This window comes from Chiloscyllium plagiosum, unplaced genomic scaffold, assembly GCF_037043375.1.
Source record: "Chiloscyllium plagiosum isolate Xiang-an unplaced genomic scaffold, Cpla_swu_hap1 HiC_scaffold_42, whole genome shotgun sequence".
Taxonomy (NCBI): Eukaryota; Metazoa; Chordata; class Chondrichthyes; order Orectolobiformes; family Hemiscylliidae; genus Chiloscyllium; species Chiloscyllium plagiosum.
Window position 1 is genome coordinate 105,483,086 of NW_028270180.1, and position 144,179 is coordinate 105,627,264.

General features: G+C 45.0%; 18 non-coding genes across 18 annotated transcripts; all 18 read right to left on the bottom strand.

Moving 5' to 3' along the window:
* Positions 1 to 16,276: 16,276 nt before the first annotated feature.
* On the bottom strand, positions 16,277 to 16,349 carry trnav-cac (transfer RNA valine (anticodon CAC)). Its single transcript has one exon. It is a non-coding gene; the product is annotated as a tRNA-Val (tRNA).
* A 3,287-nt stretch (positions 16,350 to 19,636) lies between these two features.
* trnav-cac (transfer RNA valine (anticodon CAC)) lies at positions 19,637 to 19,709 on the bottom strand. The gene has a single exon. It is a non-coding gene; the product is annotated as a tRNA-Val (tRNA).
* A 3,287-nt stretch (positions 19,710 to 22,996) lies between these two features.
* On the bottom strand, positions 22,997 to 23,069 carry trnav-cac (transfer RNA valine (anticodon CAC)). Its single transcript has one exon. It is a non-coding gene; the product is annotated as a tRNA-Val (tRNA).
* Positions 23,070 to 46,511: 23,442 nt separating this feature from the next.
* Positions 46,512 to 46,584, bottom strand: trnav-cac (transfer RNA valine (anticodon CAC)). The gene has a single exon. It is a non-coding gene; the product is annotated as a tRNA-Val (tRNA).
* Positions 46,585 to 49,865: 3,281 nt separating this feature from the next.
* On the bottom strand, positions 49,866 to 49,938 carry trnav-cac (transfer RNA valine (anticodon CAC)). The gene has a single exon. It is a non-coding gene; the product is annotated as a tRNA-Val (tRNA).
* Positions 49,939 to 53,214: 3,276 nt separating this feature from the next.
* trnav-cac (transfer RNA valine (anticodon CAC)) lies at positions 53,215 to 53,287 on the bottom strand. Its single transcript has one exon. It is a non-coding gene; the product is annotated as a tRNA-Val (tRNA).
* Positions 53,288 to 56,575: 3,288 nt separating this feature from the next.
* On the bottom strand, positions 56,576 to 56,648 carry trnav-cac (transfer RNA valine (anticodon CAC)). Its single transcript has one exon. It is a non-coding gene; the product is annotated as a tRNA-Val (tRNA).
* A 3,287-nt stretch (positions 56,649 to 59,935) lies between these two features.
* Positions 59,936 to 60,008, bottom strand: trnav-cac (transfer RNA valine (anticodon CAC)). Its single transcript has one exon. It is a non-coding gene; the product is annotated as a tRNA-Val (tRNA).
* Positions 60,009 to 63,290: 3,282 nt separating this feature from the next.
* Positions 63,291 to 63,363, bottom strand: trnav-cac (transfer RNA valine (anticodon CAC)). Its single transcript has one exon. It is a non-coding gene; the product is annotated as a tRNA-Val (tRNA).
* A 3,289-nt stretch (positions 63,364 to 66,652) lies between these two features.
* On the bottom strand, positions 66,653 to 66,725 carry trnav-cac (transfer RNA valine (anticodon CAC)). Its single transcript has one exon. It is a non-coding gene; the product is annotated as a tRNA-Val (tRNA).
* Positions 66,726 to 72,169: 5,444 nt separating this feature from the next.
* Positions 72,170 to 72,242, bottom strand: trnav-cac (transfer RNA valine (anticodon CAC)). The gene has a single exon. It is a non-coding gene; the product is annotated as a tRNA-Val (tRNA).
* Positions 72,243 to 75,529: 3,287 nt separating this feature from the next.
* Positions 75,530 to 75,602, bottom strand: trnav-cac (transfer RNA valine (anticodon CAC)). Its single transcript has one exon. It is a non-coding gene; the product is annotated as a tRNA-Val (tRNA).
* A 3,287-nt stretch (positions 75,603 to 78,889) lies between these two features.
* trnag-ccc (transfer RNA glycine (anticodon CCC)) lies at positions 78,890 to 78,962 on the bottom strand. The gene has a single exon. It is a non-coding gene; the product is annotated as a tRNA-Gly (tRNA).
* A 3,288-nt stretch (positions 78,963 to 82,250) lies between these two features.
* Positions 82,251 to 82,323, bottom strand: trnav-cac (transfer RNA valine (anticodon CAC)). The gene has a single exon. It is a non-coding gene; the product is annotated as a tRNA-Val (tRNA).
* Positions 82,324 to 99,049: 16,726 nt separating this feature from the next.
* trnav-cac (transfer RNA valine (anticodon CAC)) lies at positions 99,050 to 99,122 on the bottom strand. Its single transcript has one exon. It is a non-coding gene; the product is annotated as a tRNA-Val (tRNA).
* Positions 99,123 to 102,409: 3,287 nt separating this feature from the next.
* trnav-cac (transfer RNA valine (anticodon CAC)) lies at positions 102,410 to 102,482 on the bottom strand. Its single transcript has one exon. It is a non-coding gene; the product is annotated as a tRNA-Val (tRNA).
* Positions 102,483 to 105,768: 3,286 nt separating this feature from the next.
* Positions 105,769 to 105,841, bottom strand: trnav-cac (transfer RNA valine (anticodon CAC)). The gene has a single exon. It is a non-coding gene; the product is annotated as a tRNA-Val (tRNA).
* Positions 105,842 to 109,128: 3,287 nt separating this feature from the next.
* trnav-cac (transfer RNA valine (anticodon CAC)) lies at positions 109,129 to 109,201 on the bottom strand. Its single transcript has one exon. It is a non-coding gene; the product is annotated as a tRNA-Val (tRNA).
* Between the last annotated feature and the right edge of the window lie 34,978 nt (positions 109,202 to 144,179).

Sequence of the window (144,179 nt, forward strand, 5' to 3'; positions counted from 1 at the left end):
TAATCGGTTGAGTTTCTTGATAGGAAGCGTTTAGAGGGATTGCGGCCAAATGCTGGGGAACGCGACTTGTTTAATTTTGGCTATGTGGTGAGCATGGACGAGGTCCACCGAAGTATCTTTTTCCACGGTGTACCCCAATAACGTCGTGTTGCTTCCACCGGCTTTAAAGGATTACTTTTTAGCGGAGCTTGCCATCGCAGTCTGTGGCACAATCATTTAGTCTGTTCGACTGCTCACGGGAAAGGTAGTATTGTGAAACACTGCAGAAACGAACGCCTTCCTTAGTTTAGCTCCGACTGACCATATTCTGTGAAATTTTCCCAGATCCTCAGCTGAGGATTTTTGCTGCTGAAAGTTACCTCAGAAACCCTGTTAAATCGAAATGTATTGAGCGAATCGCAAAACAGAAAGCATTTAACACGGAACACAAACAAAACTGGCATACCTCATGCATTTTCAGACACAGAGATGCATGAATGCTAAATGTGATACAGTCTGAGGGCATGAGTCATAAAGTAATCTCACAACTAACAACAGGGCATTTCCAAACGACTCTTTCAAACATACTGCAGCCTTAGTGCACCACCGCTTTCCAGACAATGCTGAAATGAGAGAAAGAAAGAACATAATAAGAATTGGCCGTAAAAAGTGAATTGCACCAATCACAGTCTCGATTAGATTACCTTTCCCTTCCGATGTTCCCAAGTCGGAAATGAAGGAAGTGGGAGAAATTCAATAAGGTATGACATCGAAATTCATTGGAACGATTTTCCCATTAGCTAGAAACCCAATAACAACGAGTAGAGTCACCGTAGGACTTCGTTTCACAACAGCGATGAAATAACAGTCTCCATTCGGTTCCAGTAAAAGGTCAACTTGCCTGGGACGGCAGAAATGTTTGGGATTTTCCGCGCGGGAGGCGAACACGATCATGACAGTAGAGACATTTTGAAATACTTGGCAGTATCCCACACCACAGTTAATTCCCTGGGAAGCAAACCCATTTTACTTTTGTTTTCAACATCAATATACAGTGGGCACCGAAACAGCATTTTAACAAGCTGCAGCGTTGGAGTGGATCAGCAGAAATGGCACTGGTGGGATTCGAACCCACGCCCCTTTCGAGACTGGAACCTGGATCCAGCGCCTTAGACCGCTCGGCCAAACTACAAGCCGGCCGCGCCGCCTCATTTTCTTGTATTTCAAATTGTGCTCCTGCATAACAACAGATGCAAAGTCACATGAAATGGGGTTCCATGATTCCTCTCGGACTCGCACAGCTGCTGGGATGTGCCCGGCTACAATGTCAATTTCGCAGCAGATATTGATAGCCCATCAATCCAGACAAAAATCAATGGTAAGCTGAGTCTATCTTCTCAGACTCTTTTCAGCTACAAATGTATCTGTCAGTGCGTGAGAATATGGGTTCGCTTATGATTTGGTAAAATAACCATGAGCTGCTTGACATTACGGGAATTTCCATTCTTGCTTTGCTAAATGATTTCACCCATTGCTCGAAACAGGACGACTTTCACGTTTACACGGAATACGAAACACACCGGACTACAGTGAACATGCACAAACCTGAGCAGGCCGTGTTCCACATCATACCGTGCAGTATAGTTTCAGTCACTGTGTCTGTTTTTTTTTCAGAATAAGAGTCCCAAAGAATGTTCTCCACCCTAAAACCGGAGGTAGCATTACAATCCGAGAACGACAGATCACATTGTGAGAATGCTCTGACCTCGGAGCCAGTTCGAGATGCCACTTTCCTTGCCTTTTACCTTAACCGTGCAATTTGCTGCTGAGATGTTCACTCCTGGACATGAGTCACATGGATACCAACTGAGTTGGAAACCTGTGTGGGAATCGAGGAGAAGCGACTCAATAAATTTTGCTAAATTCGGTGGTGTTTTTTAGAAATGCAGTTTCTGTTCACCTCAATCTAAAAGCCAGTTTCTGAACATAGTGACAGAAGTCAAAAGGTAATTACCTCACCCCACCCCCACTCCGGAAGAGGCGCTAACTGCCCTTGAGTGCTTTTTGTTCTCGATGTGAAGAGCTTTCACGCCTGAGTCACCTTCACGTCTCTGGTTGCTGAGTGAATCACAAAGAAGGAATTTCACCAGAGCTGCAACTGCCTCACTTCTCCACTCGCCCTCCCCGTTTACATTTTCCTGCTCGTCAGTGATTTGAAGAAAACCAAATGGAAGCGATGTCATTCTATAGCCTCTCTGTCGATTCCTCCGTTTCAGTTCCAACATGACTTAGATCTCGGGGCGGACCTTAATACTAGAGACGCTATGAATGCGCAAGTCGAAAGGTTCCTCTGAGAGTGTAATTTCTTTAATTGCTATTGTTGATTGAATGAGCCACTAACGTGCGAATTGCTCCAGAACATCTGATTCAAGACATCTGGTGCCAATTCTCGCACGTTGAATAACGATTGACAGCTTCCAAATGAGGTCTTTCTGAGACTACCTTGGGGTACATTTGACAGACAGACAAGTTCAGGAATTCGTGGTGCGCTGTGACACCAGAGCATCTGCATCTTTCCTGTCTGTGAACCGAGCCGCCTGCACAAGGAATGCAAATGCGGTACTGCTTTTCGTGGAAGGATCAGAAGGCGGTAAATACACTCTCAAACAGAGTGGCATGTAATCAGAACCAGGTTGGAGAAAAAGTTAACAACGCTTTGCACTGTAATTAAATGGAATTGCATAACATTTCACTACGAGAGCAGATTTGTTCAAGCAAATTCGAAGGCAGGTTTGCAGATGTGAAAGCATGCAAGAAAGCTCAGCTCTTGTCCATGTAAAAGGCTGCAGTTGAAGAACAAAGCAGTTTCTGCCCAGTTTCGAACTGGGGACTTTTCGCGTGTGAGGCGAACGTGATGACCACTACACTACAGAAACAAGCCACAGCCGGCCGTGCGGCGGCTCCGTGGCGTGCAGCACTGAAAGCTGAATCCGTTTCACCTTTCTGTTTCCAATAGCTCGTTGTTGTCCAGCGTAATTGACATCTTGAAAACGTAAAAAAAAAGACACGTTAAATTGATGACAAAATATAGACAAAGATGTCGTCGATGTTTGTACCGTAGGGCGAGGTGGAATAGGCTGGGACGACTTTCCTTGCAGCGTAACAGCTGCGACATGACCTTATGGAAGGGTGGTAAACTGAGTATTTACGTGTTTTACCCAAGTTGGTGTGAGTTGAAAACTCGACAGCATAGCTTTAAGGTGAGTGTGCTGAAAGTGACAAAGGACCTGAGGCACATTTCTCACAAAGAAGGTTGTGCGTGTTTGGAATGATCACCAGAGGAAGTGGAGAAGGCTATTACACTCAGAAAATTGCAAAGGTAATCGGTTGAGTTTCTTGATAGGAAGCGTTTAGAGGGATTGCGGCCAAATGCTGGGGAACGCGACTTGTTTAATTTTGGCTATGTGGTGAGCATGGATGAGGTCCACCGAAGTATCTTTTTCCACGGTGTACCCCAATAACGTCGTGTTGCTTCCACCGGCTTTAAAGGATTACTTTTTAGCGGAGCTTGCCATCGCAGTCTGTGGCACAATCATTTAGTCTGTTCGACTGCTCACGGGAAAGGTAGTATTGTGAAACACTGCAGAAACGAACGCCTTCCTTAGTTTAGCTCCGACTGACCATATTCTGTGAAATTTTCCCAGATCCTCAGCTGAGGATTTTTGCTGCTGAAAGTTACCTCAGAAACCCTGTTAAATCGAAATGTATTGAGCGAATCGCAAAACAGAAAGCATTTAACACGGAACACAAACAAAACTGGCATACCTCATGCATTTTCAGACACAGAGATGCATGAATGCTAAATGTGATACAGTCTGAGGGCATGAGTCATAAAGTAATCTCACAACTAACAACAGGGCATTTCCAAACGACTCTTTCAAACATACTGCAGCCTTAGTGCACCACCGCTTTCCAGACAATGCTGAAATGAGAGAAAGAAAGAACATAATAAGAATTGGCCGTAAAAAGTGAATTTCACCAATCACAGTCTCGATTAGATTACCTTTCCCTTCCGATGTTCCCAAGTCGGAAATGAAGGAAGTGGGAGAAATTCAATAAGGTATGACATCGAAATTCATTGGAACGATTTTCCCATTAGCTAGAAACCCAATAACAACGAGTAGAGTCACCGTAGGACTTCGTTTCACAACAGCGATGAAATAACAGTCTCCATTCGGTTCCAGTAAAAGCTCAACTTGCCTGGGACGGCAGAACTGTTTGGGATTTTCCGCGCGGGAGGCGAACACGATCATGACAGTAGAGACATTTTGAAATACTTGGCAGTATCCCACACCACAGTTAATTCCCTGGGAAGCAAACCCATTTTACTTTTGTTTTCAACATCAATATACAGTGGGCACCGAAACAGCATTTTAACAAGCTGCAGCGTTGGAGTGGATCAGCAGAAATGGCACTGGTGGGATTCGAACCCACGCCCCTTTCGAGACTGGAACCTGGATCCAGCGCCTTAGACCACTCGGCCAAACTACAAGCCGGCCGCGCCGCCTCATTTTCTTGTATTTCAAATTGTGCTCCTGCATAACAACAGATGCAAAGTCACATGAAATGGGGTTCCATGATTCCTCTCGGACTCGCACAGCTGCTGGGATGTGCCCGGCTACAATGTCAATTTCGCAGCAGATATTGATAGCCCATCAATCCAGACAAAAATCAATGGTAAGCTGAGTCTATCTTCTCAGACTCTTTTCAGCTACAAATGTATCTGTCAGTGCGTGAGAATATGGGTTCGCTTATGATTTGGTAAAATAACCATGAGCTGCTTGACATTACGGGAATTTCCATTCTTGCTTTGCTAAATGATTTCACCCATTGCTCGAAACAGGACGACTTTCACGTTTACACGGAATACGAAACACACCGGACTACAGTGAAAATGCACAAACCTGAGCAAGCCGTGTTCCACATCATACCGTGCAGCATAGTTTCAGTCACTGTGTCTGTTTTTTTTTTCAGAATAAGAGTCCCAAAGAATGTTCTCCACCCAAAAACCGGAGGTAGCATTACAATCCGAGAACGACAGATCACATTGTGAGAATGCTCTGACCTCGGAGCCAGTTCGAGATGCCACTTTCCTTGCCTTTTACCTTAACCGTGCAATTTGCTGCTGAGATGTTCACTCCTGGACATGAGCCACATGGATACCAACTGAGTTGGAAACCTGTGTGGGAATCGAGGAGAAGCGACTCAATAAATTTTGCTAAATTCGGTGGTGCTTTTTAGAAATGCAGTTTCTGTTCACCTCAATCTAAAAGCCAGTTTCTGAACATAGTGACAGAAGTCAAAAGGTAATTACCTCACCCCACCCCCACTCCGGAAGAGGCGCTAACTGCCCTTGAGTGCTTTTTGTTCTCGATGTGAAGAGCTTTCACGCCTGAGTCACCTTCACGTCTCTGGTTGCTGAGTGAATCACAAAGAAGGAATTTCACCAGAGCTGCAACTGCCTCACTTCTCCACTCGCCCTCCCCGTTTACATTTTCCTGCTCGTCAGTGATTTGAAGAAAACCAAATGGAAGCGATGTCATTCTATAGCCTCTCTGTCGATTCCTCCGTTTCAGTTCCAACATGACTTAGATCTCGGGGCGGACCTTAATACTAGAGACGCTATGAATGCGCAAGTCGAAAGGTTCCTCTGAGAGTGTAATTTCTTTAATTGCTATTGTTGATTGAATGAGCCACTAACGTGCGAATTGCTCCAGAACATCTGATTCAAGACATCTGGTGCCAATTCTCGCACGTTGAATAACGATTGACAGCTTCCAAATGAGGTCTTTCTGAGACTACCTTGGGGTACATTTGACAGACAGACAAGTTCAGGAATTCGTGGTGCGCTGTGACACCAGAGCATCTGCATCTTTCCTGTCTGTGAACCGAGCCGCCTGCACAAGGAATGCAAATGCGGTACTGCTTTTCGTGGAAGGATCAGAAGGCGGTAAGTACACTCTCAAACAGAGTGGCATGTAATCAGAACCAGGTTGGAGAAAAAGTTAACAACGCTTTGCACTGTAATTAAATGGAATTGCATAACATTTCACTACGAGAGCAGATTTGTTCAAGCAAATTCGAAGGCAGGTTTGCAGATGTGAAAGCATGCAAGAAAGCTCAGCTCTTGTCCATGTAAAAGGCTGCAGTTGAAGAACAAAGCAGTTTCTGCCCAGTTTCGAACTGGGGACCTTCCGCGTGTGAGGCGAACGTGATGACCACTACACTACAGAAACAAGCCACAGCCGGCCGTGCGGCGGCTCCGTGGCGTGCAGCACTGAAAGCTGAATCCGTTTCACCTTTCTGTTTCCAATAGCTCGTTGTTGTCCAGCGTAATTGACATCTTGAAAACGTAAAAAAAAAGACACGTTAAATTGATGACAAAATATAGACAAAGATGTCGTCGATGTTTGTACCGTAGGGCGAGGTGGAATAGGCTGGGACGACTTTCCTTGCAGCGTAACAGCTGCGACATGACCTTATGGAAGGGTGGTAAACTGAGTATTTAGGTGTTTTACCCAAGTTGGTGTGAGTTGAAAACTCGACAGCATAGCTTTAAGGTGAGTGTGCTGAAAGTGACAAAGGACCTGAGGCACATTTCTCACAAAGAAGGTTGTGCGTGTTTGGAATGATCACCAGAGGAAGTGGAGAAGGCTATTACACTCAGAAAATTGCAAAGGTAATCGGTTGAGTTTCTTGATAGGAAGCGTTTAGAGGGATTGCGGCCAAATGCTGGGGAACGCGACTTGTTTAATTTTGGCTATGTGGTGAGCATGGACGAGGTCCACCGAAGTATCTTTTTCCACGGTGTACCCCAATAACGACGTGTTGCTTCCACCGGCTTTAAAGGATTACTTTTTAGCGGAGCTTGCCATCGCAGTCTGTGGCACAATCATTTAGTCTGTTCGACTGCTCACGGGAAAGGTAGTATTGTGAAACACTGCAGAAACGAACGCCTTCCTTAGTTTAGCTCCGACTGACCATATTCTGTGAAATTTTCCCAGATCCTCAGCTGAGGATTTTTGCTGCTGAAAGTTACCTCAGAAACCCTGTTAAATCGAAATGTATTGAGCGAATCGCAAAACAGAAAGCATTTAACACGGAACACAAACAAAACTGGCATACCTCATGCATTTTCAGACACAGAGATGCATGAATGCTAAATGTGATACAGTCTGAGGGCATGAGTCATAAAGTAATCTCACAACTAACAACAGGGCATTTCCAAACGACTCTTTCAAACATACTGCAGCCTTAGTGCACCACCGCTTTCCAGACAATGCTGAAATGAGAGAAAGAAAGAACATAATAAGAATTGGCCGTAAAAAGTGAATTTCACCAATCACAGTCTCGATTAGATTACCTTTCCCTTCCGATGTTCCCAAGTCGGAAATGAAGGAAGTGGGAGAAATTCAATCAGGTATGACATCGAAATTCATTGGAACGATTTTCCCATTAGCTAGAAACCCAATAACAACGAGTAGAGTCACCGTAGGACTTCGTTTCACAACAGCGATGAAATAACAGTCTCCATTCGGTTCCAGTAAAAGCTCAACTTGCCTGGGACGGCAGAAATGTTTGGGATTTTCCGCGCGGGAGGCGAACACGATCATGACAGTAGAGACATTTTGAAATACTTGGCAGTATCCCACACCACAGTTAATTCCCTGGGAAGCAAACCCATTTTACTTTTGTTTTCAACATCAATATACAGTGGGCACCGAAACAGCATTTTAACAAGCTGCAGCGTTGGAGTGGATCAGCAGAAATGGCACTGGTGGGATTCGAACCCACGCCCCTTTCGAGACTGGAACCTGGATCCAGCGCCTTAGACCGCTCGGCCAAACTACAAGCCGGCCGCGCCGCCTCATTTTCTTGTATTTCAAATTGTGCTCCTGCATAACAACAGATGCAAAGTCACATGAAATGGGGTTCCATGATTCCTCTCGGACTCGCACAGCTGCTGGGATGTGCCCGGCTACAATGTCAATTTCGCAGCAGATATTGATAGCCCATCAATCCAGACAAAAATCAATGGTAAGCTGAGTCTATCTTCTCAGACTCTTTTCAGCTACAAATGTATCTGTCAGTGCGTGAGAATATGGGTTCGCTTATGATTTGGTAAAATAACCATGAGCTGCTTGACATTACGGGAATTTCCATTCTTGCTTTGCTAAATGATTTCACCCATTGCTCGAAACAGGACGACTTTCACGTTTACACGGAATACGAAACACACCGGACTACAGTGAAAATGCACAAACCTGAGCAGGCCGTGTTCCACATCATACCGTGCAGCATAGTTTCAGTCACTGTGTCTGTTTTTTTTTTCAGAATAAGAGTCCCAAAGAATGTTCTCCACCCTAAAACCGGAGGTAGCATTACAATCCGAGAACGACAGATCACATTGTGAGAATGCTCTGACCTCGGAGCCAGTTCGAGATGCCACTTTCCTTGCCTTTTACCTTAACCGTGCAATTTGCTGCTGAGATGTTCACTCCTGGACATGAGCCACATGGATACCAACTGAGTTGGAAACCTGTGTGGGAATCGAGGAGAAGCGACTCAATAAATTTTGCTAAATTCGGTGGTGCTTTTTAGAAATGCAGTTTCTGTTCACCTCAATCTAAAAGCCAGTTTCTGAACATAGTGACAGAAGTCAAAAGGTAATTACCTCACCCCACCCCCACTCCGGAAGAGGCGCTAACTGCCCTTGAGTGCTTTTTGTTCTCGATGTGAAGAGCTTTCACGCCTGAGTCACCTTCACGTCTCTGGTTGCTGAGTGAATCACAAAGAAGGAATTTCACCAGAGCTGCAACTGCCTCACTTCTCCACTCGCCCTCCCCGTTTACATTTTCCTGCTCGTCAGTGATTTGAAGAAAACCAAATGGAAGCGATGTCATTCTATAGCCTCTCTGTCGATTCCTCCGTTTCAGTTCCAACATGACTTAGATCTCGGGGCGGACCTTAATACTAGAGACGGTATGAATGCGCAAGTCGAAAGGTTCCTCTGAGAGTGTAATTTCTTTAATTGCTATTGTTGATTGAATGAGCCACTAACGTGCGAATTGCTCCAGAACATCTGATTCAAGACATCTGGTGCCAATTCTCGCACGTTGAATAACGATTGACAGCTTCCAAATGAGGTCTTTCTGAGACTACCTTGGGGTACATTTGACAGACAGACAAGTTCAGGAATTCGTGGTGCGCTGTGACACCAGAGCATCTGCATCTTTCCTGTCTGTGAACCGAGCCGCCTGCACAAGGAATGCAAATGCGGTACTGCTTTTCGTGGAAGGATCAGAAGGCGGTAAATACACTCTCAAACAGAGTGGCATGTAATCAGAACCAGGTTGGAGAAAAAGTTAACAACGCTTTGCACTGTAATTAAATGGAATTGCATAACATTTCACTACGAGAGCAGATTTGTTCAAGCAAATTCGAAGGCAGGTTTGCAGATGTGAAAGCATGCAAGAAAGCTCAGCTCTTGTCCATGTAAAAGGCTGCAGTTGAAGAACAAAGCAGTTTCTGCCCAGTTTCGAACTGGGGACCTTCCGCGTGTGAGGCGAACGTGATGACCACTACACTACAGAAACAAGCCACAGCCGGCCGTCCGGCGGCTCCGTGGCGTGCAGCACTGAAAGCTGAATCCGTTTCACCTTTCTGTTTCCAATAGCTCGTTGTTGTCCAGCGTAATTGACATCTTGAAAACGTAAAAAAAAAGACACGTTAAATTGATGACAAAATATAGACAAAGATGTCGTCGATGTTTGTACCGTAGGGCGAGGTGGAATAGGCTGGGACGACTTTCCTTGCAGCGTAACAGCTGCGACATGACCTTATGGAAGGGTGGTAAACTGAGTATTTACGTGTTTTACCCAAGTTGGTGTGAGTTGAAAACTCGACAGCATAGCTTTAAGGTGAGTGTGCTGAAAGTGACAAAGGACCTGAGGCACATTTCTCACAAAGAAGGTTGTGCGTGTTTGGAATGATCACCAGAGGAAGTGGAGAAGGCTATTACACTCAGAAAATTGCAAAGGTAATCGGTTGAGTTTCTTGATAGGAAGCGTTTAGAGGGATTGCGGCCAAATGCTGGGGAACGCGACTTGTTTAATTTTGGCTATGTGGTGAGCATGGACGAGGTCCACCGAAGTATCTTTTTCCACGGTGTACCCCAATAACGTCGTGTTGCTTCCACCGGCTTTAAAGGATTACTTTTTAGCGGAGCTTGCCATCGCAGTCTGTGGCACAATCATTTAGTCTGTTCGACTGCTCACGGGAAAGGTAGTATTGTGAAACACTGCAGAAACGAACGCCTTCCTTAGTTTAGCTCCGACTGACCATATTCTGTGAAATTTTCCCAGATCCTCAGCTGAGGATTTTTGCTGCTGAAAGTTACCTCAGAAACCCTGTTAAATCGAAATGTATTGAGCAAAACAGAAAGCATTTAACACGGAACACAAACAAAACTGGCATACCTCATGCATTTTCAGACACAGAGATGCATGAATGCTAAATGTGATACAGTCTGAGGGCATGAGTCATAAAGTAATCTCACAACTAACAACAGGGCATTTCCAAACGACTCTTTCAAACATACTGCAGCCTTAGTGCACCACCGCTTTCCAGACAATGCTGAAATGAGAGAAAGAAAGAACATAATAAGAATTGGCCGTAAAAAGTGAATTGCACCAATCACAGTCTCGATTAGATTACCTTTCCCTTCCGATGTTCCCAAGTCGGAAATGAAGGAAGTGGGAGAAATTCAATAAGGTATGACATCGAAATTCATTGGAACGATTTTCCCATTAGCTAGAAACCCAATAACAACGAGTAGAGTCACCGTAGGACTTCGTTTCACAACAGCGATGAAATAACAGTCTCCATTCGGTTCCAGTAAAAGCTCAACTTGCCTGGGACGGCAGAAATGTTTGGGATTTTCCGCGCGGGAGGCGAACACGATCATGACAGTAGAGACATTTTGAAATACTTGGCAGTATCCCACACCACAGTTAATTCCCTGGGAAGCAAACCCATTTTACTTTTGTTTTCAACATCAATATACAGTGGGCACCGAAACAGCATTTTAACAAGCTGCAGCGTTGGAGTGGATCAGCAGAAATGGCACTGGTGGGATTCGAACCCACGCCCCTTTCGAGACTGGAACCTGGATCCAGCGCCTTAGACCGCTCGGCCAAACTACAAGCCGGCCGCGCCGCCTCATTTTCTTGTATTTCAAATTGTGCTCCTGCATAACAACAGATGCAAAGTCACATGAAATGGGGTTCCATGATTCCTCTCGGACTCGCACAGCTGCTGGGATGTGCCCGGCTACAATGTCAATTTCGCAGCAGATATTGATAGCCCATCAATCCAGACAAAAATCAATGGTAAGCTGAGTCTATCTTCTCAGACTCTTTTCAGCTACAAATGTATCTGTCAGTGCGTGAGAATATGGGTTCGCTTATGATTTGGTAAAATAACCATGAGCTGCTTGACATTACGGGAATTTCCATTCTTGCTTTGCTAAATGATTTCACCCATTGCTCGAAACAGGACGACTTTCACGTTTACACGGAATACGAAACACACCGGACTACAGTGAAAATGCACAAACCTGAGCAGGCCGTGTTCCACATCATACCGTGCAGCATAGTTTCAGTCACTGTGTCTGTTTTTTTTTTCAGAATAAGAGTCCCAAAGAATGTTCTCCACCCTAAAACCGGAGGTAGCATTACAATCCGAGAACGACAGATCACATTGTGAGAATGCTCTGACCTCGGAGCCAGTTCGAGATGCCACTTTCCTTGCCTTTTACCTTAACCGTGCAATTTGCTGCTGAGATGTTCACTCCTGGACATGAGCCACATGGATACCAACTGAGTTGGAAACCTGTGTGGGAATCGAGGAGAAGCGACTCAATAAATTTTGCTAAATTCGGTGGTGCTTTTTAGAAATGCAGTTTCTGTTCACCTCAATCTAAAAGCCAGTTTCTGAACATAGTGACAGAAGTCAAAAGGTAATTACCTCACCCCACCCCCACTCCGGAAGAGGCGCTAACTGCCCTTGAGTGCTTTTTGTTCTCGATGTGAAGAGCTTTCACGCCTGAGTCACCTTCACGTCTCTGGTTGCTGAGTGAATCACAAAGAAGGAATTTCACCAGAGCTGCAACTGCCTCACTTCTCCACTCGCCCTCCCCGTTTACATTTTCCTGCTCGTCAGTGATTTGAAGAAAACCAAATGGAAGCGATGTCATTCTATAGCCTCTCTGTCGATTCCTCCGTTTCAGTTCCAACATGACTTAGATCTCGGGGCGGACCTTAATACTAGAGACGCTATGAATGCGCAAGTCGAAAGGTTCCTCTGAGAGTGTAATTTCTTTAATTGCTATTGTTGATTGAATGAGCCACTAACGTGCGAATTGCTCCAGAACATCTGATTCAAGACATCTGGTGCCAATTCTCGCACGTTGAATAACGATTGACAGCTTCCAAATGAGGTCTTTCTGAGACTACCTTGGGGTACATTTGACAGACAGACAAGTTCAGGAATTCGTGGTGCGCTGTGACACCAGAGCATCTGCATCTTTCCTGTCTGTGAACCGAGCCGCCTGCACAAGGAATGCAAATGCGGTACTGCTTTTCGTGGAAGGATCAGAAGGCGGTAAATACACTCTCAAACAGAGTGGCATGTAATCAGAACCAGGTTGGAGAAAAAGTTAACAACGCTTTGCACTGTAATTAAATGGAATTGCATAACATTTCACTACGAGAGCAGATTTGTTCAAGCAAATTCGAAGGCAGGTTTGCAGATGTGAAAGCATGCAAGAAAGCTCAGCTCTTGTCCATGTAAAAGGCTGCAGTTGAAGAACAAAGCAGTTTCTGCCTAGTTTCGAACTGGGGACCTTTCGCGTGTGAGGCGAACGTGATGACCACTACACTACAGAAACAAGCCACAGCCGGCCTTGCGGCGGCTCCGTGGCGTGCAGCACTGAAAGCTGAATCCGTTTCACCTTTCTGTTTCCAAGAGCTCGTTGTTGTCCAGCGTAATTGACATCTTGAAAACGTAAAAAAAAAGACACGTTAAATTGATGACAAAATATAGACAAAGATGTCGTCGATGTTTGTACCGTAGGGCGAGGTGGAATAGGCTGGGACGACTTTCCTTGCAGCGTAACAGCTGCGACATGACCTTATGGAAGGGTGGTAAACTGAGTATTTACGTGTTTTACCCAAGTTGGTGTGAGTTGAAAACTCGACAGCATAGCTTTAAGGTGAGTGTGCTGAAAGTGACAAAGGACCTGAGGCACATTTCTCACAAAGAAGGTTGTGCGTGTTTGGAATGATCACCAGAGGAAGTGGAGAAGGCTATTACACTCAGAAAATTGCAAAGGTAATCGGTTGAGTTTCTTGATAGGAAGCGTTTAGAGGGATTGCGGCCAAATGCTGGGGAACGCGACTTGTTTAATTTTGGCTATGTGGTGAGCATGGACGAGGTCCACCGAAGTATCTTTTTTCCATGGTGTACCCCAATAACGTCGTGTTGCTTCCACCGGCTTTAAAGGATTACTTTTTAGCGGAGCTTGCCATCGCAGTCTGTGGCACAATCATTTAGTCTGTTCGACTGCTCACGGGAAAGGTAGTATTGTGAAACACTGCAGAAACGAACGCCTTCCTTAGTTTAGCTCCGACTGACCATACTCTGTGAAATTTTCCCAGATCCTCAGCTGAGGAATTTTGCTGCTGGAAGTTACCTCAGAAACCCTGTTAAATCGAAATGTATTGAGCGAATCGCAAAACAGAAAGCATTTAACACGGAACACAAACAAAACTGGCATACCTCATGCATTTTCAGACACAGAGATGCATGAATGCTAAATGTGATACAGTCTGAGGGCATGAGTCATAAAGTAATCTCACAACTAACAACAGGGCATTTCCAAACGACTCTTTCAAACATACTGCAGCCTTAGTGCACCACCGCTTTCCAGACAATGCTGAAATGAGAGAAAGAAAGAACATAATAAGAATTGGCCGTAAAAAGTGAATTGCACCAATCACAGTCTCGATTAGATTACCTTTCCCTTCCGATGTTCCCAAGTCGGAAATGAAGGAAGTGGGAGAAATTCAATAAGGTATGACATCGAAATTCATTGGAACGATTTTCCCATTAGCTAGAAACCCAATAACAACGAGTAGAGTCACCGTAGGACTTCGTTTCACAACAGCGATGAAATAACAGTCTCCATTCGGTTCCAGTAAAAGCTCAACTTGCCTGGGACGGCAGAACTGTTTGGGATTTTCCGCGCGGGAGGCGAACACGATCATGACAGTAGAGACATTTTGAAATACTTGGCAGTATCCCACACCACAGTTAATTCCCTGGGAAGCAAACCCATTTTACTTTTGTTTTCAACATCAATATACAGTGGGCACCGAAACAGCATTTTAACAAGCTGCAGCGTTGGAGTGGATCAGCAGAAATGGCACTGGTGGGATTCGAACCCACGCCCCTTTCGAGACTGGAACCTGGATCCAGCGCCTTAGACCGCTCGGCCAAACTACAAGCCGGCCGCGCCGCCTCATTTTCTTGTATTTCAAATTGTGCTCCTGCATAACAACAGATGCAAAGTCACATGAAATGGGGTTCCATGATTCCTCTCGGACTCGCACAGCTGCTGGGATGTGCCCGGCTACAATGTCAATTTCGCAGCAGATATTGATAGCCCATCAATCCAGACAAAAATCAATGGTAAGCTGAGTCTATCTTCTCAGACTCTTTTCAGCTACAAATGTATCTGTCAGTGCGTGAGAATATGGGTTCGCTTATGATTTGGTAAAATAACCATGAGCTGCTTGACATTACGGGAATTTCCATTCTTGCTTTGCTAAATGATTTCACCCATTGCTCGAAACAGGACGACTTTCACGTTTACACGGAATACGAAACACACCGGACTACAGTGAACATGCACAAACCTGAGCAGGCCGTGTTCCACATCATACCGTGCAGCATAGTTTCAGTCACTGTGTCTGTTTTTTTTTTCAGAATAAGAGTCCCAAAGAATGTTCTCCACCCTAAAACCGGAGGTAGCATTACAATCCGAGAACGACAGATCACATTGTGAGAATGCTCTGACCTCGGAGCCAGTTCGAGATGCCACTTTCCTTGCCTTTTACCTTAACCGTGCAATTTGCTGCTGAGATGTTCACTCCTGGACATGAGCCACATGGATACCAACTGAGTTGGAAACCTGTGTGGGAATCGAGGAGAAGCGACTCAATAAATTTTGCTAAATTCGGTGGTGCTTTTTAGAAATGCAGTTTCTGTTCACCTCAATCTAAAAGCCAGGTTCTGAACATAGTGACAGAAGTCAAAAGGTAATTACCTCACCCCACCCCCACTCCGGAAGAGGCGCGAACTGCCCTTGAGTGCTTTTTGTTCTCGATGTGAAGAGCTTTCACGCCTGAGTCACCTTCACGTCTCTGGTTGCTGAGTGAATCACAAAGAAGGAATTTCACCAGAGCTGCAACTGCCTCACTTCTCCACTCGCCCTCCCCGTTTACATTTTCCTGCTCGTCAGTGATTTGAAGAAAACCAAATGGAAGCGATGTCATTCTATAGCCTCTCTGTCGATTCCTCCGTTTCAGTTCCAACATGACTTAGATCTCGGGGCGGACCTTAATACTAGAGACGCTATGAATGCGCAAGTCGAAAGGTTCCTCTGAGAGTGTAATTTCTTTAATTGCTATTGTTGATTGAATGAGCCACTAACGTGCGAATTGCTCCAGAACATCTGATTCAAGACATCTGGTGCCAATTCTCGCACGTTGAATAACGATTGACAGCTTCCAAATGAGGTCTTTCTGAGACTACCTTGGGGTACATTTGACAGACAGACAAGTTCAGGAATTCGTGGTGCGCTGTGACACCAGAGCATCTGCATCTTTCCTGTCTGTGAACCGAGCCGCCTGCACAAGGAATGCAAATGCGGTACTGCTTTTCGTGGAAGGATCAGAAGGCGGTAAATACACTCTCAAACAGAGTGGCATGTAATCAGAACCAGGTTGGAGAAAAAGTTAACAACGCTTTGCACTGTAATTAAATGGAATTGCATAACATTTCACTACGAGAGCAGATTTGTTCAAGCAAATTCGAAGGCAGGTTTGCAGATGTGAAAGCATGCAAGAAAGCTCAGCTCTTGTCCATGTAAAAGGCTGCATTTGAAGAACAAAGCAGTTTCTGCCCAGTTTCGAACTGGGGACCTTTCGCGTGTGAGGCGAACGTGATGACCACTACACTACAGAAACAAGCCACAGCCGGCCGGGCGGCGGCTCCGTGGCGTGCAGCACTGAAAGCTGAATCCGTTTCCCCTTTCTGTTTCCAATAGCTCGTTGTTGTCCAGCGTAATTGACATCTTGAAAACGTAAAAAAAAAGACACGTTAAATTGATGACAAAATATAGACAAAGATGTCGTCGATGTTTGTACCGTAGGGCGAGGTGGAATAGGCTGGGACGACTTTCCTTGCAGCGTAACAGCTGCGACATGACCTAATGGAAGGGTGGTAAACTGAGTATTTACGTGTTTTACCCAAGTTGGTGTGAGTTGAAAACTCGACAGCATAGCTTTAAGGTGAGTGTGCTGAAAGTGACAAAGGACCTGAGGCACATTTCTCACAAAGAAGGTTGTGCGTGTTTGGAATGATCACCAGAGGAAGTGGAGAAGGCTATTACACTCAGAAAATTGCAAAGGTAATCGGTTGAGTTTCTTGATAGGAAGCGTTTAGAGGGATTGCGGCCAAATGCTGGGGAACGCGACTTGTTTAATTTTGGCTATGTGGTGAGCATGGACGAGGTCCACCGAAGTATCTTTTTCCACGGCGTACCCCAATAACGTCGTGTTGCTTCCACCGGCTTTAAAGGATTACTTTTTAGCGGAGCTTGCCATCGCAGTCTGTGGCACAATCATTTAGTCTGTTCGACTGCTCACGGGAAAGGTAGTATTGTGAAACACTGCAGAAACGAACGCCTTCCTTAGTTTAGCTCCGACTGACCATATTCTGTGAAATTTTCCCAGATCCTCAGCTGAGGATTTTTGCTGCTGAAAGTTACCTCAGAAACCCTGTTAAATCGAAATGTATTGAGCGAATCGCAAAACAGAAATCATTTAACACGGAACACAAACAAAACTGGCATACCTCATGCATTTTCAGACACAGAGATGCATGAATGCTAAATGTGATACAGTCTGAGGGCATGAGTCATAAAGTAATCTCACAACTAACAACAGGGCATTTCCAAACGACTCTTTCAAACGTACTGCAGCCTTAGTGCACCACCGCTTTCCAGACAATGCTGAAATGAGAGAAAGAAAGAACATAATAAGAATTGGCCGTAAAAAGTGAATTTCACCAATCACAGTCTCGATTAGATTACCTTTCCCTTCCGATGTTCCCAAGTCGGAAATGAAGGAAGTGGGAGAAATTCAATAAGGTATGACATCGAAATTCATTGGAACGATTTTCCCATTAGCTAGAAACCCAATAACAACGAGTAGAGTCACCGTAGGACTTCGTTTCACAACAGCGATGAAATAACAGTCTCCATTCGGTTCCAGTAAAAGCTCAACTTGCCTGGGACGGCAGAACTGTTTGGGATTTTCCGCGCGGGAGGCGAACACGATCATGACAGTAGAGACATTTTGAAATACTTGGCAGTATCCCACACCACAGTTAATTCCCTGGGAAGCAAACCCATTTTACTTTTGTTTTCAACATCAATATACAGTGGGCACCGAAACAGCATTTTAACAAGCTGCAGCGTTGGAGTGGATCAGCAGAAATGGCACTGGTGGGATTCGAACCCACGCCCCTTTCGAGACTGGAACCTGGATCCAGCGCCTTAGACCGCTCGGCCAAACTACAAGCCGGCCGCGCCGCCTCATTTTCTTGTATTTCAAATTGTGCTCCTGCATAACAACAGATGCAAAGTCACATGAAATGGGGTTCCATGATTCCTCTCGGACTCGCACAGCTGCTGGGATGTGCCCGGCTACAATGTCAATTTCGCAGCAGATATTGATAGCCCATCAATCCAGACAAAAATCAATGGTAAGCTGAGTCTATCTTCTCAGACTCTTTTCAGCTACAAATGTATCTGTCAGTGCGTGAGAATATGGGTTCGCTTATGATTTGGTAAAATAACCATGAGCTGCTTGACATTACGGGAATTTCCATTCTTGCTTTGCTAAATGATTTCACCCATTGCTCGAAACAGGACGACTTTCACGTTTACACGGAATACGAAACACACCGGACTACAGTGAAAATGCACAAACCTGAGCAAGCCGTGTTCCACATCATACCGTGCAGCATAGTTTCAGTCACTGTGTCTGTTTTTTTTTTCAGAATAAGAGTCCCAAAGAATGTTCTCCACCCAAAAACCGGAGGTAGCATTACAATCCGAGAACGACAGATCACATTGTGAGAATGCTCTGACCTCGGAGCCAGTTCGAGATGCCACTTTCCTTGCCTTTTACCTTAACCGTGCAATTTGCTGCTGAGATGTTCACTCCTGGACATGAGCCACATGGATACCAACTGAGTTGGAAACCTGTGTGGGAATCGAGGAGAAGCGACTCAATAAATTTTGCTAAATTCGGTGGTGCTTTTTAGAAATGCAGTTTCTGTTCACCTCAATCTAAAAGCCAGTTTCTGAACATAGTGACAGAAGTCAAAAGGTAATTACCTCACCCCACCCCCACTCCGGAAGAGGCGCTAACTGCCCTTGAGTGCTTTTTGTTCTCGATGTGAAGAGCTTTCACGCCTGAGTCACCTTCACGTCTCTGGTTGCTGAGTGAATCACAAAGAAGGAATTTCACCAGAGCTGCAACTGCCTCACTTCTCCACTCGCCCTCCCCGTTTACATTTTCCTGCTCGTCAGTGATTTGAAGAAAACCAAATGGAAGCGATGTCATTCTATAGCCTCTCTGTCGATTCCTCCGTTTCAGTTCCAACATGACTTAGATCTCGGGGCGGACCTTAATACTAGAGACGCTATGAATGCGCAAGTCGAAAGGTTCCTCTGAGAGTGTAATTTCTTTAATTGCTATTGTTGATTGAATGAGCCACTAACGTGCGAATTGCTCCAGAACATCTGATTCAAGACATCTGGTGCCAATTCTCGCACGTTGAATAACGATTGACAGCTTCCAAATGAGGTCTTTCTGAGACTACCTTGGGGTACATTTGACAGACAGACAAGTTCAGGAATTCGTGGTGCGCTGTGACACCAGAGCATCTGCATCTTTCCTGTCTGTGAACCGAGCCGCCTGCACAAGGAATGCAAATGCGGTACTGCTTTTCGTGGAAGGATCAGAAGGCGGTAAATACACTCTCAAACAGAGTGGCATGTAATCAGAACCAGGTTGGAGAAAAAGTTAACAACGCTTTGCACTGTAATTAAATGGAATTGCATAACATTTCACTACGAGAGCAGATTTGTTCAAGCAAATTCGAAGGCAGGTTTGCAGATGTGAAAGCATGCAAGAAAGCTCAGCTCTTGTCCATGTAAAAGGCTGCATTTGAAGAACAAAGCAGTTTCTGCCCAGTTTCGAACTGGGGACCTTTCGCGTGTGAGGCGAACGTGATGACCACTACACTACAGAAACAAGCCACAGCCGGCCGTGCGGCGGCTCCGTGGCGTGCAGCACTGAAAGCTGAATCCGTTTCACCTTTCTGTTTCCAATAGCTCGTTGTTGTCCAGCGTAATTGACATCTTGAAAACGTAAAAAAAAAGACACGTTAAATTGATGACAAAATATAGACAAAGATGTCGTCGATGTTTGTACCGTAGGGCGAGGTGGAATAGGCTGGGACGACTTTCCTTGCAGCGTAACAGCTGCGACATGACCTTATGGAAGGGTGGTAAACTGAGTATTTACGTGTTTTACCCAAGTTGGTGTGAGTTGAAAACTCGACAGCTTAGCTTTAAGGTGAGTGTGCTGAAAGTGACAAAGGACCTGAGGCACATTTCTCACAAAGAAGGTTGTGCGTGTTTGGAATGATCACCAGAGGAAGTGGAGAAGGCTATTACACTCAGAAAATTGCAAAGGTAATCGGTTGAGTTTCTTGATAGGAAGCGTTTAGAGGGATTGCGGCCAAATGCTGGGGAACGCGACTTGTTTAATTTTGGCTATGTGGTGAGCATGGACGAGGTCCACCGAAGTATCTTTTTCCACGGCGTACCCCAATAACGTCGTGTTGCTTCCACCGGCTTTAAAGGATTACTTTTTAGCGGAGCTTGCCATCGCAGTCTGTGGCACAATCATTTAGTCTGTTCGACTGCTCACGGGAAAGGTAGTATTGTGAAACACTGCAGAAACGAACGCCTTCCTTAGTTTAGCTCCGACTGACCATATTCTGTGAAATTTTCCCAGATCCTCAGCTGAGGATTTTTGCTGCTGAAAGTTACCTCAGAAACCCTGTTAAATCGAAATGTATTGAGCGAATCGCAAAACAGAAATCATTTAACACGGAACACAAACAAAACTGGCATACCTCATGCATTTTCAGACACAGAGATGCATGAATGCTAAATGTGATACAGTCTGAGGGCATGAGTCATAAAGTAATCTCACAACTAACAACAGGGCATTTCCAAACGACTCTTTCAAACATACTGCAGCCTTAGTGCACCACCGCTTTCCAGACAATGCTGAAATGAGAGAAAGAAAGAACATAATAAGAATTGGCCGTAAAAAGTGAATTTCACCAATCACAGTCTCGATTAGATTACCTTTCCCTTCCGATGTTCCCAAGTCGGAAATGAAGGAAGTGGGAGAAATTCAATAAGGTATGACATCGAAATTCATTGGAACGATTTTCCCATTAGCTAGAAACCCAATAACAACGAGTAGAGTCACCGTAGGACTTCGTTTCACAACAGCGATGAAATAACAGTCTCCATTCGGTTCCAGTAAAAGCTCAACTTGCCTGGGACGGCAGAACTGTTTGGGATTTTCCGCGCGGGAGGCGAACACGATCATGACAGTAGAGACATTTTGAAATACTTGGCAGTATCCCACACCACAGTTAATTCCCTGGGAAGCAAACCCATTTTACTTTTGTTTTCAACATCAATATACAGTGGGCACCGAAACAGCATTTTAACAAGCTGCAGCGTTGGAGTGGATCAGCAGAAATGGCACTGGTGGGATTCGAACCCACGCCCCTTTCGAGACTGGAACCTGGATCCAGCGCCTTAGACCGCTCGGCCAAACTACAAGCCGGCCGCGCCGCCTCATTTTCTTGTATTTCAAATTGTGCTCCTGCATAACAACAGATGCAAAGTCACATGAAATGGGGTTCCATGATTCCTCTCGGACTCGCACAGCTGCTGGGATGTGCCCGGCTACAATGTCAATTTCGCAGCAGATATTGATAGCCCATCAATCCAGACAAAAATCAATGGTAAGCTGAGTCTATCTTCTCAGACTCTTTTCAGCTACAAATGTATCTGTCAGTGCGTGAGAATATGGGTTCGCTTATGATTTGGTAAAATAACCATGAGCTGCTTGACATTACGGGAATTTCCATTCTTGCTTTGCTAAATGATTTCACCCATTGCTCGAAACAGGACGACTTTCACGTTTACACGGAATACGAAACACACCGGACTACAGTGAAAATGCACAAACCTGAGCAAGCCGTGTTCCACATCATACCGTGCAGCATAGTTTCAGTCACTGTGTCTGTTTTTTTTTTCAGAATAAGAGTCCCAAAGAATGTTCTCCACCCAAAAACCGGAGGTAGCATTACAATCCGAGAACGACAGATCACATTGTGAGAATGCTCTGACCTCGGAGCCAGTTCGAGATGCCACTTTCCTTGCCTTTTACCTTAACCGTGCAATTTGCTGCTGAGATGTTCACTCCTGGACATGAGCCACATGGATACCAACTGAGTTGGAAACCTGTGTGGGAATCGAGGAGAAGCGACTCAATAAATTTTGCTAAATTCGGTGGTGCTTTTTAGAAATGCAGTTTCTGTTCACCTCAATCTAAAAGCCAGTTTCTGAACATAGTGACAGAAGTCAAAAGGTAATTACCTCACCCCACCCCCACTCCGGAAGAGGCGCTAACTGCCCTTGAGTGCTTTTTGTTCTCGATGTGAAGAGCTTTCACGCCTGAGTCACCTTCACGTCTCTGGTTGCTGAGTGAATCACAAAGAAGGAATTTCACCAGAGCTGCAACTGCCTCACTTCTCCACTCGCCCTCCCCGTTTACATTTTCCTGCTCGTCAGTGATTTGAAGAAAACCAAATGGAAGCGATGTCATTCTATAGCCTCTCTGTCGATTCCTCCGTTTCAGTTCCAACATGACTTAGATCTCGGGGCGGACCTTAATACTAGAGACGCTATGAATGCGCAAGTCGAAAGGTTCCTCTGAGAGTGTAATTTCTTTAATTGCTATTGTTGATTGAATGAGCCACTAACGTGCGAATTGCTCCAGAACATCTGATTCAAGACATCTGGTGCCAATTCTCGCACGTTGAATAACGATTGACAGCTTCCAAATGAGGTCTTTCTGAGACTACCTTGGGGTACATTTGACAGACAGACAAGTTCAGGAATTCGTGGTGCGCTGTGACACCAGAGCATCTGCATCTTTCCTGTCTGTGAACCGAGCCGCCTGCACAAGGAATGCAAATGCGGTACTGCTTTTCGTGGAAGGATCAGAAGGCGGTAAATACACTCTCAAACAGAGTGGCATGTAATCAGAACCAGGTTGGAGAAAAAGTTAACAACGCTTTGCACTGTAATTAAATGGAATTGCATAACATTTCACTACGAGAGCAGATTTGTTCAAGCAAATTCGAAGGCAGGTTTGCAGATGTGAAAGCATGCAAGAAAGCTCAGCTCTTGTCCATGTAAAAGGCTGCATTTGAAGAACAAAGCAGTTTCTGCCCAGTTTCGAACTGGGGACCTTTCGCGTGTGAGGCGAACGTGATGACCACTACACTACAGAAACAAGCCACAGCCGGCCGTGCGGCGGCTCCGTGGCGTGCAGCACTGAAAGCTGAATCCGTTTCACCTTTCTGTTTCCAATAGCTCGTTGTTGTCCAGCGTAATTGACATCTTGAAAACGTAAAAAAAAAGACACGTTAAATTGATGACAAAATATAGACAAAGATGTCGTCGATGTTTGTACCGTAGGGCGAGGTGGAATAGGCTGGGACGACTTTCCTTGCAGCGTAACAGCTGCGACATGACCTTATGGAAGGGTGGTAAACTGAGTATTTACGTGTTTTACCCAAGTTGGTGTGAGTTGAAAACTCGACAGCTTAGCTTTAAGGTGAGTGTGCTGAAAGTGACAAAGGACCTGAGGCACATTTCTCACAAAGAAGGTTGTGCGTGTTTGGAATGATCACCAGAGGAAGTGGAGAAGGCTATTACACTCAGAAAATTGCAAAGGTAATCGGTTGAGTTTCTTGATAGGAAGCGTTTAGAGGGATTGCGGCCAAATGCTGGGGAACGCGACTTGTTTAATTTTGGCTATGTGGTGAGCATGGATGAGGTCCACCGAAGTATCTTTTTCCACGGTGTACCCCAATAACGTCGTGTTGCTTCCACCGGCTTTAAAGGATTACTTTTTAGCGGAGCTTGCCATCGCAGTCTGTGGCACAATCATTTAGTCTGTTCGACTGCTCACGGGAAAGGTAGTATTGTGAAACACTGCAGAAACGAACGCCTTCCTTAGTTTAGCTCCGACTGACCATATTCTGTGAAATTTTCCCAGATCCTCAGCTGAGGATTTTTGCTGCTGAAAGTTACCTCAGAAACCCTGTTAAATCGAAATGTATTGAGCGAATCGCAAAACAGAAAGCATTTAACACGGAACACAAACAAAACTGGCATACCTCATGCATTTTCAGACACAGAGATGCATGAATGCTAAATGTGATACAGTCTGAGGGCATGAGTCATAAAGTAATCTCACAACTAACAACAGGGCATTTCCAAACGACTCTTTCAAACATACTGCAGCCTTAGTGCACCACCGCTTTCCAGACAATGCTGAAATGAGAGAAAGAAAGAACATAATAAGAATTGGCCGTAAAAAGTGAATTTCACCAATCACAGTCTCGATTAGATTACCTTTCCCTTCCGATGTTCCCAAGTCGGAAATGAAGGAAGTGGGAGAAATTCAATAAGGTATGACATCGAAATTCATTGGAACGATTTTCCCATTAGCTAGAAACCCAATAACAACGAGTAGAGTCACCGTAGGACTTCGTTTCACAACAGCGATGAAATAACAGTCTCCATTCGGTTCCAGTAAAAGCTCAACTTGCCTGGGACGGCAGAACTGTTTGGGATTTTCCGCGCGGGAGGCGAACACGATCATGACAGTAGAGACATTTTGAAATACTTGGCAGTATCCCACACCACAGTTAATTCCCTGGGAAGCAAACCCATTTTACTTTTGTTTTCAACATCAATATACAGTGGGCACCGAAACAGCATTTTAACAAGCTGCAGCGTTGGAGTGGATCAGCAGAAATGGCACTGGTGGGATTCGAACCCACGCCCCTTTCGAGACTGGAACCTGGATCCAGCGCCTTAGACCGCTCGGCCAAACTACAAGCCGGCCGCGCCGCCTCATTTTCTTGTATTTCAAATTGTGCTCCTGCATAACAACAGATGCAAAGTCACATGAAATGGGGTTCCATGATTCCTCTCGGACTCGCACAGCTGCTGGGATGTGCCCGGCTACAATGTCAATTTCGCAGCAGATATTGATAGCCCATCAATCCAGACAAAAATCAATGGTAAGCTGAGTCTATCTTCTCAGACTCTTTTCAGCTACAAATGTATCTGTCAGTGCGTGAGAATATGGGTTCGCTTATGATTTGGTAAAATAACCATGAGCTGCTTGACATTACGGGAATTTCCATTCTTGCTTTGCTAAATGATTTCACCCATTGCTCGAAACAGGACGACTTTCACGTTTACACGGAATACGAAACACACCGGACTACAGTGAACATGCACAAACCTGAGCAGGCCGTGTTCCACATCATACCGTGCAGTATAGTTTCAGTCACTGTGTCTGTTTTTTTTTCAGAATAAGAGTCCCAAAGAATGTTCTCCACCCTAAAACCGGAGGTAGCATTACAATCCGAGAACGACAGATCACATTGTGAGAATGCTCTGACCTCGGAGCCAGTTCGAGATGCCACTTTCCTTGCCTTTTACCTTAACCGTGCAATTTGCTGCTGAGATGTTCACTCCTGGACATGAGTCACATGGATACCAACTGAGTTGGAAACCTGTGTGGGAATCGAGGAGAAGCGACTCAATAAATTTTGCTAAATTCGGTGGTGTTTTTTAGAAATGCAGTTTCTGTTCACCTCAATCTAAAAGCCAGTTTCTGAACATAGTGACAGAAGTCAAAAGGTAATTACCTCACCCCACCCCCACTCCGGAAGAGGCGCTAACTGCCCTTGAGTGCTTTTTGTTCTCGATGTGAAGAGCTTTCACGCCTGAGTCACCTTCACGTCTCTGGTTGCTGAGTGAATCACAAAGAAGGAATTTCACCAGAGCTGCAACTGCCTCACTTCTCCACTCGCCCTCCCCGTTTACATTTTCCTGCTCGTCAGTGATTTGAAGAAAACCAAATGGAAGCGATGTCATTCTATAGCCTCTCTGTCGATTCCTCCGTTTCAGTTCCAACATGACTTAGATCTCGGGGCGGACCTTAATACTAGAGACGCTATGAATGCGCAAGTCGAAAGGTTCCTCTGAGAGTGTAATTTCTTTAATTGCTATTGTTGATTGAATGAGCCACTAACGTGCGAATTGCTCCAGAACATCTGATTCAAGACATCTGGTGCCAATTCTCGCACGTTGAATAACGATTGACAGCTTCCAAATGAGGTCTTTCTGAGACTACCTTGGGGTACATTTGACAGACAGACAAGTTCAGGAATTCGTGGTGCGCTGTGACACCAGAGCATCTGCATCTTTCCTGTCTGTGAACCGAGCCGCCTGCACAAGGAATGCAAATGCGGTACTGCTTTTCGTGGAAGGATCAGAAGGCGGTAAATACACTCTCAAACAGAGTGGCATGTAATCAGAACCAGGTTGGAGAAAAAGTTAACAACGCTTTGCACTGTAATTAAATGGAATTGCATAACATTTCACTACGAGAGCAGATTTGTTCAAGCAAATTCGAAGGCAGGTTTGCAGATGTGAAAGCATGCAAGAAAGCTCAGCTCTTGTCCATGTAAAAGGCTGCAGTTGAAGAACAAAGCAGTTTCTGCCCAGTTTCGAACTGGGGACTTTTCGCGTGTGAGGCGAACGTGATGACCACTACACTACAGAAACAAGCCACAGCCGGCCGTGCGGCGGCTCCGTGGCGTGCAGCACTGAAAGCTGAATCCGTTTCACCTTTCTGTTTCCAATAGCTCGTTGTTGTCCAGCGTAATTGACATCTTGAAAACGTAAAAAAAAAGACACGTTAAATTGATGACAAAATATAGACAAAGATGTCGTCGATGTTTGTACCGTAGGGCGAGGTGGAATAGGCTGGGACGACTTTCCTTGCAGCGTAACAGCTGCGACATGACCTTATGGAAGGGTGGTAAACTGAGTATTTACGTGTTTTACCCAAGTTGGTGTGAGTTGAAAACTCGACAGCATAGCTTTAAGGTGAGTGTGCTGAAAGTGACAAAGGACCTGAGGCACATTTCTCACAAAGAAGGTTGTGCGTGTTTGGAATGATCACCAGAGGAAGTGGAGAAGGCTATTACACTCAGAAAATTGCAAAGGTAATCGGTTGAGTTTCTTGATAGGAAGCGTTTAGAGGGATTGCGGCCAAATGCTGGGGAACGCGACTTGTTTAATTTTGGCTATGTGGTGAGCATGGATGAGGTCCACCGAAGTATCTTTTTCCACGGTGTACCCCAATAACGTCGTGTTGCTTCCACCGGCTTTAAAGGATTACTTTTTAGCGGAGCTTGCCATCGCAGTCTGTGGCACAATCATTTAGTCTGTTCGACTGCTCACGGGAAAGGTAGTATTGTGAAACACTGCAGAAACGAACGCCTTCCTTAGTTTAGCTCCGACTGACCATATTCTGTGAAATTTTCCCAGATCCTCAGCTGAGGATTTTTGCTGCTGAAAGTTACCTCAGAAACCCTGTTAAATCGAAATGTATTGAGCGAATCGCAAAACAGAAAGCATTTAACACGGAACACAAACAAAACTGGCATACCTCATGCATTTTCAGACACAGAGATGCATGAATGCTAAATGTGATACAGTCTGAGGGCATGAGTCATAAAGTAATCTCACAACTAACAACAGGGCATTTCCAAACGACTCTTTCAAACATACTGCAGCCTTAGTGCACCACCGCTTTCCAGACAATGCTGAAATGAGAGAAAGAAAGAACATAATAAGAATTGGCCGTAAAAAGTGAATTTCACCAATCACAGTCTCGATTAGATTACCTTTCCCTTCCGATGTTCCCAAGTCGGAAATGAAGGAAGTGGGAGAAATTCAATAAGGTATGACATCGAAATTCATTGGAACGATTTTCCCATTAGCTAGAAACCCAATAACAACGAGTAGAGTCACCGTAGGACTTCGTTTCACAACAGCGATGAAATAACAGTCTCCATTCGGTTCCAGTAAAAGCTCAACTTGCCTGGGACGGCAGAACTGTTTGGGATTTTCCGCGCGGGAGGCGAACACGATCATGACAGTAGAGACATTTTGAAATACTTGGCAGTATCCCACACCACAGTTAATTCCCTGGGAAGCAAACCCATTTTACTTTTGTTTTCAACATCAATATACAGTGGGCACCGAAACAGCATTTTAACAAGCTGCAGCGTTGGAGTGGATCAGCAGAAATGGCACTGGTGGGATTCGAACCCACGCCCCTTTCGAGACTGGAACCTGGATCCAGCGCCTTAGACCGCTCGGCCAAACTACAAGCCGGCCGCGCCGCCTCATTTTCTTGTATTTCAAATTGTGCTCCTGCATAACAACAGATGCAAAGTCACATGAAATGGGGTTCCATGATTCCTCTCGGACTCGCACAGCTGCTGGGATGTGCCCGGCTACAATGTCAATTTCGCAGCAGATATTGATAGCCCATCAATCCAGACAAAAATCAATGGTAAGCTGAGTCTATCTTCTCAGACTCTTTTCAGCTACAAATGTATCTGTCAGTGCGTGAGAATATGGGTTCGCTTATGATTTGGTAAAATAACCATGAGCTGCTTGACATTACGGGAATTTCCATTCTTGCTTTGCTAAATGATTTCACCCATTGCTCGAAACAGGACGACTTTCACGTTTACACGGAATACGAAACACACCGGACTACAGTGAACATGCACAAACCTGAGCAGGCCGTGTTCCACATCATACCGTGCAGTATAGTTTCAGTCACTGTGTCTGTTTTTTTTTCAGAATAAGAGTCCCAAAGAATGTTCTCCACCCTAAAACCGGAGGTAGCATTACAATCCGAGAACGACAGATCACATTGTGAGAATGCTCTGACCTCGGAGCCAGTTCGAGATGCCACTTTCCTTGCCTTTTACCTTAACCGTGCAATTTGCTGCTGAGATGTTCACTCCTGGACATGAGTCACATGGATACCAACTGAGTTGGAAACCTGTGTGGGAATCGAGGAGAAGCGACTCAATAAATTTTGCTAAATTCGGTGGTGTTTTTTAGAAATGCAGTTTCTGTTCACCTCAATCTAAAAGCCAGTTTCTGAACATAGTGACAGAAGTCAAAAGGTAATTACCTCACCCCACCCCCACTCCGGAAGAGGCGCTAACTGCCCTTGAGTGCTTTTTGTTCTCGATGTGAAGAGCTTTCACGCCTGAGTCACCTTCACGTCTCTGGTTGCTGAGTGAATCACAAAGAAGGAATTTCACCAGAGCTGCAACTGCCTCACTTCTCCACTCGCCCTCCCCGTTTACATTTTCCTGCTCGTCAGTGATTTGAAGAAAACCAAATGGAAGCGATGTCATTCTATAGCCTCTCTGTCGATTCCTCCGTTTCAGTTCCAACATGACTTAGATCTCGGGGCGGACCTTAATACTAGAGACGCTATGAATGCGCAAGTCGAAAGGTTCCTCTGAGAGTGTAATTTCTTTAATTGCTATTGTTGATTGAATGAGCCACTAACGTGCGAATTGCTCCAGAACATCTGATTCAAGACATCTGGTGCCAATTCTCGCACGTTGAATAACGATTGACAGCTTCCAAATGAGGTCTTTCTGAGACTACCTTGGGGTACATTTGACAGACAGACAAGTTCAGGAATTCGTGGTGCGCTGTGACACCAGAGCATCTGCATCTTTCCTGTCTGTGAACCGAGCCGCCTGCACAAGGAATGCAAATGCGGTACTGCTTTTCGTGGAAGGATCAGAAGGCGGTAAATACACTCTCAAACAGAGTGGCATGTAATCAGAACCAGGTTGGAGAAAAAGTTAACAACGCTTTGCACTGTAATTAAATGGAATTGCATAACATTTCACTACGAGAGCAGATTTGTTCAAGCAAATTCGAAGGCAGGTTTGCAGATGTGAAAGCATGCAAGAAAGCTCAGCTCTTGTCCATGTAAAAGGCTGCAGTTGAAGAACAAAGCAGTTTCTGCCCAGTTTCGAACTGGGGACTTTTCGCGTGTGAGGCGAACGTGATGACCACTACACTACAGAAACAAGCCACAGCCGCCCGTGCGGCGGCTCCGTGGCGTGCAGCACTGAAAGCTGAATCCGTTTCACCTTTCTGTTTCCAATAGCTCGTTGTTGTCCAGCGTAATTGACATCTTGAAAACGTAAAAAAAAAGACACGTTAAATTGATGACAAAATATAGACAAAGATGTCGTCGATGTTTGTACCGTAGGGCGAGGTGGAATAGGCTGGGACGACTTTCCTTGCAGCGTAACAGCTGCGACATGACCTTATGGAAGGGTGGTAAACTGAGTATTTACGTGTTTTACCCAAGTTGGTGTGAGTTGAAAACTCGACAGCATAGCTTTAAGGTGAGTGTGCTGAAAGTGACAAAGGACCTGAGGCACATTTCTCACAAAGAAGGTTGTGCGTGTTTGGAATGATCACCAGAGGAAGTGGAGAAGGCTATTACACTCAGAAAATTGCAAAGGTAATCGGTTGAGTTTCTTGATAGGAAGCGTTTAGAGGGATTGCGGCCAAATGCTGGGGAACGCGACTTGTTTAATTTTGGCTATGTGGTGAGCATGGATGAGGTCCACCGAAGTATCTTTTTCCACGGTGTACCCCAATAACGTCGTGTTGCTTCCACCGGCTTTAAAGGATTACTTTTTAGCGGAGCTTGCCATCGCAGTCTGTGGCACAATCATTTAGTCTGTTCGACTGCTCACGGGAAAGGTAGTATTGTGAAACACTGCAGAAACGAACGCCTTCCTTAGTTTAGCTCCGACTGACCATATTCTGTGAAATTTTCCCAGATCCTCAGCTGAGGATTTTTGCTGCTGAAAGTTACCTCAGAAACCCTGTTAAATCGAAATGTATTGAGCGAATCGCAAAACAGAAATCATTTAACACGGAACACAAACAAAACTGGCATACCTCATGCATTTTCAGACACAGAGATGCATGAATGCTAAATGTGATACAGTCTGAGGGCATGAGTCATAAAGTAATCTCACAACTAACAACAGGGCATTTCCAAACGACTCTTTCAAACATACTGCAGCCTTAGTGCACCACCGCTTTCCAGACAATGCTGAAATGAGAGAAAGAAAGAACATAATAAGAATTGGCCGTAAAAAGTGAATTTCACCAATCACAGTCTCGATTAGATTACCTTTCCCTTCCGATGTTCCCAAGTCGGAAATGAAGGAAGTGGGAGAAATTCAATAAGGTATGACATCGAAATTCATTGGAACGATTTTCCCATTAGCTAGAAACCCAATAACAACGAGTAGAGTCACCGTAGGACTTCGTTTCACAACAGCGATGAAATAACAGTCTCCATTCGGTTCCAGTAAAAGCTCAACTTGCCTGGGACGGCAGAACTGTTTGGGATTTTCCGCGCGGGAGGCGAACACGATCATGACAGTAGAGACATTTTGAAATACTTGGCAGTATCCCACACCACAGTTAATTCCCTGGGAAGCAAACCCATTTTACTTTTGTTTTCAACATCAATATACAGTGGGCACCGAAACAGCATTTTAACAAGCTGCAGCGTTGGAGTGGATCAGCAGAAATGGCACTGGTGGGATTCGAACCCACGCCCCTTTCGAGACTGGAACCTGGATCCAGCGCCTTAGACCGCTCGGCCAAACTACAAGCCGGCCGCGCCGCCTCATTTTCTTGTATTTCAAATTGTGCTCCTGCATAACAACAGATGCAAAGTCACATGAAATGGGGTTCCATGATTCCTCTCGGACTCGCACAGCTGCTGGGATGTGCCCGGCTACAATGTCAATTTCGCAGCAGATATTGATAGCCCATCAATCCAGACAAAAATCAATGGTAAGCTGAGTCTATCTTCTCAGACTCTTTTCAGCTACAAATGTATCTGTCAGTGCGTGAGAATATGGGTTCGCTTATGATTTGGTAAAATAACCATGAGCTGCTTGACATTACGGGAATTTCCATTCTTGCTTTGCTAAATGATTTCACCCATTGCTCGAAACAGGACGACTTTCACGTTTACACGGAATACGAAACACACCGGACTACAGTGAAAATGCACAAACCTGAGCAAGCCGTGTTCCACATCATACCGTGCAGCATAGTTTCAGTCACTGTGTCTGTTTTTTTTTTTCAGAATAAGAGTCCCAAAGAATGTTCTCCACCCAAAAACCGGAGGTAGCATTACAATCCGAGAACGACAGATCACATTGTGAGAATGCTCTGACCTCGGAGCCAGTTCGAGATGCCACTTTCCTTGCCTTTTACCTTAACCGTGCAATTTGCTGCTGAGATGTTCACTCCTGGACATGAGCCACATGGATACCAACTGAGTTGGAAACCTGTGTGGGAATCGAGGAGAAGCGACTCAATAAATTTTGCTAAATTCGGTGGTGCTTTTTAGAAATGCAGTTTCTGTTCACCTCAATCTAAAAGCCAGTTTCTGAACATAGTGACAGAAGTCAAAAGGTAATTACCTCACCCCACCCCCACTCCGGAAGAGGCGCTAACTGCCCTTGAGTGCTTTTTGTTCTCGATGTGAAGAGCTTTCACGCCTGAGTCACCTTCACGTCTCTGGTTGCTGAGTGAATCACAAAGAAGGAATTTCACCAGAGCTGCAACTGCCTCACTTCTCCACTCGCCCTCCCCGTTTACATTTTCCTGCTCGTCAGTGATTTGAAGAAAACCAAATGGAAGCGATGTCATTCTATAGCCTCTCTGTCGATTCCTCCGTTTCAGTTCCAACATGACTTAGATCTCGGGGCGGACCTTAATACTAGAGACGCTATGAATGCGCAAGTCGAAAGGTTCCTCTGAGAGTGTAATTTCTTTAATTGCTATTGTTGATTGAATGAGCCACTAACGTGCGAATTGCTCCAGAACATCTGATTCAAGACATCTGGTGCCAATTCTCGCACGTTGAATAACGATTGACAGCTTCCAAATGAGGTCTTTCTGAGACTACCTTGGGGTACATTTGACAGACAGACAAGTTCAGGAATTCGTGGTGCGCTGTGACACCAGAGCATCTGCATCTTTCCTGTCTGTGAACCGAGCCGCCTGCACAAGGAATGCAAATGCGGTACTGCTTTTCGTGGAAGGATCAGAAGGCGGTAAATACACTCTCAAACAGAGTGGCATGTAATCAGAACCAGGTTGGAGAAAAAGTTAACAACGCTTTGCACTGTAATTAAATGGAATTGCATAACATTTCACTACGAGAGCAGATTTGTTCAAGCAAATTCGAAGGCAGGTTTGCAGATGTGAAAGCATGCAAGAAAGCTCAGCTCTTGTCCATGTAAAAGGCTGCAGTTGAAGAACAAAGCAGTTTCTGCCCAGTTTCGAACTGGGGACCTTCCGCGTGTGAGGCGAACGTGATGACCACTACACTACAGAAACAAGCCACAGCCGGCCGTGCGGCGGCTCCGTGGCGTGCAGCACTGAAAGCTGAATCCGTTTCACCTTTCTGTTTCCAATAGCTCGTTGTTGTCCAGCGTAATTGACATCTTGAAAACGTAAAAAAAAAGACACGTTAAATTGATGACAAAATATAGACAAAGATGTCGTCGATGTTTGTACCGTAGGGCGAGGTGGAATAGGCTGGGACGACTTTCCTTGCAGCGTAACAGCTGCGACATGACCTTATGGAAGGGTGGTAAACTGAGTATTTACGTGTTTTACCCAAGTTGGTGTGAGTTGAAAACTCGACAGCATAGCTTTAAGGTGAGTGTGCTGAAAGTGACAAAGGACCTGAGGCACATTTCTCACAAAGAAGGTTGTGCGTGTTTGGAATGATCACCAGAGGAAGTGGAGAAGGCTATTACACTCAGAAAATTGCAAAGGTAATCGGTTGAGTTTCTTGATAGGAAGCGTTTAGAGGGATTGCGGCCAAATGCTGGGGAACGCGACTTGTTTAATTTTGGCTATGTGGTGAGCATGGACGAGGTCCACCGAAGTATCTTTTTCCACGGTGTACCCCAATAACGTCGTGTTGCTTCCACCGGCTTTACAGGATTACTTTTTAGCGGAGCTTGCCATCGCAGTCTGTGGCACAATCATTTAGTCTGTTCGACTGCTCACGGGAAATGTAGTATTGTGAAACACTGCAGAAACGAACGCCTTCCTTAGTTTAGCTCCGACTGACCATATTCTGTGAAATTTTCCCAGATCCTCAGCTGAGGATTTTTGCTGCTGAAAGTTACCTCAGAAACCCTGTTAAATCGAAATGTATTGAGCGAATCGCAAAACAGAAAGCATTTAACACGGAACACAAACAAAACTGGCATACCTCATGCATTTTCAGACACAGAGATGCATGAATGCTAAATGTGATACAGTCTGAGGGCATGAGTCATAAAGTAATCTCACAACTAACAACAGGGCATTTCCAAACGACTCTTTCAAACATACTGCAGCCTTAGTGCACCACCGCTTTCCAGACAATGCTGAAATGAGAGAAAGAAAGAACATAATAAGAATTGGCCGTAAAAAGTGAATTTCACCAATCACAGTCTCGATTAGATTACCTTTCCCTTCCGATGTTCCCAAGTCGGAAATGAAGGAAGTGGGAGAAATTCAATAAGGTATGACATCGAAATTCATTGGAACGATTTTCCCATTAGCTAGAAACCCAATAACAACGAGTAGAGTCACCGTAGGACTTCGTTTCACAACAGCGATGAAATAACAGTCTCCATTCGGTTCCAGTAAAAGCTCAACTCGCCTGGGACGGCAGAAATGTTTGGGATTTTCCGCGCGGGAGGCGAACACGATCATGACAGTAGAGACATTTTGAAATACTTGGCAGTATCCCACACCACAGTTAATTCCCTGGGAAGCAAACCCATTTTACTTTTGTTTTCAACATCAATATACAGTGGGCACCGAAACAGCATTTTAACAAGCTGCAGCGTTGGAGTGGATCAGCAGAAATGGCACTGGTGGGATTCGAACCCACGCCCCTTTCGAGACTGGAACCTGGATCCAGCGCCTTAGACCGCTCGGCCAAACTACAAGCCGGCCGCGCCGCCTCATTTTCTTGTATTTCAAATTGTGCTCTTGCATAACAACAGATGCAAAGTCACATGAAATGGGGTTCCATGATTCCTCTCGGACTCGCACAGCTGCTGGGATGTGCCCGGCTACAATGTCAATTTCGCAGCAGATATTGATAGCCCATCAATCCAGACAAAAATCAATGGTAAGCTGAGTCTATCTTCTCAGACTCTTTTCAGCTACAAATGTATCTGTCAGTGCGTGAGAATATGGGTTCGCTTATGATTTGGTAAAATAACCATGAGCTGCTTGACATTACGGGAATTTCCATTCTTGCTTTGCTAAATGATTTCACCCATTGCTCGAAACAGGACGACTTTCACGTTTACACGGAATACGAAACACACCGGACTACAGTGAAAATGCACAAACCTGAGCAGGCCGTGTTCCACATCATACCGTGCAGCATAGTTTCAGTCACTGTGTCTGTTTTTTTTTCAGAATAAGAGTCCCAAAGAATGTTCTCCACCCTAAAACCGGAGGTAGCATTACAATCCGAGAACGACAGATCACATTGTGAGAATGCTCTGACCTCGGAGCCAGTTCGAGATGCCACTTTCCTTGCCTTTTACCTTAACCGTGCAATTTGCTGCTGAGATGTTCACTCCTGGACATGAGCCACATGGATACCAACTGAGTTGGAAACCTGTGTGGGAATCGAGGAGAAGCGACTCAATAAATTTTGCTAAATTCAGTGGTGCTTTTTAGAAATGCAGTTTCTGTTCACCTCAATCTAAAAGCCAGTTTCTGAACATAGTGACAGAAGTCAAAAGGTAATTACCTCACCCCACCCCCACTCCGGAAGAGGCGCTAACTGCCCTTGAGTGCTTTTTGTTCTCGATGTGAAGAGCTTTCACGCCTGAGTCACCTTCACGTCTCTGGTTGCTGAGTGAATCACAAAGAAGGAATTTCACCAGAGCTGCAACTGCCTCACTTCTCCACTCGCCCTCCCCGTTTACATTTTCCTGCTCGTCAGTGATTTGAAGAAAACCAAATGGAAGCGATGTCATTCTATAGCCTCTCTGTCGATTCCTCCGTTTCAGTTCCAACATGACTTAGATCTCGGGGCGGACCTTAATACTAGAGACGCTATGAATGCGCAAGTCGAAAGGTTCCTCTGAGAGTGTAATTTCTTTAATTGCTATTGTTGATTGAATGAGCCACTAACGTGCGAATTGCTCCAGAACATCTGATTCAAGACATCTGGTGCCAATTCTCGCACGTTGAATAACGATTGACAGCTTCCAAATGAGGTCTTTCTGAGACTACCTTGGGGTACATTTGACAGACAGACAAGTTCAGGAATTCGTGGTGCGCTGTGACACCAGAGCATCTGCATCTTTCTTGTCTGTGAACCGAGCCGCCTGCACAAGGAATGCAAATGCGGTACTGCTTTTCGTGGAAGGATCAGAAGGCGGTAAATACACTCTCAAACAGAGTGGCATGTAATCAGAACCAGGTTGGAGAAAAAGTTAACAACGCTTTGCACTGTAATTAAATGGAATTGCATAACATTTCACTACGAGAGCAGATTTGTTCAAGCAAATTCGAAGGCAGGTTTGCAGATGTGAAAGCATGCAAGAAAGCTCAGCTCTTGTCCATGTAAAAGGCTGCAGTTGAAGAACAAAGCAGTTTCTGCCCAGTTTCGAACTGGGGACCTTCCGCGTGTGAGGCGAACGTGATGACCACTACACTACAGAAACAAGCCACAACCGGCCGTCCGGCGGCTCCGTGGCGTGCAGCACTGAAAGCTGAATCCGTTTCACCTTTCTGTTTCCAATAGCTCGTTGTTGTCCAGCGTAATTGACATCTTGAAAACGTAAAAAAAAAGACACGTTAAATTGATGACAAAATATAGACAAAGATGTCGTCGATGTTTGTACCGTAGGGCGAGGTGGAATAGGCTGGGACGACTTTCCTTGCAGCGTAACAGCTGCGACATGACCTTATGGAAGGGTGGTAAACTGAGTATTTACGTGTTTTACCCAAGTTGGTGTGAGTTGAAAACTCGACAGCATAGCTTTAAGGTGAGTGTGCTGAAAGTGACAAAGGACCTGAGGCACATTTCTCACAAAGAAGGTTGTGCGTGTTTGGAATGATCACCAGAGGAAGTGGAGAAGGCTATTACACTCAGAAAATTGCAAAGGTAATCGGTTGAGTTTCTTGATAGGAAGCGTTTAGAGGGATTGCGGCCAAATGCTGGGGAACGCGACTTGTTTAATTTTGGCTATGTGGTGAGCATGGACGAGGTCCACCGAAGTATCTTTTTCCACGGTGTACCCCAATAACGTCGTGTTGCTTCCACCGGCTTAAAAGGATTACTTTTTAGCGGAGCTTGCCATCGCAGTCTGTGGCACAATCATTTAGTCTGTTCGACTGCTCACGGGAAAGGTAGTATTGTGAAACACTGCAGAAACGAACGCCTTCCTTAGTTTAGCTCCGACTGACCATATTCTGTGAAATTTTCCCAGATCCTCAGCTGAGGATTTTTGCTGCTGAAAGTTACCTCAGAAACCCTGTTAAATCGAAATGTATTGAGCGAATCGCAAAACAGAAAGCATTTAACACGGAACACAAACAAAACTGGCATACCTCATGCATTTTCAGACACAGAGATGCATGAATGCTAAATGTGATACAGTCTGAGGGCATGAGTCATAAAGTAATCTCACAACTAACAACAGGGCATTTCCAAACGACTCTTTCAAACATACTGCAGCCTTAGTGCACCACCGCTTTCCAGACAATGCTGAAATGAGAGAAAGAAAGAACATAATAAGAATTGGCCGTAAAAAGTGAATTGCACCAATCACAGTCTCGATTAGATTACCTTTCCCTTCCGATGTTCCCAAGTCGGAAATGAAGGAAGTGGGAGAAATTCAATAAGGTATGACATCGAAATTCATTGGAACGATTTTCCCATTAGCTCGAAACCCAATAACAACGAGTAGAGTCACCGTAGGACTTCGTTTCACAATGAAATAACAGTCTCCATTCGGTTCCAGTAAAAGCTCAACTTGCCTGGGACGGCAGAAATGTTTGGGATTTTCCGCGCGGGAGGCGAACACGATCATGACAGTAGAGACATTTTGAAATACTTGGCAGTATCCCACACCACAGTTAATTCCCTGGGAAGCAAACCCATTTTACTTTTGTTTTCAACATCAATATACAGTGGGCACCGAAACAGCATTTTAACAAGCTGCAGCGTTGGAGTGGATCAGCAGAAATGGCACTGGTGGGATTCGAACACACGCCCCTTTCGAGACTGGAACCTGGATCCAGCGCCTTAGACCGCTCGGCCAAACTACAAGCCGGCCGCGCCGCCTCATTTTCTTGTATTTCAAATTGTGCTCCTGCATAACAACAGATGCAAAGTCACATGAAATGGGGTTCCATGATTCCTCTCGGACTCGCACAGCTGCTGGGATGTGCCCGGCTACAATGTCAATTTCGCAGCAGATATTGATAGCCCATCAATCCAGACAAAAATCAATGGTAAGCTGAGTCTATCTTCTCAGACTCTTTTCAGCTACAAATGTATCTGTCAGTGCGTGAGAATATGGGTTCGCTTATGATTTGGTAAAATAACCATGAGCTGCTTGACATTACGGGAATTTCCATTCTTGCTTTGCTAAATGATTTCACCCATTGCTCGAAACAGGACGACTTTCACGTTTACACGGAATACGAAACACACCGGACTACAGTGAAAATGCACAAACCTGAGCAGGCCGTGTTCCACATCATACCGTGCAGCATAGTTTCAGTCACTGTGTCTGTTTTTTTTTTCAGAATAAGAGTCCCAAAGAATGTTCTCCACCCTAAAACCGGAGGTAGCATTACAATCCGAGAACGACAGATCACATTGTGAGAATGCTCTGACCTCGGAGCCAGTTCGAGATGCCACTTTCCTTGCCTTTTACCTTAACCGTGCAATTTGCTGCTGAGATGTTCACTCCTGGACATGAGCCACATGGATACCAACTGAGTTGGAAACCTGTGTGGGAATCGAGGAGAAGCGACTCAATAAATTTTGCTAAATTCGGTGGTGCTTTTTAGAAATGCAGTTTCTGTTCACCTCAATCTAAAAGCCAGTTTCTGAACATAGTGACAGAAGTCAAAAGGTAATTACCTCACCCCACCCCCACTCCGGAAGAGGCGCTAACTGCCCTTGAGTGCTTTTTGTTCTCGATGTGAAGAGCTTTCACGCCTGAGTCACCTTCACGTCTCTGGTTGCTGAGTGAATCACAAAGAAGGAATTTCACCAGAGCTGCAACTGCCTCACTTCTCCACTCGCCCTCCCCGTTTACATTTTCCTGCTCGTCAGTGATTTGAAGAAAACCAAATGGAAGCGATGTCATTCTATAGCCTCTCTGTCGATTCCTCCGTTTCAGTTCCAACATGACTTAGATCTCGGGGCGGACCTTAATACTAGAGACGCTATGAATGCGCAAGTCGAAAGGTTCCTCTGAGAGTGTAATTTCTTTAATTGCTATTGTTGATTGAATGAGCCACTAACGTGCGAATTGCTCCAGAACATCTGATTCAAGACATCTGGTGCCAATTCTCGCACGTTGAATAACGATTGACAGCTTCCAAATGAGGTCTTTCTGAGACTACCTTGGGGTACATTTGACAGACAGACAAGTTCAGGAATTCGTGGTGCGCTGTGACACCAGAGCATCTGCATCTTTCCTGTCTGTGAACCGAGCCGCCTGCACAAGGAATGCAAATGCGGTACTGCTTTTCGTGGAAGGATCAGAAGGCGGTAAATACACTCTCAAACAGAGTGGCATGTAATCAGAACCAGGTTGGAGAAAAAGTTAACAACGCTTTGCACTGTAATTAAATGGAATTGCATAACATTTCACTACGAGAGCAGATTTGTTCAAGCAAATTCGAAGGCAGGTTTGCAGATGTGAAAGCATGCAAGAAAGCTCAGCTCTTGTCCATGTAAAAGGCTGCAGTTGAAGAACAAAGCAGTTTCTGCCCAGTTTCGAACTGGGGACTTTTCGCGTGTGAGGCGAACGTGATGACCACTACACTACAGAAACAAGCCACAGCCGGCCGTCCAGCGGCTCCGTGGCGTGCAGCACTGAAAGCTGAATCCGTTTCACCTTTCTGTTTCCAATAGCTCGTTGTTGTCCAGCGTAATTGACATCTTGAAAACGTAAAAAAAAAGACACGTTAAATTGATGACAAAATATAGACAAAGATGTCGTCGATGTTTGTACCGTAGGGCGAGGTGGAATAGGCTGGGACGACTTTCCTTGCAGCGTAACAGCTGCGACATGACCTTATGGAAGGGTGGTAAACTGAGTATTTACGTGTTTTACCCAAGTTGGTGTGAGTTGAAAACTCGACAGCATAGCTTTAAGGTGAGTGTGCTGAAAGTGACAAAGGACCTGAGGCACATTTCTCACAAAGAAGGTTGTGCGTGTTTGGAATGATCACCAGAGGAAGTGGAGAAGGCTATTACACTCAGAAAATTGCAAAGGTAATCGGTTGAGTTTCTTGATAGGAAGCGTTTAGAGGGATTGCGGCCAAATGCTGGGGAACGCGACTTGTTTAATTTTGGCTATGTGGTGAGCATGGACGAGGTCCACCGAAGTATCTTTTTCCACGGTGTACCCCAATAACGTCGTGTTGCTTCCACCGGCTTTAAAGGATTACTTTTTAGCGGAGCTTGCCATCGCAGTCTGTGGCACAATCATTTAGTCTGTTCGACTGCTCACGGGAAAGGTAGTATTGTGAAACACTGCAGAAACGAACGCCTTCCTTAGTTTAGCTCCGACTGACCATATTCTGTGAAATTTTCCCAGATCCTCAGCTGAGGATTTTTGCTGCTGAAAGTTACCTCAGAAACCCTGTTAAATCGAAATGTATTGAGCGAATCGCAAAACAGAAATCATTTAACACGGAACACAAACAAAACTGGCATACCTCATGCATTTTCAGACACAGAGATGCATGAATGCTAAATGTGATACAGTCTGAGGGCATGAGTCATAAAGTAATCTCACAACTAACAACAGGGCATTTCCAAACGACTCTTTCAAACATACTGCAGCCTTAGTGCACCACCGCTTTCCAGACAATGCTGAAATGAGAGAAAGAAAGAACATAATAAGAATTGGCCGTAAAAAGTGAATTTCACCAATCACAGTCTCGATTAGATTACCTTTCCCTTCCGATGTTCCCAAGTCGGAAATGAAGGAAGTGGGAGAAATTCAATAAGGTATGACATCGAAATTCATTGGAACGATTTTCCCATTAGCTAGAAACCCAATAACAACGGGTAGAGTCACCGTAGGACTTCGTTTCACAACAGCGATGAAATAACAGTCTCCATTCGGTTCCAGTAAAAGCTCAACTTGCCTGGGACGGCAGAACTGTTTGGGATTTTCCGCGCGGGAGGCGAACACGATCATGACAGTAGAGACATTTTGAAATACTTGGCAGTATCCCACACCACAGTTAATTCCCTGGGAAGCAAACCCATTTTACTTTTGTTTTCAACATCAATATACAGTGGGCACCGAAACAGCATTTTAACAAGCTGCAGCGTTGGAGTGGATCAGCAGAAATGGCACTGGTGGGATTCGAACCCACGCCCCTTTCGAGACTGGAACCTGGATCCAGCGCCTTAGACCGCTCGGCCAAACTACAAGCCGGCCGCGCCGCCTCATTTTCTTGTATTTCAAATTGTGCTCCTGCATAACAACAGATGCAAAGTCACATGAAATGGGGTTCCATGATTCCTCTCGGACTCGCACAGCTGCTGGGATGTGCCCGGCTACAATGTCAATTTCGCAGCAGATATTGATAGCCCATCAATCCAGACAAAAATCAATGGTAAGCTGAGTCTATCTTCTCAGACTCTTTTCAGCTACAAATGTATCTGTCAGTGCGTGAGAATATGGGTTCGCTTATGATTTGGTAAAATAACCATGAGCTGCTTGACATTACGGGAATTTCCATTCTTGCTTTGCTAAATGATTTCACCCATTGCTCGAAACAGGACGACTTTCACGTTTACACGGAATACGAAACACACCGGACTACAGTGAAAATGCACAAACCTGAGCAAGCCGTGTTCCACATCATACCGTGCAGCATAGTTTCAGTCACTGTGTCTGTTTTTTTTTTTTCAGAATAAGAGTCCCAAAGAATGTTCTCCACCCAAAAACCGGAGGTAGCATTACAATCCGAGAACGACAGATCACATTGTGAGAATGCTCTGACCTCGGAGCCAGTTCGAGATGCCACTTTCCTTGCCTTTTACCTTAACCGTGCAATTTGCTGCTGAGATGTTCACTCCTGGACATGAGCCACATGGATACCAACTGAGTTGGAAACCTGTGTGGGAATCGAGGAGAAGCGACTCAATAAATTTTGCTAAATTCGGTGGTGCTTTTTAGAAATGCAGTTTCTGTTCACCTCAATCTAAAAGCCAGTTTCTGAACATAGTGACAGAAGTCAAAAGGTAATTACCTCACCCCACCCCCACTCCGGAAGAGGCGCTAACTGCCCTTGAGTGCTTTTTGTTCTCGATGTGAAGAGCTTTCACGCCTGAGTCACCTTCACGTCTCTGGTTGCTGAGTGAATCACAAAGAAGGAATTTCACCAGAGCTGCAACTGCCTCACTTCTCCACTCGCCCTCCCCGTTTACATTTTCCTGCTCGTCAGTGATTTGAAGAAAACCAAATGGAAGCGATGTCATTCTATAGCCTCTCTGTCGATTCCTCCGTTTCAGTTCCAACATGACTTAGATCTCGGGGCGGACCTTAATACTAGAGACGCTATGAATGCGCAAGTCGAAAGGTTCCTCTGAGAGTGTAATTTCTTTAATTGCTATTGTTGATTGAATGAGCCACTAACGTGCGAATTGCTCCAGAACATCTGATTCAAGACATCTGGTGCCAATTCTCGCACGTTGAATAACGATTGACAGCTTCCAAATGAGGTCTTTCTGAGACTACCTTGGGGTACATTTGACAGACAGACAAGTTCAGGAATTCGTGGTGCGCTGTGACACCAGAGCATCTGCATCTTTCCTGTCTGTGAACCGAGCCGCCTGCACAAGGAATGCAAATGCGGTACTGCTTTTCGTGGAAGGATCAGAAGGCGGTAAATACACTCTCAAACAGAGTGGCATGTAATCAGAACCAGGTTGGAGAAAAAGTTAACAACGCTTTGCACTGTAATTAAATGGAATTGCATAACATTTCACTACGAGAGCAGATTTGTTCAAGCAAATTCGAAGGCAGGTTTGCAGATGTGAAAGCATGCAAGAAAGCTCAGCTCTTGTCCATGTAAAAGGCTGCAGTTGAAGAACAAAGCAGTTTCTGCCCAGTTTCGAACTGGGGACTTTTCGCGTGTGAGGCGAACGTGATGACCACTACACTACAGAAACAAGCCACAGCCGGCCGTGCGGCGGCTCCGTGGCGTGCAGCACTGAAAGCTGAATCCGTTTCACCTTTCTGTTTCCAATAGCTCGTTGTTGTCCAGCGTAATTGACATCTTGAAAACGTAAAAAAAAAGACACGTTAAATTGATGACAAAATATAGACAAAGATGTCGTCGATGTTTGTACCGTAGGGCGAGGTGGAATAGGCTGGGACGACTTTCCTTGCAGCGTAACAGCTGCGACATGACCTTATGGAAGGGTGGTAAACTGAGTATTTACGTGTTTTACCCAAGTTGGTGTGAGTTGAAAACTCGACAGCATAGCTTTAAGGTGAGTGTGCTGAAAGTGACAAAGGACCTGAGGCACATTTCTCACAAAGAAGGTTGTGCGTGTTTGGAATGATCACCAGAGGAAGTGGAGAAGGCTATTACACTCAGAAAATTGCAAAGGTAATCGGTTGAGTTTCTTGATAGGAAGCGTTTAGAGGGATTGCGGCCAAATGCTGGGGAACGCGACTTGTTTAATTTTGGCTATGTGGTGAGCATGGACGAGGTCCACCGAAGTATCTTTTTCCACGGTGTACCCCAATAACGTCGTGTTGCTTCCACCGGCTTTAAAGGATTACTTTTTAGCGGAGCTTGCCATCGCAGTCTGTGGCACAATCATTTAGTCTGTTCGACTGCTCACGGGAAAGGTAGTATTGTGAAACACTGCAGAAACGAACGCCTTCCTTAGTTTAGCTCCGACTGACCATATTCTGTGAAATTTTCCCAGATCCTCAGCTGAGGATTTTTGCTGCTGAAAGTTACCTCAGAAACCCTGTTAAATCGAAATGTATTGAGCGAATCGCAAAACAGAAAGCATTTAACACGGAACACAAACAAAACTGGCATACCTCATGCATTTTCAGACACAGAGATGCATGAATGCTAAATGTGATACAGTCTGAGGGCATGAGTCATAAAGTAATCTCACAACTAACAACAGGGCATTTCCAAACGACTCTTTCAAACATACTGCAGCCTTAGTGCACCACCGCTTTCCAGACAATGCTGAAATGAGAGAAAGAAAGAACATAATAAGAATTGGCCGTAAAAAGTGAATTTCACCAATCACAGTCTCGATTAGATTACCTTTCCCTTCCGATGTTCCCAAGTCGGAAATGAAGGAAGTGGGAGAAATTCAATAAGGTATGACATCGAAATTCATTGGAACGATTTTCCCATTAGCTAGAAACCCAATAACAACGAGTAGAGTCACCGTAGGACTTCGTTTCACAACAGCGATGAAATAACAGTCTCCATTCGGTTCCAGTAAAAGCTCAACTTGCCTGGGACGGCAGAACTGTTTGGGATTTTCCGCGCGGGAGGCGAACACGATCATGACAGTAGAGACATTTTGAAATACTTGGCAGTATCCCACACCACAGTTAATTCCCTGGGAAGCAAACCCATTTTACTTTTGTTTTCAACATCAATATACAGTGGGCACCGAAACAGCATTTTAACAAGCTGCAGCGTTGGAGTGGATCAGCAGAAATGGCACTGGTGGGATTCGAACCCACGCCCCTTTCGAGACTGGAACCTGGATCCAGCGCCTTAGACCGCTCGGCCAAACTACAAGCCGGCCGCACCGCCTCATTTTCTTGTATTTCAAATTGTGCTCCTGCATAACAACAGATGCAAAGTCACATGAAATGGGGTTCCATGATTCCTCTCGGACTCGCACAGCTGCTGGGATGTGCCCGGCTACAATGTCAATTTCGCAGCAGATATTGATAGCCCATCAATCCAGACAAAAATCAATGGTAAGCTGAGTCTATCTTCTCAGACTCTTTTCAGCTACAAATGTATCTGTCAGTGCGTGAGAATATGGGTTCGCTTATGATTTGGTAAAATAACCATGAGCTGCTTGACATTACGGGAATTTCCATTCTTGCTTTGCTAAATGATTTCACCCATTGCTCGAAACAGGACGACTTTCACGTTTACACGGAATACGAAACACACCGGACTACAGTGAACATGCACAAACCTGAGCAGGCCGTGTTCCACATCATACCGTGCAGCATAGTTTCAGTCACTGTGTCTGTTTTTTTTTTTCAGAATAAGAGTCCCAAAGAATGTTCTCCACCCTAAAACCGGAGGTAGCATTACAATCCGAGAACGACAGATCACATTGTGAGAATGCTCTGACCTCGGAGCCAGTTCGAGATGCCACTTTCCTTGCCTTTTACCTTAACCGTGCAATTTGCTGCTGAGATGTTCACTCCTGGACATGAGCCACATGGATACCAACTGAGTTGGAAACCTGTGTGGGAATCGAGGAGAAGCGACTCAATAAATTTTGCTAAATTCGGTGGTGCTTTTTAGAAATGCAGTTTCTGTTCACCTCAATCTAAAAGCCAGGTTCTGAACATAGTGACAGAAGTCAAAAGGTAATTACCTCACCCCACCCCCACTCCGGAAGAGGCGCGAACTGCCCTTGAGTGCTTTTTGTTCTCGATGTGAAGAGCTTTCACGCCTGCGTCACCTTCACGTCTCTGGTTGCTGAGTGAATCACAAAGAAGGAATTTCACCAGAGCTGCAACTGCCTCACTTCTCCACTCGCTCTCCCCGTTTACATTTTCCTGCTCGTCAGTGATTTGAAGAAAACCAAATGGAAGCGATGTCATTCTATAGCCTCTCTGTCGATTCCTCCGTTTCAGTTCCAACATGACTTTGATCTCGGGGCGGACCTTAATACTAGAGACGCTATGAATGCGCAAGTCGAAAGGTTCCTCTGAGAGTGTAATTTCTTTAATTGCTATTGTTGATTGAATGAGCCACTAACGTGCGAATTGCTCCAGAACATCTGATTCAAGACATCTGGTGCCAATTCTCGCACGTTGAATAACGATTGACAGCTTCCAAATGAGGTCTTTCTGAGACTACCTTGGGGTACATTTGACAGACAGACAAGTTCAGGAATTCGTGGTGCGCTGTGACACCAGAGCATCTGCATCTTTCCTGTCTGTGAACCGAGCCGCCTGCACATGGAATGCAAATGCGGTACTGCTTTTCGTGGAAGGATCAGAAGGCGGTAAATACACTCTCAAAGAGAGTGGCATGTAATCAGAACCAGGTTGGAGAAAAAGTTAACAACGCTTTGCACTGTAATTAAATGGAATTGCATAACATTTCACTACGAGAGCAGATTTGTTCAAGCAAATTCGAAGGCAGGTTTGCAGATGTGAAAGCATGCAAGAAAGCTCAGCTTTTGTCCATGTAAAAGGCTGCAGTTGAAGAACAAAGCAGTTTCTGCCCAGTTTCGAACTGGGGACCTTTCGCGTGTGAGGCGAACGTGATGACCACTACACTACAGAAACAAGCCACAGCCGGCCGTCCGGCGGCTCCGTGGCGTGCAGCACTGAAAGCTGAATCCGTTTCACCTTTCTGTTTCCAATAGCTCGTTGTTGTCCAGCGTAATTGACATCTTGAAAACGTAAAAAAAAAGACACGTTAAATTGATGACAAAATATAGACAAAGATGTCGTCGATGTTTGTACCGTAGGGCGAGGTGGAATAGGCTGGGACGACTTTCCTTGCAGCGTAACAGCTGCGACATGACCTTATGGAAGGGTGGTAAACTGAGTATTTACGTGTTTTACCCAAGTTGGTGTGAGTTGAAAACTCGACAGCATAGCTTTAAGGTGAGTGTGCTGAAAGTGACAAAGGACCTGAGGCACATTTCTCACAAAGAAGGTTGTGCGTGTTTGGAATGATCACCAGAGGAAGTGGAGAAGGCTATTACACTCAGAAAATTGCAAAGGTAATCGGTTGAGTTTCTTGATAGGAAGCGTTTAGAGGGATTGCGGCCAAATGCTGGGGAACGCGACTTGTTTAATTTTGGCTATGTGGTGAGCATGGACGAGGTCCACCGAAGTATCTTTTTCCACGGTGTACCCCAATAACGTCGTGTTGCTTCCATCGGCTTTAAAGGATTACTTTTTAGCGGAGCTTGCCATCGCAGTCTGTGGCACAATCATTTAGTCTGTTCGACTGCTCACGGGAAAGGTAGTATTGTGAAACACTGCAGAAACGAACGCCTTCCTTAGTTTAGCTCCGACTGACCATATTCTGTGAAATTTTCCCAGATCCTCAGCTGAGGATTTTTGCTGCTGAAAGTTACCTCAGAAACCCTGTTAAATCGAAATGTATTGAGCGAATCGCAAAACAGAAAGCATTTAACACGGAACACAAACAAAACTGGCATACCTCATGCATTTTCAGACACAGAGATGCATGAATGCTAAATGTGATACAGTCTGAGGGCATGAGTCATAAAGTAATCTCACAACTAACAACAGGGCATTTCCAAACGACTCTTTCAAACATACTGCAGCCTTAGTGCACCACCGCTTTCCAGACAATGCTGAAATGAGAGAAAGAAAGAACATAATAAGAATTGGCCGTAAAAAGTGAATTTCACCAATCACAGTCTCGATTAGATTACCTTTCCCTTCCGATGTTCCCAAGTCGGAAATGAAGGAAGTGGGAGAAATTCAATAAGGTATGACATCGAAATTCATTGGAACGATTTTCCCATTAGCTAGAAACCCAATAACAACGAGTAGAGTCACCGTAGGACTTCGTTTCACAACAGCGATGAAATAACAGTCTCCATTCGGTTCCAGTAAAAGCTCAACTTGCCTGGGACGGCAGAACTGTTTGGGATTTTCCGCGCGGGAGGCGAACACGATCATGACAGTAGAGACATTTTGAAATACTTGGCAGTATCCCACACCACAGTTAATTCCCTGGGAAGCAAACCCATTTTACTTTTGTTTTCAACATCAATATACAGTGGGCACCGAAACAGCATTTTAACAAGCTGCAGCGTTGGAGTGGATCAGCAGAAATGGCACTGGTGGGATTCGAACCCACGCCCCTTTCGAGACTGGAACCTGGATCCAGCGCCTCAGACCGCTCGGCCAAACTACAAGCCGGCCGCGCCGCCTCATTTTCTTGTATTTCAAATTGTGCTCCTGCATAACAACAGATGCAAAGTCACATGAAATGGGGTTCCATGATTCCTCTCGGACTCGCACAGCTGCTGGGATGTGCCCGGCTACAATGTCAATTTCGCAGCAGATATTGATAGCCCATCAATCCAGACAAAAATCAATGGTAAGCTGAGTCTATCTTCTCAGACTCTTTTCAGCTACAAATGTATCTGTCAGTGCGTGAGAATATGGGTTCGCTTATGATTTGGTAAAATAACCATGAGCTGCTTGACATTACGGGAATTTCCATTCTTGCTTTGCTAAATGATTTCACCCATTGCTCGAAACAGGACGACTTTCACGTTTACACGGAATACGAAACACACCGGACTACAGTGAAAATGCACAAACCTGAGCAGGCCGTGTTCCACATCATACCGTGCAGCATAGTTTCAGTCACTGTGTCTGTTTTTTTTTTTCAGAATAAGAGTCCCAAAGAATGTTCTCCACCCTAAAACCGGAGGTAGCATTACAATCCGAGAACGACAGATCACATTGTGAGAATGCTCTGACCTCGGAGCCAGTTCGAGATGCCACTTTCCTTGCCTTTTACCTTAACCGTGCAATTTGCTGCTGAGATGTACACTCCTGGACATGAGCCACATGGATACCAACTGAGTTGGAAACCTGTGTGGGAATCGAGGAGAAGCGACTCAATAAATTTTGCTAAATTCGGTGGTGCTTTTTAGAAATGCAGTTTCTGTTCACCTCAATCTAAAAGCCAGTTTCTGAACATAGTGACAGAAGTCAAAAGGTAATTACCTCACCCCACCCCCACTCCGGAAGAGGCTCCCTTGAGTGCTTTTTGTTCTCGATGTGAAGAGCTTTCACGCCTGCGTCACCTTCACGTCTCTGGTTGCTGAGTGAATCACAAAGAAGGAATTTCACCAGAGCTGCAACTGCCTCACTTCTCCACTCGCTCTCCCCGTTTACATTTTCCTGCTCGTCAGTGATTTGAAGAAAACCAAATGGAAGCGATGTCATTCTATAGCCTCTCTGTCGATTCCTCCGTTTCAGTTCCAACATGACTTTGATCTCGGGGCGGACCTTAATACTAGAGACGCTATGAATGCGCAAGTCGAAAGGTTCCTCTGAGAGTGTAATTTCTTTAATTGCTATTGTTGATTGAATGAGCCACTAACGTGCGAATTGCTCCAGAACATCTGATTCAAGACATCTGGTGCCAATTCTCGCACGTTGAATAACGATTGACAGCTTCCAAATGAGGTCTTTCTGAGACTACCTTGGGGTACATTTGACAGACAGACAAGTTCAGGAATTCGTGGTGCGCTGTGACACCAGAGCATCTGCATCTTTCCTGTCTGTGAACCGAGCCGCCTGCACATGGAATGCAAATGCGGTACTGCTTTTCGTGGAAGGATCAGAAGGCGGTAAATACACTCTCAAAGAGAGTGGCATGTAATCAGAACCAGGTTGGAGAAAAAGTTAACAACGCTTTGCACTGTAATTAAATGGAATTGCATAACATTTCACTACGAGAGCAGATTTGTTCAAGCAAATTCGAAGGCAGGTTTGCAGATGTGAAAGCATGCAAGAAAGCTCAGCTTTTGTCCATGTAAAAGGCTGCAGTTGAAGAACAAAGCAGTTTCTGCCCAGTTTCGAACTGGGGACCTTTCGCGTGTGAGGCGAACGTGATGACCACTACACTACAGAAACAAGCCACAGCCGGCCGTCCGGCGGCTCCGTGGCGTGCAGCACTGAAAGCTGAATCCGTTTCACCTTTCTGTTTCCAATAGCTCGTTGTTGTCCAGCGTAATTGACATCTTGAAAACGTAAAAAAAAAGACACGTTAAATTGATGACAAAATATAGACAAAGATGTCGTCGATGTTTGTACCGTAGGGCGAGGTGGAATAGGCTGGGACGACTTTCCTTGCAGCGTAACAGCTGCGACATGACCTTATGGAAGGGTGGTAAACTGAGTATTTACGTGTTTTACCCAAGTTGGTGTGAGTTGAAAACTCGACAGCATAGCTTTAAGGTGAGTGTGCTGAAAGTGACAAAGGACCTGAGGCACATTTCTCACAAAGAAGGTTGTGCGTGTTTGGAATGATCACCAGAGGAAGTGGAGAAGGCTATTACACTCAGAAAATTGCAAAGGTAATCGGTTGAGTTTCTTGATAGGAAGCGTTTAGAGGGATTGCGGCCAAATGCTGGGGAACGCGACTTGTTTAATTTTGGCTATGTGGTGAGCATGGACGAGGTCCACCGAAGTATCTTTTTCCACGGTGTACCCCAATAACGTCGTGTTGCTTCCATCGGCTTTAAAGGATTACTTTTTAGCGGAGCTTGCCATCGCAGTCTGTGGCACAATCATTTAGTCTGTTCGACTGCTCACGGGAAAGGTAGTATTGTGAAACACTGCAGAAACGAACGCCTTCCTTAGTTTAGCTCCGACTGACCATATTCTGTGAAATTTTCCCAGATCCTCAGCTGAGGATTTTTGCTGCTGAAAGTTACCTCAGAAACCCTGTTAAATCGAAATGTATTGAGCGAATCGCAAAACAGAAATCATTTAACACGGAACACAAACAAAACTGGCATACCTCATGCATTTTCAGACACAGAGATGCATGAATGCTAAATGTGATAAAGTCTGAGGGCATGAGTCATAAAGTAATCTCACAACTAACAACAGGGCATTTCCAAACGACTCTTTCAAACATACTGCAGCCTTAGTGCACCACCGCTTTCCAGACAATGCTGAAATGAGAGAAAGAAAGAACATAATAAGAATTGGCCGTAAAAAGTGAATTTCACCAATCACAGTCTCGATTAGATTACCTTTCCCTTCCGATGTTCCCAAGTCGGAAATGAAGGAAGTGGGAGAAATTCAATAAGGTATGACATCGAAATTCATTGGAACGATTTTCCCATTAGCTAGAAACCCAATAACAACGAGTAGAGTCACCGTAGGACTTCGTTTCACAACAGCGATGAAATAACAGTCTCCATTCGGTTCCAGTAAAAGCTCAACTTGCCTGGGACGGCAGAACTGTTTGGGATTTTCCGCGCGGGAGGCGAACACGATCATGACAGTAGAGACATTTTGAAATACTTGGCAGTATCCCACACCACAGTTAATTCCCTGGGAAGCAAACCCATTTTACTTTTGTTTTCAACATCAATATACAGTGGGCACCGAAACAGCATTTTAACAAGCTGCAGCGTTGGAGTGGATCAGCAGAAATGGCACTGGTGGGATTCGAACCCACGCCCCTTTCGAGACTGGAACCTGGATCCAGCGCCTCAGACCGCTCGGCCAAACTACAAGCCGGCCGCCTCATTTTCTTGTATTTCAAATTGTGCTCCTGCATAACAACAGATGCAAAGTCACATGAAATGGGGTTCCATGATTCCTCTCGGACTCGCACAGCTGCTGGGATGTGCCCGGCTACAATGTCAATTTCGCAGCAGATATTGATAGCCCATCAATCCAGACAAAAATCAATGTTAAGCTGAGTCTATCTTCTCAGACTCTTTTCAGCTACAAATGTATCTGTCAGTGCGTGAGAATATGGGTTCGCTTATGATTTGGTAAAATAACCATGAGCTGCTTGACATTACGGGAATTTCCATTCTTGCTTTGCTAAATGATTTCACCCATTGCTCGAAACAGGACGACTTTCACGTTTACACGGAATACGAAACACACCGGACTACAGTGAAAATGCACAAACCTGAGCAGGCCGTGTTCCACATCATACCGTGCAGCATAGTTTCAGTCACTGTGTCTGTTTTTTTTTTTCAGAATAAGAGTCCCAAAGAATGTTCTCCACCCTAAAACCGGAGGTAGCATTACAATCCGAGAACGACAGATCACATTGTGAGAATGCTCTGACCTCGGAGCCAGTTCGAGATGCCACTTTCCTTGCCTTTTACCTTAACCGTGCAATTTGCTGCTGAGATGTTCACTCCTGGACATGAGCCACATGGATACCAACTGAGTTGGAAACCTGTGTGGGAATCGAGGAGAAGCGACTCAATAAATTTTGCTAAATTCGGTGGTGCTTTTTAGAAATGCAGTTTCTGTTCACCTCAATCTAAAAGCCAGTTTCTGAACATAGTGACAGAAGTCAAAAGGTAATTACCTCACCCCACCCCCACTCCGGAAGAGGCTCCCTTGAGTGCTTTTTGTTCTCGATGTGAAGAGCTTTCACGCCTGCGTCACCTTCACGTCTCTGGTTGCTGAGTGAATCACAAAGAAGGAATTTCACCAGAGCTGCAACTGCCTCACTTCTCCACTCGCCCTCCCCGTTTACATTTTCCTGCTCGTCAGTGATTTGAAGAAAACCAAATGGAAGCGATGTCATTCTATAGCCTCTCTGTCGATTCCTCCGTTTCAGTTCCAACATGACTTTGATCTCGGGGCGGACCTTAATACTAGAGACGCTATGAATGCGCAAGTCGAAAGGTTCCTCTGAGAGTGTAATTTCTTTAATTGCTATTGTTGATTGAAAGAGCCACTAACGTGCGAATTGCTCCAGAACATCTGATTCAAGACATCTGGTGCCAATTCTCGCACGTTGAATAACGATTGACAGCTTCCAAATGAGGTCTTTCTGAGACTACCTTGGGGTACATTTGACAGACAGACAAGTTAAGGAATTCGTGGTGCGCTGTGACACCAGAGCATCTGCATCTTTCCTGTCTGTGAACCGAGCCGCCTGCACAAGGAATGCAAATGCGGTACTGCTTTTCGTGGAAGGATCAGAAGGCGGTAAATACACTCTTAAACAGAGTGGCATGTAATCAGAACCAGGTTGGAGAAAAAGTTAACAACGCTTTGCACTGTAATTAAATGGAATTGCATAACATTTCACTACGAGAGCAGATTTGTTCAAGCAAATTCGAAGGCAGGTTTGCAGATGTGAAAGCATGCAAGAAAGCTCAGCTCTTGTCCAGGTAAAAGGCTGCAGTTGAAGAACAAAGCAGTTTCTGCCCAGTTTCGAACTGGGGACCTTTCGCGTGTGAGGCGAACGTGATGACCACTACACTACAGAAACAAGCCACAGCCGGCCGTGCGGCGGCTCCGTGGCGTGCAGCACGGAAAGCTGAATCCGTTTCACCTTTCTGTTTCCAATAGCTCGTTGTTGTCCAGCGTAATTGACATCTTGAAAACGTAAAAAAAAAGACACGTTAAATTGATGACAAAATATAGACAAAGATGTCGTCGATGTTTGTACCGTAGGGCGAGGTGGAATAGGCTGGGACGACTTTCCTTGCAGCGTAACAGCTGCGACATGACCTTATGGAAGGGTGGTAAACTGAGTATTTAGGTGTTTTACCCAAGTTGGTGTGAGTTGAAAACTCGACAGCATAGCTTTAAGGTGAGTGTGCTGAAAGTGACAAAGGACCTGAGGCACATTTCTCACAAAGAAGGTTGTGCGTGTTTGGAATGATCACCAGAGGAAGTGGAGAAGGCTATTACACTCAGAAAATTGCAAAGGTAATCGGTTGAGTTTCTTGATAGGAAGCGTTTAGAGGGATTGCGGCCAAATGCTGGGGAACGCGACTTGTTTAATTTTGGCTATGTGGTGAGCATGGACGAGGTCCACCGAAGTATCTTTTTCCACGGTGTACCCCAATAACGTCGTGTTGCTTCCACCGGCTTAAAAGGATTACTTTTTAGCGGAGCTTGCCATCGCAGTCTGTGGCACAATCATTTAGTCTGTTCGACTGCTCACGGGAAAGGTAGTATTGTGAAACACTGCAGAAACGAACGCCTTCCTTAGTTTAGCTCCGACTGACCATATTCTGTGAAATTTTCCCAGATCCTCAGCTGAGGATTTTTGCTGCTGAAAGTTACCTCAGAAACCCTGTTAAATCGAAATGTATTGAGCGAATCGCAAAACAGAAAGCATTTAACACGGAACACAAACAAAACTGGCATACCTCATGCATTTTCAGACACAGAGATGCATGAATGCTAAATGTGATACAGTCTGAGGGCATGAGTCATAAAGTAATCTCACAACTAACAACAGGGCATTTCCAAACGACTCTTTCAAACATACTGCAGCCTTAGTGCACCACCGCTTTCCAGACAATGCTGAAATGAGAGAAAGAAAGAACATAATAAGAATTGGCCGTAAAAAGTGAATTTCACCAATCACAGTCTCGATTAGATTACCTTTCCCTTCCGATGTCCCCAAGTCGGAAATGAAGGAAGTGGGAGAAATTCAATAAGGTATGACATCGAAATTCATTGGAACGATTTTCCCATTAGCTAGAAACCCAATAACAACGAGTAGAGTCACCGTAGGACTTCGTTTCACAACAGCGATGAAATAACAGTCTCCATTCGGTTCCAGTAAAAGCTCAACTTGCCTGGGACGGCAGAACTGTTTGGGATTTTCCGCGCGGGAGGCGAACACGATCATGACAGTAGAGACATTTTGAAATACTTGGCAGTATCCCACACCACAGTTAATTCCCTGGGAAGCAAACCCATTTTACTTTTGTTTTCAACATCAATATACAGTGGGCACCGAAACAGCATTTTAACAAGCTGCAGCGTTGGAGTGGATCAGCAGAAATGGCACTGGTGGGATTCGAACCCACGCCCCTTTCGAGACTGGAACCTGGATCCAGCGCCTTAGACCGCTCGGCCAAACTACAAGCCGGCCGCGCCGCCTCATTTTCTTGTATTTCCAATTGTGCTCCTGCATAACAACAGATGCAAAGTCACATGAAATGGGGTTCCATGATTCCTCTCGGACTCGCACAGCTGCTGGGATGTGCCCGGCTACAATGTCAATTTCGCAGCAGATATTGATAGCCCATCAATCCAGACAAAAATCAATGGTAAGCTGAGTCTATCTTCTCAGACTCTTTTCAGCTACAAATGTATCTGTCAGTGCGTGAGAATATGGGTTCGCTTATGATTTGGTAAAATAACCATGAGCTGCTTGACATTACGGGAATTTCCATTCTTGCTTTGCTAAATGATTTCACCCATTGCTCGAAACAGGACGACTTTCACGTTTACACGGAATACGAAACACACCGGACTACAGTGAAAATGCACAAACCTGAGCAGGCCGTTTTCCACATCATACCGTGCAGCATAGTTTCAGTCACTGTGTCTGTTTTTTTTTCAGAATAAGAGTCCCAAAGAATGTTCTCCACCCTAAAACCGGAGGTAGCATTACAATCCGAGAACGACAGATCACATTGTGAGAATGCTCTGACCTCGGAGCCAGTTCGAGATGCCACTTTCCTTGCCTTTTACCTTAACCGTGCAATTTGCTGCTGAGATGTTCACTCCTGGACATGAGCCACATGGATACCAACTGAGTTGGAAACCTGTGTGGGAATCGAGGAGAAGCGACTCAATAAATTTTGCTAAATTCGGTGGTGCTTTTTAGAAATGCAGTTTCTGTTCACCTCAATCTAAAAGCCAGTTTCTGAACATAGTGACAGAAGTCAAAAGGTAATTACCTCACCCCACCCCCACTCCGGAAGAGGCTCCGGAACTGCCCTTGAGTGCTTTTTGTTCTCGATGTGAAGAGCTTTCACGCCTGAGTCACCTTCACGTCTCTGGTTGCTGAGTGAATCACAAAGAAGGAATTTCACCAGAGCTGCAACTGCCTCACTTCTCCACTCGCACTCCCCGTTTACATTTTCCTGCTCGTCAGTGATTTGAAGAAAACCAAATGGAAGCGATGTCATTCTATAGCCTCTCTGTCGATTCCTCCGTTTCAGTTCCAACATGACTTTGATCTCGGGGCGGACCTTAATACTAGAGACGCTATGAATGCGCAAGTCGAAAGGTTCCTCTGAGAGTGTAATTTCTTTAATTGCTATTGTTGATTGAATGAGCCACTAACGTGCGAATTGCTCCAGAACATCTGATTCAAGACATCTGGTGCCAATTCTCGCACGTTGAATAACGATTGACAGCTTCCAAATGAGGTCTTTCTGAGACTACCTTGGGGTACATTTGACAGACAGACAAGTTAAGGAATTCGTGGTGCGCTGTGACACCAGAGCATCTGCATCTTTCCTGTCTGTGAACCGAGCCGCCTGCACAAGGAATGCAAATGCGGTACTGCTTTTCGTGGAAGGATCAGAAGGCGGTAAATACACTCTCAAACAGAGTGGCATGTAATCAGAACCAGGTTGGAGAAAAAGTTAACAACGCTTTGCACTGTAATTAAATGGAATTGCAGAACATTTCACTACGAGAGCAGATTTGTTCAAGCAAATTCGAAGGCAGGTTTGCAGATGTGAAAGCATGCAAGAAAGCTCAGCTCTTGTCCAGGTAAAAGGCTGCAGTTGAAGAACAAAGCAGTTTCTGCCCAGTTTCGAACTGGGGACCTTTCGCGTGTGAGGCGAACGTGATGACCACTACACTACAGAAACAAGCCACAGCCGGCCGTGCGGCGGCTCCGTGGCGTGCAGCACTGAAAGCTGAATCCGTTTCACCTTTCTGTTTCCAATAGCTCGTTGTTGTCCAGCGTAATTGACATCTTGAAAACGTAAAAAAAAAGACACGTTAAATTGATGACAAAATATAGACAAAGATGTCGTCGATGTTTGTACCGTAGGGCGAGGTGGAATAGGCTGGGACGACTTTCCTTGCAGCGTAACAGCTGCGACATGACCTTATGGAAGGGTGGTAAACTGAGTATTTACGTGTTTTACCCAAGTTGGTGTGAGTTGAAAACTCGACAGCATAGCTTTAAGGTGAGTGTGCTGAAAGTGACAAAGGACCTGAGGCACATTTCTCACAAAGAAGGTTGTGCGTGTTTGGAATGATCACCAGAGGAAGTGGAGAAGGCTATTACACTCAGAAAATTGCAAAGGTAATCGGTTGAGTTTCTTGATAGGAAGCGTTTAGAGGGATTGCGGCCAAATGCTGGGGAACGCGACTTGTTTAATTTTGGCTATGTGGTGAGCATGGACGAGGTCCACCGAAGTATCTTTTTCCACGGTGTACCCCAATAACGTCGTGTTGCTTCCACCGGCTTTAAAGGATTACTTTTTAGCGAAGCTTGCCATCGCAGTCTGTGGCACAATCATTTAGTCTGTTCGACTGCTCACGGGAAAGGTAGTATTGTGAAACACTGCAGAAACGAACGCCTTCCTTAGTTTATCTCCGACTGACCATATTCTGTGAAATTTTCCCAGATCCTCAGCTGAGGATTTTTGCTGCTGAAAGTTACCTCAGAAACCCTGTTAAATCGAAATGTATTGAGCGAATCGCAAAACAGAAAGCATTTAACACGGAACACAAACAAAACTGGCATACCTCATGCATTTTCAGACACAGAGATGCATGAATGCTAAATGTGATACAGTCTGAGGGCATGAGTCATAAAGTAATCTCACAACTAACAACAGGGCATTTCCAAACGACTCTTTCAAACATACTGCAGCCTTAGTGCACCACCGCTTTCCAGACAATGCTGAAATGAGAGAAAGAAAGAACATAATAAGAATTGGCCGTAAAAAGTGAATTTCACCAATCACAGTCTCGATTAGATTACCTTTCCCTTCCGATGTCCCCAAGTCGGAAATGAAGGAAGTGGGAGAAATTCAATAAGGTATGACATCGAAATTCATTGGAACGATTTTCCCATTAGCTAGAAACCCAATAACAACGAGTAGAGTCACCGTAGGACTTCGTTTCACAACAGCGATGAAATAACAGTCTCCATTCGGTTCCAGTAAAAGCTCAACTTGCCTGGGACGGCAGAACTGTTTGGGATTTTCCGCGCGGGAGGCGAACACGATCATGACAGTAGAGACATTTTGAAATACTTGGCAGTATCCCACACCACAGTTAATTCCCTGGGAAGCAAACCCATTTTACTTTTGTTTTCAACATCAATATACAGTGGGCACCGAAACAGCATTTTAACAAGCTGCAGCGTTGGAGTGGATCAGCAGAAATGGCACTGGTGGGATTCGAACCCACGCCCCTTTCGAGACTGGAACCTGGATCCAGCGCCTTAGACCGCTCGGCCAAACTACAAGCCGGCCGCGCCGCCTCATTTCCTTGTATTTCAAATTGTGCTCCTGCATAACAACAGATGCAAAGTCACATGAAATGGGGTTCCATGATTCCTCTCGGACTCGCACAGCTGCTGGGATGTGCCCGGCTACAATGTCAATTTCGCAGCAGATATTGATAGCCCATCAATCCAGACAAAAATCAATGGTAAGCTGAGTCTATCTTCTCAGACTCTTTTCAGCTACAAATGTATCTGTCAGTGCGTGAGAATATGGGTTCGCTTATGATTTGGTAAAATAACCATGAGCTGCTTGACATTACGGGAATTTCCATTCTTGCTTTGCTAAATGATTTCACCCATTGCTCGAAACAGGACGACTTTCACGTTTACACGGAATACGAAACACACCGGACTACAGTGAAAATGCACAAACCTGAGCAAGCCGTGTTCCACATCATACCGTGCAGCATAGTTTCAGTCACTGTGTCTGTTTTTTTTTTCAGAATAAGAGTCCCAAAGAATGTTCTCCACCCTAAAACCGGAGGTAGCATTACAATCCGAGAACGACAGATCACATTGTGAGAATGCTCTGACCTCGGAGCCAGTTCGAGATGCCACTTTCCTTGCCTTTTACCTTAACCGTGCAATTTGCTGCTGAGATGTTCACTCCTGGACATGAGCCACATGGATACCAACTGAGTTGGAAACCTGTGTGGGAATCGAGGAGAAGCGACTCAATAAATTTTGCTAAATTCGGTGGTGCTATTTAGAAATGCAGTTTCTGTTCACCTCAATCTAAAAGCCAGTTTCTGAACATAGTGACAGAAGTCAAAAGGTAATTACCTCACCCCACCCCCACTCCGGAAGAGGCGCTAACTGCCCTTGAGTGCTTTTTGTTCTCGATGTGAAGAGCTTTCACGCCTGAGTCACCTTCACGTCTCTGGTTGCTGAGTGAATCACAAAGAAGTAATTTCACCAGAGCTGCAACTGCCTCACTTCTCCACTCGCCCTCCCCGTTTACATTTTCCTGCTCGTCAGTGATTTGAAGAAAACCAAATGGAAGCGACGTCATTCTATAGCCTCTCTGTCGATTCCTCCGTTTCAGTTCCAACATGACTTTGATCTCGGGGCGGACCTTAATACTAGAGACGGTATGAATGCGCAAGTCGAAAGGTTCCTCTGAGAGTGTAATTTCTTTAATTGCTATTGTTGATTGAATGAGCCACTAACATGCGAATTGCTCCAGAACATCTGATTCAAGACATCTGGTGCCAATTCTCGCACGTTGAATAACGATTGACAGCTTCCAAATGAGGTCTTTCTGAGACTACCTTGGGGTACATTTGACAGACAGACAAGTTCAGGAATTCGTGGTGCGCTGTGACACCAGAGCATCTGCATCTTTCCTGTCTGTGAACCGAGCCGCCTGCACATGGAATGCAAATGCGGTACTGCTTTTCGTGGAAGGATCAGAAGGCGGTAAATACACTCTCAAAGAGAGTGGCATGTAATCAGAACCAGGTTGGAGAAAAAGTTAACAACGCTTTGCACTGTAATTAAATGGAATTGCATAACATTTCACGACGAGAGCAGATTTGTTCAAGCAAATTCGAAGGCAGGTTTGCAGATGTGAAAGCATGCAAGAAAGCTCAGCTCTTGTCCATGTAAAAGGCTGCAGTTGAAGAACAAAGCAGTTTCTGCCCAGTTTCGAACTGGGGACCTTTCGCGTGTGAGGCGAACGTGATGACCACTACACTACAGAAACAAGCCACAGCCGGCCGTCCGGCGGCTCCGTGGCGTGCAGCACTGAAAGCTGAATCCGTTTCACCTTTCTGTTTCCAATAGCTCGTTGTTGTCCAGCGTAATTGACATCTTGAAAACGTAAAAAAAAAGACACGTTAAATTGATGACAAAATATAGACAAAGATGTCGTCGATGTTTGTACCGTAGGGCGAGGTGGAATAGGCTGGGACGACTTTCCTTGCAGCGTAACAGCTGCGACATGACCTTATGGAAGGGTGGTAAACTGAGTATTTACGTGTTTTACCCAAGTTGGTGTGAGTTGAAAACTCGACAGCATAGCTTTAAGGTGAGTGTGCTGAAAGTGACAAAGGACCTGAGGCACATTTCTCACAAAGAAGGTTGTGCGTGTTTGGAATGATCACCAGAGGAAGTGGAGAAGGCTATTACACTCAGAAAATTGCAAAGGTAATCGGTTGAGTTTCTTGATAGGAAGCGTTTAGAGGGATTGCGGCCAAATGCTGGGGAACGCGACTTGTTTAATTTTGGCTATGTGGTGAGCATGGACGAGGTCCACCGAAGTATCTTTTTCCACGGTGTACCCCAATAACGTCGTGTTGCTTCCACCGGCTTTAAAGGATTACTTTTTAGCGGAGCTTGCCATCGCAGTCTGTGGCACAATCATTTAGTCTGTTCGACTGCTCACGGGAAAGGTAGTATTGTGAAACACTGCAGAAACGAACGCCTTCCTTAGTTTAGCTCCGACTGACCATATTCTGTGAAATTTTCCCAGATCCTCAGCTGAGGATTTTTGCTGCTGAAAGTTACCTCAGAAACCCTGTTAAATCGAAATGTATTGAGCGAATCGCAAAACAGAAAGCATTTAACACGGAACACAAACAAAACTGGCATACCTCATGCATTTTCAGACACAGAGATGCATGAATGCTAAATGTGATACAGTCTGAGGGCATGAGTCATAAAGTAATCTCACAACTAACAACAGGGCATTTCCAAACGACTCTTTCAAACATACTGCAGCCTTAGTGCACCACCGCTTTCCAGACAATGCTGAAATGAGAGAAAGAAAGAACATAATAAGAATTGGCCGTAAAAAGTGAATTTCACCAATCACAGTCTCGATTAGATTACCTTTCCCTTCCGATGTTCCCAAGTCGGAAATGAAGGAAGTGGGAGAAATTCAATAAGGTATGACATCGAAATTCATTGGAACGATTTTCCCATTAGCTAGAAACCCAATAACAACGAGTAGAGTCACCGTAGGACTTCGTTTCACAACAGCGATGAAATAACAGTCTCCATTCGGTTCCAGTAAAAGCTCAACTTGCCTGGGACGGCAGAACTGTTTGGGATTTTCCGCGCGGGAGGCGAACACGATCATGACAGTAGAGACATTTTGAAATACTTGGCAGTATCCCACACCACAGTTAATTCCCTGGGAAGCAAACCCATTTTACTTTTGTTTTCAACATCAATATACAGTGGGCACCGAAACAGCATTTTAACAAGCTGCAGCGTTGGAGTGGATCAGCAGAAATGGCACTGGTGGGATTCGAACCCACGCCCCTTTCGAGACTGGAACCTGGATCCAGCGCCTCAGACCGCTCGGCCAAACTACAAGCCGGCCGCGCCGCCTCATTTTCTTGTATTTCAAATTGTGCTCCTGCATAACAACAGATGCAAAGTCACATGAAATGGGGTTCTATGATTCCTCTCGGACTCGCACAGCTGCTGGGATGTGCCCGGCTACAATGTCAATTTCGCAGCAGATATTGATAGCCCATCAATCCAGACAAAAATCAATGGTAAGCTGAGTCTATCTTCTCAGACTCTTTTCAGCTACAAATGTATCTGTCAGTGCGTGAGAATATGGGTTCGCTTATGATTTGGTAAAATAACCATGAGCTGCTTGACATTACGGGAATTTCCATTCTTGCTTTGCTAAATGATTTCACCCATTGCTCGAAACAGGACGACTTTCACGTTTACACGGAATACGAAACACACCGGACTACAGTGAAAATGCACAAACCTGAGCAGGCCGTGTTCCACATCATACCGTGCAGCATAGTTTCAGTCACTGTGTCTGTTTTTTTTTTTTCAGAATAAGAGTCCCAAAGAATGTTCTCCACCCTAAAACCGGAGGTAGCATTACAATCCGAGAACGACAGATCACATTGTGAGAATGCTCTGACCTCGGAGCCAGTTCGAGATGCCACTTTCCTTGCCTTTTACCTTAACCGTGCAATTTGCTGCTGAGATGTTCACTCCTGGACATGAGCCACATGGATACCAACTGAGTTGGAAACCTGTGTGGGAATCGAGGAGAAGCGACTCAATAAATTTTGCTAAATTCGGTGGTGCTTTTTAGAAATGCAGTTTCTGTTCACCTCAATCTAAAAGCCAGTTTCTGAACATAGTGACAGAAGTCAAAAGGTAATTACCTCACCCCACCCCCACTCCGGAAGAGGCTCCCTTGAGTGCTTTTTGTTCTCGATGTGAAGAGCTTTCACGCCTGCGTCACCTTCACGTCTCTGGTTGCTGAGTGAATCACAAAGAAGGAATTTCACCAGAGCTGCAACTGCCTCACTTCTCCACTCGCCCTCCCCGTTTACATTTTCCTGCTCGTCAGTGATTTGAAGAAAACCAAATGGAAGCGATGTCATTCTATAGCCTCTCTGTCGATTCCTCCGTTTCAGTTCCAACATGACTTTGATCTCGGGGCGGACCTTAATACTAGAGACGCTATGAATGCGCAAGTCGAAAGGTTCCTCTGAGAGTGTAATTTCTTTAATTGCTATTGTTGATTGAATGAGCCACTAACGTGCGAATTGCTCCAGAACATCTGATTCAAGACATCTGGTGCCAATTCTCGCACGTTGAATAACGATTGACAGCTTCCAAATGAGGTCTTTCTGAGACTACCTTGGGGTACATTTGACAGACAGACAAGTTAAGGAATTCGTGGTGCGCTGTGACACCAGAGCATCTGCATCTTTCCTGTCTGTGAACCGAGCCGCCTGCACAAGGAATGCAAATGCGGTACTGCTTTTCGTGGAAGGATCAGAAGGCGGTAAATACACTCTCAAACAGAGTGGCATGTAATCAGAACCAGGTTGGAGAAAAAGTTAACAACGCTTTGCACTGTAATTAAATGGAATTGCATAACATTTCACTACGAGAGCAGATTTGTTCAAGCAAATTCGAAGGCAGGTTTGCAGATGTGAAAGCATGCAAGAAAGCTCAGCTCTTGTCCAGGTAAAAGGCTGCAGTTGAAGAACAAAGCAGTTTCTGCCCAGTTTCGAACTGGGGACCTTTCGCGTGTGAGGCGAACGTGATGACCACTACACTACAGAAACAAGCCACAGCCGGCCGTGCGGCGGCTCCGTGGCGTGCAGCACGGAAAGCTGAATCCGTTTCACCTTTCTGTTTCCAATAGCTCGTTGTTGTCCAGCGTAATTGACATCTTGAAAACGTAAAAAAAAAGACACGTTAAATTGATGACAAAATATAGACAAAGATGTCGTCGATGTTTGTACCGTAGGGCGAGGTGGAATAGGCTGGGACGACTTTCCTTGCAGCGTAACAGCTGCGACATGACCTTATGGAAGGGTGGTAAACTGAGTATTTAGGTGTTTTACCCAAGTTGGTGTGAGTTGAAAACTCGGCAGCATAGCTTTAAGGTGAGTGTGCTGAAAGTGACAAAGGACCTGAGGCACATTTCTCACAAAGAAGGTTGTGCGTGTTTGGAATGATCACCAGAGGAAGTGGAGAAGGCTATTACACTCAGAAAATTGCAAAGGTAATCGGTTGAGTTTCTTGATAGGAAGCGTTTAGAGGGATTGCGGCCAAATGCTGGGGAACGCGACTTGTTTAATTTTGGCTATGTGGTGAGCATGGACGAGGTCCACCGAAGTATCTTTTTCCACGGTGTACCCCAATAACGTCGTGTTGCTTCCACCGGCTTTAAAGGATTACTTTTTAGCGGAGCTTGCCATCGCAGTCTGTGGCACAATCATTTAGTCTGTTCGACTGCTCACGGGAAAGGTAGTATTGTGAAACACTGCAGAAACGAACGCCTTCCTTAGTTTAGCTCCGACTGACCATATTCTGTGAAATTTTCCCAGATCCTCAGCTGAGGATTTTTGCTGCTGAAAGTTACCTCAGAAACCCTGTTAAATCGAAATGTATTGAGCGAATCGCAAAACAGAAAGCATTTAACACGGAACACAAACAAAACTGGCATACCTCATGCATTTTCAGACACAGAGATGCATGAATGCTAAATGTGATACAGTCTGAGGGCATGAGTCATAAAGTAATCTCACAACTAACAACAGGGCATTTCCAAACGACTCTTTCAAACATACTGCAGCATTAGTGCACCACCGCTTTCCAGACAATGCTGAAATGAGAGAAAGAAAGAACATAATAAGAATTGGCCGTAAAAAGTGAATTTCACCAATCACAGTCTCGATTAGATTACCTTTCCCTTCCGATGTTCCCAAGTCGGAAATGAAGGAAGTGGGAGAAATTCAATAAGGTATGACATCGAAATTCATTGGAACGATTTTCCCATTAGCTAGAAACCCAATAACAACGAGTAGAGTCACCGTAGGACTTCGTTTCACAACAGCGATGAAATAACAGTCTCCATTCGGTTCCAGTAAAAGCTCAACTTGCCTGGGACGGCAGAACTGTTTGGGATTTTCCGCGCGGGAGGCGAACACGATCATGACAGTAGAGACATTTTGAAATACTTGGCAGTATCCCACACCACAGTTAATTCCCTGGGAAGCAAACCCATTTTACTTTTGTTTTCAACATCAATATACAGTGGGCACCGAAACAGCATTTTAACAAGCTGCAGCGTTGGAGTGGATCAGCAGAAATGGCACTGGTGGGATTCGAACCCACGCCCCTTTCGAGACTGGAACCTGGATCCAGCGCCTTAGACCGCTCGGCCAAACTACAAGCCGGCCGCGCCGCCTCATTTTCTTGTATTTCAAATTGTGCTCCTGCATAACAACAGATGCAAAGTCACATGAAATGGGGTTCCATGATTCCTCTCGGACTCGCACAGCTGCTGGGATGTGCCCGGCTACAATGTCAATTTCGCAGCAGATATTGATAGCCCATCAATCCAGACAAAAATCAATGGTAAGCTGAGTCTATCTTCTCAGACTCTTTTCAGCTACAAATGTATCTGTCAGTGCGTGAGAATATGGGTTCGCTTATGATTTGGTAAAATAACCATGAGCTGCTTGACATTACGGGAATTTCCATTCTTGCTTTGCTAAATGATTTCACCCATTGCTCGAAACAGGACGACTTTCACGTTTACACGGAATACGAAACACACCGGACTACAGTGAAAATGCACAAACCTGAGCAGGCCGTTTTCCACATCATACCGTGCAGCATAGTTTCAGTCACTGTGTCTGTTTTTTTTTTCAGAATAAGAGTCCCAAAGAATGTTCTCCACCCTAAAACCGGAGGTAGCATTACAATCCGAGAACGACAGATCACATTGTGAGAATGCTCTGACCTCGGAGCCAGTTCGAGATGCCACTTTCCTTGCCTTTTACCTTAACCGTGCAATTTGCTGCTGAGATGTTCACTCCTGGACATGAGCCACATGGATACCAACTGAGTTGGAAACCTGTGTGGGAATCGAGGAGAAGCGACTCAATAAATTTTGCTAAATTCGGTGGTGCTTTTTAGAAATGCAGTTTCTGTTCACCTCAATCTAAAAGCCAGTTTCTGAACATAGTGACAGAAGTCAAAAGGTAATTACCTCACCCCACCCCCACTCCGGAAGAGGCTCCGGAACTGCCCTTGAGTGCTTTTTGTTCTCGATGTGAAGAGCTTTCACGCCTGAGTCACCTTCACGTCTCTGGTTGCTGAGTGAATCACAAAGAAGGAATTTCACCAGAGCTGCAACTGCCTCACTTCTCCACTCGCCCTCCCCGTTTACATTTTCCTGCTCGTCAGTGATTTGAAGAAAACCAAATGGAAGCGATGTCATTCTATAGCCTCTCTGTCGATTCCTCCGTTTCAGTTCCAACATGACTTTGATCTCGGGGCGGACCTTAATACTAGAGACGCTATGAATGCGCAAGTCGAAAGGTTCCTCTGAGAGTGTAATTTCTTTAATTGCTATTGTTGATTGAATGAGCCACTAACGTGCGAATTGCTCCAGAACATCTGATTCAAGACATCTGGTGCCAATTCTCGCACGTTGAATAACGATTGACAGCTTCCAAATGAGGTCTTTCTGAGACTACCTTGGGGTACATTTGACAGACAGACAAGTTAAGGAATTCGTGGTGCGCTGTGACACCAGAGCATCTGCATCTTTCCTGTCTGTGAACCGAGCCGCCTGCACAAGGAATGCAAATGCGGTACTGCTTTTCGTGGAAGGATCAGAAGGCGGTAAATACACTCTCAAACAGAGTGGCATGTAATCAGAACCAGGTTGGAGAAAAAGTTAACAACGCTTTGCACTGTAATTAAATGGAATTGCATAACATTTCACTACGAGAGCAGATTTGTTCAAGCAAATTCGAAGGCAGGTTTGCAGATGTGAAAGCATGCAAGAAAGCTCAGCTCTTGTCCAGGTAAAAGTCTGCAGTTGAAGAACAAAGCAGTTTCTGCCCAGTTTCGAACTGGGGACCTTTCGCGTGTGAGGCGAACGTGATGACCACTACACTACAGAAACAAGCCACAGCCGGCCGTGCGGCGGCTCCGTGGCGTGCAGCACTGAAAGCTGAATCCGTTTCACCTTTCTGTTTCCAATAGCTCGTTGTTGTCCAGCGTAATTGACATCTTGAAAACGTAAAAAAAAAGACACGTTAAATTGATGACAAAATATAGACAAAGATGTCGTCGATGTTTGTACCGTAGGGCGAGGTGGAATAGGCTGGGACGACTTTCCTTGCAGCGTAACAGCTGCGACATGACCTTATGGAAGGGTGGTAAACTGAGTATTTACGTGTTTTACCCAAGTTGGTGTGAGTTGAAAACTCGACAGCATAGCTTTAAGGTGAGTGTGCTGAAAGTGACAAAGGACCTGAGGCACATTTCTCACAAAGAAGGTTGTGCGTGTTTGGAATGATCACCAGAGGAAGTGGAGAAGGCTATTACACTCAGAAAATTGCAAAGGTAATCGGTTGAGTTTCTTGATAGGAAGCGTTTAGAGGGATTGCGGCCAAATGCTGGGGAACGCGACTTGTTTAATTTTGGCTATGTGGTGAGCATGGACGAGGTCCACCGAAGTATCTTTTTCCACGGTGTACCCCAATAACGTCGTGTTGCTTCCACCGGCTTTAAAGGATTACTTTTTAGCGGAGCTTGCCATCGCAGTCTGTGGCACAATCATTTAGTCTGTTCGACTGCTCACGGGAAAGGTAGTATTGTGAAACACTGCAGAAACGAACGCCTTCCTTAGTTTAGCTCCGACTGACCATATTCTGTGAAATTTTCCCAGATCCTCAGCTGAGGATTTTTGCTGCTGAAAGTTACCTCAGAAACCCTGTTAAATCGAAATGTATTGAGCGAATCGCAAAACAGAAAGCATTTAACACGGAACACAAACAAAACTGGCATACCTCATGCATTTTCAGACACAGAGATGCATGAATGCTAAATGTGATACAGTCTGAGGGCATGAGTCATAAAGTAATCTCACAACTAACAACAGGGCATTTCCAAACGACTCTTTCAAACATACTGCAGCCTTAGTGCACCACCGCTTTCCAGACAATGCTGAAATGAGAGAAAGAAAGAACATAATAAGAATTGGCCGTAAAAAGTGAATTTCACCAATCACAGTCTCGATTAGATTACCTTTCCCTTCCGATGTCCCCAAGTCGGAAATGAAGGAAGTGGGAGAAATTCAATAAGGTATGACATCGAAATTCATTGGAACGATTTTCCCATTAGCTAGAAACCCAATAACAACGAGTAGAGTCACCGTAGGACTTCGTTTCACAACAGCGATGAAATAACAGTCTCCATTCGGTTCCAGTAAAAGCTCAACTTGCCTGGGACGGCAGAACTGTTTGGGATTTTCCGCGCGGGAGGCGAACACGATCATGACAGTAGAGACATTTTGAAATACTTGGCAGTATCCCACACCACAGTTAATTCCCTGGGAAGCAAACCCATTTTACTTTTGTTTTCAACATCAATATACAGTGGGCACCGAAACAGCATTTTAACAAGCTGCAGCGTTGGAGTGGATCAGCAGAAATGGCACTGGTGGGATTCGAACCCACGCCCCTTTCGAGACTGGAACCTGGATCCAGCGCCTTAGACCGCTCGGCCAAACTACAAGCCGGCCGCGCCGCCTCATTTCCTTGTATTTCAAATTGTGCTCCTGCATAACAACAGATGCAAAGTCACATGAAATGGGGTTCCATGATTCCTCTCGGACTCGCACAGCTGCTGGGATGTGCCCGGCTACAATGTCAATTTCGCAGCAGATATTGATAGCCCATCAATCCAGACAAAAATCAATGGTAAGCTGAGTCTATCTTCTCAGACTCTTTTCAGCTACAAATGTATCTGTCAGTGCGTGAGAATATGGGTTCGCTTATGATTTGGTAAAATAACCATGAGCTGCTTGACATTACGGGAATTTCCATTCTTGCTTTGCTAAATGATTTCACCCATTGCTCGAAACAGGACGACTTTCACGTTTACACGGAATACGAAACACACCGGACTACAGTGAAAATGCACAAACCTGAGCAGGCCGTGTTCCACATCATACCGTGCAGCATAGTTTCAGTCACTGTGTCTGTTTTTTTTTTCAGAATAAGAGTCCCAAAGAATGTTCTCCACCCAAAAACCGGAGGTAGCATTACAATCCGAGAACGACAGATCACATTGTGTGAATGCTCTGACCTCGGAGCCAGTTCGAGATGCCACTTTCCTTGCCTTTTACCTTAACCGTGCAATTTGCTGCTGAGATGTTCACTCCTGGACATGAGCCACATGGATACCAACTGAGTTGGAAACCTGTGTGGGACAAAGATGTCGTCGATGTTTGTACCGTAGGGTGAGGTGGAATAGGCTGGGACGACTTTCCTTGCAGCGTAACAGCTGCGACATGACCTTATGGAAGGGTGGTAAACTGAGTATTTAGGTGTTTTACCCAAGTTGGTGTGAGTTGAAAACTCGGCAGCATAGCTTTAAGGTGAGTGTGCTGAAAGTGACAAAGGACCTGAGGCACATTTCTCACAAAGAAGGTTGTGCGTGTTTGGAATGATCACCAGAGGAAGTGGAGAAGGCTATTACACTCAGAAAATTGCAAAGGTAATCGGTTGAGTTTCTTGATAGGAAGCGTTTAGAGGGATTGCGGCCAAATGCTGGGGAACGCGACTTGTTTAATTTTGGCTATGTGGTGAGCATGGACGAGGTCCACCGAAGTATCTTTTTCCACGGTGTACCCCAATAACGTCGTGTTGCTTCCACCGGCTTTAAAGGATTACTTTTTAGCGGAGCTTGCCATCGCAGTCTGTGGCACAATCATTTAGTCTGTTCGACTGCTCACGGGAAAGGTAGTATTGTGAAACACTGCAGAAACGAACGCCTTCCTTAGTTTAGCTCCGACTGACCATATTCTGTGAAATTTTCCCAGATCCTCAGCTGAGGATTTTTGCTGCTGAAAGTTACCTCAGAAACCCTGTTAAATCGAAATGTATTGAGCGAATCGCAAAACAGAAAGCATTTAACACGGAACACAAACAAAACTGGCATACCTCATGCATTTTCAGACACAGAGATGCATGAATGCTAAATGTGATACAGTCTGAGGGCATGAGTCATAAAGTAATCTCACAACTAACAACAGGGCATTTCCAAACGACTCTTTCAAACATACTGCAGCATTAGTGCACCACCGCTTTCCAGACAATGCTGAAATGAGAGAAAGAAAGAACATAATAAGAATTGGCCGTAAAAAGTGAATTTCACCAATCACAGTCTCGATTAGATTACCTTTCCCTTCCGATGTTCCCAAGTCGGAAATGAAGGAAGTGGGAGAAATTCAATAAGGTATGACATCGAAATTCATTGGAACGATTTTCCCATTAGCTAGAAACCCAATAACAACGAGTAGAGTCACCGTAGGACTTCGTTTCACAACAGCGATGAAATAACAGTCTCCATTCGGTTCCAGTAAAAGCTCAACTTGCCTGGGACGGCAGAACTGTTTGGGATTTTCCGCGCGGGAGGCGAACACGATCATGACAGTAGAGACATTTTGAAATACTTGGCAGTATCCCACACCACAGTTAATTCCCTGGGAAGCAAACCCATTTTACTTTTGTTTTCAACATCAATATACAGTGGGCACCGAAACAGCATTTTAACAAGCTGCAGCGTTGGAGTGGATCAGCAGAAATGGCACTGGTGGGATTCGAACCCACGCCCCTTTCGAGACTGGAACCTGGATCCAGCGCCTTAGACCGCTCGGCCAAACTACAAGCCGGCCGCGCCGCCTCATTTTCTTGTATTTCAAATTGTGCTCCTGCATAACAACAGATGCAAAGTCACATGAAATGGGGTTCCATGATTCCTCTCGGACTCGCACAGCTGCTGGGATGTGCCCGGCTACAATGTCAATTTCGCAGCAGATATTGATAGCCCATCAATCCAGACAAAAATCAATGGTAAGCTGAGTCTATCTTCTCAGACTCTTTTCAGCTACAAATGTATCTGTCAGTGCGTGAGAATATGGGTTCGCTTATGATTTGGTAAAATAACCATGAGCTGCTTGACATTACGGGAATTTCCATTCTTGCTTTGCTAAATGATTTCACCCATTGCTCGAAACAGGACGACTTTCACGTTTACACGGAATACGAAACACACCGGACTACAGTGAAAATGCACAAACCTGAGCAGGCCGTGTTCCACATCATACCGTGCAGCATAGTTTCAGTCACTGTGTCTGTTTTTTTTTTCAGAATAAGAGTCCCAAAGAATGTTCTCCACCCAAAAACCGGAGGTAGCATTACAATCCGAGAACGACAGATCACATTGTGTGAATGCTCTGACCTCGGAGCCAGTTCGAGATGCCACTTTCCTTGCCTTTTACCTTAACCGTGCAATTTGCTGCTGAGATGTTCACTCCTGGACATGAGCCACATGGATACCAACTGAGTTGGAAACCTGTGTGGGAATCGAGGAGAAGCGACTCAATAAATTTTGCTAAATTCGGTGGTGCTTTTTAGAAATGCAGTTTCTGTTCACCTCAATCTAAAAGCCAGTTTCTGAACATAGTGACAGAAGTCAAAAGGTAATTACCTCACCCCACCCCCACTCCGGAAGAGGCGCTAACTGCCCTTGAGTGCTTTTTGTTCTCGATGTGAAGAGCTTTCACGCCTGAGTCACCTTCACGTCTCTGGTTGCTGAGTGAATCACAAAGAAGGAATTTCACCAGAGCTGCAACTGCCTCACTTCTCCACTCGCCCTCCCCGTTTACATTTTCCTGCTCGTCAGTGATTTGAAGAAAACCAAATGGAAGCGACGTCATTCTATAGCCTCTCTGTCGATTCCTCCGTTTCAGTTCCAACATGACTTAGATCTCGGGGCGGACCTTAATACTAGAGACGGTATGAATGCGCAAGTCGAAAGGTTCCTCTGAGAGTGTAATTTCTTTAATTGCTATTGTTGATTGAATGAGCCACTAACGTGCGAATTGCTCCAGAACATCTGATTCAAGACATCTGGTGCCAATTCTCGCACGTTGAATAACGATTGACAGCTTCCAAATGAGGTCTTTCTGAGACTACCTTGGGGTACATTTGACAGACAGACAAGTTCAGGAATTCGTGGTGCGCTGTGACACCAGAGCATCTGCATCTTTCCTGTCTGTGAACCGAGCCGCCTGCACAAGGAATGCAAATGCGGTACTGCTTTTCGTGGAAGGATCAGAAGGCGGTAAATACACTCTCAAACAGAGTGGCATGTAATCAGAACCAGGTTGGAGAAAAAGTTAACAACGCTTTGCACTGTAATTAAATGGAATTGCATAACATTTCACTACGAGAGCAGATTTGTTCAAGCAAATTCGAAGGCAGGTTTGCAGATGTGAAAGCATGCAAGAAAGCTCAGCTCTTGTCCAGGTAAAAGGCTGCAGTTGAAGAACAAAGCAGTTTCTGCCCAGTTTCGAACTGGGGACCTTTCGCGTGTGAGGCGAACGTGATGACCACTACACTACAGAAACAAGCCACAGCCGGCCGTGCGGCGGCTCCGTGGCGTGCAGCACGGAAAGCTGAATCCGTTTCACCTTTCTGTTTCCAACAGCTCGTTGTTGTCCAGCGTAATTGACATCTTGAAAACGTAAAAAAAAAGACACGTTAAATTGATGACAAAATATAGACAAAGATGTCGTCGATGTTTGTACCGTAGGGCGAGGTGGAATAGGCTGGGACGACTTTCCTTGCAGCGTAACAGCTGCGACATGACCTTATGGAAGGGTGGTAAACTGAGTATTTAGGTGTTTTACCCAAGTTGGTGTGTGTTGAAAACTCGGCAGCATAGCTTTAAGGTGAGTGTGCTGAAAGTGACAAAGGACCTGAGGCACATTTCTCACAAAGAAGGTTGTGCGTGTTTGGAATGATCACCAGAGGAAGTGGAGAAGGCTATTACACTCAGAAAATTGCAAAGGTAATCGGTTGAGTTTCTTGATAGGAAGCGTTTAGAGGGATTGCGGCCAAATGCTGGGGAACGCGACTTGTTTAATTTTGGCTATGTGGTGAGCATGGACGAGGTCCACCGAAGTATCTTTTTCCACGGTGTACCCCAATAACGTCGTGTTGCTTCCACCGGCTTTAAAGGATTACTTTTTAGCGGAGCTTGCCATCGCAGTCTGTGGCACAATCATTTAGTCTGTTCGACTGCTCACGGGAAAGGTAGTATTGTGAAACACTGCAGAAACGAACGCCTTCCTTAGTTTAGCTCCGACTGACCATATTCTGTGAAATTTTCCCAGATCCTCAGCTGAGGATTTTTGCTGCTGAAAGTTACCTCAGAAACCCTGTTAAATCGAAATGTATTGAGCGAATCGCAAAACAGAAAGCATTTAACACGGAACACAAACAAAACTGGCATACCTCATGCATTTTCAGACACAGAGATGCATGAATGCTAAATGTGATACAGTCTGAGGGCATGAGTCATAAAGTAATCTCACAACTAACAACAGGGCATTTCCAAACGACTCTTTCAAACATACTGCAGCATTAGTGCACCACCGCTTTCCAGACAATGCTGAAATGAGAGAAAGAAAGAACATAATAAGAATTGGCCGTAAAAAGTGAATTTCACCAATCACAGTCTCGATTAGATTACCTTTCCCTTCCGATGTTCCCAAGTCGGAAATGAAGGAAGTGGGAGAAATTCAATAAGGTATGACATCGAAATTCATTGGAACGATTTTCCCATTAGCTAGAAACCCAATAACAACGAGTAGAGTCACCGTAGGACTTCGTTTCACAACAGCGATGAAATAACAGTCTCCATTCGGTTCCAGTAAAAGCTCAACTTGCCTGGGACGGCAGAACTGTTTGGGATTTTCCGCGCGGGAGGCGAACACGATCATGACAGTAGAGACATTTTGAAATACTTGGCAGTATCCCACACCACAGTTAATTCCCTGGGAAGCAAACCCATTTTACTTTTGTTTTCAACATCAATATACAGTGGGCACCGAAACAGCATTTTAACAAGCTGCAGCGTTGGAGTGGATCAGCAGAAATGGCACTGGTGGGATTCGAACCCACGCCCCTTTCGAGACTGGAACCTGGATCCAGCGCCTTAGACCGCTCGGCCAAACTACAAGCCGGCCGCGCCGCCTCATTTTCTTGTATTTCAAATTGTGCTCCTGCATAACAATAGATGCAAAGTCACATGAAATGGGGTTCCATGATTCCTCTCGGACTCGCACAGCTGCTGGGATGTGCCCGGCTACAATGTCAATTTCGCAGCAGATATTGATAGCCCATCAATCCAGACAAAAATCAATGGTAAGCTGAGTCTATCTTCTCAGACTCTTTTCAGCTACAAATGTATCTGTCAGTGCGTGAGAATATGGGTTCGCTTATGATTTGGTAAAATAACCATGAGCTGCTTGACATTACGGGAATTTCCATTCTTGCTTTGCTAAATGATTTCACCCATTGCTCGAAACAGGACGACTTTCACGTTTACACGGAATACGAAACACACCGGACTACAGTGAAAATGCACAAACCTGAGCAGGCCGTGTTCCACATCATACCGTGCAGCATAGTTTCAGTCACTGTGTCTGTTTTTTTTTTCAGAATAAGAGTCCCAAAGAATGTTCTCCACCCAAAAACCGGAGGTAGCATTACAATCCGAGAACGACAGATCACATTGTGTGAATGCTCTGACCTCGGAGCCAGTTCGAGATGCCACTTTCCTTGCCTTTTACCTTAACCGTGCAATTTGCTGCTGAGATGTTCACTCCTGGACATGAGCCACATGGATACCAACTGAGTTGGAAACCTGTGTGGGAATCGAGGAGAAGCGACTCAATAAATTTTGCTAAATTCGGTGGTGCTTTTTAGAAATGCAGTTTCTGTTCACCTCAATCTAAAAGCCAGTTTCTGAACATAGTGACAGAAGTCAAAAGGTAATTACCTCACCCCACCCCCACTCCGGAAGAGGCGCTAACTGCCCTTGAGTGCTTTTTGTTCTCGATGTGAAGAGCTTTCACGCCTGAGTCACCTTCACGTCTCTGGTTGCTGAGTGAATCACAAAGAAGGAATTTCACCAGAGCTGCAACTGCCTCACTTCTCCACTCGCCCTCCCCGTTTACATTTTCCTGCTCGTCAGTGATTTGAAGAAAACCAAATGGAAGCGACGTCATTCTATAGCCTCTCTGTCGATTCCTCCGTTTCAGTTCCAACATGACTTAGATCTCGGGGCGGACCTTAATACTAGAGACGGTATGAATGCGCAAGTCGAAAGGTTCCTCTGAGAGTGTAATTTCTTTAATTGCTATTGTTGATTGAATGAGCCACTAACGTGCGAATTGCTCCAGAACATCTGATTCAAGACATCTGGTGCCAATTCTCGCACGTTGAATAACGATTGACAGCTTCCAAATGAGGTCTTTCTGAGACTACCTTGGGGTACATTTGACAGACAGACAAGTTCAGGAATTCGTGGTGCGCTGTGACACCAGAGCATCTGCATCTTTCCTGTCTGTGAACCGAGCCGCCTGCACAAGGAATGCAAATGCGGTACTGCTTTTCGTGGAAGGATCAGAAGGCGGTAAATACACTCTCAAACAGAGTGGCATGTAATCAGAACCAGGTTGGAGAAAAAGTTAACAACGCTTTGCACTGTAATTAAATGGAATTGCATAACATTTCACTACGAGAGCAGATTTGTTCAAGCAAATTCGAAGGCAGGTTTGCAGATGTGAAAGCATGCAAGAAAGCTCAGCTCTTGTCCATGTAAAAGGCTGCAGTTGAAGAACAAAGCAGTTTCTGCCCAGTTTCGAACTGGGGACCTTTCGCGTGTGAGGCGAACGTGATGACCACTACACTACAGAAACAAGCCACAGCCGGCCGTCCGGCGGCTTCGTGGCGTGCAGCACTGAAAGCTGAATCCGTTTCACCTTTCTGTTTCCAATAGCTCGTTGTTGTCCAGCGTAATTGACATCTTGAAAACGTAAAAAAAAAGACACGTTAAATTGATGACAAAATATAGACAAAGATGTCGTCGATGTTTGTACCGTAGGGCGAGGTGGAATAGGCTGGGACGACTTTCCTTGCAGCGTAACAGCTGCGACATGACCTTATGGAAGGGTGGTAAACTGAGTATTTAGGTGTTTTACCCAAGTTGGTGTGAGTTGAAAACTCGACAGCATAGCTTTAAGGTGAGTGTGCTGAAAGTGACAAAGGACCTGAGGCACATTTCTCACAAAGAAGGTTGTGCGTGTTTGGAATGATCACCAGAGGAAGTGGAGAAGGCTATTACACTCAGAAAATTGCAAAGGTAATCGGTTGAGTTTCTTGATAGGAAGCGTTTAGAGGGATTGCGGCCAAATGCTGGGGAACGCGACTTGTTTAATTTTGGCTATGTGGTGAGCATGGACGAGGTCCACCGAAGTATCTTTTTCCACGGTGTACCCCAATAACGTCGTGTTGCTTCCACCGGCTTTAAAGGATTACTTTTTAGCGGAGCTTGCCATCGCAGTCTGTGGCACAATCATTTAGTCTGTTCGACTGCTCACGGGAAAGGTAGTATTGTGAAACACTGCAGAAACGAACGCCTTCCTTAGTTTAGCTCCGACTGACCATATTCTGTGAAATTTTCCCAGATCCTCAGCTGAGGATTTTTGCTGCTGAAAGTTACCTCAGAAACCCTGTTAAATCGAAATGTATTGAGCGAATCGCAAAACAGAAAGCATTTAACACGGAACACAAACAAAACTGGCATACCTCATGCATTTTCAGACACAGAGATGCATGAATGCTAAATGTGATACAGTCTGAGGGCATGAGTCATAAAGTAATCTCACAACTAACAACAGGGCATTTCCAAACGACTCTTTCAAACATACTGCAGCATTAGTGCACCACCGCTTTCCAGACAATGCTGAAATGAGAGAAAGAAAGAACATAATAAGAATTGGCCGTAAAAAGTGAATTTCACCAATCACAGTCTCGATTAGATTACCTTTCCCTTCCGATGTTCCCAAGTCGGAAATGAAGGAAGTGGGAGAAATTCAATAAGGTATGACATCGAAATTCATTGGAACGATTTTCCCATTAGCTAGAAACCCAATAACAACGAGTAGAGTCACCGTAGGACTTCGTTTCACAACAGCGATGAAATAACAGTCTCCATTCGGTTCCAGTAAAAGCTCAACTTGCCTGGGACGGCAGAACTGTTTGGGATTTTCCGCGCGGGAGGCGAACACGATCATGACAGTAGAGACATTTTGAAATACTTGGCAGTATCCCACACCACAGTTAATTCCCTGGGAAGCAAACCCATTTTACTTTTGTTTTCAACATCAATATACAGTGGGCACCGAAACAGCATTTTAACAAGCTGCAGCGTTGGAGTGGATCAGCAGAAATGGCACTGGTGGGATTCGAACCCACGCCCCTTTCGAGACTGGAACCTGGATCCAGCGCCTTAGACCGCTCGGCCAAACTACAAGCCGGCCGCGCCGCCTCATTTTCTTGTATTTCAAATTGTGCTCCTGCATAACAACAGATGCAAAGTCACATGAAATGGGGTTCCATGATTCCTCTCGGACTCGCACAGCTGCTGGGATGTGCCCGGCTACAATGTCAATTTCGCAGCAGATATTGATAGCCCATCAATCCAGACAAAAATCAATGGTAAGCTGAGTCTATCTTCTCAGACTCTTTTCAGCTACAAATGTATCTGTCAGTGCGTGAGAATATGGGTTCGCTTATGATTTGGTAAAATAACCATGAGCTGCTTGACATTACGGGAATTTCCATTCTTGCTTTGCTAAATGATTTCACCCATTGCTCGAAACAGGACGACTTTCACGTTTACACGGAATACGAAACACACCGGACTACAGTGAAAATGCACAAACCTGAGCAGGCCGTGTTCCACATCATACCGTGCAGCATAGTTTCAGTCACTGTGTCTGTTTTTTTTTTCAGAATAAGAGTCCCAAAGAATGTTCTCCACCCAAAAACCGGAGGTAGCATTACAATCCGAGAACGACAGATCACATTGTGTGAATGCTCTGACCTCGGAGCCAGTTCGAGATGCCACTTTCCTTGCCTTTTACCTTAACCGTGCAATTTGCTGCTGAGATGTTCACTCCTGGACATGAGCCACATGGATACCAACTGAGTTGGAAACCTGTGTGGGAATCGAGGAGAAGCGACTCAATAAATTTTGCTAAATTCGGTGGTGCTTTTTAGAAATGCAGTTTCTGTTCACCTCAATCTAAAAGCCAGTTTCTGAACATAGTGACAGAAGTCAAAAGGTAATTACCTCACCCCACCCCCACTCCGGAAGAGGCGCTAACTGCCCTTGAGTGCTTTTTGTTCTCGATGTGAAGAGCTTTCACGCCTGAGTCACCTTCACGTCTCTGGTTGCTGAGTGAATCACAAAGAAGTAATTTCACCAGAGCTGCAACTGCCTCACTTCTCCACTCGCCCTCCCCGTTTACATTTTCCTGCTCGTCAGTGATTTGAAGAAAACCAAATGGAAGCGACGTCATTCTATAGCCTCTCTGTCGATTCCTCCGTTTCAGTTCCAACATGACTTTGATCTCGGGGCGGACCTTAATACTAGAGACGGTATGAATGCGCAAGTCGAAAGGTTCCTCTGAGAGTGTAATTTCTTTAATTGCTATTGTTGATTGAATGAGCCACTAACGTGCGAATTGCTCCAGAACATCTGATTCAAGACATCTGGTGCCAATTCTCGCACGTTGAATAACGATTGACAGCTTCCAAATGAGGTCTTTCTGAGACTACCTTGGGGTACATTTGACAGACAGACAAGTTCAGGAATTCGTGGTGCGCTGTGACACCAGAGCATCTGCATCTTTCCTGTCTGTGAACCGAGCCGCCTGCACAAGGAATGCAAATGCGGTACTGCTTTTCGTGGAAGGATCAGAAGGCGGTAAATACACTCTCAAACAGAGTGGCATGTAATCAGAACCAGGTTGGAGAAGAAGTTAACAACGCTTTGCACTGTAATTAAATGGAATTGCATAACATTTCACTACGAGAGCAGATTTGTCCAAGCAAATTCGAAGGCAGGTTTGCAGATGTGAAAGCATGCAAGAAAGCTCAGCTCTTGTCCATGTAAAAGGCTGCAGTTGAAGAACAAAGCAATTTCTGCCCAGTTTCGAACTGGGGACCTTTCGCGTGGGAGGCGAACGTGATGACCACTACACTACAGAAACAAGCCACAGCCGGCCGTGCGGCGGCTCCGTGGCGTGCAGCACTGAAAGCTGAATCCGTTTCACCTTTCTGTTTCCAATAGCTCGTTGTTGTCCAGCGTAATTGACATCTTGAAAACGTAAAAAAAAAGACACGTTAAATTGATGACAAAATATAGACAAAGATGTCGTCGATGTTTGTACCGTAGGGTGAGGTGGAATAGGCTGGGACGACTTTCCTTGCAGCGTAACAGCTGCGACATGACCTTATGGAAGGGTGGTAAACTGAGTATTTAGGTGTTTTACCCAAGTTGGTGTGAGTTGAAAACTCGGCAGCATAGCTTTAAGGTGAGTGTGCTGAAAGTGACAAAGGACCTGAGGCACATTTCTCACAAAGAAGGTTGTGCGTGTTTGGAATGATCACCAGAGGAAGTGGAGAAGGCTATTACACTCAGAAAATTGCAAAGGTAATCGGTTGAGTTTCTTGATAGGAAGCGTTTAGAGGGATTGCGGCCAAATGCTGGGGAACGCGACTTGTTTAATTTTGGCTATGTGGTGAGCATGGACGAGGTCCACCGAAGTATCTTTTTCCACGGTGTACCCCAATAACGTCGTGTTGCTTCCACCGGCTTTAAAGGATTACTTTTTAGCGGAGCTTGCCATCGCAGTCTGTGGCACAATCATTTAGTCTGTTCGACTGCTCACGGGAAAGGTAGTATTGTGAAACACTGCAGAAACGAACGCCTTCCTTAGTTTAGCTCCGACTGACCATATTCTGTGAAATTTTCCCAGATCCTCAGCTGAGGATTTTTGCTGCTGAAAGTTACCTCAGAAACCCTGTTAAATCGAAATGTATTGAGCGAATCGCAAAACAGAAAGCATTTAACACGGAACACAAACAAAACTGGCATACCTCATGCATTTTCAGACACAGAGATGCATGAATGCTAAATGTGATACAGTCTGAGGGCATGAGTCATAAAGTAATCTCACAACTAACAACAGGGCATTTCCAAACGACTCTTTCAAACATACTGCAGCATTAGTGCACCACCGCTTTCCAGACAATGCTGAAATGAGAGAAAGAAAGAACATAATAAGAATTGGCCGTAAAAAGTGAATTTCACCAATCACAGTCTCGATTAGATTACCTTTCCCTTCCGATGTTCCCAAGTCGGAAATGAAGGAAGTGGGAGAAATTCAATAAGGTATGACATCGAAATTCATTGGAACGATTTTCCCATTAGCTAGAAACCCAATAACAACGAGTAGAGTCACCGTAGGACTTCGTTTCACAACAGCGATGAAATAACAGTCTCCATTCGGTTCCAGTAAAAGCTCAACTTGCCTGGGACGGCAGAACTGTTTGGGATTTTCCGCGCGGGAGGCGAACACGATCATGACAGTAGAGACATTTTGAAATACTTGGCAGTATCCCACACCACAGTTAATTCCCTGGGAAGCAAACCCATTTTACTTTTGTTTTCAACATCAATATACAGTGGGCACCGAAACAGCATTTTAACAAGCTGCAGCGTTGGAGTGGATCAGCAGAAATGGCACTGGTGGGATTCGAACCCACGCCCCTTTCGAGACTGGAACCTGGATCCAGCGCCTTAGACCGCTCGGCCAAACTACAAGCCGGCCGCGCCGCCTCATTTTCTTGTATTTCAAATTGTGCTCCTGCATAACAACAGATGCAAAGTCACATGAAATGGGGTTCCATGATTCCTCTCGGACTCGCACAGCTGCTGGGATGTGCCCGGCTACAATGTCAATTTCGCAGCAGATATTGATAGCCCATCAATCCAGACAAAAATCAATGGTAAGCTGAGTCTATCTTCTCAGACTCTTTTCAGCTACAAATGTATCTGTCAGTGCGTGAGAATATGGGTTCGCTTATGATTTGGTAAAATAACCATGAGCTGCTTGACATTACGGGAATTTCCATTCTTGCTTTGCTAAATGATTTCACCCATTGCTCGAAACAGGACGACTTTCACGTTTACACGGAATACGAAACACACCGGACTACAGTGAAAATGCACAAACCTGAGCAGGCCGTGTTCCACATCATACCGTGCAGCATAGTTTCAGTCACTGTGTCTGTTTTTTTTTTTCAGAATAAGAGTCCCAAAGAATGTTCTCCACCCAAAAACCGGAGGTAGCATTACAAACCGAGAACGACAGATCACATTGTGTGAATGCTCTGACCTCGGAGCCAGTTCGAGATGCCACTTTCCTTGCCTTTTACCTTAACCGTGCAATTTGCTGCTGAGATGTTCACTCCTGGACATGAGCCACATGGATACCAACTGAGTTGGAAACCTGTGTGGGAATCGAGGAGAAGCGACTCAATAAATTTTGCTAAATTCGGTGGTGCTTTTTAGAAATGCAGTTTCTGTTCACCTCAATCTAAAAGCCAGTTTCTGAACATAGTGACAGAAGTCAAAAGGTAATTACCTCACCCCACCCCCACTCCGGAAGAGGCGCTAACTGCCCTTGAGTGCTTTTTGTTCTCGATGTGAAGAGCTTTCACGCCTGAGTCACCTTCACGTCTCTGGTTGCTGAGTGAATCACAAAGAAGTAATTTCACCAGAGCTGCAACTGCCTCACTTCTCCACTCGCCCTCCCCGTTTACATTTTCCTGCTCGTCAGTGATTTGAAGAAAACCAAATGGAAGCGACGTCATTCTATAGCCTCTCTGTCGATTCCTCCGTTTCAGTTCCAACATGACTTTGATCTCGGGGCGGACCTTAATACTAGAGACGGTATGAATGCGCAAGTCGAAAGGTTCCTCTGAGAGTGTAATTTCTTTAATTGCTATTGTTGATTGAATGAGCCACTAACGTGCGAATTGCTCCAGAACATCTGATTCAAGACATCTGGTGCCAATTCTCGCACGTTGAATAACGATTGACAGCTTCCAAATGAGGTCTTTCTGAGACTACCTTGGGGTACATTTGACAGACAGACAAGTTCAGGAATTCGTGGTGCGCTGTGACACCAGAGCATCTGCATCTTTCCTGTCTGTGAACCGAGCCGCCTGCACAAGGAATGCAAATGCGGTACTGCTTTTCGTGGAAGGATCAGAAGGCGGTAAGTACACTCTCAAACAGAGTGGCATGTAATCAGAACCAGGTTGGAGAAAAAGTTAACAACGCTTTGCACTGTAATTAAATGGAATTGCATAACATTTCACTACGAGAGCAGATTTGTCCAAGCAAATTCGAAGGCAGGTTTGCAGATGTGAAAGCATGCAAGAAAGCTCAGCTCTTGTCCATGTAAAAGGCTGCAGTTGAAGAACAAAGCAGTTTCTGCCCAGTTTCGAACTGGGGACCTTTCGCGTGTGAGGCGAACGTGATGACCACTACACTACAGAAACAAGCCACAGCCGGCCGTGCGGCGGCTCCGTGGCGTGCAGCACTGAAAGCTGAATCCGTTTCACCTTTCTGTTTCCAATAGCTCGTTGTTGTCCAGCGTAATTGACATCTTGAAAACGTAAAAAAAAAGACACGTTAAATTGATGACAAAATATAGACAAAGATGTCGTCGATGTTTGTACCGTAGGGTGAGGTGGAATAGGCTGGGACGACTTTCCTTGCAGCGTAACAGCTGCGACATGACCTTATGGAAGGGTGGTAAACTGAGTATTTAGGTGTTTTACCCAAGTTGGTGTGAGTTGAAAACTCGGCAGCATAGCTTTAAGGTGAGTGTGCTGAAAGTGACAAAGGACCTGAGGCACATTTCTCACAAAGAAGGTTGTGCGTGTTTGGAATGATCACCAGAGGAAGTGGAGAAGGCTATTACACTCAGAAAATTGCAAAGGTAATCGGTTGAGTTTCTTGATAGGAAGCGTTTAGAGGGATTGCGGCCAAATGCTGGGGAACGCGACTTGTTTAATTTTGGCTATGTGGTGAGCATGGACGAGGTCCACCGAAGTATCTTTTTCCACGGTGTACCCCAATAACGTCGTGTTGCTTCCACCGGCTTAAAAGGATTACTTTTTAGCGGAGCTTGCCATCGCAGTCTGTGGCACAATCATTTAGTCTGTTCGACTGCTCACGGGAAAGGTAGTATTGTGAAACACTGCAGAAACGAACGCCTTCCTTAGTTTAGCTCCGACTGACCATATTCTGTGAAATTTTCCCAGATCCTCAGCTGAGGATTTTTGCTGCTGAAAGTTACCTCAGAAACCCTGTTAAATCGAAATGTATTGAGCGAATCGCAAAACAGAAAGCATTTAACACGGAACACAAACAAAACTGGCATACCTCATGCATTTTCAGACACAGAGATGCATGAATGCTAAATGTGATACAGTCTGAGGGCATGAGTCATAAAGTAATCTCACAACTAACAACAGGGCATTTCCAAACGACTCTTTCAAACATACTGCAGCCTTAGTGCACCACCGCTTTCCAGACAATGCTGAAATGAGAGAAAGAAAGAACATAATAAGAATTGGCCGTAAAAAGTGAATTTCACCAATCACAGTCCCGATTAGATTACCTTTCCCTTTCGATGTTCCCAAGTCGGAAATGAAGGAAGTGGGAGAAATTCAATAAGGTATGACATCGAAATTCATTGGAACGATTTTCCCATTAGCTAGAAACCCAATAACAACGAGTAGAGTCACCGTAGGACTTCGTTTCACAACAGCGATGAAATAACAGTCTCCATTCGGTTCCAGTAAAAGCTCAACTTGCCTGGGACGGCAGAACTGTTTGGGATTTTCCGCGCGGGAGGCGAACACGATCATGACAGTAGAGACATTTTGAAATACTTGGCAGTATCCCACACCACAGTTAATTCCCTGGGAAGCAAACCCATTTTACTTTTGTTTTCAACATCAATATACAGTGGGCACCGAAACAGCATTTTAACAAGCTGCAGCGTTGGAGTGGATCAGCAGAAATGGCACTGGTGGGATTCGAACCCACGCCCCTTTCGAGACTGGAACCTGGATCCAGCGCCTTAGACCGCTCGGCCAAACTACAAGCCGGCCGCGCCGCCTCATTTTCTTGTATTTCAAATTGTGCTCCTGCATAACAACAGATGCAAAGTCACATGAAATGGGGTTCCATGATTCCTCTCGGACTCGCACAGCTGCTGGGATGTGCCCGGCTACAATGTCAATTTCGCAGCAGATATTGATAGCCCATCAATCCAGACAAAAATCAATGGTAAGCTGAGTCTATCTTCTCAGACTCTTTTCAGCTACAAATGTATCTGTCAGTGCGTGAGAATATGGGTTCGCTTATGATTTGGTAAAATAACCATGAGCTGCTTGACATTACGGGAATTTCCATTCTTGCTTTGCTAAATGATTTCACCCATTGCTCGAAACAGGACGACTTTCACGTTTACACGGAATACGAAACACACCGGACTACAGTGAAAATGCACAAACCTGAGCAGGCCGTGTTCCACATCATACCGTGCAGCATAGTTTCAGTCACTGTGTCTGTTTTTTTTTTTCAGAATAAGAGTCCCAAAGAATGTTCTCCACCCAAAAACCGGAGGTAGCATTACAAACCGAGAACGACAGATCACATTGTGTGAATGCTCTGACCTCGGAGCCAGTTCGAGATGCCACTTTCCTTGCCTTTTACCTTAACCGTGCAATTTGCTGCTGAGATGTTCACTCCTGGACATGAGCCACATGGATACCAACTGAGTTGGAAACCTGTGTGGGAATCGAGGAGAAGCGACTCAATAAATTTTGCTAAATTCGGTGGTGCTTTTTAGAAATGCAGTTTCTGTTCACCTCAATCTAAAAGCCAGTTTCTGAACATAGTGACAGAAGTCAAAAGGTAATTACCTCACCCCACCCCCACTCCGGAAGAGGCGCTAACTGCCCTTGAGTGCTTTTTGTTCTCGATGTGAAGAGCTTTCACGCCTGAGTCACCTTCACGTCTCTGGTTGCTGAGTGAATCACAAAGAAGTAATTTCACCAGAGCTGCAACTGCCTCACTTCTCCACTCGCCCTCCCCGTTTACATTTTCCTGCTCGTCAGTGATTTGAAGAAAACCAAATGGAAGCGACGTCATTCTATAGCCTCTCTGTCGATTCCTCCGTTTCAGTTCCAACATGACTTTGATCTCGGGGCGGACCTTAATACTAGAGACGGTATGAATGCGCAAGTCGAAAGGTTCCTCTGAGAGTGTAATTTCTTTAATTGCTATTGTTGATTGAATGAGCCACTAACGTGCGAATTGCTCCAGAACATCTGATTCAAGACATCTGGTGCCAATTCTCGCACGTTGAATAACGATTGACAGCTTCCAAATGAGGTCTTTCTGAGACTACCTTGGGGTACATTTGACAGACAGACAAGTTCAGGAATTCGTGGTGCGCTGTGACACCAGAGCATCTGCATCTTTCCTGTCTGTGAACCGAGCCGCCTGCACAAGGAATGCAAATGCGGTACTGCTTTTCGTGGAAGGATCAGAAGGCGGTAAATACACTCTCAAACAGAGTGGCATGTAATCAGAACCAGGTTGGAGAAGAAGTTAACAACGCTTTGCACTGTAATTAAATGGAATTGCATAACATTTCACTACGAGAGCAGATTTGTCCAAGCAAATTCGAAGGCAGGTTTGCAGATGTGAAAGCATGCAAGAAAGCTCAGCTCTTGTCCATGTAAAAGGCTGCAGTTGAAAAACAAAGCAATTTCTGCCCAGTTTCGAACTGGGGACCTTTCGCGTGTGAGGCGAACGTGATGACCACTACACTACAGAAACAAGCCACAGCCGGCCGTGCGGCGGCTCCGTGGCGTGCAGCACTGAAAGCTGAATCCGTTTCACCTTTCTGTTTCCAATAGCTCGTTGTTGTCCAGCGTAATTGACATCTTGAAAACGTAAAAAAAAAGACACGTTAAATTGATGACAAAATATAGACAAAGATGTCGTCGATGTTTGTACCGTAGGGTGAGGTGGAATAGGCTGGGACGACTTTCCTTGCAGCGTAACAGCTGCGACATGACCTTATGGAAGGGTGGTAAACTGAGTATTTAGGTGTTTTACCCAAGTTGGTGTGAGTTGAAAACTCGGCAGCATAGCTTTAAGGTGAGTGTGCTGAAAGTGACAAAGGACCTGAGGCACATTTCTCACAAAGAAGGTTGTGCGTGTTTGGAATGATCACCAGAGGAAGTGGAGAAGGCTATTACACTCAGAAAATTGCAAAGGTAATCGGTTGAGTTTCTTGATAGGAAGCGTTTAGAGGGATTGCGGCCAAATGCTGGGGAACGCGACTTGTTTAATTTTGGCTATGTGGTGAGCATGGACGAGGTCCACCGAAGTATCTTTTTCCACGGTGTACCCCAATAACGTCGTGTTGCTTCCACCGGCTTTAAAGGATTACTTTTTAGCGGAGCTTGCCATCGCAGTCTGTGGCACAATCATTTAGTCTGTTCGACTGCTCACGGGAAAGGTAGTATTGTGAAACACTGCAGAAACGAACGCCTTCCTTAGTTTAGCTCCGACTGACCATATTCTGTGAAATTTTCCCAGATCCTCAGCTGAGGATTTTTGCTGCTGAAAGTTACCTCAGAAACCCTGTTAAATCGAAATGTATTGAGCGAATCGCAAAACAGAAAGCATTTAACACGGAACACAAACAAAACTGGCATACCTCATGCATTTTCAGACACAGAGATGCATGAATGCTAAATGTGATACAGTCTGAGGGCATGAGTCATAAAGTAATCTCACAACTAACAACAGGGCATTTCCAAACGACTCTTTCAAACATACTGCAGCATTAGTGCACCACCGCTTTCCAGACAATGCTGAAATGAGAGAAAGAAAGAACATAATAAGAATTGGCCGTAAAAAGTGAATTTCACCAATCACAGTCTCGATTAGATTACCTTTCCCTTCCGATGTTCCCAAGTCGGAAATGAAGGAAGTGGGAGAAATTCAATAAGGTATGACATCGAAATTCATTGGAACGATTTTCCCATTAGCTAGAAACCCAATAACAACGATAGAGTCACCGTAGGACTTCGTTTCACAACAGCGATGAAATAACAGTCTCCATTCGGTTCCAGTAAAAGCTCAACTTGCCTGGGACGGCAGAACTGTTTGGGATTTTCCGCGCGGGAGGCGAACACGATCATGACAGTAGAGACATTTTGAAATACTTGGCAGTATCCCACACCACAGTTAATTCCCTGGGAAGCAAACCCATTTTACTTTTGTTTTCAACATCAATATACAGTGGGCACCGAAACAGCATTTTAACAAGCTGCAGCGTTGGAGTGGATCAGCAGAAATGGCACTGGTGGGATTCGAACCCACGCCCCTTTCGAGACTGGAACCTGGATCCAGCGCCTTAGACCGCTCGGCCAAACTACAAGCCGGCCGCGCCGCCTCATTTTCTTGTATTTCAAATTGTGCTCCTGCATAACAACAGATGCAAAGTCACATGAAATGGGGTTCCATGATTCCTCTCGGACTCGCACAGCTGCTGGGATGTGCCCGGCTACAATGTCAATTTCGCAGCAGATATTGATAGCCCATCAATCCAGACAAAAATCAATGGTAAGCTGAGTCTATCTTCTCAGACTCTTTTCAGCTACAAATGTATCTGTCAGTGCGTGAGAATATGGGTTCGCTTATGATTTGGTAAAATAACCATGAGCTGCTTGACATTACGGGAATTTCCATTCTTGCTTTGCTAAATGATTTCACCCATTGCTCGAAACAGGACGACTTTCACGTTTACACGGAATACGAAACACACCGGACTACAGTGAAAATGCACAAACCTGAGCAGGCCGTGTTCCACATCATACCGTGCAGCATAGTTTCAGTCACTGTGTCTGTTTTTTTTTTTCAGAATAAGAGTCCCAAAGAATGTTCTCCACCCAAAAACCGGAGGTAGCATTACAAACCGAGAACGACAGATCACATTGTGTGAATGCTCTGACCTCGGAGCCAGTTCGAGATGCCACTTTCCTTGCCTTTTACCTTAACCGTGCAATTTGCTGCTGAGATGTTCACTCCTGGACATGAGCCACATGGATACCAACTGAGTTGGAAACCTGTGTGGGAATCGAGGAGAAGCGACTCAATAAATTTTGCTAAATTCGGTGGTGCTTTTTAGAAATGCAGTTTCTGTTCACCTCAATCTAAAAGCCAGTTTCTGAACATAGTGACAGAAGTCAAAAGGTAATTACCTCACCCCACCCCCACTCCGGAAGAGGCGCTAACTGCCCTTGAGTGCTTTTTGTTCTCGATGTGAAGAGCTTTCACGCCTGAGTCACCTTCACGTCTCTGGTTGCTGAGTGAATCACAAAGAAGTAATTTCACCAGAGCTGCAACTGCCTCACTTCTCCACTCGCCCTCCCCGTTTACATTTTCCTGCTCGTCAGTGATTTGAAGAAAACCAAATGGAAGCGACGTCATTCTATAGCCTCTCTGTCGATTCCTCCGTTTCAGTTCCAACATGACTTTGATCTCGGGGCGGACCTTAATACTAGAGACGGTATGAATGCGCAAGTCGAAAGGTTCCTCTGAGAGTGTAATTTCTTTAATTGCTATTGTTGATTGAATGAGCCACTAACGTGCGAATTGCTCCAGAACATCTGATTCAAGACATCTGGTGCCAATTCTCGCACGTTGAATAACGATTGACAGCTTCCAAATGAGGTCTTTCTGAGACTACCTTGGGGTACATTTGACAGACAGACAAGTTCAGGAATTCGTGGTGCGCTGTGACACCAGAGCATCTGCATCTTTCCTGTCTGTGAACCGAGCCGCCTGCACAAGGAATGCAAATGCGGTACTGCTTTTCGTGGAAGGATCAGAAGGCGGTAAATACACTCTCAAACAGAGTGGCATGTAATCAGAACCAGGTTGGAGAAGAAGTTAACAACGCTTTGCACTGTAATTAAATGGAATTGCATAACATTTCACTACGAGAGCAGATTTGTCCAAGCAAATTCGAAGGCAGGTTTGCAGATGTGAAAGCATGCAAGAAAGCTCAGCTCTTGTCCATGTAAAAGGCTGCAGTTGAAAAACAAAGCAATTTCTGCCCAGTTTCGAACTGGGGACCTTTCGCGTGTGAGGCGAACGTGATGACCACTACACTACAGAAACAAGCCACAGCCGGCCGTGCGGCGGCTCCGTGGCGTGCAGCACTGAAAGCTGAATCCGTTTCACCTTTCTGTTTCCAATAGCTCGTTGTTGTCCAGCGTAATTGACATCTTGAAAACGTAAAAAAAAAGACACGTTAAATTGATGACAAAATATAGACAAAGATGTCGTCGATGTTTGTACCGTAGGGTGAGGTGGAATAGGCTGGGACGACTTTCCTTGCAGCGTAACAGCTGCGACATGACCTTATGGAAGGGTGGTAAACTGAGTATTTAGGTGTTTTACCCAAGTTGGTGTGAGTTGAAAACTCGGCAGCATAGCTTTAAGGTGAGTGTGCTGAAAGTGACAAAGGACCTGAGGCACATTTCTCACAAAGAAGGTTGTGCGTGTTTGGAATGATCACCAGAGGAAGTGGAGAAGGCTATTACACTCAGAAAATTGCAAAGGTAATCGGTTGAGTTTCTTGATAGGAAGCGTTTAGAGGGATTGCGGCCAAATGCTGGGGAACGCGACTTGTTTAATTTTGGCTATGTGGTGAGCATGGACGAGGTCCACCGAAGTATCTTTTTCCACGGTGTACCCCAATAACGTCGTGTTGCTTCCACCGGCTTTAAAGGATTACTTTTTAGCGGAGCTTGCCATCGCAGTCTGTGGCACAATCATTTAGTCTGTTCGACTGCTCACGGGAAAGGTAGTATTGTGAAACACTGCAGAAACGAACGCCTTCCTTAGTTTAGCTCCGACTGACCATATTCTGTGAAATTTTCCCAGATCCTCAGCTGAGGATTTTTGCTGCTGAAAGTTACCTCAGAAACCCTGTTAAATCGAAATGTATTGAGCGAATCGCAAAACAGAAAGCATTTAACACGGAACACAAACAAAACTGGCATACCTCATGCATTTTCAGACACAGAGATGCATGAATGCTAAATGTGATACAGTCTGAGGGCATGAGTCATAAAGTAATCTCACAACTAACAACAGGGCATTTCCAAACGACTCTTTCAAACATACTGCAGCATTAGTGCACCACCGCTTTCCAGACAATGCTGAAATGAGAGAAAGAAAGAACATAATAAGAATTGGCCGTAAAAAGTGAATTTCACCAATCACAGTCTCGATTAGATTACCTTTCCCTTCCGATGTTCCCAAGTCGGAAATGAAGGAAGTGGGAGAAATTCAATAAGGTATGACATCGAAATTCATTGGAACGATTTTCCCATTAGCTAGAAACCCAATAACAACGATAGAGTCACCGTAGGACTTCGTTTCACAACAGCGATGAAATAACAGTCTCCATTCGGTTCCAGTAAAAGCTCAACTTGCCTGGGACGGCAGAACTGTTTGGGATTTTCCGCGCGGGAGGCGAACACGATCATGACAGTAGAGACATTTTGAAATACTTGGCAGTATCCCACACCACAGTTAATTCCCTGGGAAGCAAACCCATTTTACTTTTGTTTTCAACATCAATATACAGTGGGCACCGAAACAGCATTTTAACAAGCTGCAGCGTTGGAGTGGATCAGCAGAAATGGCACTGGTGGGATTCGAACCCACGCCCCTTTCGAGACTGGAACCTGGATCCAGCGCCTTAGACCGCTCGGCCAAACTACAAGCCGGCCGCGCCGCCTCATTTTCTTGTATTTCAAATTGTGCTCCTGCATAACAACAGATGCAAAGTCACATGAAATGGGGTTCCATGATTCCTCTCGGACTCGCACAGCTGCTGGGATGTGCCCGGCTACAATGTCAATTTCGCAGCAGATATTGATAGCCCATCAATCCAGACAAAAATCAATGGTAAGCTGAGTCTATCTTCTCAGACTCTTTTCAGCTACAAATGTATCTGTCAGTGCGTGAGAATATGGGTTCGCTTATGATTTGGTAAAATAACCATGAGCTGCTTGACATTACGGGAATTTCCATTCTTGCTTTGCTAAATGATTTCACCCATTGCTCGAAACAGGACGACTTTCACGTTTACACGGAATACGAAACACACCGGACTACAGTGAAAATGCACAAACCTGAGCAGGCCGTGTTCCACATCATACCGTGCAGCATAGTTTCAGTCACTGTGTCTGTTTTTTTTTTTCAGAATAAGAGTCCCAAAGAATGTTCTCCACCCAAAAACCGGAGGTAGCATTACAAACCGAGAACGACAGATCACATTGTGTGAATGCTCTGACCTCGGAGCCAGTTCGAGATGCCACTTTCCTTGCCTTTTACCTTAACCGTGCAATTTGCTGCTGAGATGTTCACTCCTGGACATGAGCCACATGGATACCAACTGAGTTGGAAACCTGTGTGGGAATCGAGGAGAAGCGACTCAATAAATTTTGCTAAATTCGGTGGTGCTTTTTAGAAATGCAGTTTCTGTTCACCTCAATCTAAAAGCCAGTTTCTGAACATAGTGACAGAAGTCAAAAGGTAATTACCTCACCCCACCCCCACTCCGGAAGAGGCGCTAACTGCCCTTGAGTGCTTTTTGTTCTCGATGTGAAGAGCTTTCACGCCTGAGTCACCTTCACGTCTCTGGTTGCTGAGTGAATCACAAAGAAGTAATTTCACCAGAGCTGCAACTGCCTCACTTCTCCACTCGCCCTCCCCGTTTACATTTTCCTGCTCGTCAGTGATTTGAAGAAAACCAAATGGAAGCGACGTCATTCTATAGCCTCTCTGTCGATTCCTCCGTTTCAGTTCCAACATGACTTTGATCTCGGGGCGGACCTTAATACTAGAGACGGTATGAATGCGCAAGTCGAAAGGTTCCTCTGAGAGTGTAATTTCTTTAATTGCTATTGTTGATTGAATGAGCCACTAACGTGCGAATTGCTCCAGAACATCTGATTCAAGACATCTGGTGCCAATTCTCGCACGTTGAATAACGATTGACAGCTTCCAAATGAGGTCTTTCTGAGACTACCTTGGGGTACATTTGACAGACAGACAAGTTCAGGAATTCGTGGTGCGCTGTGACACCAGAGCATCTGCATCTTTCCTGTCTGTGAACCGAGCCGCCTGCACAAGGAATGCAAATGCGGTACTGCTTTTCGTGGAAGGATCAGAAGGCGGTAAATACACTCTCAAACAGAGTGGCATGTAATCAGAACCAGGTTGGAGAAGAAGTTAACAACGCTTTGCACTGTAATTAAATGGAATTGCATAACATTTCACTACGAGAGCAGATTTGTCCAAGCAAATTCGAAGGCAGGTTTGCAGATGTGAAAGCATGCAAGAAAGCTCAGCTCTTGTCCATGTAAAAGGCTGCAGTTGAAAAACAAAGCAATTTCTGCCCAGTTTCGAACTGGGGACCTTTCGCGTGTGAGGCGAACGTGATGACCACTACACTACAGAAACAAGCCACAGCCGGCCGTGCGGCGGCTCCGTGGCGTGCAGCACTGAAAGCTGAATCCGTTTCACCTTTCTGTTTCCAATAGCTCGTTGTTGTCCAGCGTAATTGACATCTTGAAAACGTAAAAAAAAAGACACGTTAAATTGATGACAAAATATAGACAAAGATGTCGTCGATGTTTGTACCGTAGGGTGAGGTGGAATAGGCTGGGACGACTTTCCTTGCAGCGTAACAGCTGCGACATGACCTTATGGAAGGGTGGTAAACTGAGTATTTAGGTGTTTTACCCAAGTTGGTGTGAGTTGAAAACTCGGCAGCATAGCTTTAAGGTGAGTGTGCTGAAAGTGACAAAGGACCTGAGGCACATTTCTCACAAAGAAGGTTGTGCGTGTTTGGAATGATCACCAGAGGAAGTGGAGAAGGCTATTACACTCAGAAAATTGCAAAGGTAATCGGTTGAGTTTCTTGATAGGAAGCGTTTAGAGGGATTGCGGCCAAATGCTGGGGAACGCGACTTGTTTAATTTTGGCTATGTGGTGAGCATGGACGAGGTCCACCGAAGTATCTTTTTCCACGGTGTACCCCAATAACGTCGTGTTGCTTCCACCGGCTTTAAAGGATTACTTTTTAGCGGAGCTTGCCATCGCAGTCTGTGGCACAATCATTTAGTCTGTTCGACTGCTCACGGGAAAGGTAGTATTGTGAAACACTGCAGAAACGAACGCCTTCCTTAGTTTAGCTCCGACTGACCATATTCTGTGAAATTTTCCCAGATCCTCAGCTGAGGATTTTTGCTGCTGAAAGTTACCTCAGAAACCCTGTTAAATCGAAATGTATTGAGCGAATCGCAAAACAGAAAGCATTTAACACGGAACACAAACAAAACTGGCATACCTCATGCATTTTCAGACACAGAGATGCATGAATGCTAAATGTGATACAGTCTGAGGGCATGAGTCATAAAGTAATCTCACAACTAACAACAGGGCATTTCCAAACGACTCTTTCAAACATACTGCAGCATTAGTGCACCACCGCTTTCCAGACAATGCTGAAATGAGAGAAAGAAAGAACATAATAAGAATTGGCCGTAAAAAGTGAATTTCACCAATCACAGTCTCGATTAGATTACCTTTCCCTTCCGATGTTCCCAAGTCGGAAATGAAGGAAGTGGGAGAAATTCAATAAGGTATGACATCGAAATTCATTGGAACGATTTTCCCATTAGCTAGAAACCCAATAACAACGATAGAGTCACCGTAGGACTTCGTTTCACAACAGCGATGAAATAACAGTCTCCATTCGGTTCCAGTAAAAGCTCAACTTGCCTGGGACGGCAGAACTGTTTGGGATTTTCCGCGCGGGAGGCGAACACGATCATGACAGTAGAGACATTTTGAAATACTTGGCAGTATCCCACACCACAGTTAATTCCCTGGGAAGCAAACCCATTTTACTTTTGTTTTCAACATCAATATACAGTGGGCACCGAAACAGCATTTTAACAAGCTGCAGCGTTGGAGTGGATCAGCAGAAATGGCACTGGTGGGATTCGAACCCACGCCCCTTTCGAGACTGGAACCTGGATCCAGCGCCTTAGACCGCTCGGCCAAACTACAAGCCGGCCGCGCCGCCTCATTTTCTTGTATTTCAAATTGTGCTCCTGCATAACAACAGATGCAAAGTCACATGAAATGGGGTTCCATGATTCCTCTCGGACTCGCACAGCTGCTGGGATGTGCCCGGCTACAATGTCAATTTCGCAGCAGATATTGATAGCCCATCAATCCAGACAAAAATCAATGGTAAGCTGAGTCTATCTTCTCAGACTCTTTTCAGCTACAAATGTATCTGTCAGTGCGTGAGAATATGGGTTCGCTTATGATTTGGTAAAATAACCATGAGCTGCTTGACATTACGGGAATTTCCATTCTTGCTTTGCTAAATGATTTCACCCATTGCTCGAAACAGGACGACTTTCACGTTTACACGGAATACGAAACACACCGGACTACAGTGAAAATGCACAAACCTGAGCAGGCCGTGTTCCACATCATACCGTGCAGCATAGTTTCAGTCACTGTGTCTGTTTTTTTTTTTCAGAATAAGAGTCCCAAAGAATGTTCTCCACCCAAAAACCGGAGGTAGCATTACAAACCGAGAACGACAGATCACATTGTGTGAATGCTCTGACCTCGGAGCCAGTTCGAGATGCCACTTTCCTTGCCTTTTACCTTAACCGTGCAATTTGCTGCTGAGATGTTCACTCCTGGACATGAGCCACATGGATACCAACTGAGTTGGAAACCTGTGTGGGAATCGAGGAGAAGCGACTCAATAAATTTTGCTAAATTCGGTGGTGCTTTTTAGAAATGCAGTTTCTGTTCACCTCAATCTAAAAGCCAGTTTCTGAACATAGTGACAGAAGTCAAAAGGTAATTACCTCACCCCACCCCCACTCCGGAAGAGGCGCTAACTGCCCTTGAGTGCTTTTTGTTCTCGATGTGAAGAGCTTTCACGCCTGAGTCACCTTCACGTCTCTGGTTGCTGAGTGAATCACAAAGAAGTAATTTCACCAGAGCTGCAACTGCCTCACTTCTCCACTCGCCCTCCCCGTTTACATTTTCCTGCTCGTCAGTGATTTGAAGAAAACCAAATGGAAGCGACGTCATTCTATAGCCTCTCTGTCGATTCCTCCGTTTCAGTTCCAACATGACTTTGATCTCGGGGCGGACCTTAATACTAGAGACGGTATGAATGCGCAAGTCGAAAGGTTCCTCTGAGAGTGTAATTTCTTTAATTGCTATTGTTGATTGAATGAGCCACTAACGTGCGAATTGCTCCAGAACATCTGATTCAAGACATCTGGTGCCAATTCTCGCACGTTGAATAACGATTGACAGCTTCCAAATGAGGTCTTTCTGAGACTACCTTGGGGTACATTTGACAGACAGACAAGTTCAGGAATTCGTGGTGCGCTGTGACACCAGAGCATCTGCATCTTTCCTGTCTGTGAACCGAGCCGCCTGCACAAGGAATGCAAATGCGGTACTGCTTTTCGTGGAAGGATCAGAAGGCGGTAAATACACTCTCAAACAGAGTGGCATGTAATCAGAACCAGGTTGGAGAAGAAGTTAACAACGCTTTGCACTGTAATTAAATTGAATTGCATAACATTTCACTACGAGAGCAGATTTGTCCAAGCAAATTCGAAGGCAGGTTTGCAGATGTGAAAGCATGCAAGAAAGCTCAGCTCTTGTCCATGTAAAAGGCTGCAGTTGAAAAACAAAGCAATTTCTGCCCAGTTTCGAACTGGGGACCTTTCGCGTGTGAGGCGAACGTGATGACCACTACACTACAGAAACAAGCCACAGCCGGCCGTCCGGCGGCTCCGTGGCGTGCAGCACTGAAAGCTGAATCCGTTTCACCTTTCTGTTTCCAATAGCTCGTTGTTGTCCAGCGTAATTGACATCTTGAAAACGTAAAAAAAAAGACACGTTAAATTGATGACAAAATATAGACAAAGATGTCGTCGATGTTTGTACCGTAGGGTGAGGTGGAATAGGCTGGGACGACTTTCCTTGCAGCGTAACAGCTGCGACATGACCTTATGGAAGGGTGGTAAACTGAGTATTTAGGTGTTTTACCCAAGTTGGTGTGAGTTGAAAACTCGGCAGCATAGCTTTAAGGTGAGTGTGCTGAAAGTGACAAAGGACCTGAGGCACATTTCTCACAAAGAAGGTTGTGCGTGTTTGGAATGATCACCAGAGGAAGTGGAGAAGGCTATTACACTCAGAAAATTGCAAAGGTAATCGGTTGAGTTTCTTGATAGGAAGCGTTTAGAGGGATTGCGGCCAAATGCTGGGGAACGCGACTTGTTTAATTTTGGCTATGTGGTGAGCATGGACGAGGTCCACCGAAGTATCTTTTTCCACGGTGTACCCCAATAACGTCGTGTTGCTTCCACCGGCTTTAAAGGATTACTTTTTAGCGGAGCTTGCCATCGCAGTCTGTGGCACAATCATTTAGTCTGTTCGACTGCTCACGGGAAAGGTAGTATTGTGAAACACTGCAGAAACGAACGCCTTCCTTAGTTTAGCTCCGACTGACCATATTCTGTGAAATTTTCCCAGATCCTCAGCTGAGGATTTTTGCTGCTGAAAGTTACCTCAGAAACCCTGTTAAATCGAAATGTATTGAGCGAATCGCAAAACAGAAAGCATTTAACACGGAACACAAACAAAACTGGCATACCTCATGCATTTTCAGACACAGAGATGCATGAATGCTAAATGTGATACAGTCTGAGGGCATGAGTCATAAAGTAATCTCACAACTAACAACAGGGCATTTCCAAACGACTCTTTCAAACATACTGCAGCATTAGTGCACCACCGCTTTCCAGACAATGCTGAAATGAGAGAAAGAAAGAACATAATAAGAATTGGCCGTAAAAAGTGAATTTCACCAATCACAGTCTCGATTAGATTACCTTTCCCTTCCGATGTTCCCAAGTCGGAAATGAAGGAAGTGGGAGAAATTCAATAAGGTATGACATCGAAATTCATTGGAACGATTTTCCCATTAGCTAGAAACCCAATAACAACGATAGAGTCACCGTAGGACTTCGTTTCACAACAGCGATGAAATAACAGTCTCCATTCGGTTCCAGTAAAAGCTCAACTTGCCTGGGACGGCAGAACTGTTTGGGATTTTCCGCGCGGGAGGCGAACACGATCATGACAGTAGAGACATTTTGAAATACTTGGCAGTATCCCACACCACAGTTAATTCCCTGGGAAGCAAACCCATTTTACTTTTGTTTTCAACATCAATATACAGTGGGCACCGAAACAGCATTTTAACAAGCTGCAGCGTTGGAGTGGATCAGCAGAAATGGCACTGGTGGGATTCGAACCCACGCCCCTTTCGAGACTGGAACCTGGATCCAGCGCCTTAGACCGCTCGGCCAAACTACAAGCCGGCCGCGCCGCCTCATTTTCTTGTATTTCAAATTGTGCTCCTGCATAACAACAGATGCAAAGTCACATGAAATGGGGTTCCATGATTCCTCCTCGGACTCGCACAGCTGCTGGGATGTGCCCGGCTACAATGTCAATTTCGCAGCAGATATTGATAGCCCATCAATCCAGACAAAAATCAATGGTAAGCTGAGTCTATCTTCTCAGACTCTTTTCAGCTACAAATGTATCTGTCAGTGCGTGAGAATATGGGTTCGCTTATGATTTGGTAAAATAACCATGAGCTGCTTGACATTACGGGAATTTCCATTCTTGCTTTGTGAATGATTTCACCCATTGCTCGAAACAGGACGACTTTCACGTTTACACGGAATACGAAACACACCGGACTACAGTGAAAATGCACAAACCTGAGCAGGCCGTGTTCCACATCATACCGTGCAGCATAGTTTCAGTCACTGTGTCTGTTTTTTTTTCAGAATAAGAGTCCCAAAGAATGTTCTCCACCCAAAAACCGGAGGTAGCATTACAATCCGAGAACGACAGATCACATTGTGTGAATGCTCTGACCTCGGAGCCAGTTCGAGATGCCACTTTCCTTGCCTTTTACCTTAACCGTGCAATTTGCTGCTGAGATGTTCACTCCTGGACATGAGCCACATGGATACCAACTGAGTTGGAAACCTGTGTGGGAATCGAGGAGAAGCGACTCAATAAATTTTGCTAAATTCGGTGGTGCTTTTTAGAAATGCAGTTTCTGTTCACCTCAATCTAAAAGCCAGTTTCTGAACATAGTGACAGAAGTCAAAAGGTAATTACCTCACCCCACCCCCACTCCGGAAGAGGCGCTAACTGCCCTTGAGTGCTTTTTGTTCTCGATGTGAAGAGCTTTCACGCCTGAGTCACCTTCACGTCTCTGGTTGCTGAGTGAATCACAAAGAAGTAATTTCACCAGAGCTGCAACTGCCTCACTTCTCCACTCGCCCTCCCCGTTTACATTTTCCTGCTCGTCAGTGATTTGAAGAAAACCAAATGGAAGCGACGTCATTCTATAGCCTCTCTGTCGATTCCTCCGTTTCAGTTCCAACATGACTTTGATCTCGGGGCGGACCTTAATACTAGAGACGGTATGAATGCGCAAGTCGAAAGGTTCCTCTGAGAGTGTAATTTCTTTAATTGCTATTGTTGATTGAATGAGCCACTAACGTGCGAATTGCTCCAGAACATCTGATTCAAGACATCTGGTGCCAATTCTCGCACGTTGAATAACGATTGACAGCTTCCAAATGAGGTCTTTCTGAGACTACCTTGGGGTACATTTGACAGACAGACAAGTTCAGGAATTCGTGGTGCGCTGTGACACCAGAGCATCTGCATCTTTCCTGTCTGTGAACCGAGCCGCCTGCACAAGGAATGCAAATGCGGTACTGCTTTTCGTGGAAGGATCAGAAGGCGGTAAATACACTCTCAAACAGAGTGGCATGTAATCAGAACCAGGTTGGAGAAAAAGTTAACAACGCTTTGCACTGTAATTAAATGGAATTGCACAACATTTCACTACGAGAGCAGATTTGTCCAAGCAAATTCGAAGGCAGGTTTGCAGATGTGAAAGCATGCAAGAAAGCTCAGCTCTTGTCCATGTAAAAGGCTGCAGTTGAAGAACAAAGCAGTTTCTGCCCAGTTTCGAACTGGGGACCTTTCGCGTGTGAGGCGAACGTGATGACCACTACACTACAGAAACAAGCCACAGCCGGCCGTCCGGCGGCTGCGTGGCGTGCAGCACTGAAAGCTGAATCCGTTTCACCTTTCTGTTTCCAATAGCTCGTTGTTGTCCAGCGTAATTGACATCTTGAAAACGTAAAAAAAAAGACACGTTAAATTGATGACAAAATATAGACAAAGATGTCGTCGATGTTTGTACCGTAGGGCGAGGTGGAATAGGCTGGGACGACTTTCCTTGCAGCGTAACAGCTGCGACATGACCTTATGGAAGGGTGGTAAACTGAGTATTTAGGTGTTTTACCCAAGTTGGTGTGAGTTGAAAACTCGACAGCATAGCTTTAAGGTGAGTGTGCTGAAAGTGACAAAGGACCTGAGGCACATTTCTCACAAAGAAGGTTGTGCGTGTTTGGAATGATCACCAGAGGAAGTGGAGAAGGCTATTACACTCAGAAAATTGCAAAGGTAATCGGTTGAGTTTCTTGATAGGAAGCGTTTAGAGGGATTGCGGCCAAATGCTGGGGAACGCGACTTGTTTAATTTTGGCTATGTGGTGAGCATGGACGAGGTCCACCGAAGTATCTTTTTCCACGGTGTACCCCAATAACGTCGTGTTGCTTCCACCGGCTTTAAAGGATTACTTTTTAGCGGAGCTTGCCATCGCAGTCTGTGGCACAATCATTTAGTCTGTTCGACTGCTCACGGGAAAGGTAGTATTGTGAAACACTGCAGAAACGAACGCCTTCCTTAGTTTAGCTCCGACTGACCATATTCTGTGAAATTTTCCCAGATCCTCAGCTGAGGATTTTTGCTGCTGAAAGTTACCTCAGAAACCCTGTTAAATCGAAATGTATTGAGCGAATCGCAAAACAGAAAGCATTTAACACGGAACACAAACAAAACTGGCATACCTCATGCATTTTCAGACACAGAGATGCATGAATGCTAAATGTGATACAGTCTGAGGGCATGAGTCATAAAGTAATCTCACAACTAACAACAGGGCATTTCCAAACGACTCTTTCAAACATACTGCAGCATTAGTGCACCACCGCTTTCCAGACAATGCTGAAATGAGAGAAAGAAAGAACATAATAAGAATTGGCCGTAAAAAGTGAATTTCACCAATCACAGTCTCGATTAGATTACCTTTCCCTTCCGATGTTCCCAAGTCGGAAATGAAGGAAGTGGGAGAAATTCAATAAGGTATGACATCGAAATTCATTGGAACGATTTTCCCATTAGCTAGAAACCCAATAACAACGAGTAGAGTCACCGTAGGACTTCGTTTCACAACAGCGATGAAATAACAGTCTCCATTCGGTTCCAGTAAAAGCTCAACTTGCCTGGGACGGCAGAACTGTTTGGGATTTTCCGCGCGGGAGGCGAACACGATCATGACAGTAGAGACATTTTGAAATACTTGGCAGTATCCCACACCACAGTTAATTCCCTGGGAAGCAAACCCATTTTACTTTTGTTTTCAACATCAATATACAGTGGGCACCGAAACAGCATTTTAACAAGCTGCAGCGTTGGAGTGGATCAGCAGAAATGGCACTGGTGGGATTCGAACCCACGCCCCTTTCGAGACTGGAACCTGGATCCAGCGCCTTAGACCGCTCGGCCAAACTACAAGCCGGCCGCGCCGCCTCATTTTCTTGTATTTCAAATTGTGCTCCTGCATAACAACAGATGCAAAGTCACATGAAATGGGGTTCCATGATTCCTCTCGGACTCGCACAGCTGCTGGGATGTGCCCGGCTACAATGTCAATTTCGCAGCAGATATTGATAGCCCATCAATCCAGACAAAAATCAATGGTAAGCTGAGTCTATCTTCTCAGACTCTTTTCAGCTACAAATGTATCTGTCAGTGCGTGAGAATATGGGTTCGCTTATGATTTGGTAAAATAACCATGAGCTGCTTGACATTACGGGAATTTCCATTCTTGCTTTGCTAAATGATTTCACCCATTGCTCGAAACAGGACGACTTTCACGTTTACACGGAATACGAAACACACCGGACTACAGTGAAAATGCACAAACCTGAGCAGGCCGTGTTCCACATCATACCGTGCAGCATAGTTTCAGTCACTGTGTCTGTTTTTTTTTTCAGAATAAGAGTCCCAAAGAATGTTCTCCACCCAAAAACCGGAGGTAGCATTACAATCCGAGAACGACAGATCACATTGTGTGAATGCTCTGACCTCGGAGCCAGTTCGAGATGCCACTTTCCTTGCCTTTTACCTTAACCGTGCAATTTGCTGCTGAGATGTTCACTCCTGGACATGAGCCACATGGATACCAACTGAGTTGGAAACCTGTGTGGGAATCGAGGAGAAGCGACTCAATAAATTTTGCTAAATTCGGTGGTGCTTTTTAGAAATGCAGTTTCTGTTCACCTCAATCTAAAAGCCAGTTTCTGAACATAGTGACAGAAGTCAAAAGGTAATTACCTCACCCCACCCCCACTCCGGAAGAGGCGCTAACTGCCCTTGAGTGCTTTTTGTTCTCGATGTGAAGAGCTTTCACGCCTGAGTCACCTTCACGTCTCTGGTTGCTGAGTGAATCACAAAGAAGGAATTTCACCAGAGCTGCAACTGCCTCACTTCTCCACTCGCCCTCCCCGTTTACATTTTCCTGCTCGTCAGTGATTTGAAGAAAACCAAATGGAAGCGACGTCATTCTATAGCCTCTCTGTCGATTCCTCCGTTTCAGTTCCAACATGACTTAGATCTCGGGGCGGACCTTAATACTAGAGACGGTATGAATGCGCAAGTCGAAAGGTTCCTCTGAGAGTGTAATTTCTTTAATTGCTATTGTTGATTGAATGAGCCACTAACGTGCGAATTGCTCCAGAACATCTGATTCAAGACATCTGGTGCCAATTCTCGCACGTTGAATAACGATTGACAGCTTCCAAATGAGGTCTTTCTGAGACTACCTTGGGGTACATTTGACAGACAGACAAGTTCAGGAATTCGTGGTGCGCTGTGACACCAGAGCATCTGCATCTTTCCTGTCTGTGAACCGAGCCGCCTGCACAAGGAATGCAAATGCGGTACTGCTTTTCGTGGAAGGATCAGAAGGCGGTAAATACACTCTCAAACAGAGTGGCATGTAATCAGAACCAGGTTGGAGAAAAAGTTAACAACGCTTTGCACTGTAATTAAATGGAATTGCATAACATTTCACTACGAGAGCAGATTTGTTCAAGCAAATTCGAAGGCAGGTTTGCAGATGTGAAAGCATGCAAGAAAGCTCAGCTCTTGTCCATGTAAAAGGCTGCAGTTGAAGAACAAAGCAGTTTCTGCCCAGTTTCGAACTGGGGACCTTTCGCGTGTGAGGCGAACGTGATGACCACTACACTACAGAAACAAGCCACAGCCGGCCGTCCGGCGGCTCCGTGGCGTGCAGCACTGAAAGCTGAATCCGTTTCACCTTTCTGTTTCCAATAGCTCGTTGTTGTCCAGCGTAATTGACATCTTGAAAACGTAAAAAAAAAGACACGTTAAATTGATGACAAAATATAGACAAAGATGTCGTCGATGTTTGTACCGTAGGGCGAGGTGGAATAGGCTGGGACGACTTTCCTTGCAGCGTAACAGCTGCGACATGACCTTATGGAAGGGTGGTAAACTGAGTATTTAGGTGTTTTACCCAAGTTGGTGTGAGTTGAAAACTCGACAGCATAGCTTTAAGGTGAGTGTGCTGAAAGTGACAAAGGACCTGAGGCACATTTCTCACAAAGAAGGTTGTGCGTGTTTGGAATGATCACCAGAGGAAGTGGAGAAGGCTATTACACTCAGAAAATTGCAAAGGTAATCGGTTGAGTTTCTTGATAGGAAGCGTTTAGAGGGATTGCGGCCAAATGCTGGGGAACGCGACTTGTTTAATTTTGGCTATGTGGTGAGCATGGACGAGGTCCACCGAAGTATCTTTTTCCACGGTGTACCCCAATAACGTCGTGTTGCTTCCACCGGCTTTAAAGGATTACTTTTTAGCGGAGCTTGCCATCGCAGTCTGTGGCACAATCATTTAGTCTGTTCGACTGCTCACGGGAAAGGTAGTATTGTGAAACACTGCAGAAACGAACGCCTTCCTTAGTTTAGCTCCGACTGACCATATTCTGTGAAATTTTCCCAGATCCTCAGCTGAGGATTTTTGCTGCTGAAAGTTACCTCAGAAACCCTGTTAAATCGAAATGTATTGAGCGAATCGCAAAACAGAAAGCATTTAACACGGAACACAAACAAAACTGGCATACCTCATGCATTTTCAGACACAGAGATGCATGAATGCTAAATGTGATACAGTCTGAGGGCATGAGTCATAAAGTAATCTCACAACTAACAACAGGGCATTTCCAAACGACTCTTTCAAACATACTGCAGCATTAGTGCACCACCGCTTTCCAGACAATGCTGAAATGAGAGAAAGAAAGAACATAATAAGAATTGGCCGTAAAAAGTGAATTTCACCAATCACAGTCTCGATTAGATTACCTTTCCCTTCCGATGTTCCCAAGTCGGAAATGAAGGAAGTGGGAGAAATTCAATAAGGTATGACATCGAAATTCATTGGAACGATTTTCCCATTAGCTAGAAACCCAATAACAACGAGTAGAGTCACCGTAGGACTTCGTTTCACAACAGCGATGAAATAACAGTCTCCATTCGGTTCCAGTAAAAGCTCAACTTGCCTGGGACGGCAGAACTGTTTGGGATTTTCCGCGCGGGAGGCGAACACGATCATGACAGTAGAGACATTTTGAAATACTTGGCAGTATCCCACACCACAGTTAATTCCCTGGGAAGCAAACCCATTTTACTTTTGTTTTCAACATCAATATACAGTGGGCACCGAAACAGCATTTTAACAAGCTGCAGCGTTGGAGTGGATCAGCAGAAATGGCACTGGTGGGATTCGAACCCACGCCCCTTTCGAGACTGGAACCTGGATCCAGCGCCTTAGACCGCTCGGCCAAACTACAAGCCGGCCGCGCCGCCTCATTTTCTTGTATTTCAAATTGTGCTCCTGCATAACAACAGATGCAAAGTCACATGAAATGGGGTTCCATGATTCCTCTCGGACTCGCACAGCTGCTGGGATGTGCCCGGCTACAATGTCAATTTCGCAGCAGATATTGATAGCCCATCAATCCAGACAAAAATCAATGGTAAGCTGAGTCTATCTTCTCAGACTCTTTTCAGCTACAAATGTATCTGTCAGTGCGTGAGAATATGGGTTCGCTTATGATTTGGTAAAATAACCATGAGCTGCTTGACATTACGGGAATTTCCATTCTTGCTTTGCTAAATGATTTCACCCATTGCTCGAAACAGGACGACTTTCACGTTTACACGGAATACGAAACACACCGGACTACAGTGAAAATGCACAAACCTGAGCAGGCCGTGTTCCACATCATACCGTGCAGCATAGTTTCAGTCACTGTGTCTGTTTTTTTTTCAGAATAAGAGTCCCAAAGAATGTTCTCCACCCAAAAACCGGAGGTAGCATTACAATCCGAGAACGACAGATCACATTGTGTGAATGCTCTGACCTCGGAGCCAGTTCGAGATGCCACTTTCCTTGCCTTTTACCTTAACCGTGCAATTTGCTGCTGAGATGTTCACTCCTGGACATGAGCCACATGGATACCAACTGAGTTGGAAACCTGTGTGGGAATCGAGGAGAAGCGACTCAATAAATTTTGCTAAATTCGGTGGTGCTTTTTAGAAATGCAGTTTCTGTTCACCTCAATCTAAAAGCCAGTTTCTGAACATAGTGACAGAAGTCAAAAGGTAATTACCTCACCCCACCCCCACTCCGGAAGAGGCGCTAACTGCCCTTGAGTGCTTTTTGTTCTCGATGTGAAGAGCTTTCACGCCTGAGTCACCTTCACGTCTCTGGTTGCTGAGTGAATCACAAAGAAGTAATTTCACCAGAGCTGCAACTGCCTCACTTCTCCACTCGCCCTCCCCGTTTACATTTTCCTGCTCGTCAGTGATTTGAAGAAAACCAAATGGAAGCGACGTCATTCTATAGCCTCTCTGTCGATTCCTCCGTTTCAGTTCCAACATGACTTTGATCTCGGGGCGGACCTTAATACTAGAGACGGTATGAATGCGCAAGTCGAAAGGTTCCTCTGAGAGTGTAATTTCTTTAATTGCTATTGTTGATTGAATGAGCCACTAACGTGCGAATTGCTCCAGAACATCTGATTCAAGACATCTGGTGCCAATTCTCGCACGTTGAATAACGATTGACAGCTTCCAAATGAGGTCTTTCTGAGACTACCTTGGGGTACATTTGACAGACAGACAAGTTCAGGAATTCGTGGTGCGCTGTGACACCAGAGCATCTGCATCTTTCCTGTCTGTGAACCGAGCCGCCTGCACAAGGAATGCAAATGCGGTACTGCTTTTCGTGGAAGGATCAGAAGGCGGTAAATACACTCTCAAACAGAGTGGCATGTAATCAGAACCAGGTTGGAGAAAAAGTTAACAACGCTTTGCACTGTAATTAAATGGAATTGCACAACATTTCACTACGAGAGCAGATTTGTCCAAGCAAATTCGAAGGCAGGTTTGCAGATGTGAAAGCATGCAAGAAAGCTCAGCTCTTGTCCATGTAAAAGGCTGCAGTTGAAGAACAAAGCAGTTTCTGCCCAGTTTCGAACTGGGGACCTTTCGCGTGTGAGGCGAACGTGATGACCACTACACTACAGAAACAAGCCACAGCCGGCCGTCCGGCGGCTGCGTGGCGTGCAGCACTGAAAGCTGAATCCGTTTCACCTTTCTGTTTCCAATAGCTCGTTGTTGTCCAGCGTAATTGACATCTTGAAAACGTAAAAAAAAAGACACGTTAAATTGATGACAAAATATAGACAAAGATGTCGTCGATGTTTGTACCGTAGGGCGAGGTGGAATAGGCTGGGACGACTTTCCTTGCAGCGTAACAGCTGCGACATGACCTTATGGAAGGGTGGTAAACTGAGTATTTAGGTGTTTTACCCAAGTTGGTGTGAGTTGAAAACTCGACAGCATAGCTTTAAGGTGAGTGTGCTGAAAGTGACAAAGGACCTGAGGCACATTTCTCACAAAGAAGGTTGTGCGTGTTTGGAATGATCACCAGAGGAAGTGGAGAAGGCTATTACACTCAGAAAATTGCAAAGGTAATCGGTTGAGTTTCTTGATAGGAAGCGTTTAGAGGGATTGCGGCCAAATGCTGGGGAACGCGACTTGTTTAATTTTGGCTATGTGGTGAGCATGGACGAGGTCCACCGAAGTATCTTTTTCCACGGTGTACCCCAATAACGTCGTGTTGCTTCCACCGGCTTTAAAGGATTACTTTTTAGCGGAGCTTGCCATCGCAGTCTGTGGCACAATCATTTAGTCTGTTCGACTGCTCACGGGAAAGGTAGTATTGTGAAACACTGCAGAAACGAACGCCTTCCTTAGTTTAGCTCCGACTGACCATATTCTGTGAAATTTTCCCAGATCCTCAGCTGAGGATTTTTGCTGCTGAAAGTTACCTCAGAAACCCTGTTAAATCGAAATGTATTGAGCGAATCGCAAAACAGAAAGCATTTAACACGGAACACAAACAAAACTGGCATACCTCATGCATTTTCAGACACAGAGATGCATGAATGCTAAATGTGATACAGTCTGAGGGCATGAGTCATAAAGTAATCTCACAACTAACAACAGGGCATTTCCAAACGACTCTTTCAAACATACTGCAGCATTAGTGCACCACCGCTTTCCAGACAATGCTGAAATGAGAGAAAGAAAGAACATAATAAGAATTGGCCGTAAAAAGTGAATTTCACCAATCACAGTCTCGATTAGATTACCTTTCCCTTCCGATGTTCCCAAGTCGGAAATGAAGGAAGTGGGAGAAATTCAATAAGGTATGACATCGAAATTCATTGGAACGATTTTCCCATTAGCTAGAAACCCAATAACAACGAGTAGAGTCACCGTAGGACTTCGTTTCACAACAGCGATGAAATAACAGTCTCCATTCGGTTCCAGTAAAAGCTCAACTTGCCTGGGACGGCAGAACTGTTTGGGATTTTCCGCGCGGGAGGCGAACACGATCATGACAGTAGAGACATTTTGAAATACTTGGCAGTATCCCACACCACAGTTAATTCCCTGGGAAGCAAACCCATTTTACTTTTGTTTTCAACATCAATATACAGTGGGCACCGAAACAGCATTTTAACAAGCTGCAGCGTTGGAGTGGATCAGCAGAAATGGCACTGGTGGGATTCGAACCCACGCCCCTTTCGAGACTGGAACCTGGATCCAGCGCCTTAGACCGCTCGGCCAAACTACAAGCCGGCCGCGCCGCCTCATTTTCTTGTATTTCAAATTGTGCTCCTGCATAACAACAGATGCAAAGTCACATGAAATGGGGTTCCATGATTCCTCTCGGACTCGCACAGCTGCTGGGATGTGCCCGGCTACAATGTCAATTTCGCAGCAGATATTGATAGCCCATCAATCCAGACAAAAATCAATGGTAAGCTGAGTCTATCTTCTCAGACTCTTTTCAGCTACAAATGTATCTGTCAGTGCGTGAGAATATGGGTTCGCTTATGATTTGGTAAAATAACCATGAGCTGCTTGACATTACGGGAATTTCCATTCTTGCTTTGCTAAATGATTTCACCCATTGCTCGAAACAGGACGACTTTCACGTTTACACGGAATACGAAACACACCGGACTACAGTGAAAATGCACAAACCTGAGCAGGCCGTGTTCCACATCATACCGTGCAGCATAGTTTCAGTCACTGTGTCTGTTTTTTTTTTCAGAATAAGAGTCCCAAAGAATGTTCTCCACCCAAAAACCGGAGGTAGCATTACAATCCGAGAACGACAGATCACATTGTGTGAATGCTCTGACCTCGGAGCCAGTTCGAGATGCCACTTTCCTTGCCTTTTACCTTAACCGTGCAATTTGCTGCTGAGATGTTCACTCCTGGACATGAGCCACATGGATACCAACTGAGTTGGAAACCTGTGTGGGAATCGAGGAGAAGCGACTCAATAAATTTTGCTAAATTCGGTGGTGCTTTTTAGAAATGCAGTTTCTGTTCACCTCAATCTAAAAGCCAGTTTCTGAACATAGTGACAGAAGTCAAAAGGTAATTACCTCACCCCACCCCCACTCCGGAAGAGGCGCTAACTGCCCTTGAGTGCTTTTTGTTCTCGATGTGAAGAGCTTTCACGCCTGAGTCACCTTCACGTCTCTGGTTGCTGAGTGAATCACAAAGAAGGAATTTCACCAGAGCTGCAACTGCCTCACTTCTCCACTCGCCCTCCCCGTTTACATTTTCCTGCTCGTCAGTGATTTGAAGAAAACCAAATGGAAGCGACGTCATTCTATAGCCTCTCTGTCGATTCCTCCGTTTCAGTTCCAACATGACTTAGATCTCGGGGCGGACCTTAATACTAGAGACGGTATGAATGCGCAAGTCGAAAGGTTCCTCTGAGAGTGTAATTTCTTTAATTGCTATTGTTGATTGAATGAGCCACTAACGTGCGAATTGCTCCAGAACATCTGATTCAAGACATCTGGTGCCAATTCTCGCACGTTGAATAACGATTGACAGCTTCCAAATGAGGTCTTTCTGAGACTACCTTGGGGTACATTTGACAGACAGACAAGTTCAGGAATTCGTGGTGCGCTGTGACACCAGAGCATCTGCATCTTTCCTGTCTGTGAACCGAGCCGCCTGCACAAGGAATGCAAATGCGGTACTGCTTTTCGTGGAAGGATCAGAAGGCGGTAAATACACTCTCAAACAGAGTGGCATGTAATCAGAACCAGGTTGGAGAAAAAGTTAACAACGCTTTGCACTGTAATTAAATGGAATTGCATAACATTTCACTACGAGAGCAGATTTGTTCAAGCAAATTCGAAGGCAGGTTTGCAGATGTGAAAGCATGCAAGAAAGCTCAGCTCTTGTCCATGTAAAAGGCTGCAGTTGAAGAACAAAGCAGTTTCTGCCCAGTTTCGAACTGGGGACCTTTCGCGTGTGAGGCGAACGTGATGACCACTACACTACAGAAACAAGCCACAGCCGGCCGTCCGGCGGCTCCGTGGCGTGCAGCACTGAAAGCTGAATCCGTTTCACCTTTCTGTTTCCAATAGCTCGTTGTTGTCCAGCGTAATTGACATCTTGAAAACGTAAAAAAAAAGACACGTTAAATTGATGACAAAATATAGACAAAGATGTCGTCGATGTTTGTACCGTAGGGCGAGGTGGAATAGGCTGGGACGACTTTCCTTGCAGCGTAACAGCTGCGACATGACCTTATGGAAGGGTGGTAAACTGAGTATTTAGGTGTTTTACCCAAGTTGGTGTGAGTTGAAAACTCGACAGCATAGCTTTAAGGTGAGTGTGCTGAAAGTGACAAAGGACCTGAGGCACATTTCTCACAAAGAAGGTTGTGCGTGTTTGGAATGATCACCAGAGGAAGTGGAGAAGGCTATTACACTCAGAAAATTGCAAAGGTAATCGGTTGAGTTTCTTGATAGGAAGCGTTTAGAGGGATTGCGGCCAAATGCTGGGGAACGCGACTTGTTTAATTTTGGCTATGTGGTGAGCATGGACGAGGTCCACCGAAGTATCTTTTTCCACGGTGTACCCCAATAACGTCGTGTTGCTTCCACCGGCTTTAAAGGATTACTTTTTAGCGGAGCTTGCCATCGCAGTCTGTGGCACAATCATTTAGTCTGTTCGACTGCTCACGGGAAAGGTAGTATTGTGAAACACTGCAGAAACGAACGCCTTCCTTAGTTTAGCTCCGACTGACCATATTCTGTGAAATTTTCCCAGATCCTCAGCTGAGGATTTTTGCTGCTGAAAGTTACCTCAGAAACCCTGTTAAATCGAAATGTATTGAGCGAATCGCAAAACAGAAAGCATTTAACACGGAACACAAACAAAACTGGCATACCTCATGCATTTTCAGACACAGAGATGCATGAATGCTAAATGTGATACAGTCTGAGGGCATGAGTCATAAAGTAATCTCACAACTAACAACAGGGCATTTCCAAACGACTCTTTCAAACATACTGCAGCATTAGTGCACCACCGCTTTCCAGACAATGCTGAAATGAGAGAAAGAAAGAACATAATAAGAATTGGCCGTAAAAAGTGAATTTCACCAATCACAGTCTCGATTAGATGACCTTTCCCTTCCGATGTTCCCAAGTCGGAAATGAAGGAAGTGGGAGAAATTCAATAAGGTATGACATCGAAATTCATTGGAACGATTTTCCCATTAGCTAGAAACCCAATAACAACGAGTAGAGTCACCGTAGGACTTCGTTTCACAACAGCGATGAAATAACAGTCTCCATTCGGTTCCAGTAAAAGCTCAACTTGCCTGGGACGGCAGAACTGTTTGGGATTTTCCGCGCGGGAGGCGAACACGATCATGACAGTAGAGACATTTTGAAATACTTGGCAGTATCCCACACCACAGTTAATTCCCTGGGAAGCAAACACATTTTACTTTTGTTTTCAACATCAATATACAGTGGGCACCGAAACAGCATTTTAACAAGCTGCAGCGTTGGAGTGGATCAGCAGAAATGGCACTGGTGGGATTCGAACCCACGCCCCTTTCGAGACTGGAACCTGGATCCAGCGCCTTAGACCGCTCGGCCAAACTACAAGCCGGCCGCGCCGCCTCATTTTCTTGTATTTCAAATTGTGCTCCTGCATAACAACAGATGCAAAGTCACATGAAATGGGGTTCCATGATTCCTCTCGGACTCGCACAGCTGCTGGGATGTGCCCGGCTACAATGTCAATTTCGCAGCAGATATTGATAGCCCATCAATCCAGACAAAAATCAATGGTAAGCTGAGTCTATCTTCTCAGACTCTTTTCAGCTACAAATGTATCTGTCAGTGCGTGAGAATATGGGTTCGCTTATGATTTGGTAAAATAACCATGAGCTGCTTGACATTACGGGAATTTCCATTCTTGCTTTGCTAAATGATTTCACCCATTGCTCGAAACAGGACGACTTTCACGTTTACACGGAATACGAAACACACCGGACTACAGTGAAAATGCACAAACCTGAGCAGGCCGTGTTCCACATCATACCGTGCAGCATAGTTTCAGTCACTGTGTCTGTTTTTTTTTTTCAGAATAAGAGTCCCAAAGAATGTTCTCCACCCAAAAACCGGAGGTAGCATTACAATCCGAGAACGACAGATCACATTGTGAGAATGCTCTGACCTCGGAGCCAGTTCGAGATGCCACTTTCCTTGCCTTTTACCTTAACCGTGCAATTTGCTGCTGAGATGTTCACTCCTGGACATGAGCCACATGGATACCAACTGAGTTGGAAACCTGTGTGGGAATCGAGGAGAAGCGACTCAATAAATTTTGCTAAATTCGGTGGTGCTTTTTAGAAATGCAGTTTCTGTTCACCTCAATCTAAAAGCCAGTTTCTGAACATAGTGACAGAAGTCAAAAGGTAATTACCTCACCCCACCCCCACTCCGGAAGAGGCGCTAACTGCCCTTGAGTGCTTTTTGTTCTCGATGTGAAGAGCTTTCACGCCTGAGTCACCTTCACGTCTCTGGTTGCTGAGTGAATCACAAAGAAGGAATTTCACCAGAGCTGCAACTGCCTCACTTCTCCACTCGCCCTCCCCGTTTACATTTTCCTGCTCGTCAGTGATTTGAAGAAAACCAAATGGAAGCGATGTCATTCTATAGCCTCTCTGTCGATTCCTCCGTTTCAGTTCCAACATGACTTTGATCTCGGGGCGGACCTTAATACTAGAGACGCTATGAATGCGCAAGTCGAAAGGTTCCTCTGAGAGTGTAATTTCTTTAATTGCTATTGTTGATTGAATGAGCCACTAACGTGCGAATTGCTCCAGAACATCTGATTCAAGACATCTGGTGCCAATTCTCGCACGTTGAATAACGATTGACAGCTTCCAAATGAGGTCTTTCTGAGACTACCTTGGGGTACATTTGACAGACAGACAAGTTCAGGAATTCGTGGTGCGCTGTGACACCAGAGCATCTGCATCTTTCCTGTCTGTGAACCGAGCCGCCTGCACAAGGAATGCAAATGCGGTACTGCTTTTCGTGGAAGGATCAGAAGGCGGTAAATACACTCTCAAACAGAGTGGCATGTAATCAGAACCAGGTTGCTTTGCACTGTAATTAAATGGAATTGCATAACATTTCACTACGAGAGCAGATTTGTTCAAGCAAATTCGAAGGCAGGTTTGCAGATGTGAAAGCATGCAAGAAAGCTCAGCTCTTGTCCATGTAAAAAGGCTGCAGTTGAAGAACAAAGCAGTTTCTGCCCAGTTTCAATCTGGGGACCTTTCGCGTGTGACGCGGACGTGATAACCACTACACTACAGAAACAAGCTGCCGTCGGCTATTCGAAGCCTCAGTGGCATCCAGCACTGAAATTTGAAGCCATTTTACCTTTCACCTTTCTGTTTCCAATAGCTCGTTGTTTAATGGGACTTGTTTAATCATGGCTATGTGGTGAGCATGGACGAGATACACCAAAGTATCTGTTTCCACGCGGTGTGCGCCAATAACATTGTGTTGCTTACACCGGCTGTAAAGGATTACTTTTTCGCGGAGCTTGCCGTCGCAGTCTGTGGCAGTATCATTTAGTCTGTTCGACTGCTCACGGGACAAGTAGCATTGTGAAACACTGCAGAAACGAACGACTTCCTTACTTTTGCTCCGACTGACCACACTGCGGGAAATTTTCCCAGATTCTCAGTTGAGGATTTTTGCAGCTGGAAGTTATCAGAAACCCTGTTAATTCGTAATGTACTGAGCGAATCGCAAAACAGAAAGCATTTAACACGGAACACAAACAAAACTGGCAAACCAAATGCGTTTTCAGACACAGAGAGCATGAATGCTAAATGAGAGACAGGCCGGGGGCATGAGCCATAAAGTAATCTCACAAATAACAACAGGGCAATTCCAAACTGCTCTTTCAAACATACTGGAGCCTGAGTGCACCACCACTTCCCAGACAATGCTGAAAAGAGAGAAAGAAAGAACACAATAAGAATGGGCCATAAAAAGTGAATTTCACCAATCACAGCCTCGATTACATTACCTTTCCCTTCCGATGTCTCCAGGACGGAAATGAAGGAAATGGGAGAAATTCAATAACATGTGACATCGCAATTCATTGGAACGATTTTCCCATTGGCAGAAAACAAAATAACGACGAGTCGAGCCACCGCAGGACTTTGTTTCACAGCAGCAATGAAATAACAGCCTCCATTCGGTTCCAGTAAACGCACAACTTGCCTGGGACAGCAGAGCTGTTTGCGATTTTCCGCGCGGGAGACGAGCACGATCATGACAGCACAGACATCGGAAAAGTTGGCACTTTCCCACACCACAGTTAATTGCCCGGGAAGCACACACATGTTTCTTCGGTTTTAAACAGAAATGCAGCAGGAGTCGAAACAGTATTTTAACAAGCTGCGCCGTTGGAAACGATCAGCAGAAATGGCAGCGGTGGGATTCGAACCCACGCCTCGCTCGAGACTAGAGCCTAACTCCACCGCCTTGGACCGCGCGGCCACATTACCAGCCAGTCGCGCTCCCCCTTTTCTTGCACTTCCAATTGTGATGCTGCATAACAACAGATGCAAAGTTATGTGAAAAGGGTTCCATGATCCCTCTCCGACTCGCACAACTGCTGGGATGTGCCCGTCTACAATATCAATTTCGCAGCAGATAATGATAGCCCACCAATCCAGATAAATGTCAATTCTAAGCTGAGTCTATCTTCTCAGACTCTTTTCGGCTACAAATGTATCTGTGAGTGCGTGAGAACATACGATCGGTTATGATTTGGTCAAATTACCATGAGCTGCTTGACATTACTGCAATTTCGATTCTTGCTTTGCTAAATGATTTCACCCTTTGATCGAAACAGGACAACTTTCACGTTTACATGGAACATGAAACACACCGGACTACAGGGAAAATGCACAAAGCTGAGCAGGCCGTGTTCCACATCATACCGCGCAGCATCGTTTCAGTCACTGTGCCTGTTTTGCAGAATACGAGTCCCAAAGAATGTTCTCCACCCTAAAACCGGAGGTAGCATTACAATCCGAGAACGACAGATCACATTGTGCGGATGCTCTGACCTCGGAGCCGGTTCGAGATGCCACTTTCCTTGCCTTTTTGCCTTAACCGTGCAATTCGCTGCAGAGATGTTCACATCTGGATATGAGCCACATGGATACCAACTGAGTTGACGAGAAGCGACTCAATAAATTTTGCTAAATTCCACGGTGCTTATTAGAAATGCAGTTTCTGTTCACATCAATCTAAAAGACATTTTGTGAACGTAGTAACAGAAGTCAAAAGGTAATTATCTCACCCCACCTCCCTCTCCGGAAGAGGTGCTAACTGCCCTTGAGTGCTTTTTGTTCTCGATGTGAAGAGCTCTCACGTCTGAGTCACCTTCACACGTCTCTGTATGCTGAGTCAATCACAAAGAAGGAATTTCACCAGAGCTGCAACTGCCTCACTTCCCCACTCGCCCTCCCCGTTTACATTTTCCTGCTCGTCAGTGATTTAAAGAAAACCAAATGGATGCGATGTCATTCTGGAGCCTCTCTGTCGATTCCTCCGTTTCAGTTCCAACGTGGCTTAGATCTCGGGGCGCACCTTAATATTAGCGACGCTATGAAAGCACAGGTGCAGAGGTTCCCCGAGAGTGTCATTTCTTTCATTGCTGTTGTTGATTGAATGAGCCACTAACGTGCGAATTGCTCAAAAACATGATTCAGGACTTCTGGTGACAACTCTCGCACGTTGAATAACGACAGACAGCTTCCAAATGATGTCTTTCATAGACGACTTTGGGGGTACATTTGACAGACCGATTAGTTCAGGAATCCGTGGTGCGCTGTGACACCAGCGCATCAGCTTCTTCCCTGTCTTGGAAACGGGCCGCCTGCGCAAGGAATGCCAATGCGGTACTGCTTTTCGTGGAAGGACCAGAAGGCCACTACACTCTCAAACAGAATCGCATATGATCACAACCAGGTTGGAGAAAAATTTACAATACTTTGCACAGTAATTAAATGGAGTTGCATTACATTTCACTCCGAGAGCAGATTTGTTCAAGCAAATTCGAAGGCAGTTTGCAGATGGGAAAGCAAGCAAGAAAGCTCCGTTCTTGTTCATGTTGAAGGCTGCAGTTGACGAACAAAGCAGTTTCTGCCCAGTTTCCAACTGGGGACTTTTCGCGCGTAAGGCGAACGTGATGACCACTGCACTACAGAAACAAGCTGCCCTCGCCTCTGCGGAGCCTCAGTGGCATCCAGCACTGAAAGTTGAAGCCATTTTACCTTTCACCTTTCTGTTTCCAATAGCTCGTTGTTTAATGGGACTTGTTTAATCATGGCTCTGTGGTGAGCATGGACGAGATACACCGAAGTATCTGTTTCCACGCGGTGTGCGCCAATAACATTGTGTTGCTTACACCGGCTGTAAAGGATTACTTTTTCGCGGAGCTTGCCGTCGCAGTCTGTGGCAGTATCATTTAGTCTGTTCGACTGCTCACGGGACAAGTAGCATTGTGAATCACTGCAGAAACGAACGACTTCCTTACTTTTGCTCCGACTGACCACACTGCGGGAAATTTTCCCAGATTCTCAGTTGAGGATTTTTGCAGCTGGATGTTACCTCAGAAACCCTGTTAATTCGTAATGTATTGAGCGAATCGCAAAACAGAAAGCATTTAACACGGAACACAAACAAAACTGGCAAACCAAATGCGTTTTCAGACACAGCGAGCATGAATGCTAAATGAGAGACAGGCCGGGGGCATGAGCCATAAAGTAATCTCACAAATAACAACAGGGCAATTCCAAACTGCTCTTTCAAACATACTGGAGCCTGAGTGCACCACCACTTCCCAGACAATGCTGAAAAGAGAGAAAGAAAGAACACAATAAGAATGGGCCAAAAAAAGTGAATTTCACCAATCACAGTCTCGATTACATTACCTTTCCCTTCCGATGTCTCCAGGACGGAAATGAAGGAAATGGGAGAAATTCAATAGCATGTGACATCGCAATTCATTGGAACGATTTTCCCATTGGCAGAAAACAAAATAACGACGAGTCGAGCCACCGCAGGACTTTGTTTCACAGCAGCAATGAAATAACAGCCTCCATTCGGTTCCAGTAAACGCACAACTTGCCTGGGACAGCAGAGCTGTTTGCGATTTCCGCGCGGGAGACGAGCACGATCATGACAGCACAGACATCGGAAAAGATGGCACTTTCCCACACCACAGTTAATTGCCCGGGAAGCACACACATGTTTCTTCGGTTTTAAACAGAAATGCAGCAGGAGTCAAAACAGTATTTTAACAAGCTGCGTCGTTGGAAACGATCAGCAGAAATAGCAGCGGTGGGATTCGAACCCACGCCTCTCTCGAGACTAGAGCCTAACTCCACCGCCTTAGACCGCGCGGCCACATTACCAACCAGCCGCGCTCCCCATTTTCTTGCACTTCCAATTGTGATGCTGCATAACAACAGATGCAAAGTTATGTGAAAAGGGTTCCATGATCCCTCTCCGACTCGCACAACTGCTGGGATGTGCCCGTCTACAATATCAATTTCGCAGCAGATAATGATAGCCCATCAATCCAGATAAATGTCAATTCTAAGCTGAGTCTATCTTCTCAGACTCTTTTCGGCTACAAATGTATCTGTGAGTGCGTGAGAACGTACGATCGGTTATGATTTGGTCAAATTACCATGAGCTGCTTGACATTACTGCAATTTCGATTCTTGCTTTGCTAAATGATTTCACCCTTTGATCGAAACAGGACAACTTTCACGTTTACATGGAACATGAAACACACCGGACTACAGGGAAAATGCACAAAGCTGAGCAGGCCGTGTTCCACATCATACCGCGCAGCATCGTTTCAGTCACTGTGCCTGTTTTGCAGAATACGAGTCCCAAAGAATGTTCTCCACCCTAAAACCGGAGGTAGCATTACAATCCGAGAACGACAGATCACATTGTGAGGATGCTCTGACCTCGGAGCCGGTTCGAGATGCCACTTTCCTTGCCTTTTTGCCTTAACCGTGCAATTCGCTGCAGAGATGTTCACATCTGGATATGAGCCACATGGATACCAACTGAGTCGACGAGAAGCGACTCAATAAATTTTGCTAAATTCCACGGTGCTTATTAGAAATGCAGTTTCTGTTCACATCAATCTAAAAGACATTTTGTGAACGTAGTAACAGAAGTCAAAAGGTAATTATCTCACCCCACCCCCCTCTCCGGAAGAGGTGCTAACTGCCCTTGATTGCTTTTCGTTCTCGATGTGAAGAGCTCTCACGTCTGAGTCACCTTCACACGTCTCTGTATGCTGAGTCAATCACAAAGAAGGAATTTCACCAGAGCTGCAACTGCCTCACTTCCCCACTCGCCCTCCCCGTTTACATTTTCCTGCTCGTCAGTGATTTAAAGAAAACCAAATGGATGCGATGTCATTCTGGAGCCTCTCTGTCGATTCCTCCGTTTCAGTTCCAACGTGGCTTAGATCTCGGGGCGCACCTTAATATTAGCGACGCTATGAAAGCACAGGTGCAGAGGTTCCCCGAGAGTGTCATTTCTTTCATTGCTGTTGCTGATTGAATGAGCCACTAACGTGCGAACTGCTCAAAAACATGATTCAGGACTTCTGGTGACAACTCTCGCACGTTGAATAACGACAGACAGCTTCCAAATGATGTCTTTCATAGACGACTTTGGGGGTACATTTGACAGACCGATTAGTTCAGGAATCCGTGGTGCGCTGTGACACCAGCGCATCAGCTTCTTCCCTGTTGGAAACGGGCCGCCTGCGCAAGGAATGCCAATGCGGTACTGCTTTTCGTGGAAGGACCAGAAGGCCACTACACTCTCAAACAGAATCGCATATGATCACAACCAGGTTGGAGAAAAATTTACAATACTTTGCACAGTAATTAAATGGAGTTGCATTACATTTCACTCCGAGAGCAGATTTGTTCAAGCAAATTCGAAGGCAGTTTGCAGATGGGAAAGCAAGCAAGAAAGCTCCGTTCTTGTCCATGTTGAAGAACAACGCAGTTTCTGTCCAGTTTTGAACTGGGGACTTTTCGCGTTTTAGAAGAACGCGATGGCCACTCCACTACCGGAACCAGCCCCTGCCGCCATTCCTGCGGCTTTGTGGCATCCACCACCATTTCCCAGTCAATACTGAAAAGAGAGAAAGAAAGAACCTAATAAGAATGGGCCATAAAAAGTGAATTTCACCACTCACGGTCTCGATTAGATCACAGTCTTGACTGTCCCTTCCAGGACGGAAATGAAGGAAATGGGAGAAATTCAATAACATATGACACCGAAATTCATCGGAACGATTTTTCAATTCGCCAGAAAACCAAATTAGGGCGAGTCGAGTCACCGCAGGACTTTGTTTCACAACAGCGATGAAATAACAGTCTGCATTCGGTTCCAGTACAAGCTCAACTTGCCAGGAACGTAATGCAGCTTGAGCCCGCGATTTACCATGTGGGAGGCGAACATGATCATGACAAGATGGACACTGACCCCGTCTCCATAAAGCAAACTCCCGATCCTCCTTATTATTTCAACACGCCGCAGCCACAGAAATTGCTGTGTGGGGACTCGAGCCTAAGCTTCTTTCATAATTGAGTTCTGAAGCAGGCGCCTCCGGCTCCTTGGCTCCCATTCATCGGGCTGATTCGGTTCGAATAGTGAAATTTCCTGTGTCTGATCCGCAGGACATCCTGCAGGATTTTCAGACAGCGCCATCCTCCCTGTGACATGTACGTGCTGGATAACCTTCTGTTGTGTCATGTGTCCTGGCTTTGCCAATATCACCGTTGTTTAACTCCCTACACCCTGTTGGTCGAACTGTGATTCCAGTCAGAATCACAAATGTGGAACAAAACACCTTAGCTGTGCTGGCTCTCTTCAGAGATAAATGTGCTTCTCTTTTCGTATCATTCTCGTGCCTTCTCCCTGTAACTCTACACATTTTTGCTTTCAACATGAACATTGAATTAGTTTTTCAACAATTCGATTGAAACTGCGTCTTTGTCAATGTCAGACCCTAACTACTCCCGATGTAGAAACATTCCTCCTCATGTACATTTTTCTTCTTTTACTAACATCTTTTAAACTCTGCCGAATCGTTCTCGATCCTTTCAGGCGAAGGGAGCATTCCCCCTGCCTTATTCCATCTGTCTAATCTACTCATGTCTTGGAAAGGTTGAACAAGACCAGCTTTTGGCCTTCTGCTCTCCAAGGAGTCCTGCCCCAACTTTCCAAATGACCTTTATTGTTGATATTCCTCATATACCACACTATTCTCATCAACCTGTTCAGCGCTGTTTTCAATCATTTCACGTCCCCACTTCCTAAAGTTTCACACCCAGAACTATGCGAATATCCAGATGGTGGATTTACTCAGAGTGGGATTCTGTGGGTGAACATCCTCTAACACTTGTTTGACTTCCACCACATGTGGTACTGTGCCATGCCCACTACAATGACACTTCTGACCCCAAAACTCAAAGTTATTTCAAAGGGTGCAACTTAATGATTTACATCTTTTTATGAGACAGTTGATAGGACGACCGAGCAAAAGTGAAGTCAAACAACCAAGGCTCGATGGCAACTTGAAGTAAGACATTCTCCCATGCCAGTATTAACATAAGCTGCTCTGAAGATGATGCCCTAGACACTCTTACATTGCCAACACCAAACCAGCTGAGATTCGGTCAGGTTCAACTGCATCCCAATTTGTTCTCAGATTTTTAAGCATCAAAGTGTTTTCAGAATATCGCCTTGTCATTTTGTCTCCTTGTTCACAGAACAGTACTGTTTATCCCTTCTGCTTGGACTAAGTTGTCTCCATCGGCAGAGTATTCAGCTATTTCCCTCCACCAGCAAGCAGTGTGAGGAGAGGCAAGTGTGGTTACACTCTCAAGCTCGCTGTCATCAGCACGGCCAGTTCCATCAAGTGCTGCGAATCAGCAAGTTTGATTGGGAGCTTCCTGCAAATATCATTTATCTGAGCCAACGATAAAGATGTTGAGCTGGTGGGTAAAACACAAATGTTCTCCGGACTCTCCACCCTCAGGTAAAGTCATGTGAGGGCATTTTTGTGCAGCCTGATTGCTGTTCAAAATCCATCTTCACACAGCAATCCTGCAGAAAGGCTTTTGTAACACTAACATCGGCTTCTTTGCTGCAATCGGGAAGCAGTTAACATCTGAGCCCCAACTTTCCTAGATTAAGACAATCCGATTGAGAGCCATCCCCACGTCCCTGAGCTGCGGGCCTGCACACAGTTTAACGCAGAAGATAGGGTTAACAATGAGACTTTGTTTCACCATCAGCCACTCTGTCCCAGAGACAGGAAGAGGGACAGCATCAATGCATGGCGTCACTCACGCGCCGATAGAAGCTGTTCAGCCCATCGAATCCATAGTGACTCTCTGACGCTTGTATATCCCTGTGGTTATTCATAGTTGATGATGTATGTCCTCATAATGCGGAGCTGTCCCTGTATCACAATTCTGTCTCCACCAAATTGATCCAATTGTAATTCACAGCTTTTCATTTCACAGGAAGAACACTGCTGTGTGAAACGGCATGTGGAATAACTGCAGGGCGTCATGCACATAGAGTACTCTACAACTGATGTATCTCACCTTCACCAGTTTATTCCCAGCTCTGGCAAGAGATTTTGCGAATCAGATCAGAGCACAACGACAGAGAACAGGAAAAGATGTTCCAGAACTTCACAAGTGTGTTTCCTCATTTGTGTAAATTTCCCGTGCGTATCGGTATGAAATATTCATTTCTGATACATTGAATGAAAGGAAGCAGAAATGAAACAGCACGCAATGCGTAGAATGGAGATCTATTATAGAGAAACACTGGAGGGGGCAGCACACACACTGAAACATGGAATTGCCAACGAGTAGAGGATGTTTTCAATCCATTAATTTCATGGTTATGAGCCCAATACGCCCCACTGGGCCGCTCTGTTAGCGCTGACCACAGCAGTCTCACACAGTCTTCAGCTTTTCGTCTGGCGTGTGGCTTGTACCTCAGAGGATGATTTCAAAAGGTCTTCACTATTATTGTGTGACACACTGTAGCACAGATGTGTCCCGGCTGTGTCAATATAACCTGTGACTAACTTGCCATATTCTGTTGATTTTACTGTGATTTTACTCAGAATCACAAAATATGTCACAGTGCAAAGTGAGGCTATGCAGCCCCCAAACAATAAGGAAATGTCTATGTCGGTCGATTGATTGACTTTATTTGATTGATTGATTGTCACATGAAACTCAGTACAGTGAAAACTTTTGTCTGCGATTGGTAAATACAGATCATACTAATCAAGGACATGCAGATCACAGGATAAGTAAAACAAAATTTTGGACAGATTAAGGCTTTCAGGTTCCTCCGCACAGGACGCGCACTCGGCAAAATCCACATTAACAGGATCAGCATCATTTGAAGTTTGGGAATCCATTTCTCAGTCTGGTAACGACCTCCAAGAAGTTGCTGTTGTGTGTCTTTAAGCTTCGGTGCCTTGTTCTGAACTCGAGCTCATCAAAATTATACATTCTGAGTCAAAAATAGAACCATATGCAAAACTACAGTGCTCAAGTGTGACTTCTCACACGAACATCACCCACCCGAGGTGATATCACACCCAAGACCAACAAACCAGAACCGGAACAGAAGCATGATCCATAAATCAGGTGAGTTTCATTGTTTTAAAAATTGGGTTTTTCTGTTGTTTTGGAGGGAAGGCCGCACTGAGTTTTAATAGCAGCTCCTTGCCATTCTGACTTCCGGTTCCCCGGAGACTGTGCTAGCCACTTCCTTTGCGAGCGGGCTCCCATAATTGGCAGCTGGACGAACTCATCTTCAATTTGCAATTAGTGTTGTGCGAGAGAAACATGAACACGCTTTTCAGCCCACTATCAAACACGGGGTTGTGGAGCGCGGGAGGGGGTTAGAGGTAGTGGGAGTTATAGAAATTCTGGAAAGCTGCACAAAAGAGAGATCGCGCATGCACAGGACTTAATAATCTTTAGGGAACCTAAATAACGCCATCTGAGACAGATAGAAATGTGAAGAAGTGCAGGGAAATAGAGAATCTCTTCCAGTCATCTGTGTCTTTGTCCTTCTCGAAGTCATAGCGAGGGCTCTGCTGTCTGAATCAGCATGGGATGTTACTTCAGTGACAATCCCCCTCACTCACTCTCCCCCTCCTGACTCAGTGACAAAATCTGTTGAAACGGAACTCTGTGAGGAATTGAAAGCGATGGAATGAAAAGCCCCTTGAAAGCGGGATGTAACATTATCTGTGTTGGGATGGTTTTCCAGACTCGAGGAGAGTGCGCAGTGCTGTTTCCATGTTATTGTCGGGAGCCCTGTCGCTTAGATACACTGCACCTTTTGTACAATGGCACAAAAGCACGGACGTTTTGTGTAGAGGGGACAACGTCAACATCGTTAATGAGGCAAAATGCACAAATTAGCAAAACAACAAAGCAACCACAGAAACTGGTGTTACGTGACGGGGTAAACCCCCTCTGCTAATGGAAACCAGCAAAGCAGAAAGGATTCACCCCGTGCTGTATTCTGTTAAAATTCCAGAGACAAAGAAACAACCCAAAAATCACTACTTAAAGTTAAAAATAACAACGTTATTGCTTTTTATTGACAGAGAATAATCAACCTACAACTCCTTTCTCTCAACCTTCTGCTCTGCAATGCCTTCCCTCACTCCAATCCCAATAACTTTTACCAAAAAGTTCAAATTTAATAACTAGATCGTTGTCGAATGTTCTCTTTGTATCTTCCTCTGTAGATGTTTTTCTCCAGGTCGGTGTTGATGCTTTTTTTCTATGCAATCTATTTCTCCAGATAGACACCTCTTGGAGATTTTACTAACATCCTACATCTGTTGGTCTTTTAGCTGCTCTCTTTGCTGTTCTTTGCCGCTCTGAGTAACTCTTCAAAATGTCCGATATTTATCCCACAAATCGTCGGACCGTTTCATTGCTTTTAACATTTTAAAAATATCAAATTCAAACTTGATTGGGGCATAATTTAAACTGATTGGCCGAATTCAAATTTGATTTTTGTATCCATGTAACACAGTTCTTACTTGTGTTCATCAAATGTTATGTTGTTCTGGACTCCTTGTGCTAGCCAGACATTTCAGCACCATTAAAAGTACGTTACACCCACAACTTCATAACACCCGCATTTGCCATATTTCTCTCAACATCGCTCTCTATCAATCTCATGTGTCTGAGATTTGAACAATCTCTGGTCAATGTTAATCAAAACTGCTCTATTCTCATAACCTCGGATTTAACATGCCCCCTTACTTACGTCTAACAATATTAATTTATTTCGCACTGTGTTACTTCAGCACACGTTGAGAAGAAATAAAAATGCGAACAACAGTCACCTATGTGAGTGCGATTTGACACAATGTTGCTGGATCCAACAGATTCAGCTATAAGTGAAATAGCCTTCATCTTTCCTTTACCAGTAATGAGATTGCATAGCATTGTGTTAAGTTTTCATGAGTTGAATTAGTCCCAGCATCATTTCACGGGGCGAAATTTACTGATGAAATACACGGGGGTTGGGGGGTTCAATTTGGTTAGGAAGGATATGGTCAGAGTTCCCTTGATACAAAATCGTTAGAGACTATGGAAATGAGATTTACTGGGAGGAATAGGCACGAGAAAAGAAAAGAAGGGATTTAATGGGATGGTGGAATAGATTAAGCTTCACGCGACATAAATCAGGAATGACTGAGTTGTATCCTAATGGAGGTTTTCCAGCAGATGTGAGGTTGGTCAGGGTAAATAAGAGGGAAATTACCTGGTTCAGGTGAGTGTATAACTAGAGGTTAGAGCTTCAAAACCAGCGAGGAACGACAACGAAGTTTGCAGCAGTTACTTTTTATTCTGAGTTTTTGAAATCGGAGATTACTTTCCAGACAGAAAAATAAAATTAGAAGATGATTCCAGCATATTTGAAAGGCCAGTTGCAGACACACAAGGAGCGAATTTAACAGGGGCAGGGACTCTGGGCTGCCTGAATGGGGAGGCAAAAGTGACACACTCACGAATTGTTTAGCGTTCATCGGAAAGGAATTGCATAATATCTGCAACTGAACATGTTAAGTGTAAGAAGAGCTGGTGGTGTTGAAAGGTGTAGCAGCTGATTCGAAATGAACTACTACAAATTGTTAATGTACTGAGCTGTTTGTTTTAGCTTTACATTAAATGGAAGCTGGTTATCTCAGTCCGCTGGCTAATTGGTTTATGGTATAGAGTGAGACGAACAACATGGGATTAATTGCCGCACTCTCTCAGGTTGCCGTAAGGATCACCATCTCCACTGCTCATGCAATCTGTAATGCAATTGTGACTCTAGTGGGTAGAAATAGACCTGTCAATGTCAAGCACAATTATCTTTGCCATCTGTTGCCTTGAACATTTGGTCACAATGATCAGGAACGGGACTGAGTCCATTTAATACTCACTGATCTCCTCCCGAAAAATCCAGGGACAAGACTCGTCCTTATTCCTGTTGGAACTCTCTGTTCTGCATGGCAGCAAAACTATTTGTCATGACTTTACCAGATTCACTGACAACATTCAGTCTACCGAAAGAGATAAATCTAATTCCTTTCGAACCATTTAATGATCTGTGTGAGTTTGCAGCGAACAGGATTGTCTGAAACGAGTTTAACCATCTTTACAAGAATGTAATCCAGTGCAGTGTTAGAGATTTGAAAAAGGTCATCAAGCTAAAACATCACCTCTGTTTCTCGATCCACAGATGGTTAATTACCTGGGGAATATGTGCAGTTTTACAGTAAATAATTGATACCTTTCCCAAAGACAGAACAATCCCACAAATCAGAAACTCGAGTTTTCGAATAGATGCTGCTTTACTCGACATTATTCTTCAACTATGCTTCAGTCTGATGCTCCAATAATTCCTGATCAACGTCAGCAAAACCAGCTTTAGATAAGGATTGAAATTACAACTGAGGCATTTTAACACACTGTTCAGTGCCAAGAGCTGATCAGTTGCTCCACTGGAGCCGCCGACAGCAAGCCGACAAAGTGCCCTACTCGTACCTCTGGGACCTTCGACCCGCCTGTTCTACTTTTGCTGTGGTTCTGAAATTAAAGCTAAGGCAGAAGAGGAGGATCTGATTTGGACCTGTGACTATTCGAGCATCAGGTTCAGGACATGGGACATAGAAAAAACATTGTGCAAAATAGACTTGATTGAAAACTGGGTTTCTGTGGGTCGCTGCGTTGTTTACAGACAATGTTATATTATCGCTGTCACAGGGCTTCTCATTCGGTCGGCTTCAATTTGGCACAGAATGTGATTCAACGACACTTCACTCACCTCCTTCCGCAAGTTCTTACAGACAACATGAAACATACTGCACTCATCATCAATCTTCACCATGGCTCCATCCAAGGACATATTGCACAGTTTTCATGAATACTGAAGATAGAAGAATGTCATGCAAGAGTAAATTGATTTTCAGTTTAAATTGTAAAGTGATAAGAATCCAAAGTGAGATAGATAATGCCCGAAATTCATGGTTATTACCGTGGCCAGAACTCTAGCTAGGAAAAGAGAAGATCTGTCGCTGAATCCCCAATATCCACACGCTTGGTTGCTCCATGTGTCCAGTTGGAAACCTGTGTGAAGGAGCATGCAGCTTGACAGAGTGCCTGGGAGAATCCTCCACTGTCTGATCTAAAGCTGCAACAGGAGCTGCGGTATTCCAGCTGTGAGAGCAATGGGATAAAGGGGAGGTCCTTGCTTTTCCGTGGTGTAGGTTCACAGTGTCCTCTTCATGTTATTGTTTCAAACCCTCTGTCAGAAACAGCACAGACAGGGAGGAATAGGAGGGGGCCATTTCCCCCACTAGCACTACCCCGCCAATTGATATAATTATGGCTGACCGAACAAGTCAAAGTATTTTTCCCAGCCCATCCACATCAACCTATCGCCCAAAGGGAAAAAGACACTGAATAAACCGAAAAATTCTGTGCAACTGTGGGAGCAAAATGTGTTTAGAGACAGTGAGCTTATGCAATGGGATTCTTGGCTGATCATGTTTTAAATGATACGATTCCATCAAAACTCACCACCAAGAAGGTGAGGAGTCCTCTCTGGTCAGTAGCAGGGACGAGAACTCCAGACGAGGGGAAATGATGATGAGTCAGCAGAACAATCATTGATTCAGCTGAAATCTGAACTACACTCCGATTCTGGTGGGACTCAAACCCACAAACTTTGAATCGCAATCTTAACAATGCAGTAGAGGTCCAACACGTTTTTCATTGGACTACAGAGCTGCGCTAACCTCCATTTTACTGCACCCAAAGTTACGGTGTTCGCGTCTTTCATCTAACTTCGGTTTATCCTCGCCCTACTTTCCAGTACCCGGGCCTTATCCGTGCATGCTCTAGCTCCTCAAGTGTTCAGCTAAATACTCCTGAAGTGTTTTGATGACTCTTAGCTTTACCACACGTTCAAACAGTGAGTTCCAAACAAACAACACTCTCAGGATGTAAACATTCTTCCTAATTCTTCTCTGAACATTCTCTCTCTAGCTTTTCATCGATATCCCTGGTTATTAACCCTTTCCATAAGAAGTTTATTACTGTCTCACATACCTAATTCCTTTCTGTGCACATTAATCAATTTCTCTCTCAGCTTTCTCCGCTCTCAGATAAAGAGGCCATGACGAGCTCATCCATCTTTGCAGTGGCGTGAGTGCAGTGCTTTAAAAGCACAGCCGGTCAGGCAGCCTCCGAAGAGCAGGAGAATCGATGCTTTGGTCATAAGCCATTCATCAGGAATGAGGATTTTGAGTCGGGGTTGAGGGAGAGGAATGGAGTTCATGGTCAGGTGATGGGAAAGTGGATGAAGGTGAGGGAGAATGTGATAGTTCAGAAGGAGGATTGATGGACGGGCCCGGAGAGCAGAGCCTATTTGGGACTGGGATAATGTGGGGGGAGGCGAAATGAGGAAGCTGTTGAAATACACATTTATCCCGAGTGTTTTCAGGGTCCTAAGTTGGAATATGAGACGTTCTTCCTCCAGGCATCGGCTCGTAATGGAATGGAGGTGACTTGTGCCCGAAACATCGATTCTCTTCTCCTCAGATGCTGTCTGACGTGCTGTGCTTTTGCAGCACTACACTCTCGACTCTGAGCTCCAGCACCTGCAGCCCTCACTTTCGCTTATCTTCGAAGAGGGAATGGCCTAGCTCAGGCACCACCTTGGTAAATCTACTCTCACCTCGCTCCTGTGGAAACACACGTTTCCTTAAGGCTGGCAAACAGAACAGAACAAAATTATCCGAAGAAAAGCAGAAATACCCGAACAAAATCAGCAGGTTTATTGCAACTAGGAGAGATTTTCGAGCCAAACGATCCGCCTTTGGAACGAATGGTGTGTGTAGGTGGGGTAGGAACGTGAAAGAAGGTGGACAGGGTCTAAAATGATGGAACTCGATGTTGGGTATTGAAGATTGTACGGTCTGTCAGCAGGAAATGACGTGCCGCTCTTCCAACTCGCGTTGTGCTATGCGGGAGCTCTGCAGCAGACCAAACTGAAATGGAGGCATGGGAACACAGTGGACTGTTGCAGTGACAGGAACCTGGAAGCTCAGGGTCTTTGCTTGCAGACAGAACGTAGGTGTACACACGTTTGTCACCCACCCTGTTTTTCTCTCCCCAATCCAGACGAGAACATATTGTGAGCAGAAAATGCAGTTTGCTGAATTGAGTGATGGGCAGATAAATCACTGAAACCTTACAATGAGGAGTGACATCATAACTGTGCAGCATTACACCTTCTGAGATTTCGTGGAATGGTGCTATATGGGAAAGTGTTGGAGGTCAAGGAGGATTGCACGAGGATGTACAGAGAGAAATTGTCCTGCATTGTGCCAGTATTCAGTTGTATGGGCTAGTGGGGAAAGGGCAGTAGAATGCATATCGTCCTGAGCCTCCTGCTATAAGCAAATACCTAATTACGGAGCAAAATTACTTAATGATTTTCATGCCAACACCGACACTAGGTACAGCTGACAGAAGTCACGTGCTTACACTGTCACTGTCAGTCTGTCTCCCCGGGAGCAGGAGTACTCCCCCACGCTGATTCAGACAGCACAGTTCTTCCTGTGACATATCCCTTCGAGAATGGAAGGACAGCTATTAATAACCTGTACTTAGCACGGAGTATCTGTATTGCTCAATAAGAATCGCGCAACTATCCTAACTCCTTTTTAATGTCACTTGACCCATAGCCTTGTATGTCTTGGCATCACAAATTCACATCTGAATACTTTGGAAAGTTATGTGGATTTTTGCCTCTTCGAGTCTTGCATACACTGTGTTCCAGATTTCAACCACCCACTGTTTGAAAACGTTTTTCCACGCATTCACTATAATCTTTCCGCCTCTGACCTTAAATCGGTGCCCCCCCCCACCCCCGCCGTGATCGAAAGCTCCATCAAAGTAAACATTTATTTCAATCTATGCTATTCATATCTCTCAGTGCTTTGTACATCTTAATCATGCCGCCCCGCCCCCCCCCCCCCCCAAATCTCCTCTGCTCTAAGAAAAACAACTCCAGCTTGTCCAATCTCTCTTCCTCAGCCCAGACAATATCCTGGCGAATCTCCCCTGCATCGTTTCCAGCGCTGTCACATCCCTGCTATAATGTGAATTGCATAACTACACACAACAGTCTCGCTAGAGCTGAATGAACAAGTAAAATAAATGATGCGAAAATCCATGGAAACTGATGTTTTTGTGAATAAAGTTTCTTTTCCTCAATGCTGTCCTGTGCCCTTTTCCTGAGCCTGATGTTTCAATAATCGCTGATCCATGTCTGTAAAAGCTGCGACATGAGGATTGATCTCACAACCGCGGTATCAAAATGGATCAATTGGTTTGAAGGTCCCGATGGTGAAACTTGGGCATGGTCACACAGCAACAGTGAGCGCAGCAGCACAGACTGAAGGAGGTGAATGTGAAAGTGATTGTAAGGGAAATGGGAGGGGGAACTTAAAGGAGTTAAGTGATTGCGGGAGGGAGGGAATTCTCCGAGAATGGGTGAGTCTCATTCCTGATATATGACTCGCAGAGATGTGAGAGAGAGAGGGGTTTGATGGGAAAAATCATAATCCCTGAGAATGCTTTCATGTAAAATCAACTAATTCCTTTCTGTGTTTATTCAGCATGAGTCACAAGGAGTAAAATGCAGTGGCTCGGATTCGAACGAAATTCCTGCGGCCACAATGCAGAATATTTTAACATTCAAACCATCACTGAGTCATGCAGAGACACGCGTTTAAAAACAGCAATAATTACAGTGACAGAGGAGATGTTCGGAAGAGTAGCAGATGGACAACAGGAATATTAGGTGCGCAATAGCAGATATGTGGCAATTCAGAATTAGCTGAATCTTTAAATTCGATATTCCCAGACGCTGTGGTGGTTCCATCGAGGACTGCATGTTGAAGACTGAGTTTGATAGCTTTCTAGAAAACAAAAGGTTCAGGGCATAGGGCGGGATATTGGTGTAATTTATGTTTCAATAACAATGTGTTATTAACATTGTGTTAATAACAGTTTCTTCACCAACTTCCCCACACAAGGAAGCACCCATTGTTGCAGTCAGTCACATAACCCTAGTCCCTAGAACCGGAATCAGGCAAACTTCGTGGCGCAGCCGCGAATACCAAACCTGAAGTGAGAGTGGAAATGAGCATGTGAAGCTATTCTGTGGCACCGGTGACATGATTGGTAAAGGCGCCTTCATGGAGTCATAGAGTCATAGAGATATACAGTATGGAAGCAGACTATTTGGTCCATGCCGACCAGATATCCCAACCCAATCTAGTCCCACCTGTCACCCGGCCCATATCCCTTCAAACCCTTCGTATTCATCTCCCCATCCAAATGCCATTGAAATTTTGCAATTGTGCCAGCCTCCACCACTTCCTATGGCAGCTTATTCCATACATGCACCACTCTGTGTATGAAAAAGTTACCCCTGAGGTCTCTTTTATATCTTTTCCTTCTCAATCTAAATCTATGCCCTCGCATTCTGGACTCGCGACCCCAGGGAAAAGACTTTGTTGACTTATCCAAGAGCGTGAAATGCTGAGGCTGGGAGTGCTTCTGGTCAATTGGCTCAGAGGAAGCGTGCTGGAACTTCAAGTGAGAGGTCGATGTGTTAAAAGCGTTCTAAGAGATTTTCCTTAACAAAGTAGTATTTTGTTACTTTGACAGTAAGAACTGCTTTTGCTCACATCGTCCCCACATCAGTCTCTTGCTCCAGTAAACACTCCAATCCAGCGTACATTGCTTCCATTCCACACAGAAACGCGTCCTATTCTCGCTCCATCTGGGATAATCTGAATTGACAATATCATTCTTTGAATGGAGAAATGCAGCAGGGAGTTGTTAGTGCAGCGGTGATCTATTGGGCTAGTAATCTTTGGAGACTGGAACGTGGCTGCTGCTGTTCGTTAAATTCGATGAATAAAATCTGGAAAATAAACCCAATCTCAGGAACAGAGACAACAACTTTATATTGCTAAAAACTTATTCATTCGTGTCCCTTCAAAAGGGAGATCTGCCGACTGTCAACAGTCCTGTCAACATGTGACTCCAGACCCACAACAATGTGGTTCAGCCATGAATGCCCTCTGACTCAGTTCGAGGTGAATTAGAATGAACAATAAATGCTCTTCAGACCAATGATAGCCACATTCCGTGGGAGATTAAGGAAGAATAAAAATGCATGGACAACAGGCGAAGGGGGAATCGTGTTTGTGTGGACTCGAATTCAACTGATTATCAAACTAAATAGACACAAGAATACCCACAGCGCCAAGAAGTCAGGACGGCAGGAAGGGATTCAATTACGCGCTGAGGTGTAAACTCACTTACTCAGTCACAGTGCGCACAGATCATTCACCACTCCCATATGGGAGAAGTGATCCCTCAGAAGACCAACTGGCAGAGTCACCAGCAAGTTTACAAATGACAGCAGAAGTTCGATTCTGCTGTTATTGCAGCCGTTAATCCCAACCAGCAATGAAACCTGTTTGCATGCATGTTTCCAATGGAGTTCCACTGTTTTCTGATGTAGATCAGTGATTTAGACTTAGTTGTAGGAGCCATGGTTTAGAACTTTGCTGATGATGCAATAATTGATTATGGTGAAGAATGCCAGGGACTGCAGGGATGTATCAATCAGGTAGAAAGGTAAAATACTGAATAGATTTGAATCCAGATCAATGAAAGTTAATGAATTTTGGGAGAAGAAACCTTAACAGTGAGTATTCTGTGTGGTGTAGACGGACAAAGAGATCATGGAGTGGGAATTCACGATCGCTAAAGTTCAATGGACAGGGGAATCATTTGGACGGAAGTACGTTCTGCAGATTTTGGGAATCAGAATCAATATTAGAGTGGTGCTGAAGAAGCACAGCAGGTCAGGCAGCATCCGAGTTGCAGAAAAAAATGACGTTTCGGTCAAAAGCCCTTCATCAGGAATAAAGCTGCGAGCCTCGAGGGTGCAGAGATAAACGGGAGGACTGGGTCTGGGAAGAATTTAGCTGAGAGTGCAATAGGTGGATAGAGATGGGGTTAAAGGTGATAGGTCGGAGGAGAGGGTGGAGCGGATAGGTGGGGAGTAAGATAGACAGATGGGACAGGTCAATAGGATGGTGCCAATCCAGAAGGTTGGAACTCGGATAAGGTGGGCGTGGAGAGATAAGGAAGCTGGTGAAGACCACATTGATGCCCTGGGGTTGAACATCCCAAGGTGGAAGATGAGGCGTCAGGTGTTGACGGAATGGCGGTGGAGGAAGCGCAGGAACTGCATGTCCATGGGAGAGTGGGGGAGGGGGGGGGAGGGGAGGGAGGGAGTTGATGCGTTTGGTCATGGGGAGTTGAGGTTGAATGTTGCAGGTGTACTGGAAATGTTCGCTGAAGTGCTCTGCGAGAAGGTGTCTGTTGGCCCCAATGTAGAGGAGACCAACCGATGCAATAAATGACATGTGTAGCAGTGCAGATTCACATTTGATGGATGTGGAAGGATCTATTGGAGCCTTGGAAGGATGTGATGGGGAAGATGTGGGTGCAGGTTTTGCAATTCCTGTGGTGGCAAGGGAAGGTGCCGGGAGGGGAGGGTGGGTCATTGGAGGGCGTGGACTTGACTAGGTAGTCGTGCAGGAAACAGTCTTAGTGAAAAGTGGATAGGGGTGGCGAGGGAAATAGATCCCTCAAGTTCAGTGTTCCTGACACTTTTTACAAACCCACTGACTCCCACAGCTGTCTGGATTATACCTCCTCCCACCCCGTCTCTTGCACAAATGTGATCCTATATTCCCAATTCTTCCACCTCCATCGCATCTGCTCCCAAAGGAGAAGCACAGCGTTTCAGGCAGCATCCGAGGAGCAGTAAAATCGACGTTTTGGGCTAAAGCCCTTCGTCAGGAATACAGACAGAGAGCCTGAAGGCTGGAGAGATAAATGAGAGGAGGTTTGGGGTGGGGAGAAAGTAGCATAGAGTACAATAGGTGAGTGGGAGAGGTGATGAAGGTGATGGGTCAGGGAGGAAGGTGGAGTGGATCGGTGGAAAGGAAGATAGGCAGGTAAGACAAGTCATGGGGACATTGCTGAGCTGGAAGTTTGGAGCTGGGGTGAGGCGGGGGAACGGTAAATGAGTAATCTGGTCAAGTCTACATTGATGCCCTGGGGTTGCAGTGTTCTGAGGCAGAAGATGAGGTGTTCTTCCTCCAGGCGTCGGTTGTGAGGGAGTGGTGGTGTAGGAAGCCGAGGAGCTCCATGCCCTCAGCTCAGTTAGAAGGTGAGTTGAACTGTTGGGCCATAAAGCGCTCTGCTAGGAGGCGTCCTGTCTCCCTAATGTAGAGTAGACCGCATCAGGAGCAACGGATGCAATAAATTATATTGGTGGATGTGCAGGTAAAACTTTGATGCCTGTGGATGGCTCCTTTGGGGCCATGGATGGAGGCGAGGGAGAAGGTGTGGATGCAGATTTTGCAATTATTGCGGTGGCAGGGGAAGGTGCCAGGACGGGAGGATGGTTTGTTGGGGGGCGTGGACCTGACCAGATAGTCACGGAGGGAACGGTCTTTGTGGAAGGCGAAATGGGATAGGGAGGGAAATATATCCCTGGTGGTGGGGTCCGTTTGGAGGTGGTGGATGATTTTGTTTCTGCGAAGGTTGGTAGGGTGGAAGGTGAGCACCATGGCGGTTCTGTCCTTGTTATTGTTGGAGGGGTTGGGTCTGAGGGCGGAGGTTCAGGATGTGGACAAGATGCATTGGAGGGCATCTTTAACCACATGCGAAGGGAAATTGCGGTCTCTAAAGAAGGAGACCATCTGGTGTGTTCTGTACTCTATGCTACTTTCTCTCCACCACCACCCTACTCTCATTTATCTCTCCACCCTTCAGGTTCTCTGCCTGTATTCCTGATGAAGGGCGTTTGCCCGAAACTTCGATTTTTCTGCTCCTCGGATTCTGCCGGAACTGTTGTGCTTTTCCAGCACCACTCTAATCTAAACTCTGCTTTCCAGCATCTGCAATCATTGTTTTTACCCTCTGCTCCCAAAGTACAAGTTCCACCACAGAACATACCAGATGGCCTCCTTCTTTAAAGACCGGAACTTCCCAATCTATGTGGTTGAAGATGCCCTCCAACGCACCTCATCCATGTTCCGTACTCCACCCATGAACCCCAAACCTCCAACCACAACAAGACAGAACCCCCAGGTCCTCATCTTCTATCCCACCAACCTCTGCATAAATCACATCATCCGCTGACAGTTTCGCCAACTCAAAACGGATCCCATCACCAGGGATATGTTCTCCTCCCCAGCCCTATCCACTTTCCACCAAGACCATTCGCTCTGTGACAACCTAGTCAAGTCCACGCCCTCCAATGTCCAACCCTTCCCTCCCGGCACCTTCCTCTGCCACCGCAGGAATTGCAAAACCTGCGCCCACATCTACCTTTTCATCTCTGTCCAAGGCTCCAATGGAGGCTTACAAATCCATCAAAGTTTCACCTGCACTTCCACACATGTCATTTCTTGTGTCCGTTGCTCCCGATGCGGTCTACTCTAAATTGGGGAGACCGGATGTCTTCTCAGAGAGCACTTCAGAGATTATCACCAGGACACCCACAAGAATCAATCCCAGTGCCCTCATGGCCAAACATTTCAACTTCGCCTCCCACTCTCCCGAGCACATGCAGATCTTGGGCCTCCTCCATTGGGCCTCCTCATCTTCCGCCTAGTGACCCTTTAAACCCAGGGCATCAATTGGGACTTCACCAGTTTCCTCATTTCCCTTCCCCCGACCTTACCCCAATTCCCAACCTCCATGCTCATCACCGTCCTCCTGACCTGTCACACCTGTGCATCTTCATTTCCACTTTTTCACTCCACCTTCTTCCCTGAAATATCATGTTCACCCTCCACCTCTATCCACTTACTGCACTCGCAGCTACCTTCTCCCCAGCCCCGCCCCACTCCCATTTATCTCTCCAACCAATATGCTCCCAGTCCCATTCCTGATGAAGGGCTTTTGCCTGAAATGTTCATTATTTGTGCTCATTAGATGCTGCCGGACCTGCTGTGCTTCTCCAACACCACTCTAATCTTGAGGGGAATCAGTTGATTGGGAGCGTTTTCGGATATTTTCTATTGTTGACCACTTTAGCAACTACCAGTTTAGGGAACAGCTAAAGGCTGAGCACAAGTCAAGTCACCACATAAACAATTTGTTTTTAATTGTAAGATAAAATATGGAAGGCTGAAGTATGCAACTTTGCCCATCAATACTGTTTCACCAATGAGTTTATCACTGATTCCTTTCCAGATCAGAGTGCTATGGGCCTTGGAGGGGAACTTGAAAATGGTGGTGTTTCGTTGCAACCTCCAATCTTGTCCTTTTGGTCAGTACAGCTATTGAGCTTTGAAGGTTCTGTCAAATACGCCCATATGACTTACCCCAGTGCATCCAGTAGTTGGTGCACTCTGTTGCAATTGTGCCTAAGCGGTGAAGAGAATGAATATTGCAGGTATTGACGAGGGTACAATCAAGTGACTGCATTGTCGTGGACCGTGTCCAGTTCCTTAAGTGTTACTGAAGTTACACCTATCGAGGCAAATGGAGAGAGTTATGTTCCACGTCTCATTTGTGCCTTGCAAACGATTTAAGATTCACGGAGACACAAGCTGAGTTTATAATCAAAAAATGTCTACCAAAGGACATGTTTTTGTTGTCCAATTGTTTATATAGCCAGTTTCTATCTGTTTATTTTTCTAAATACTAGCTCTGTGGACTATTACACTGGATAATTTGGTTACAGTAAAGCCATTGAATGTCAGTGGGATATGATTAGATCCTCATTTGTCAGAGTTATCATTATTCTATTTCGTCCTTGTGTGGACCAATCTGATTCCAGTCGCTGTCTGATTTCAAGTTTCAATTCCCGTCTGTGCTTGAAATTTCAATGGTTTCTTTGCATAAATGTCTCCACGTGCCGTAGTAATATGTAAGGACGCTGCAGGGGACAGCAGAGATTAATGAACATGTTGTCAACAGAGGAGAAAATGGAGCTTCGTGGGATAATTGGTTAGGCTGGGATTATTCTCCTTGAAACAAAGGACGCTGAGTGCATCTCTATAATCACGTAATAACATTTATACACGTTCAATATTCATGGGAACTTGACAGGGTAGTTACTGGCAGGTGGTTTACTCTGGTATGAGGGGAGCACCAGAGGACATAAACTCAGAATTAGGTATTGCCAATTTAATTCAGAAATGGGGAGTAATTTCTTTGCTCAGGGGCCAGTGAATCCGTGGAACTTCTTACCAAAACTGTTGTTGAGGCTGAGTTGCTGTGTATTCACACAGCAAAAGGTTGTGAAAGAATGAAAGTTTCGTTTCATTGGAAAAGTTTTCTGTGGTTCCAATTCCAATTGACTGTTTGAAATACTGATCAGAAAGTTGTGTGGAATGTTACATTAAAATTCACAATCCCACTGGATAAACTATTGCATCCAATCTCTCCTTATTTGTTTCACTTTCATTCGAAGTAAATTCATAGAAAGTCAAGATGGAATGAAAGGAGGAAAGAAACGTTTGCACTCCTTTTCATTATCCCAATTTAACTTACAACAGAATCAAATTGCATTATTTCGACTTTGATGAGGTATCAATTTATCACAAACCTCCAATGCAATGAAGGACAAGAGCAAGATTCTCCATCCAGTGTATCCTAAAGATGCGATGTACAAAGGGAAACCACAGCTGCGTTTGATAGAAGTAACAGCCAGAGTAGGATTCAAATCCACACATGCACAGTGAAAGAGCAACCTGACGCGTTAAACTCTGGGCCACTTAAGTCCATGGAAAAGGGGCTCACATATAACCACATCAAGATTACATATGGTGCACCTCGGGGAGAAGAAATTCCCTGAGCAGAATCGAATTCACACCATTATGTTTCTTCTTTCAGCGGAATAATAATATCAGCAAAATCCAAGGAATTGACCTCGTCCTTGGAAGGAATACCCTATCCTTGATTTATTCCGAGTCGGTACTGTCTCAGAATGAACCAGCAAACATGTAATTCCCGTCACATTCATACATTTAGTCTTGACGCATAATTTCTTCAGACAGTTTCTCTCTCACGTGAAGAAGTATATACAGAGAGAGAAGTGAAGGTGATGTTTTGGATCGATGGACTTTCTCAAATGGATGAACCTGAAGTGGATAAAATTCCCGGAAATGCGGTGTTGTTCGTTTCATTTTATTAATTTTGCTGCAACTTCACTTTGTTCACTGGAATGATCGGAAGTGAATTGCATTTACATGATTGAAATGTTTAATGTTGTATTGAATTTTGCTCCGAATTCATTCCAGCTTAAAGAAAATACTGATGAGAAAACAGAAGGTTAAATTACAAAACAAGATGCCAGTTTTGATGCTCAGTTACGTTGGCAGATTTCAGTGGGTATCAAATGAACCCAACATCATGGCGATTGTCGTCCCACCTTTAAACCATGGGATTAAAGCACGAAATCGATCTCTAAGAGACGGGTCACTTCCTATTCATTATGGAATTTCTTTCCTTGACAATATACAAAATCTGCTCAGTTCCATTTGTAATGCTTCATGTGAAATATTAATAGAAATCTTTCAATACTCTGAGGTTTTTTTTTGCTGAATCTCAGCTGCATACGTTTGCGATATTTCTTTATATCTGAAGTCGTCCAAATTAGACATTGTTTCCTCGCACCTTCCACGCCCCCCCACATCCCACTTTTACACGTTTGCCCAGCCACAGGTTGTCTCTCTCCTGGAAAAACTCACTGCTTATGTGTCTCTAAATGTGCCTTTCCAAATATTTTGGAAACGGATTCTCTGAGTGACAGAAATTCTGCTCCCATCATTTCTTTGTCCTACATCGATGGTTTTGAAAGCCTGACGTTCAGAAATATACGAACTTGAAATAGTGAATTTACCACCTATTTACTCTCTCCAAACCTCACATACCCTGGAAAACTTCCATTCGGTTTTCCTTGGTTCAGTTTCAAGTTTTCCAAAACACAAATAACTAAAATGCCATCCCCACTAAACGCCGTCAGCATCATCTCTAATGCCTTAGCTCCCCAGTAAAAGCTGGCAGTGTCTTCTCTGATAGAATCACAGATTCTCTACAAGGCAGAAAGTACAATTCAGCCAATCGAGTCTGTAGGGACACTCTGAACAGCATCTCAACCAGACCTAGCTCCCCTTTCTATCACTGCAGGCCTCTGGGTTGTGATTTTAAATAAACCTGCTGCAATAAAACCTGGCATCGTGTGACTGCTGCCATTATCACTGCGTTACCCATGGCTAATTCACTTAACTTACTGAATTCATTCCCTGGACTCATCAGCGCAATTTAGCATTGCTAATCCACCTAACCTATAGACTTAACAGCAGTGCGACCCACTGAGCAAATGTACCATCACATTGAACACTATCTGTATCATGTGTAATGGCTTTACACACTGGTAATTCCGCCTAGTGAAAGCAAGCTCCCCCCGTCAATTCGAATTCAATGCATTCAAACGCGGTTCGACGCTGTACATCCTCATTAGTGCTGCCGGAAATATTTCTGCACTCGGATCTGAGTGAGTTTACTCTTTTTTCTTACTCAGATTCCTGCTTTATGTAAACACATCAGTCAGGAACAACTCTATATAATGGTTTTCATTGCAACACAAACACAATGTGCAGTTTACAGAAATTACGTGCTTGCACTTTCTCTGACGCTCTCTGCCCCAGGAGCTGCAGTCCTTCCCCAGCTGATTCAGACAGCACTGTCCTTCCTGTAACATATCCAATCGAGAATGGAAAGCCAAGCATTAATAACCTTCACTGGGGAACAGAGCCCAGTTTTAAAACTTTCACGATGCCCCCAGCGGAGAATTTAGCCCTGTCAATGTGACAGGCTGGGACACTAACCACGATACTGTGGAGGACAAAAACATCGAAGGAAGCCCTTCAGCCTGTTGTGGCTGCACTTGTCCAACACAACTGCTTAACGACCTGAATCAAGTTTTTCATTGTTTAGCCTATAATCTTATATGTTTTGGCATCACAAATTAACATCTCAATTTTTTTCAGGTTGGAAGGGTTTCCACCTCTCTGACCCTATCCGCACATCTACTCAAAACGTTCTGCCTTTTCCCGAAATCTCTTGGCCCCAGTGTTCGATCCCTCCATCAATAACAAACGCTTTTTTCAGTCTATCTTATCCATATCCCTCATTATTTTGTACATCTCAGTCATATCTTCACCAATCTCCTCTGCTCGGCGACAAACAACCCCAGTCTGTCCAATCTCTCCTCATAACTGAAACTCTTCAGCCCAGACAATATCCCAGTGAATCTCTCCTGCAATGTTCCCAGTGCGATCACATCATTGCTATACTGTGAATTGCAGAACTGCACACAGTAATCTAGCTAGAGCCGAATTAACTTTTTTTATCTATTCTGTTACAGTATGAGGGCTTTGCACAGCGGGCAGTTGACACTCAACCGTATTGCAGTGAGTCTGGAGTCACATTGAGGCCCGACCAGGTAGGAATGGCAGGTTCCTTCCTCAAAGGACGTCAGTGAACCCGATGGTTTTGTTTTTTCAACAGTTGACCATGGATGGAAAGGTGTTATGAGATTCGGAATTCCAGATATTTATTGAATATCAATTCTAACACCTGGCATGGTTGGAGTCAAACCCGGGACCCTGGTTCGTTTGCTTATTGTCTGAATTAACAGTCCAGTGGTAATAGTGCTCAGCCATTGCAGAAAACCCGTGAAACTAACCTTTCTCAATGAAGTCACTTTTCCTCGATATTGTCCTGTGTCATTTTCCTGAGCTTGACTCCCAATAATCGAAAGTCTATATCAGTAAAAGCTGCTACCTGAGGATTGGCCTCACAACAGCGGTAAGCAAATGAAGCAACTGGTCTGCAGGTCCCGATGGTGGGGTTGGGGCATGTTCACCCAGCAACAGTGACCGCAGCAGCACAGAGTGAACAGTATCAATGTGAGAGTCTGTGTAAGATTCTGCAGTGCCTTAATGAAATAGCAAATGACTCCACAACCACATGATGAACGACCAGCGCTCCGAAAACTAGTGCTCAGTTAAACCTGTTAGACTCTAACCTGGTGTTGTGTGATTTTTAACTTTGTACACCATAGTCGAACACTGGCATCTCTAAATTAATGAAATGGGGGTGTGGGACGGAAAGTTCGGTTAGTGATCGAAGGAGGGAGAGAAATCTCTGAGAACGGGTGGATTTGAATTCGGACACATGAAACACAGAGATGTGAGCGAGCAGAATTTGAAGGGAAAAGATAATCACCTTTGGAGAAAATTACCATGTGAAAACCACTGATTCCGTTGTGTTTCACAAAAACTGGGGCAGAGAGAGCAATTACTGTCATGACTCGGATTCGAACCGAAGTTGCTGCGGCCACAACGCAGAGTACTAACCACTATACGATCACGGCACTCCACAGACGCACACCCTGACAACGCGCAATAAGTACTGTATCATAGGAAATGTTAGGCAGCGCAACAAATGCACAATATCAGTGCTAAGCGAACAGTGGCAGACACGTGGGAACTCAGAATGGGCTGACCGTTTCATGTCGGTTCCCCCAGTGGCTGTGGTGATTCCATTATTTATATACTGTAGGCTGAGATAAATAGATTTCTCGAAAACAGCAAAAACTCCGGGGACAGTGCAGGTGTTGTTGAAATGTATGCTTCAATAGTAATGCAGTTTAACATCGGCTACTTCACCAGTTTCCCCCCACAAGGCAGTAACCACTGCTGCCACATAGTCCCAATTCCCAGCCCCAGAATCTGAGGAATGGCGTAGCGCAGTCGCGAAGATCCAACTGGAAGTCGGGATGGGAATGAGGTCGCAGAGATACTCGAAAGCTCCAGTGACACAACCGGTGAATGCAGGGCATTTCTATGACGGTTTCGAGGCGCAAGTAATTCCGAGGTTGGGAGTGCTTCTGGCCAAAGGCGGGACACAAGGGAATTTTTTTTCCCGTTTATAGCAATCTACAGAGCAGCTTGCTGAGAGAGCTGAGTGCCACAACTGGAGCGTGGGCGGCTGGTTTGAAGTTTGAACTTGCTTCACTATCACCAACTTGCCTGGAATGAAATTCCTTTACCATTTTCATTTCCAATTGTTTAATATCTCCCTGCAGTCTGCGGCTTTCTTCCTCATGGTTAATTGCATGACTAACTGTTGTATGATCTGCACACTGCTAAATCACGGCCACTGCAAGTAAATATGAATCATTGATCTATATGAGAAAACAGTGGAACTCACTGCAGGCATGCTTTGTCGGTTTGCAGGCGACGGCAGAATTGTAGATAGTGAGGAAGATTATCGAAGTTTCAAAAGGATCTTCATCCAATGAGTCGTTGGACTGAAAAATGTAACATGGAGTTCAATCTGGATAAATGGAAAGTATTTCATTTTGGTACAACAACACGTTGCGTAGTTTTGGAGAACACGGAAGCTCGGGGTGCAGGTGCATAATTCCTTGTAGTTTTCATCACCTGCAGATAAGGTGGTTCAAAGGCATTTAACATACTTCCCTTCATTGTTCAGTCCTTCGTGTATAGGAGTCTGGACGTTATATTAAAGCTTTGCAGGACATTGATGAGGCCTCTTCTTGAATATTATGTCCAGTTCCGGTCGCCCAGTTGTAGGAATGATATTATTCAGCTGGAGTAGGTTCAAAAAAGTATGCACGCATGTTGCTGTGTATGGACGGTTTGAGTTATAATGAAAGGCTGGATAGGCTGAGACTATTTTCAGCTTCGAGATCTGGGTGCTGGAAAACCACAACAGGTAAGGCAACATCCCAGGAGCAGGATAATAATTTTTTTGCGCAAGTGTTCTTCATCAGGCTCTTCCCCGAAATGTCGATTCTCCCGCTCCTCAAATGCTGCATGACCTGTTGTGCATCCCAGCACAAAACTCTGGATTCTGATCTCTCATCTCAGTTCTCACTGTCTCCTAGTTGAGACTGTTTTCACTCTCGGTTAGGGGTTTGAACGGCGACCTGACAGAATTTGGGAGAAGATTTGTAGCTCGGATGCTCGTTGTTGTGGTTCTGTTTGCCGACCTGGAAATTTTTGTTGCAAATGTTTCGTCCCCTGTCTAGGTGACATCCTCAGTGCTTGGGAGCCCCCTGTGAAGCGCTTCTGTGGTGTTTCCTCCGGCATTTATAATGGCCTGTCCTTGCCGCTTCCGGTTGTCAGTCCGGCACAATGCAGCACACCAAAACTGCAAAAAGAGGAAGAGGAACACATGTACAAGGTATTCGCCAAAAACGGATATCCTCGCAATTTCATCAACAGATGCCTAAGGGAAAGACAACGGAACGAGGACATGCCGCAACCCAAAGGACTAGCCACATTACCATACATCAAGAACATCTCTGAACTGACAGCCAGACTACTGCGACCACTAGGACTTATAACAGCACACAAACCAACAGCCACCCTCAGACAACAACTCACCAGAACGAAGGACCCGATACCCAGCATGAGCAAAACTAATGTAGTGTACAAAATCCCATGCAAGGACTGCACAAAACACTATACAGGACAAACAGGAAGACGAAACGACACGACCAGCTATCCTTAGTAGCCACACACGCAGACGACAAGCAACATGAATTCGACTGGGACAACACTACCATTATCGGGCAAGCCAAACAAAGAACAGCCAGGGAATTCCTAGAAGCATGGCACTCATCCACAAACTCCATGAACAAACACATCGACCTGGACCCAATATACCGGCCACGACAGAGGACAGCTGAAGCTGACAACCGGAAGCGGCAGGGACAGGCCACTATAAATGCCTGAGGAAACACCACAAAAGCGATTCACAGGAGGCTCCCAAGCACTGAGGATGTCACCTAGACAGGGGACGAAACGTTTGCAACAAAAATTTCCAGCTCGGCGAACAGAACCACAGCAACCTGATAGAAGTTTATGAATTATTGAGAGGCAAGTTAGAGTTAACGATAGCTGCCTTTTCTCAGGATGGGGATTTCAAGGTGAGGGGACATATGTTTAAGATGAAAAGACAGAGTTTTTTTTAAAAAAAGTCATGTGAGGCTTTTTTTAAGGAAGGTATTTTACGTGTGCAATTAACTTGCTGAGGAAGTGATGGATGAGGGTATGTTTGCAACATTTAATGGACAATTGATTCCAAATATGAATGGGAAAGTGGGATTTTTAAAATAAATTTATTCATGCCTAGTACATCAGTTATTTCCCATGGAACATTTAAGAGTCAACCGCGGTATTATCCATCTGGAGTCGCCTGTGGGAAAGAGCAGCTGAATATGGCAATTTGCTTCCCGAACTGGCATGAGTGAATCAGATGGGATTTTCCATACAACTGATTGAGGTCATCACGAGATTCTTCAATTCCAGGTGCTTATTGAATTCAAACTCCACCATCTGTCATGCCAGGACCTTAACTCTTTGTCCTCAAAATATTACCTGTTTTTTTGGATTAACAACACAGTAATAAAACTACAAGGGCATTATAACCACTCAACGGGTACAGGAGGAGGCAGATGGGAGTAGATTAGTTTGGCAGTATGTTCAGCATGGATTGGTTACACTGACGGGCCTGTATGCCTTCATGCTGTATGACTCTATGATTGACGCTATGGAGCAAATATCTGGTTGGGATTAACAACAGCGTTGACAGCATAATCGAACACCTGATGGGATATGTAATCCTGCTGGAGTCTCGGAGGTTGTTTTGATCAGTCATCCCTTTCCACACAAGGACTGGTGAACGGCCTCTCCCCAGTGTTACTGATTAAATGAGTTTCCATTTCTGTGGATAATTGAATCCCTTCCAGCAGTTCCCACATTGCCCTGCTTTCTCTGTGGTATCAGTGTCCTTTTATCTACACAGGGTGAACGATCCTTTCAAATTGTGTCCACACAGATACAAATCCCGTTTTCCATGTTGTTAATGTGTTTTCATTCTTCCTTATTCACCCACATGGTGTGAGTATCACTGGTCAGTACAACATTTATTTTTCGCCCCTCGTTCGTTGCTGTCTGGCTACACCACAAACCTGGGTGCGATCCCAGCCTCGGGTGTCTGTCTGTGGGCAGTCTGCACATTCTCTGTGTGTTTGCGTTTTTATTTCTCCCTCAGACCAAAGGTGTGCCTGTTACAGGGATCAACAATGGGAAATGC